This window comes from Hydra vulgaris, chromosome 09 (genome assembly GCF_038396675.1).
Source record: "Hydra vulgaris chromosome 09, alternate assembly HydraT2T_AEP".
Taxonomy (NCBI): Eukaryota; Metazoa; Cnidaria; class Hydrozoa; order Anthoathecata; family Hydridae; genus Hydra; species Hydra vulgaris.
The window spans coordinates 60,225,963-60,370,141 of NC_088928.1; the positions used below are offsets into that span (position 1 = coordinate 60,225,963).

A 144,179-nucleotide genomic window follows, 5' to 3' on the forward strand; every position below is an offset into this window, starting at 1 on the left:
ATATATATATATATATATATATATATAAATATATATATATATATATATATATATATATATATATATATATATATATATATATATGTATAATATAATATAATATAATATAATATAAATCTTCCAGACAACGGAGCAAACTCCAAACGTTTATATATTTATACTTATGTCAAATAATGATGCTTTGCAAAAAATTGCGATGATTTTGACCTGGAAACAAAATAGCCCCAAAATTTTCTGCGCCACAGCTTTTAGAATCTTAGAAGTTGTGTTCTGGACACTTTTAAAAAAACTGTTATATACAGTCGTTAACAGTGCCATTAACAAAAGTATCTAACATTCCTTTTCTAATACATAAATCTAATCTTATTACCTCTCTCAACGACAAAACAAAAGTATTTAAAAATAAATAAAAGTTACAAATTTTTCATCTAATTTATCTGATGAACTAATTAAGTACTGTTTCTGACATTCCAGAAAAGCTGGATAATTTATTTAAACATCCCTATCACTCAGGTTTCTGATGCATGTTAACGAAGTTTATTTCATTTCTGTCACAGTTTTATATGAGGGCTTTCCATAACTTTCTTCAATACACTCTTAATTATTTAACAAGTGTTTAACTCAATCTTGTTTTCTTGTCTGCTAAATAATGGCATTCGTAGTTTCAATTTTTAAAAAAACTTGAGATTACACTGAGCCTCTAGCTTACCTAGTTAAACTTTTTACTATTATTATAAAGGTCTTTGAGTTAACTAACTTTTAATTTCTTATCTTGAATAAAGCAACTTATTCTCTGTCAATCAACACAGATTTCGAACATCTTGTTCTACTGCTGACTTTTTAATCGTTGTAACAAAAAAGCTCACCTGCGCATTAGCAGAGGCGTCCGGAGAGGAGTCTAATTTATCGGGGTTTTTTTTCTTTTTTTTTCTTTATTACTTTTCAGTAATAAAAAAAAAAACAAATACAATAAATTTGTTTATAGTTTGATGAAGAGGTGCTACACCAGGCCCCTCTTCGCTGACGAAAAAAATACACAGAAACTACAGACAAAGCAGCAATTGAGTCTCTAAAAGTTATTTTGCCATGCTGTCTTTGAAAGCATTGATTGATGGAGCGTTTACTGCTGCTTGAGAAAGCGCATTCATTGGGACAACAACTATTTGAAAAAAACTTATGTCATTCTTCACAATTTTGTACAAGCTGGCGTTCTTTTTTTCGGATATGCCCTCTCAAAATATACTTGGCTTTACTGTTTGAAAGTTTTTGCGGGACAAAAAAACTGACAAGTTCAAGTTGACGCGTGATTTTAGATTGCTCGTTAAGGCCTGCACTTTTGCAACGTTCTTCAAGTGTTGTTAGACCGAGCTGTTAGAGTCGGTTTTCATAGGACAGGTGTTTAATAGATGAAGAGTACACGGGAAAATACAAAGACTTTTATAAATGATTAATATATACTTTCTCAAAACTTTTCAAATGTGACTCGTTTTTTCCCGTGTATTCTTCAGATAAAACTATTTTTGTTGCTCGATTTTAGATTTGCTTGAGGATAGCAATGTCGGACTTTAAATGCGGAGACCACGCTTGTACAGCAAACTCAAGGTGGGGGCGAGTGTAAATAAGTTACAATGTGTGCCATAAATAAAAACTGCGATTGCGAAGTGTTTTTTTGAATCGCTCTAGCATTTTATTTGCAATTGATGCAGCTGGTACTACTTATGGTCTGACGTTAAGGTCATTGGAGACTATCACACCAAGGTCTCGTTCGACTACAGTTTGAGTGGGTAATACGTGCCGTCAATGTTAGTCATTGATTAACTATGCTTTGATTTGTTACATGGGCGGCCATCATGCATTACTTTTCATTTTTCAATGCTGAAGTGCATGAGCCAAATATGTAACCATTCTACTGCTCTGTCAATTTCAGCTTGAAGAGTAATGCTGTCCATCTCGTTTTTAATTATGTCAATAATTTTACAATGCTGAAGTGCATGAGCCAAATATGTAACCATTCTACTGCTCTGTCAATTTCAGCTTGAAGAGTAATGCTGTCCAACTCGTTTTTAATTATGTCAATAATTTCATATGATGACTGATACTGTCCGACAGGTCATTAATAAAGATTACAAAGAACAATGGGCCTATGACCGAGCCTTGAGGCATGCCACTAATGATCGCTTGCCATTCAGATGTGATGCTGTTGATGACCACTCGTTGACTTCGGTCGCGTAACCAAGCTGAGATCCAGTCTAAGAACGGCTCTTAGCTTATGAAGAAGGCGTAGCTACAATGAATGGTCATGATGAAGTTTTTAGCAGCCTTGAGACGCAACTCTTGAGATGAAAAAAGCCATGTTGCAACACAGTGTTCTATTAAACTTGTTTGAAAAATAATTTCTATCATTTTGTATGAAACGAAAGGTGGAGAGATAGGCCGGTAGTTTGATGCATTCAGTTTATTCCCCTTTTTGAAAATAGGCGTTGCAATCAATTTTCTCCACAAGTTGGGAACTACTCCAGTTGCGAACGAGCACTTATAGATAAGCGAAAGAAGTTGAGCAAAGTTAGCTGCACATTTACTAAGGACCCGTAGATGTTAACCGTCGTTGCCGGTTGATTTTCTTTCATCGAGGTGGTTGAGACACTTTTGTATTATATCGATAGAAAAACTTGCTGGGTCTACGACACAACAAAAACCGAATGAAAACAGTTACTCATTAATGAGCATATATCGCCGGTGTTAGTAGTGATGTTGCTATTAGCTGTTTCTAGCAATGTGATAGTCAGTCTTCTCCGTTTAGCCAACGCTTTCGCGCTCAAATCTTTTTGCGCTCGCCCACACGCCCGCAAAAACTTTGGCGAGCGTATAAAAAAGTGCTTCCAAAAAAAATAAAAGCGTTTTATTTTAAATCGCAGCAAGTAAGCGTTCAGGGTCGCTTGTGTACTCTCTGGAGAGTTTCTCTTTATAGTTGTGCCGGGCAGATTTTGCGGTTTTAGTAACGTTTTTGTATGCTATGTGATACGATTCTTTGAGTAATTTGTGCGTATCGCTTCCTGCATTAATGAACTTGGCCTAAGAGGCGCGTTTAGCATTGATCGCTTTAATAAGATCTGGTGTTACCAATTTAGTAACGCTACCAATTGCTTCTGTTTCTCAGTGAAGGGAGTAGTTGTTGATGGGATGCATAGTTTGATGGTTTTGTACATACATGTTTACTAGAAGCTGGTAGTTATCGTTTGCATTTTGACCAATGAATTTTACTCGGCAAAAAACAGATATGTATCCCCCCCTCCTCCTTTAAAATCTCTTCAGGACTGCCCATTGTGTCCTCCTCATTTAAAATCTCTTCAGGACTGCCCATGGTCCATTCATATCTCTTTTCATATGGTGTAACTGGAAAACTTTTTAAAATTTACGAATAAATCTTTTTAACCACGGTATAAATATATATCAATAATATAAATATAAATCAAAAATAAATAAAATCAAAAAATTAAAATCAAATAATAAATCAAATAATTAGAATCAAAAAATTAAAATCAAAAAATAAAATCAAAAAATCTTTTTGTCTGCATTCTTTGTTTTTTTGCATTTTGGATTTTTATTCTCATTCTGCCGAAAACCGATAAATTTTTTTTTTTTTAATAAAAAAAAAAAAAATAAACTTATTTTAAAAAAAAGCATCCAAAAATATTAGTAGCGCATAGCGGTTTCTTGATGACAAGACCGTCGGTCTTCTGCAAGTTTTCCGCGTTCTTTGAAGTAATTTCTAATACTTTACAGTTTTACTTTATATATTTTTTTGTATAACGTAACTTTGTAATTTTTTTTTTTCTTTTTTTAATTTTATTTACTCTGTAAAGATTCTATTATATTTTACGAATTTGTAAGGATTAAGGTGGTAGACCACTAATAAAAAAAAATCTTTCAAAAATTACATTTTAGAAATTATTTTTATATAAGTTGATTAAAATTTACATTTTAATGAAAATTTTTTTTTGATTAATAAATGGCTTGAGAAATTTGGTCCCGAAAACCCCAAAATAGGGTTATTTCGTTGCGGTGAATATCTCAAAAACTATGTATGGTATCAACTTGAAATTTTTCAGACTTGCTTTTAATATAATGAAAAAGATCCTGTACCAAAACAAAAGAAAAACATTGAACAGTTTTTTTTTAAATGAAAAAAACACTTCGAAAACAAAAAAGGGGCATTTTTGACCATATTTGGACTTTAATATCTTTTTATCGAGTTATCATAATGCAATAAAAGTGGTAGGGGACATCCATAATAAAGAACTGAGAAAAACACATTTAAACAAAAAAAAAAACATTAAACACTTCAAATAAAATATAAAAACACAAAAAAAAAACCTATTGAAAACTATTATCTTATTATAAACGTATTGTGGAGTAAAACTAACGCAAAATTAAAATAAAATATGTTTTAAAAAAGTGATAATATTAATAAACAATACTATTATTAAAGTAGTATTTCAGTTAGAAAAAAAAAGTTTTTCTTTTGATTTGCGATTATAAAAATTATAAACTTATTTAAATATTTGTTTATAGTAAATAAATAAAAAGTTTATAGTAAATAAATAAAAAAGACTAAAATTCTCCTGCACCATAACATAAACTCTCTTCTTCCTCATCTTTGTCCCTTACGAATACTTCTTAACTGCTTTCGCCTGCTTTTTCCCTTTTCATTACATTTTTTTTCCATATTTTTTAACTCTTTTCAAATCAGACGATGCCAAAAAACTTGAAGAATAATACCCTGGTTTTAAATAAAGTTTTTCAAAAACTCTATTGATACCATTAAGTCGATCATTAAAATTAATGATTGCAGAACAGCAACCTAAATATAATACATCAATTCCAACAAAAACATCTTTTAGACAACGTTTCCAAAATAAAGCATTTAAAGACTCATTTTATAGTTTTACTAGGATAAAACTTTTGCTCCCATTGGCAAGATGCACATGAAAAAAATATAAAGTGTGATAAACTTTTTTTACGTTTAGCATCATGGTTAAAATTAACATTTGCAGAACATTTTGGACAGCAGCTTATGGCAGTAATTATTTCTTCTAAAATGTTAGTGTTCATAAAAATATAGCAGTCATTGGACTGATCATCATTAGCAGAAAAATTATTTTTATTTACAAAATCATTATTTACAATATCGACGGAAGATTTACTACTGCAACAGGATGACAATATCTTCATTTTTTTGCAGAGCTACATTTGAATTGTAATTCTTCTAAATTAGATAGATTTTCTTCAGCTACAACGTTTGATGATTTATGTTGGTTTCCTCTGAAGAGTCTACGTTTCTTGCTATACCTTATTTTATTTCTTTTATCTTTATTTCCCATTATTTGAGTTATTATTTAACCAAAGTATAGAAGACAGAAAATTAGCCTAAGAGAGTTGTGGTCGCTGTAAAGTAATTAGACATTTATTAAAGAAACCGTTGAAAACCATGTAACACACTGCACCAAAAGCATTTAATAATAAACAAAAAGTAGTTTTAGAGTAGCAGTCACCACAAATGAAGTTTTTTTGTATTAATTTTTATGGTATTTTGTGGGATAACTTCCTTTTTAGCTACATAGCAACGGAATAATTAATCTGTTGCTACGGACAAATTTATGAAAATGCCTTAACCGCATTATTGAAAACTGATTTTTAATAGGGTTAGCTTTATTTTGATATAAAACTAATATGAAATTCGAAATCTACGATAATTATATTACTTAAAAACTTTAAAATTGAAAAAATGATTTTTTCGATTTTTAATAGTGATCTACCACCTTATAGAACAAAAAAAATTTGAATAAAAAAAAAAATAATAAAATAAAATAAAAGTTGTTATCAATAGAAATCACTCTCCTTTATTTCCAGTAACTACTGTAGTATCACAGTACTCGATATGGTGCTGATCATCATCTATATAATTGATTTTCGTAATAATCTTACGTCTTTAGTGGTTCTATTTTGCAGATGACACAATCACATAATTATACTTGTAAAAAGATTTTTTTTATTGTTTAGAACAGGTAGCCAATCTGATGTGATCTCTCTTCCGCAATTAGGGCCGCCCCAAAGAGATCTTAAAGGGGGTGACGTATCTGTTTTTTGCCAAGTATGGTCTAGAACATTTTTTTGCCGACCGATCCAACTTTGCCGACTGTAGTGTCCAATTTGCCGATTGATTAATTTCTTAGGCGGGTTAGACAGCCCTCTACGCCATTTTTTTACGGGATAGGGAATGGAAAGGGAAAAATAATCACAGAGAATGCGTAGTGTTTTTTCAAAGGTTCATCGGAATTTTCAGTTTTTAATCGGAAAATTGGAAACTTATCTTTAAGTCTTTTATGAACCGTTTTTGAAATGAAAACAACTGGAGATAAGAAATAAACTAAAATAATGTTAAAATTACTGCATTGAGATCAAAAAAATTTGTAAAAAATGTAAAGGAGGTGCCAATTATATAGTGTAAACGCGTTGACACTGTATAACTTTGGTATAAGTCTTAATGACGACCAATTTTTCCAATGTAAAATTTAGGAATAATTTACACGGATTTGTTGCAAACTGATATAACATCTTTTTTAAAAAGCATTTTTTTCTTAATGTAGAATGATCAAACAATCTATAAGTTCTGAAATAACTAAATATTAAATCATGAGTGATTTCCTTAAAAATAAAAAGTTTATATAAAAAAACGTGTAAATAAAGAATTAAAATAAAAAAATATTTTATTTAGAAATTTTGGCCGGAGAAAGTAATTTCCGAACTCTGAGCAGAAGAAACCGGTCTGTCATTTAACATATTTTATCATTATTTCCATCAGCTTTACGACTGTATCAAAACTAATCGTATATTTTAAACATAATTTTAAATTAATCATTAGTTGTTTTAAATTTTTATTGTGTATGTCATATTTAAATTTTATGAATAGTTGTACTTACATCTTCTTGCGAAGGTTAATTCTTTGATTTTATATTAATTTGAAACAAAACAAGTTTTTACAAAACAGTGTTTATAAAATATTTATTTTGTATTTAAGTTATTAAAATATTTATACTTTTTTAAAACACTAGAAACAATGGGAAAGAAAAAAAACTTACTAAATAAAAAAAACTCCCAAAAGTTTACTCTTGTCCATCGAAGTCAAAGAGATCCTCTACAGGCGGACGAAAATAGCACTCAGAGGGTCCTAATTCCTATCAAACAGGGTGATTCAGTAGATGATGAGAAAATAAAGTACGGAGTCTTCTTTGATGATGAATATGATTATATGCAGCACTTAAGAACCAGACAAGGAGGGGAAATTATTTGTGATTCAACCCTTGAAGAAATAAATTATAAAAAAAAAGATGAAAAAGTTGCATTTGGAAAGGTTCTACTTCCCAAAGAAGTGTTACCATCTAAATATGAAGAAATGGAAGGAATGTTGAGTAAAGGAGTTTTACCACGTGGACCACAGCCTGACTGGGATCCAGATATTGTTGCAGCTTTGGATGATGATGTTGATTTAAATGATCCAGAAAACTTTTTGGAAGATGATTTTGTAATTAAAGCAAATTCTACCAGTTTCGAAAATTTCAATGAGGTCAATAATGATGATGATGAAGATTGGGAAACAGAATCTGAGTTTTCATATGAAAGTGATATAAATTCAGAAAATGCTGAAATTTCTGATGGAGAATTCAATCATGAACAAGATGATGTCAAATCTAGATTTACTAATTATTCAATGACTTCGTCTGTTATTAGAAGAACAAATGTTTTAAAAACGCTTGACGACCATTTTGAAAAAATTATGGAAGAGTATGATGAAAATAACATTGGTTGCATTGATAATGAGGATGTTTCAGGTAACGCTACAGTTAATAATGATTTAATCAAGCACACAATCGAGGAGTTTCTTAAAAGTCAGAAAAAGAGTGATTTAGCTGATGTCTTAATTAAAGAAAATGAGAAAATTATGTACAGTGACACTGATAGTGAAATTGAAGATGAAGAACTTTTTAAGCAATTTGATAAAAAGCCAAAAGATCAGTGGGATTGCGAATCAGTTATAAGTACTTACTCAAACTTGTACAACCATCCAAAAATAATCAAGGAAGAGAGTAAAAAACCACCCCAAATACGTCTTCATAAACACACTGGAATGCCTGTTGGTATTTTACAAGAACATTCTAAACACAATGAAAAAAATGACAATGAAAATGAATATACAATTCAATTAAGTAATGTTCGAGATAAAAATGAAACAAATGAAGAAAAAAAGCTTCGTAAGCAAGCTGTGAAAGAACATAGAAAGAATAGAAGAGAAGAAAAGAAAAAGACCAAATTAGCATTCAAAAATGAATTTAAAATCCAAGAAAAGGTAGCAATCAACACTAATTCACAAAAAGGAATCAAACTTTAATGTATAAAAAATTTACATTAATAGAATACTTTGACATAAATAGAATTTTTGACATAGAGTTTTTAGTGTTCAATTAAAATTTGGTTATTAAGATTTTAATTATTTTTAATATTTCTTTTTTTATATTTAATTTTCTATTTCTATAAATATTTTGTAAAACACAGACTGATGGCAACATACTAAAATAACCATCTGCAGAGACTTTAGTACATATGTTGATTAAGGGTTTTTCAAGTCAGGTCCTCCTATTGAAAGTACAAATATAAATACTCAGAAATCCGTTAAATTAAAAAAAGTATATATGAATCAGTAAATGTTGAAAAGGAAGAAGTCTAACTATGTAAACCTTCAAGAAACTAAACAAAAATGATTTTTCCCCTGTAGTAAATTTTTGTTAATGGTTTAATAATTTTTTTTTTTTTTTGAAGAAGATAATGTTTTTGTTCTTTAAAAAAATTATTGAACCATTAACAAAAATTTACTACAGGAAAAATGCAGTTTGTTTTAGTTTCCCGAAAGTTTACATTATTGGACTTCTGCCCTTATAACATTCACCAATTCATATCTATACACAATTTTAACCCATTTTAATATCGACCATAAACTATTTCAATTAACTGATGATAACTAAAAAGAATACTGCAGTTGCATATATATATATATATAAAAGAAAAAAGTTTGATAAGTGATTTTCTATATATATAAATATATATATATATATATATATATATATATATATATATATATATATATATATATATATATATATATATATATATATATATATATGTTCTAAATCTTGATCATATTAGAAGTTTCAGGAGCTTCAGTAAGTCTAATTCTTTTAATTATAAAATCCCCTCCCCCTTATATTTAGATAAGTACAAAAATTGCTTTAAAAACGTCGAGATACAAAAACAGGTCTATATCTTTTTAAGATATAACTGAAAATACGAAAATTGTCAACATAAGACATAAGGTATATAATTGAGAGCATAAAAAATGTATAAAAATAAGAAATCGTAAGATGTAATTAAGAACATAATGTTCAAGGTTATCATGGATTTCTGATAGTGACAACCTTACTTTGTCAGGTAAGGTTATCCTGCTACTGGTAACATGTAAATGTAACAATCTGCTTCATGCCCTGCTGCCTTGTAGGATACGCTTTTTTAGGCAAAGACTAGGAGATGCCAACTCTGACTTAAAACACCCTCTGCTTTGGGGCTCTTGGTTGTGTAAAGGCTAGAGATGGTGCCTCGATAAAAATACTCATCTATGGCAGGTGTTAAATGCATTGGGCTAATGTTTTGTAGAAGGCCTCCTAGGAAAAGATTTAAGAGGAAGCAGACTCTATCTGTTGACCAGCTTTGTACCCCTTCCTCATCTATTAGGCTGGCGCAGCTGTATTTTTAATACTTTGTTTCCAGTTTAGGATGTTAATAGCTCAATGCATGGGTTTTGCTTGTGTCTCTGTTTGTACAATTAGGCAACTCATTCTATTATCTCCTAATGAAGGTACAGCTCTAAAACTTATGTTTTATGGTTCTGAGGCCGGCTGGTAGTCAGGTTTCCCGAGCTCTGTGGTAGCTCTCAGGAGGCTGATTCGATCGACAGCTGAAAAATATCAAAGTATTAACAGTGCCATGTTACACATGGATGGTGTCCCTGTTTGTACTTTTGGTGTGCATTGCCAAGACCTTATTTGTAGCCCCTACGGCTTAGAGTTTATTAATAGTAATGAGGCGATTGGTTGGGCTATTAAGCAGTGTACTAAGTACTATCTATGCTTTGAGTCAAGTTCTTTAACAAATTTAAAAATGAATAAAGTACCAAAAACTATAAAACACAAAATATCCTCATCTCCAAGTTCCCTAAACTTATCAGTCACTAATGTTCGTGGTCTTCGGAGTAACTTTTCTGCTATTGAGTCTTATCTCTTGCAAAGTCTCACAAAGAGCATTTACTTGCTCTTTGTGAGACTAATTTGAGTTCAGCTATTTCATCATGTGATCTTAGTGATGATGGTTATCTTCCTTTAATTCGTAAAGATTCCAATAGTCACATTCTTGGGCTGGGCATTTACATTCATAACAATTCACCCGTCGGAAATCTAGGTTTAAATCCACAGACTATTCTTTTATGTGCTTTTGTCCAGCACCATTTCACTCTCAACTTTTTCTACTTCATCTCAAGACTCTTTTTGATGTTATTTCTAATCATATTGACCAAGCCCTCTCTCTTTATAAGCTAAAACTGTTGTTGTCGGTGACTTTAATGCTCATCACACTGAATGGCTTGGCTCTAGTGTCAGTGACTATGCAGGCATTAAAGCCCACAATTTTCTCCATGATGGTCCTTGGGTAGAAATCTTTCGTCTTCCTGTCGACAAATGTGCTTCTTAAATAACTTCGTGGATTCAGGCTGACATGGAATCTTTTATTCCCTCTTGACGATTCCTGGTCAAGCCCCACTCTTCTCCAAGGTTTTCCTCACATTGTGCTACAGCAATTTCTAATCGAAACCGTTACTTGTATATTTATCAGCAGAACAATTCTCCAGAAAACAGACGTCTGTTTATTACTGCTAAAAACCATTGTAAAAAGGTTTTGTCTAATGCCAAAGCTCGCTATTCTCAGGTCATGAAATCTCGTATTTCATTACAAAAATTGGGCTCTCGTGACTATTGGAGAACCTTTAATAGTATCAATCATAAGGGCAAATCTGTAATTCCACCTCTCTTGTATGGTTCAGACTTTGTCACCTCACCTAAAGACAAAGCTAAATTGTTTGCTAAAAACTTTTCATCAATATCATCTCTTGATTACACTAATTGTGTTCTACCTGATATAGCTGTCAAACAGGCTGATCCATAGCTTGACATTCGTATCACTCCAGTTTCTGTATCTAAAGTGATTTCCTGCTTAGACTCTTCTACAGCTTGTGGCCCGGACAATATACCTGTTATAGTCTTTCAGAAGTGTTCTCCAGAGCTACAGTCTATACTTTTAAAACTATTCAATAAGTGCTTATCGGAGTCTTGTTTTCCAGCCTGATGGAAAGCAGCATCTGTTATTCCTATTTTCAAAAATTCTGTAGAACGATCTGATTTGTCTAACTACCGTCCCAGTCTTCTTACTATCATAAGCAAGGTTTTTGAATCTTTAATTAACAAACACTTAATTTCTTATCTTGAATCTAATAACTTACTTTTTGATCATCAATATGGATTTCAATCTTCTTGTTCTACAACTGATTTGCTGACAGTAATAACCGATAGGTTTTATCGTGCATTAATCAAAGGTGGAGAGGATAAAGCCATCGGTCTTGACATTTCTAAAGCTTTTGATAAAGTTTGGCATGCTGGTCTTCTCCATTACTTTCTTTCTTACTTCATTACTTTTGCCTTCTTCTTACGGTGTATCTGGTAACATCTTTAAGATTATTGAATCCTTTCTTTCCAATCGTAGTATAAAGGTTGTCCTCGATGAACAGCACACTTCTTCTTATTCTGTAACTTCATGGGTTCCTCAAGGTTCAATCCTTGGGCCTATACTCTTTTTGATTTACATTAACAATCTTCCTGGTACTCTCACATCTAAGGTGGTATTGTTCGCTGATGATACTACCATTTATTCTTGTCATGATAAGAAGTCAACACTCTCTGATTGTTTGGAGGGGGCATTTGAGCTTGAAAAGCATCTCATTTCTGCTACAGCATGGGGCTCACAGTAGCTGGTGAACTTTAATTCAGATAAAACTCAATTTTTTCAGTCAATTGTTATCGCAATAATTTAGATCTTCCAAATTTATGAACGGTAATGTACTCGATTATCCATCTACCCTTCATCTTCTAGGATTATATATCTATATTATATATAGATTATGATACTGTTGCCATATATGGGTCGGATCTTCTAATGATGCTCTTTCTCTTTTAGACAAGGTGCAAAAAAACATAGTAAACATCGTTGGACCTACTCTTGCAGCCTACCCCCAACCATTATCACATCGTCGTAATGTTGCTTCTCTTTCTCTTTTCTACAAATACTATAATGGACACTGCTCTAAAGAGCTAGCGTCTCTTGTGCCATCTACAAGAATTCATTCTCGTGTTACTCGCCATTCAATTAGGTCTCATCCTTTTTCTGTGGCTGTTTCTAAGTGCTCAAAAAACTCTTATTCGTCTAGTTTTTTTCATCGAACATCAATTCTTTAGAATTTGTTTCTTTCATCTTGCTTTCCTGATTTATATAATTTGCAATCCTTTAAGTTTTCTATCAATTGTTATCTTGCTCTACAATCTTCATTTTTGCTCTTCCAGTAACTTCCAACTCTATTTAGTGGTGGCTTGCAGCCTTATTGGAAACGAAGATGTTAAAAAAAAAAAGATAAAAATAGCTAACTGAAGAAACCACTTATTTAGATCGTGTGCACCTGCAATTTAAGTTTTGTAATCTATTGATTTTGTTCTCGGAAAATTATTAATTTGAATAATCATGTGAAATATTTATCAATATTGCGCTAATAAAAACACCTGTAGAATGAGAACACAATTTCTTTCAAAAATCGGTGTAAATGTAGCCTATGGTCACACCAAACTTTGTATGAAAATTCTCTCTGATTGATTAACTGAGATTTTTACTACAAGAAAAACTTATAGTTTAATTTTTAAGTTTTTACTACTCATATCTCAAAACATTTACTTATTACTGTTGCTTATTACTGTGAACTATTTTCACTATTTTCAAAATAATGATTACATGAGTTTTCTATTATGTATTACCAGCAAGTTTTATTGTAATTGCTTTATTGGTAAATGTGTCTTTAAATTTCCCTTTTATAAAATATTGATTTGCTAATTAAAGCTTAGTTTGGTTTGGCTTGTGCATAGCGTAAAAACCTTAGTATTTTCTAATAAATTTAATAAACGTCAAAAAAAATTTTTGTTTGTTTGCAAGAACAATCTTAAATATTTAATTTTACATTTGAATATTTAAGATTGTTATTATAAGGTTGCTATTAAAATTACAGTTTATTATTATCTCCAACAAATATTCCTGAAATTTTATCTCTTATATCTAAATTGAATCCAAAAAAATCATTAGTCAAAACAGCAGTACCACACATTCTTATAGATTTTAACTATGACTTTTCAAATATTCTTTCTAAACTATTAAATACCTCATTCATAAACGGAACATTTCCTGATATTTTGAAATTATTTTGTGTTATTCCAATATTTAAAAATGCCTTAAACTTTCATGCCCTAACTACAGACCTATTTCTCTTTTATCTAACGCTAGTAAGCTTCTTAAAAAACTTATATATTCTTGAGTGTACTCTTTTCTAAACTACTGTTTAACAACAAGTTACTTAACAAGTAGCTATCGTCCCAACATCAAGCTATGAAAATAACAAACTTCCAAACATTTAAATCAGATACATTGGAGTCCTTCAAAAAATTTAACATTCCAATATTTCCTGTAAGTAAAGTATGCTAATCTTTTTTTTTTTACTTTTTTATTCTTTTCTAAAACATTTTAGTAAATTGTTGTACAATAAAATCGTTAACATAAAAATAGTAAAACCATACCATAAGAACTAAGTAAAAGATAAAATAATTATACAGATATTTAATTTTATAAAAAGAACGCGGAGATTCGCAGAAGACCACAAGGTCTCGCCGTCGAGAACTGCTCACAATTAACAATCTCAATAAATCACAAACCAAATATAGTTATCTATCACTAAAAAAATGACAGCATAAATACATCAAGTAGTAGGAGAGAGTGGGGAGAAGTGGGACACGTAAGTTTTTTTTCCACGTAAATTATTAAACGTTGGAAAATATAAAAATATATTATTAAGAGACAAAATAATTTCTTTAAGCTTATTCTTAAATGAGAGGTAACTCCATTCCAGAGAAAAATCTAAATGTTTTAAAACTATTTTATTCCAGAGAATAAAATAGTTTTGAAACAAAAGAAGTTCCGCGAAATGCAAAGTTTGTTTTTTAAAAAATAATTTGATAAATTGGTTGCCAAATTATTTTTCCATTTCTCAAATTGTATTTATTTTTATCTTTCAAGGTATATAAATTATGGAAAGAAACTGGGGAGGAGAATTTAGTTTTACATTTGTACGTAAAACAAAGAAAATTTAAAAACATTAAAAACATTGAGCTGTTACATATTAAAAATTTTCATTTCAAATAAAAGAGGCCTGGCATGAGTAAATCTGTCTTCAAAATTGATAAGACGAGCAATATACTTCTGCTGACAATAAATAGGTTCCAATTTACTTTTATTGACACTACACCAAGCAATATTATCATAGTTTAAATGACAATAGATAAAAGAAAAATACAATTGAGTTAAACTTTATTTATTTAAAGCATTTCTAGCCTTATACACAATTCAATACTTTTAGCAACTTTGTTGCACAAAAATTAGCGTGATATTTCCAGATAAGGTTTCATCAACATATATACCTAAAAATAGTATTTATTTCTCTTTTTATTTGGATTTTGTCTATAAAAAGTAAGGGCATGTCGGTACGCAGTAGTTTCTTTTTAGAAGTTGGATGAAAAAGTGACCATTTTGTTTTATCGACATTTAATGGGAAATTTCTAAAACGCCGAATTCTAAAAAGCCGAAACGCCGAAATGCCGAAAAACCTTCTAAGAGAAACTGAATAAAATTTTTTGCATGAATTAAGAAAAATATGAAAACTAATTTTTTTTTTTTGCCTGGAATTATAATAATTTATTATAAAATTATAAAAATCAAAAAAAAAAAAAAATTTTTTCTTATGTTAGGGGCTTGTTAATTTAAAGCAACAGTATGCAATAGAGGAAAAACAAAAAACTTTAACATAATTTTTTTCTTTCTAATTACTTGGTAAAATCTTTAAAGCAATTAGATTTAGGTGTAAAACACAAATGTACTTAACATTTTTCTCAACAAACATAGGGATGCCATCACATCCAGGGTTTTTACATCGTCCTTTTTTTTACTAAAAACAGGCCAATGATCAATGCTATCAATTGTAGTGAAAATTTCAGGAAGTAATGCAACAGGACCTTTTTTTCTCTTTGCAACAAGGAGATTTTCCACTTATTTTGATTTACGACTTCTTTTATTTTTCCCCATAATTTTTCTGGCTTTCATCAAATCATTGCTACTTTTAATTTGAATACTCTTAGTTGAAAAATATCTTTCTTTAGAGCATTACATTTTTTCATATTGTGACAATAAATGATCCAAGCATGGACAATTATCATATCTAAAATGATAATGCCAAATGTGTTTATGGTACCATTTTTTGATCATATTTGAATTCTATATAAGTTTAATAGACAATCTAATAAGTCACCTCCTCCCATAAACTTGTTGTATGTTAAGACAATAGAAGGTCGTGTTACATTTATTATTGATTTTGACTTGCGATCCCATTGCTAAACCGTAACACTGGGTTTACTGCCTCAAAGAATGAATGTAATGTTACCCCTTTATTACCGAACCACTTTACAACCCGCCGTTCAATGTTTTCAACATTTTTGGTAAACAAAGTAGTTGATCCTCCCCCTTGTTTTTTCATAACTTTATCTGTTGGAAAAAAAAAAATTAATTTTATCTGATTGATTATCCCAAACTTCATCTTCTGTATCAGGTAATATAATTTCTTCATCAGTATCACTATAAAAATCAGTACATCTATAAGTTCTGTATTATATTCTTCATCAGAGTCTGTAAACAAATCACTATCTTCTGGATTTTGGATTTTGGACTGGAAATTTTATAGGAGCATGATTAATTTTTGACTTAGGTAAGCCTCCATAAAAGCATTTAACATCTAGAAAAAATTAAAAAATCTTGCTAAAACATTTAAAAATTACATAACTCATAAATATGTTGTTTTTAGGTTTTTTTTTATATTTAGAATGCACGGTGTTGCTTTAAAACAACAAACACATTTTTCAGGTCTATACCTTTATAATAAGTGTAAATTAAATCTAAATGCTTTTAAAACATAGTGGTAACTTTGAAAAAACATATAAGTATCATTTATTTGTTATAAACTTGTTCCAAAATATCAAAACAAATTCATTTTACTTTATATTGTCAAATTCAGTTTGACAATATAAAGTGAGCCGTTATCTCAAAATTAATAATTTCAAATGTTTCCAAAAAATGTAATTCAAATTTTTATCGCAATGTTGCCGCACTTAAAATATCATAACTCTAAACTACTAAAATGATTCTTTGAGTTACTACCTTTAGCTAAACTGTGTAACAAGCTTATTATATATGTGGTGTGTTAATTTAAAGACACAATGCAATATAGGGTTAAATGCATGTTTAAATTATTGTTTTGAATTTTATTATAAAATTCAAAACATGTAAAATTAAAAAAATAGTGTAGCAATAAGTTTTGTATTGCTATGGCATCTTTGCATCGTACATCGAAGTTAGAGTGATTTGCAGCAATTAAGTAAGTTTAGTGGAATCTGCACAATAAGAGAAAAGTCTGTCACTAATGTTAAATATGCACAATAAGAGAAAAATCTGTTATCACAGCAAGAGTAAATTTTTTGTTGATAATTTTTTCTATATGTTTCTTTATTCTGTGTTAGTTAACACAGATTAAAGATTAATTAATCTTTAATCTGTGTTAACTAACACAGACTGTGTTAGTTAAAGATTTGACGCAGATTGTGTTAGTTAAAGATTTGACGCAGATTAAAAAAACTCTGTTAACTGTGTCACAGTTAACAGAGTTTTTTTAATCTGCGTTGAAAGAACTTAAAGTTTCTTTTTTTAGCTTTTTTTGATCTAAAATTTTTATTTTCATAATATAAAGTAATATTTGAAGTATGCTTGTTTCAATAGTATGGTTGATCCATTAGTTTGACATACCTCAAGTACTTTATTTTACTTATATGACTCATAAAAGGAAAACATGGCTGTTTTCATCATATTATGAGGAAAACAGCCACGTTTTCCTTAAATAAGCTGAAACAACAAAAAGCAATATATTTACCATATATATAGATATTTTACATGACCATGTTATAAATTATAAAAGTATGTACACAATCTACATTCTGGATGGTTCACTCTCATACAGCCTGGCTAAATAGAGGAGAGCGACCATAAACAAAACAAAACATAAACAAATAAAATAAAAAAAATAATACACACACAGAAGGTTGCTATTAGTAGACATTCATATTTATATCTTATTTATCTTCTATGGTGATATATTTTTTTTATCACCAGTGATACAATTGTTGTTTCTATTTATCTTGATATAGCAATTAGTATTTTAATTTAGTTTTGAGGACATATTTTTTAATGTTGTAAAGAAGGGAAAAGAGGGATTGTTTTTGATTTATTTTAAAGTTCATTCCAGTCCACTAATGCAGAGTATTTAAATAAATGTTTATTGTAGGATTTTGTATTATATGTTTGCACACTCAGTGCACCTCTACAAAATTTTCTTGTGAGTTGACAGCTAGTTGCACCGCAAAGAGTAAACCATTTATTAAATATTTGAGGCAGCTTTTTGTTTAGGATGCTGTAAACAAATAAACAATTTTCAATTTTGATTATATCATGAAGTTTTAAAATTTGTAGTGTGTTAAAAAATGTGAATGTATGGGTATTTTTTTGGTAGAAATTCAATAACCCTGATTGCTTTTTTCTGCATGATAAATAGGCAATTCACTTACGTTTTGATTCCATGATAGAAAACAATATGTGATATAACAATATGTGGTGAGAGTGAAACAATATGTAGTGAGAGTGAAAAAAAGTATAGTAAATAGATTTTAAAGTTTTTTGTTGTATGAAATGTCTTAGCTTTGACAGAATTCAACTTATTAGAGATATCTTTATAAGTTCAGGCTAAGCTATTGTCTAGCTTTATACCAAAGTAGTTTACAAATTTTTTGCACCAAAGTTTTTCCCATTTAACTTAATTTTAAGCTGCTGGTCTAATTTTTTGTGACGACTTTTAAATAATATTAAATCAGTTTTTCCAGAGTTATGGGAAATTTTGTTGGCATTTAGCCAGTTGCTTAGTTTTTTAAGGTTATTGTTAACGTATTTGTTGATTTTTTTAATGGACTTTTTTAAAATAGAGAAGGTTTGTGTCATCTGCAAAGGATTCTACAAAATTTTAAAGCTTTAGACATGTCATTTATATATATATATATATAAGGAACAGCAAAGGGCCAAAGACAGATTCCTGAGGAACACCTACTTTGATATCGTTTGTTTATGCTCACCCCACTAATGGATACTAATTGAGTTCTATTAGTAAGGAAAGATTTGAACCAGGAGTTTGAAACTCCTTTAACACCATAGTAAGGTAGTTTATAAAGTAGGATGTCAACATCTACAGTGTCAATTGCCTTTTGAAGTTTGATAAAAAATAGCACATCCAAACGTTCCTTCATCAAGAGAATCTTTAATTTTTTCTGTTAGAGTTAGTAAAGCAAGTGACGTAGAGTAGTTTGTTTGAAAACCAAATTGTAATTCAAAAAAAAATTTTTTTCCATTAAAGAATTCATATAAGTGGTTAAACATTAGCCTTTCAAAATTTTTATCAATGTTGGAGAGGAGGGAAATTGGCCTATAGTTTGGCATAAATAGTTTGGAATCAGTTTTAAAAATAGATATAACTTTGGTAGTTTTTAAGTTTTCTGGGAAAATACCACTCGAAAAAGAGGCATTAAAAATGTTAGAAAGAATTCTTGAAAGTTCCGTTTTTAATAGTTTTAGAATTTTAGACGATTGTTAAACATGTTTATTTTATTGACAGTAAATATAGAGTAGTTAGTTTAGCAGCAAATTTCAATTTGTTTAAAAAAAGTTTGTTAAAGAAACTTTATTGTTATTATTCAATGATGTCTTTATAAGTAATTAATTAATTTATAAGTAATTAATTAACTAATTTTTATTTTTTTTTAATTTGAAAATTGACAAGGAATGCAAGCATTGGGAGAAGCTTTGAGTTTTGGAAAGTGATGACTATGAAAAAAAGGGTCCTAGGTAAAAAGGTAAGCTCCTTTTTATTTATTTTTTTATTTCTTGTTACAAATTCTTGATCTGCAAAACTGGTTAACGTCTTAAAAGGCATTGGGTTGTAAAAAATCATTTTTAGGAAATCAATGTCATCAAACATCAAAAATGGCATTTTTAACCCTTGTTCAAACCCAAAAAATGTTAAAACACTGGTGTTAAACCTATATAATTATAATTTACAATCTTTTAAGTTGTCTTTTAGCCTGTGCTGATGTAACTTTGAAGTTGTGTGAGGGGGCAAGGAGTTTAGACATTAAAGTACTTTCACAAAAACTAATCTGGCTTTAGTCAATATACTACAAGAATTAATAATAAAAATAACTTTCAGAAGATTACCAATACTTTCTTCCTGGCATCTTCAAAATATTTGAAAAATTAATTTGGTATTGACAGGTTAAATACTTTTTGTGTTGCTAGTAGATAAGACATTTGTAACTTTTAAAATTTAGACAAACCGATACTTTTCTTTTTTTATATATACTAATTTATATATACTGTGGATGAGTTAAATAAAAACGTTATTTAAGAAGAATTTTTACTCAATTATTCTAAAGTGTTACTTTATAAGGTATAAAATTGGCAATAATTTTTATTTGACAATTGCTGTTTTAACAATTTTTTTAAACTCAATCATTTAGATTCAATCCAATTTATTCAATAGTAAAAAACGGTTTTAGTCTTCAACGGTTGAAATTATTTTGCAACTTTCAATTCATTGAAGAAACTGGTTTTCATTGATCTAGTATAAACTCAGATCGTAGTACAATCTACCTGATGAAAGATGGTATTACTTATATATGTGATAATTAACAAAAGTCAATTAGTTTTTAAATGATCAGATGAATACTGGCCTTTATTATATGGCTGGTTGTGTATTATATGTTGTGCATAATTAATGTAACAATATCAGTCTCTTTTTCCAAAATAAAAAAACTACGTTTCGCATAGTAAATTGGGTTTTCTTACTCTTTTGCAGTTCATTCGTTGTTTTTTTTCATTTCTATAGTAGAATATGAGGGTACAGCCAATATTTTTTTAATTCGCATTTTATATTTGCTTTTATTTCTAAAAATTTTAAATTTTTATAAATGATAGAGCTTTAAAATATATTTATTGATTTAATAACTTTTTAATAATAATTGTTTAATAACTTAGTTGTTTTACTTTTTTTTCCGTCGGTTCTGTCCTCACCACTACATAAAATAAGAGAAATAAACTATGATTTTAGTAATCCCTGGTGTGAACATTACAACTCTTACTTGTTTTAGGTTGATTGAGCAAGGAATTGTCCTGAGAAAATTACCTAAACATGGTAAAAATGCATATTTTCTAGTTACAAAAAATCAAGAAATTGATATCTAAATATTAACTCAGAAAAATGCTCGTTTACTGTTTAGATCTCTCTGTTGACTTAAACCGCCACTGCTCAAATGAGCAAAATAACAGCATTCCAAATACATTCTTTTTTACAGCGCTCAACATTTTTTCTTTGATACCTTACTAATAAAAAAACATTTTTTTCATTAGATTCTAAAACATAAATGAATTCTAACAAAAAGCCACCTTAATTTTTTTACAAATGTTTGTTGTCAAGTTTGCATTTCTAAAGCCCTTGGGCATACTCAAGGTGACTAATCCTTTGATTAAATCTTTTTGAGTAAGTACTGCAGAAATGATTTATTAATTAATCTTCCGCGTACTTTAAAACTTAAATGTTACTTTTTTATGTTCAATATAATAATTGATTTGATTCAAATCTAGGATATAAAAACTCTTTCAAATGTCTGGAACTGAAACCAAAAAAGTTAAAAGCTACATTTTTCTCTGTCATTTGCAATGTTTCAAAATGTTTTGGTCTGTTTAACATCGTTCACATAGCTTTAAAAAGATTTATAGAAGACGCTAATTATTTGTGAGGACCTTCAAAGATATCTAGCGTCAATGTTGTTCAGTGTGCAAGGATTCATTTTAACAAAAATTTGAGGCCCAGACATTATTTTTTAACTTCGTTTAGCAAGAATTGATATCACAAGAGATGTTCTCTGCTTAAAGATTAAGCTTGCTTAAAATTCTTGTTGTGTACCTGTAGGTTCTCTTTCACCCAGAAACGATTGGCTTTTTCTTAACACAGCTTTCTTATAACTATTTATGTGAGAATTCGCTTGTTTGATGGGTCACCGTGGTTATTATCAAGACTCCGATTAAAGTTTTCAAACTCCGATTAAAGTTTTCTAAATTTAATTAGTTTATAATTTTTATGAAATTACTAAATATGAAATTAGCAAATAAATTTGAAAAACAACTTTATAAAAATTAATTTTTATTAGGAAAGTTTAAAGAGACAGAAGCGAAAGCCAAATTTGGCTTTTGCTTTTGTCCTTTTAAACTTTCGCATTTACAAATGCTCGATAAAAAATCCGGGGGTACTTAACTTTTCGTTATATTTTTTTACGATTACCGCAGGTCTATTATAACGCCATTTTTTTCGGCATTTCGGCGTTTTAGAATTCGGCTTTTTAGGCGATCCCCATTTAATGGCAACTTATTCATTTTGAATTATTTACGAATTTTCACTGATTCAATGTTCATATTTTGAAATAATGTTATAATAGTTTCATGCGATAAAAAGAAATTAGTGTCATCAGCAAACATAACAGTCATTAAACTTGACACTTTAGGGAGATCAGTAATGTAAATTAAAAAGAGAAGTGGTCTGAGTATAGAGCTCTAGGAAACTCTACAGATTTTTTTTAATAAATTAGTTGTACCAGTTTTATCACTATAAACAAACTGCTTACGGTTGTTTTGAACCCGTATCGATTGATATATAGTATATTATTTAATGAAAGGTGATTATAAATAACGTTATATAAGTTTTTTCTAAAACTTTAGAAAAAACAGAAAGAATTGGGAGATAATTTGTAACATTGGTTGGATTGTCTACCTTAAAAGTTGGAGTGGTTTTAGCTATTTTAAAATGATCTGGAAATATTCCCTGTAAATTTAACAAAGAAAAACTTTAAATTGTACATCTTTTAAGTGTTCATATGAGTCGATGACAACATTACTACTTTTTCTATCGAGACCAACGGATTTAGTTGTTTTAAGCATTTTAAAAGATTTTTCGAACGGTCGGAAACGCAGGTATAGTATTATTTTGATAACATAGTTGTAATTTTCACAAACAAAAGCTATTTTATTGAAAAGTATATAATTATAAATAGGTAGAAAAATATTATAAAATGATACCTAGGTACAGTTCTAAAGATAGGATAAATCTTGCAGTGAATGTTGAAAAGCTCATTGAATGTACTGCAATTCCAGCAACAAGGTTCAATGTTAGTGTACAACCTCATCTGGCAATTTTAAGTGAAGTATTTAAAGCTGGAGGTATAAAATTTAATATACCGCTTTCACGAAGCACACTTTATAGAAAAAAGTTCAAATATGAAGTACTTGAAGGAGACTTGGAGTGGATTTCAATAACAAATCATCTTAAAGGCCGATGGCTTATTCTTCATTTTGATACCAAACTGTTGGAACAAATTATCACTGAGCTTAACATTATTCAAAAAATAGAGCAACTTGCAGTCTCAATGAGCTCCCCGGATGACGATACCATGGAAGACCATCTTTTAGGTGTTGTTCAATGTCCCTCTTTAAAGGGAGTTGACCAAGCAGAATAAGTGCGCAATCTTTTAGAACACTATGTATGTAAAAAGCAGATCATTGGTATATGCTGTGATACAACTGTAAGCAATACAGGTGGAGTCAATGGAACAGTCCAAATTCTTACAGATATTTTGGAATTACCAATGTTGGGGATAATGTGTTGGAGACACATACATGAAGTACATGTATCTCACTATATGGCTGCTCTTACTAGTAAGAAAACTAAAGGTCCAAGAAAAACTCTTTATGTCAAGCTAAAGAACAAGTGACCTGAAATCTGCGAGAAAGATAATGAAGCACAAAATTTATGTAAATTGGACTGGCAAAGTGATGATCTGAAGATTGACTCTGTTCTTCGCACTGTTGTAGGGGAAGCTAAGAAATTTTTGACTAATGCAACTACTGATATGGTGTTTTCAAAGAATGATGATGGTATAGTTTGTAAGCTTGCCTCCTTCTTCCTTGGAGCGGAAGTACAAGATTTTAGGTTTCATCAACCTGACGCCTGCCATGAGGCAAGGTTTTTAGCAGATGCAATCTACATTCTTACTCTTTATATGACCAAAGATATCAATAATATCTTGACAGAAAAAGTAATATATATATATATATATATATATATTATATATATATATATATATATATATATATATATATATATATATATATATATATATATATATATATATATATATATATATATATATATGCAGTATTGGACAAAACATATGCAACCAACATCAAACAATGCTAAAAAGTGTCCCTAATTTTACATGTCTTAAAAACGAAACGAACTATACTACCACAGCAAACAGTTCAGGAGTTTGGAGTCATAGCATGCCATGACATGAGGAATCAGCTGACAGGTGACAGCACACAGGCAGAATTTCGTTGACAAGTGCCATTTTGCAGCGGACAAAACAAGTGCAACTTTTTTGGTTTGTTTCATTTTCTTAAGTCTGGTCCGTGTCAACGTCACAGAAGTTTTTTAATAACTAAAGGAAGTATCCAGAAGTTTCCAGAAGTTTCTAGAAGCATGCAGAAGCTTCCAGAAGTTTCCAGAAGAAGCACCTGGAAGCATCCAGTAGTATCCAGAAGTATCCAGAAATATTCAAAAGCATCCAGACGCATCCAGAAGCTTCCAGAAGCATCGAAAAGAAGCATCTAGAATCTTCCAGAACAGGTTCACATAGGTTCATTTTACTATATGAGAGACATGTAAATCGACATATAATTCAGTCAGTATATGGAAGTCAATCAGTCAGTATTTTCTGGACAGTTTATCGAAGTGAGTTTTATCAAAGTGTTTTATCGAAGCACATTAATAAAAGAAGTGAAATACAACAAGTGTTTCATTACATCAATGCAGTCCACATCCAACCAAGACGTTGTGTTCCACAAAGCATTATTGTATCATCACAAGGTAAATGTAAAACGGTAAGCCTTGAGAAGCGTGATTATTTATTTTTATTATTTTATGACTTCAAGTGCAAAAATGGCTCCCGACGGTCTTGGATTGGAACTAAGAAAGAAAATTATTAGCGATTACGTAAGTGGAATGTCACAAAAAAGTATTTGTGATAAATATCGCGTGAAAAAATGGACCGTATCAAGACTATGTTCCAAATATCGTTCAACGGGGAAGTTGGCAGCACATAACAAAGGTGGAAGATCGCGTTCTACCACTTCTAGAGAGGATTCTATGATCGTCAGATCCGTCAAGAAGGATCCCTAGATATCATCAGTCGAGATACAAAAGCAATTAGAGCTGCCTGTATCGGACCGAACAATCAGATAACGTGCAGTTGAAGCCGGATTGTTTTCTCGACGCCCTGCAAAGAAACTGCTAATTTCACTAAAAAACCAGAAGAAAAGACTCCTGTTTGCTACATCTCATATTGACTGGAATGTGCAGAAATGGCGAACTGTCCTGTTGAATGAATCGAAGTTCAACATCATTGGGAGCGATGGCATTTGCCGTGTACGTCGACCGGTCGGAAAACGCCTCGATTTACGTTACTGCCATAAGACTGTGAAGCATGGTGGAGGCAATGTAATGGTCTGGGGGTGTTTTTCTGCTAACGGTCTAGGTTCAATACATTGAAACGATGGAATAATGGACCGTTTCATGTATAAAAATATCCTGAAAGATGTTATGTTACCTCATGCTGAATGGAATATGCCAATAAAATGGGTTTTTCAGCAAGACAACGATCCGAAACACACTGCAAAAGTAGTCAAGCAGTGGTTTCAAGACAACCACCTATCGGTGATGGATTGACCGCCTCAATCTCCGGATCTCAACCCTATCGAGAACTTGTGGGAGATCGTCAACCACAGAATTAATCGTGAAGGTGTTCGTTATAAGGATCAACTGTTTGAACAAATCCAAAAGGCCTGGGCAGCGATTCCACAAAGTTTCATTGATCACCTGATCGAATCTATGTCTCAAAGATGCAAGGCTGTGATTGACAACAAAGGATTCGGCACGAAATATTGATAGCTAAATACAGCTTGGTCAACATTTTATCGAGTTGCACTTGTTTTGTCCAGAAAGAAATCACCTTTTTTTAATACTTTTGATTAATTTATTAATTTTCGTGTACAAATAATGAACTTTGTGATGAATAAAACTCGAAGAACTTTGTCTCTAAACAGTTACATAGTTATTTCCCTAAATTTAAAAAAGTAAGCACTTTTATATAAAGAAACTAAATTAGCATTATTTGGTTGCATTCGTTTTGTCCGATACTGTATACATATATATATATATATATATATATATATATATATATATATATATATATATATATATATATATATATATATATATATATATATATATATATATATATATATATATATATATATATATATATATATATATATATATATATATATATATATATATATATATATATATATATATATATATATATATATATATATATATATATATGTATATATAGAGTGATAACTAAAAAATGAAAATTTTCATATCGGAGTATAATAAAAACAAATGTTTAGAAAATAAAAATTATATTTATTTTAGTTGAAGGTACATCACTTATCTTTAAGAAAAAATTAATGAAATTTCGAACATGGTTCATCATCAGCAATTCGACGTAGTTTCGTTATGATATTGTAACAGGAGCATTGTACAGCATTTATATTGATTTGCCGAATGCATCTTTTGATTCGGGTAATCAATTGTTTGCTATTCTTAGCTCTCCAGTTGTTTTTGTATACTAACGAACTCAAATATCCAAACAAATCTTCAATTGGGCAACTCTCAGGCAAGTTTGTCGGATTGCGGTTTTTTGGTACATATGGGATGTTTTGGCTTTCCAAGAAGACTTTTGTTTTTTTGGCATAATGCGATGATGTTTTATCCGGACATATCAAGTAATTGCCATCTGAATTATATTTTTTGAGAAATGGAAGCAATATTTTCTTCAAACATTGATTTTGGTACACTTCTTGATTAATAGATAAACTACTTGGCTTAAACAATAGCTTGGAAATTCCCCTCTCAGATATGGCAATATACAGCATCACTTTCTGCTCAAACTTGTGTTTATATTTGTATTTTACTTTTGTAGGTATTGTAGGGCTTTTGTCTGCGTAATACAGATCTTTTCCTGGAACTTGCGTTTTGGAGAGGGGGAAGTAACTTTTGTCATCCAAAACAAAACATTTTCCAAAGTAATTGTGGGTAATTCCAGCGGCATTGAGATTTCACGGTTAATATTTGTTCCTCAGTGTATTCCGGTGCCCTCGTTTTTTTTCGGCAGAGTATTCCTTATTTTTTTTAACGATTTGCAGTTATAAGGCTATGTACACTTGAACTTTTCTGCAGCAACTTGTTGACTTATTGAATCATTGTTGTTGAAAGCACCGTGAAGCAAACGAAGTCCCTACTTGTTCATTATTTTAGCTAGTGTTCCACTACCACTTTTACGATTGGTTGTTAAGGATGCCAAAATACGGAAAATAGTTGAAACTGGAACATTTTCGGTTTTAAAATGATTCACAGTAAACCTTTTTCAGAGATTTTCGTGCATTTGATAGAACTGTACAATGCGCTCGCGTAGTACATCTTGTTTTAACAGCATTTTAAACACAACTGAATTAGCTGATGCAAAACAAATGATAAGCTTGTAAACAGAGAGAGTATACTTTCACACAGGAGTACTTTTCTTTTTTTGACTTTTGCGGTTTGATTTCAGAGTTATAATTATTCTCATTTTTTAGTTATCACCCGTTATATATATACACATTAGTGTTCTCTGTTTGGCTAGAGCTTTCAATCTCAAGCCATTTCGTGCTTACCCATACCCCAGTAGTTTTAAGAAAAACTTTGAAAAGACTTTAAAACTTTTTTATTTAGAATTGAAATAAAACCTTCGTTTTTATTTGCCGTTTTTTTTAAAACTATTTTTATTAAAATTTAAATAAAACATTCATTTTGCTGGTTTTAATTTAATTTCTATATTTAAAATTTAAATAAGTTTTTTGTTTGTTTATTTGCCGTTTTTATTTTAATTAGAACTTTCTTTTTCTTTTCTTTTTTTAAACATCTTCACTTCTAACAAGGTTGCAAGCAACCACTATTGAAGTTGGAAGTTACTGGAAGAGAAAAGATGTTGTTTATAAAGCAAGATAACGATTAGCAGACAACTTTAAAGATTGCAAATTTTATGAACCAGTAAAACATTATGAAGGGAGCTAATTCCGAATAACTGATGCTCCAGGAAAAAAAGTAGACGAATAAGAATTTTTGGAACACTTAGGAAAAGTCACAGTAAAAAAATAAAACTTAATTATATGACGAGTAACAAAAATTAAATCTGCACAAGAGACGCTAGATCTTCAGAGCAGCGCCCATCATAGTATATAAAAAAAGAAAAAGAGAAGCAACATTGCGACGATGTAACAATAGTTTAAGGTTGGCTGGAAGAGCAGAACCAACTATGTTTACAATGCCTTTTTGCACCTCGTCTAAAAGAGAAAACATCATTCGAAGATCCGCTCCGCATATGGCAACAGTATTCCATACAAGGACATATTTAAGATTTAAATCTGTCCTTGTATGGAGTACTGTTACAATATGTAGTTCAAATGACTATAAAAATTTGCACTAGCTTTAAACCACCTAATTAAGAATGTACCACAATTTAAAAAGATTTTCGGCTTCGTTCTCCTTTCAGCTAGTCTATTAAACATCCTCGATGAAAGGTCTGATCAGATTCTAAGATGTTCGCGGCAAATATTCATCAAACTGTATTTGCCATTTAAAAAAATTCCAGTTTTCCCGTAGAATAAAACGATGTTAAACAATATAATTTAACACTTTCAAAGTTTTTTTTAAAAGTGAAAAATTCCAACGTTTCCGCAGAATACAGACAATGTTTAACATTAACTTTAATTAATAAAAAATATTTAAAAGAAAAAACCTCTAACGCAAGTAGCATTTTTGCTCCTACTCATATAGACTATAATAAAAATAAAAAATAAAAACAAAAAAAAAATCCGCGTTCAAACTTGTCGAAATTTAGCACATTGCGAATCGTGAATCTTCAGGAAACCGCGAATTTTCAATGCCTTAATTTATCTAGTCGTTTGTAAATCGCTTGGGCTGATTTCCTTAACGTTACCTGCGTCCATTAAAAATATTCTTTCGCAGTTACTGATAGTTTCCAACCTAATAATGTTTTAGAAGAGTTAATAATATATAAAAACATTTCAATATAAAAACATTTCAGGGTTAATAATATTCAACATTATAAAGTTTTAAACTTAACAAAGATTTTATAATTTACTTTGCAACAACAATAATAATAATAATAATAATAAAAAAACTAACAATTAATTAATTATTATAATTTAAAACAATTTATTATAATTTATTTGAAACTAATAACTCTATAATAATCACAAAACTTTTTTACTTCTTGAAATTTTTTGGTTTGTATTATTATTCAGGAAAAAAATTTGTTTTAAAAAAATTTTATAAGTGATGTTTGCAGCACCATCATTTATTTTTGTTTTACAGACTCTACAAGCAAAGCATAACGATGCTTATTTATCATGCTAAGCTAATAGAAGACTGGAACTGAAACATTTACTTTATTATTGTATATACTTATTGCAAAGTGTTGCAACCTATGTGGAAATAAGAAATATGTATGATACCTATGTGCTATGGTTAATACTGTGCTGTTCTGGAAAGCAGTAGATAATGTTTTCTGAACAAGTTGTTCGGTAGAAACATCTACGTTAGACGTCGCTTCATCAATGCAGATGATCTATTGATTTAAAGGTGATTAATGTAATATTAAGATATTAAGTACTAAAGGTAAAGAAAACGTATTAATGACTGAGGATTGCCGCTAAACACAAGACAAGCAAAAAAATTTTTAAATATAAATAACCATCACTTACCTTAGTGTCTGCTAATAAAGCTCGTGCAAGACAAAACAGTTGTTTTTGGCCGCTAGAAAGATCACAGCCAGCGGAACTTAATTGACCGTCCAAGCCGCCTATTTCGTAAAAAAAAAAAAATAATTGGCATTTAGACAACATCAAAAAGATATATCCAATAACATCAAACAGATATATCCAAAAACAAATTATTTGATTTGTTATTAAATAAAAATAAATACTTTGACAATAACATCAAAAAGTTACATCCAACAACAAATTTATTGATTTATGTTATTAAATAAAAATAAATACTCTTAACTATACTTAAATAAAATAATTTGTTGTCCCTGTATTCAAATTTTTATTTGTTGTCCCTGTAATTCATATTTTTATTTGTTGTCCCTGTAATTCATGTTTTTGTTTTTTTTATAAATATGATAGGAAAAAAGTGAATAACAAAAATAACAAAATAAAAAAGAAAAACCTTTAATTAAAACATTACTTAAACATTTATTTTTATTTCCCTTACATAAATTCAGTGCCGTTTTTAAGTGTGCAAGATCTTCATCAAATTTTTTAAATATTTTGATAATTTAAGTATTGGTTGAATTTTTTAAGTAAGTATTTTACTATAAAAGTTTTAACTTAAGTGTAATTTTACTGTTCGCTTCAGAATCACTACTCCAAAAAGGAGAAAAAATTTTTTTCCTTTTTGGAATATTTTTTAAAGAAAATTTTTTCAGGAAAAAATTTTTCTTTAAAAAGTTTTTATAAATAAAAGAGCTTGCAGAACCATCATCTATTTTTGCTTTACAGACTCTAACAAGAAAAGTGTAATGATGATTACTTATCATCCATACTAACAGGAGACTGGAATGGAAACATTTACTTTAATATTATTAGTATTGTTACTATCAATTTATTAAGTTTTCATTTTACCTTATTTTATACAAGTTAAAACTTATATTGCATTTTAAAAAATAATTTTAAGTTTTTTAACTTAAAACTAAGTCACCTTTACAAAACACAAAAAAGTTTAAACATGCTGCTGTAATAAACAACAACAACAACAACAACAACAAAAAAACGGTGATGGATTTAAATTTTCTGTGTGAAAAAAATGACAAATAATAATGAAGTTAGACAGCAAAAAATCAGACACCTTAATCTATGGTGAACAACTTTGGACATTATGAAAACAATGTATACGATTGATGTATATGAGGATTAAAATAATTTATGTAAGAGGTATACAGTTATAAAAAAATTACCTCGTTTTATAATTTCATTAAGTAAGTTACATTTATGTAAAACATAGAGCAGTTCACCAGGTGTATGTTGACCATATGGATCTAAATTATTACGTATAGTATCCTCAAAGAGAAATGGCTTTTGAGGTACAATTGCAATTTGAGATCTAGTGGTTTAAGAAATATAAATATATAAAAGATGTAAATATGTAATGCAAATATGAAAATAAGTAAAATTAATAAATTTATAACAAATAAAAAAAAGAAAATAATAAATTATCTCAATCAACAAAATTCATTCAGTAACATTCATTCTGTTCGACCAACAAAATTTTATAAAGTTCAATAAAAAAAACTAAATTAATAAATGTAATTAATGAATGTAACTATAAAAACTAATTCACCTTAACATATTTGTTGCATATTTAGAAATATCAACATCATCTATTAAAATAGAGCCATGGGTAAGCTCTGCTGTTTTAAACAATGCAGCAAACAAACTACTTTTTCCAGCTCCAGTACGACCACATATTCCAACCTAGTTAATTAAAATTGAATTTAAACACAAACTTAAATATAAATAAGTATATATAAAATACAACAACCTGTTCACTAAAGTTCACAATAAAAATATCACAATTTTTTTACCAGTGTTAAGAGTGAAAAAAAAAAAATGCGACAACCCTCTCACTAGCATTCACAGTAAATTTTAAAGAAAAATATGACAACCTTCTCACCAAAAAAATATGACAACCTTCTTCACTTAATATAAATGTTACATTAAAAAAAAAAAAAAATGACAACCTTCTCACCAGCATTCACAGTAAATGTTACATTTTCCAATGCATTAGTAGAGCACTCCCTGCAATTCAAAAACTTGTAAATTTAACTTGTAAATATTGTAATATAAGAATGGTTAACTATTTTAATTAAAATTTATAAAGTTATTAATACAGTATATATATAAATATGTGTGTGTGTGTGTGTGTGTGTGTGTGTGTGTGTGTGTGTGTGTGTGTGTGTGTGTGTGTGTGTGTGTGTGTGTGTGTGTGTTAAATTGATATTAAAACTTTTACCTGTATTTTAAAAAAACATTGTTAAATGATATTTTACCAGATGAAATAGAAGAATTACTGCACAAATCCTAGATTGAAACATTTACAAATATTTAAAATCTCTTGAATCTTTTGAATCTTATGTAATATTGTCATCACAAAAATCTTTTATTATTTTTTATTACTTTAATTTAATTATTGATGTTAACAACTATTATATTAGTATCTTAAATTCAATCATTTTTCAATATTGAAATATATAAAAAAAAAAAAATAAACAAAAAAAATAAAATAAAAATGAAACTTTAAATAACTAGAAAATGTAAAATAGTTTCACTTATGCAAATTTTCCTTTGAAACATCCGTAAGCTCCATACAGCAATTCTTATAAACTTAACAAAAACTCTAACATTAAAATCCACAACCCCCTAAGTTCCATTCACATTTCATAGTACTGTTAATACTTTGATATTTTACAGCTGTTAATGGGTTAGTCTCTCTAAAAGCTACTATCTAGTTAAGAAACCTTACTACCAGTTGGCTTCAAAACCATTGAAGGCCAGCCTAACAGATGAAAAAGTACAAAACTGGTCAACATAAACTTTCTGCTTATCCCTATTGTTTTTGCATAAGAAGGCATCTGCTAGACAGTACCTGCCAAAGATGTGCTTTTACTGAGACACCATCTCTAAGCTTTACTCAACCAAGAGCCTTAAGGCTCTTTTATTTTTTAAAGTATTTTATGTCAAAGTTAACTTCTTGTAGCGTTTGGGTATAAAAGTAAATCCTACAAGGTAGCATGATATGGAGCACATTGTACTGGATTACAGGTACCAGTAGCAGGGTGATCATAATGACCCATAGCATATTAAAAATCTGAGTCATTTACTGCTAATTTTCAAAAATGTAACTAACAGAAATACTAGGATTTCAATCAATGTAACATGATTGTAGTTTAAGTTTGAAATTGAGTAAAGTTGCAAGCTTATAAGTTGTATTTGATGGTATTTTAAAAACAATCATAAAATTTAGTTTTTCATACTTTAAATCATAAGATAAACAAAATTTTATGTCTCTAAGCACCTGAGTCTAAAAGCAATGAAATTAGATGAAGCAGTAAAAAATATTTCTTTGATAAAACCAATACAATCAAAATTTTATATTTTGTAAAACCCAGTTTGAGTCAAAACAGGTTTTATTTTTGCTTGTAAAAATTGATACAAAATGAAATACAGTTAATTATTTAAAAAATAAATTAGTAAAATTCAAAACAAACAAGTAGTTTTTCTTTTCTTTTTAAAACTGTATTCACCTCCCTAAGGGAGAGGTAACTAAGAGGCAAACTTTAGGAAAGCTACCATTTGTTTATAGTTAAAAATGCTAATATCAAAAATCTAGCAAAAATTTGTATTTACTGATGTTTATAAATTAAATTAATCCAACAATTCTCTTAAGCAAGTTAAAAATAATAAAAAAATAAAAAAAAACTTCTTTAAAATATGTCTAAAAATGTTGTTAATGTAAGTTTTATACTTGGATCTGATTTTTTATTGTGTGCGTTTAATGCTAAAACTCGTTAATTTTAGTACATTATGAAACTCTTAAATATACGGGAGATAAAGGTAATATGTTGACTTGATTGTTAGGTAGATATAAATATGTTGACTTGATTATTAGGTAGATAAAGATAATATGTTGACTTGGTTATTAGGTAGATTAAGGCAATATGTTAGAGTTACAAACGCAATGTAGGGTTGTATGTACATATGTAATGTAGGGTTGTATGTACATATGTATGTACATAGGGTTGTAATGTACATATATAATGTAGGGTTACATACGTATATAGGTAGATACAAGTAATACATAGTTTTTTTGGGATTCAAGTTGACGTATTTTTGAAAGAATTTCATTAATATTATCAACCAGTAATGAAAAGAATTTTTTTTTTAAACTTAATCAAAATGAGTATAAATATAATAAATATATAATAATATAATAAATATAGTGTAAAAAAAATTTTTATACTATTTTTACTGATTTTGTTTAAGTTTAAAAATATAGGACAGACAATAGCACACAGATCAAACAGTAAAAATTCTTTTGACGATACACCCTATTCTAAGGCTTCAGCACACACTCAAAAACACCATTTTACTTTATGTAATACAAGTGAAAACCTGAACTTCTTCATTCTCATTATCATCAATATACTCTGTTAATCTTTCTACAGAAACCATTTCTTTTTCAGTTTCAGTAAGAGATGTAACAAGGCCATTTAAACGATCAGTCAATGACAATGCATATGATATTGCTAGTCCAACAAGACCTAAAGCAAAAAAAAAAAAAAAATCAGTTAAACTGTGTAAACTACTACAAAATGTTTAAATAATTACTTTTTTGGAACTATAGTAATTATTTGTACTTAAAAAAAAAAAACTTTTCAAAAGGATCAAATTGTCTCACTTAAATTTAATAACTAAACATTTTTTTTAAAAACTGTTTTAAAAAACATTCTGTTCCTTCCTAATTGATTGGTTGACAGAAGTTGATTGATTGAGAGAAATGAAAAACAAATTATCTTAACATAAAATTTAAACATGTTTATATTAATAAATTATGACCAAACATCAACATACCAGCATCAATACTACTCAAGTGCCGTTGTACTACAGATAATAATGCCACAGAGGTAACCATGGCAATTCCTATTGCATTTAACCTTATTAGAAGCCACTGTGATGCAACCAAACCTGTTTAAAATTAGGAATTATCAATATTATTGCAAAAATACAAAGCATAGGAAAAAAAAAATTTAAATTCAATTAAAAATAGTTCAATTCCACAAATAAAATAATTCCCATGACATTTTTTAGTAAAGTTGACCATGCTAAAAACAACATTTGATCACGTGACTGAGGCTAAGAAAAAGTAGACTTTTAAAAAAATAGTTTGGCAGCCATTATTCTGACAAACAAAACAAGGTCTTATTTGTGAAATTCTGAAAAATATTTTTTATTTTATAGCTTTTACATCGATAATAGTTAACAATAACTTTACTGTTTTTTGTCTGGGACTGAAAGGGTTAAGTAAGACATCAGAAAAAAAAACCTTAAATTAGTTTTATTTTTTGTTATACTAAAGAGCATCATTAAAGCAGATAACAAATTAGGTTTATACAATATTCTATAATCTTTTCTTTCACTTGATATGAACTCTTCCTTAACTTTCTTTGTTAAAATTGATGCACTAAAAAATAACCTTTTATATAGAGATTAGCTACTAAATTGCTTGCGGGTTTGTTTTTTAAAGTAATATTTTTTCATTAACAAATCTTTTCATTTTTAAAATAGCCTAACACTGCTTGTGGGTTAGTAATTTTTTTTTAATATAATTTTTTCTCCTTTATAAGTACATTTTTCCATTTTTAAAATTGGCTAAAGTTGTTTGTGGGTTTGTATTTTTTTTTAAATCTTTTTTTTTGAAAAATTTTTTTTTTTAATAAAATTGAAAAAATAATTTACAACATAATTTTGTTTAATATTAATATAAAAATATACTAAATCCGGGAGGAAGAGGGTGACAATGCAAATGAAATATTTGTACTTCATGTTATTTTAATTTGATATAAAAATTTTTTATCCTTAAAAAAAAAATATTCCGCTCCTTTAACCAGGAAATACTCCATTACTGTAATAAAGATAAAAAGCTCGATTTAATAACAAATGTCTTGACAAACGCATTGCTAAATATCGTAACTCTCTGTAAAAACTAAAAAGTAGAAAATAAACTTTTTAATTTAAATTTAATAGTTCAGCAAACTAAAGATTGACAGGTATGTTTCTATATAAATCTTGCGCAGATCTATCAATCTTTAGTTTACTGAACTATTAAATTTAAATTAAAAAGTTTATTTTCTACTTTTTAGTACAAAAAAGATTATATTTTTGAGCAAATGTTTTTGTTATATTTTATTTAGATTTTCGGACATGTTGGAACACATTGGACACGCTTCATCAAAATTAAAAATTTTTGAAAAACTACTATTTTTTATTTATTTTTACTAATTTTTATAGTTTATCTTTTTTCTTTCTTTTTTTTTTTCAAATTCACCTCGCCAAGGCCCAGAAGGCCACTGCAGACGAGGAGGCTACTTAATTGTGGTTATAACCCTCTCTCAACTCTATAACTCAGAAACATGAACCTTGACGAACAAGGCCGCTGCACGGAGAAACAAGTTAAGCTCGGTACTACCAGGGACGTGGTAGGGATCGAACTCGGAACCTCTCGCTTTTGAAGCGAGCACTCTACCACTACACCACTACCACATTTAAAGCGCTCTACCACTACACCATTACCGCATTTATCTACTTTTAGATTATAATTAACAAAAATGCCTTTTTTTAAAAAAAAACTTATTACCTTACTCTTTACCTTACTTTATAACTCACATTCACATTTAGAGTTGTATTAATCTGTCCATGTATTTAACAAAATGTCTTGTCAATGTTAAATTTGTCTTTTTTTTGTTTTTGTTAATATGCATTTTAAAAGGAAAAAAAGTTAAATAAATTAATACAAACCTGCATAATTAGCTCGTTGGTTTGAGTCAAGAAACATTTTGTTTTCCCCAATAAATCTGTTACTATGCTTCAAAGCTCGTATAATGGAAATTCCAGACAATGTTTCCGAAAAATGTTCATATATTGGGGATAAGGTAATAGAACATATGCGTTTGAGTTCTCTAGAGAAAACTCATTTTTTTAAATTTCTATATAAGTAATTTAACTGCATCATATAATTTCTAAATCAATTTTCATATTTAAAAATTATTATCAAAATTAATAATTAATTGTAATATATATATAATTCAAAAATTATAATTTATAAATCAAATATATGAGCATAACATATGAGTATTAATGAGTAGATATCAAACCGTGATGTTTTTCTGTAGTACAATTGAGTATAATAATATATTATTCCTAATGGTAAGAGAAGCAAAGTGAACCAAGGTACACCATAACAGGTCACCACTATTGCTCCAACTAATCCAATAAAGTTTGCAAAAAAAATATTCATCATAAAGGGAAGGTTATCATCAACAGAGTACTAAAAAAAAAACAACCAAAAAATAATATATTTCAAATAATTAGCTTCTTTAAATAATTAACAATATTTATTGAATATTTTCACTAAATAACTAATTTAAATAATTAACAATATTTATTGAATATTTTCACTAAATAACTAATTTAAATAATTAACAATGTTTATTGAATATTTTCACTAAATAACTAATTTAAATAATTAACAATATTTATTGAATATTTTCACTAAATAACTAATTTAAATAATTAACAATATTTATTGAATATTTTCACTAAATAACTAATTTAAATAATTAACAATGTTTATTGAATATTTTCACTAAATAACTAATTTAAATAATTAACAATATTTATTGAATATTTTCACTAAATAACTAATTTAAATAATTAACAATGTTTATTGAATATTTTCACTAAATAACTAATTTAAATAATTAACAATATTTATTGAATATTTTCACTAAAAAACTAATTTAAATAATTAACAATGTTTATTGAATATTTTCACTAAATAACTAATTTAAATAATTAACAATGTTTTATTGAATATTTTCACTAAATAACTAATTTAAATAATTAACAATATTTATTGAATATTTTCACTAAATAACTAATTTAAATAATTAACAATATTTATTGAATATTTTCACTAAATAACTAATTTAAATAATTAACAATATTTATTGAATATTTTCACTAAATAACTAATTTAAATAATTAACAATGTTTATTGAATATTTTCACTAAATAACTAATTTAAATAATTAACAATGTTTATTGAATATTTTCACTAAATAACTAATTTAAATAATTAACAATATTTATTGAATATTTTCACTAAATAACTAATTTAAATAATTAACAATATTTATTGAATATTTTCACTAAATAACTAATTTAAATAATTAACAATGTTTATTGAATATTTTCACTAAATAACTAATTTAAATAATTAACAATATTTATTGAATATTTTCACTAAATAACTAATTTAGTCATTTTCATCAAACAAAACTTTTAAAAATAAAACAACTAAATTAAATATATAAAATAAATTACAAAATCAGATTATACCACATCAGATGAAAACCTATTGATAATTCTTCCGACCTGAAAAAAAAAAAATAGTATAAAAACATTTTCAAACCTTCAAATAACATAAGCAAAGAAAATACCTTGAACTAATGATTTTCAACTAATAATCTTCAACTAATGATCTTCAGTTTAAGTATGGATAAAAGTCTTTAGCAAAAAACTTTTATATGATTTCTTATGGGAGATTTTAAATAGTAAATTTTTAAGTAATATGGAGTTTTTTTTCATTTTGTTTCACATTAATTTAAATTCCTATTAAAATCCTAATATTAATATTTATTAGAACAAAATAATAATAAATAAAATATTATATTAATGTTTATTAGAATAAATAATAATAAATTGAAAAAATAATAATAATAAAAATAACAATAATAATATGTAATAAATTTTTTATGGCAGTTCTAATGATGCAATATTTAGCAATATCAAACTTTAAAAAATAATTTTAAAAAACTATTTACTGACTTTGTAGTCAAGTTGTTGAGCTGTGTTTAAAAGACACAAATTTTACAGTGTAAAACAATTTTTTATTCATGTTTCACACATAATTTTATAACTTTTTTGGAAATAAATCAATATTTTAAAAAAGTACAAATTTCAAGTTTTCCTGAATACAATTTCAAAAGTTTTGTGGTAAAAATATTTTTCAAGTCAGTTATGACAAAGCAAATATTTTAGTTTTCATTTTTATTTACAATAACTGAATTTTATTATATCAGCTGAATATGTTATTTTATTACGGTGACATCAGCTAAATTTTATTAATTTTATTTATAGTGATATCGGCTGAATTTTATTAATTTTATTTAAGGTGACATCAGCTAAATTTTATTAATTTTATTTATGGTGACATCAGCTGAATTTTATTAATTCGATTACGTTTTTTTCTTTCTTTCTAACAGATAATACTAATAATCCAAATTTTAACATATTACAAATTTAGCAACAGGACTTCTAGAGGATCATGAAGATTTTATTGTGAAACCCTTTACAATGCTTTTTAGTATCGAGTATAATATAATATAAATACGTAATATTACAATAAAGTTATAAAAATTTGTAAAATAAAAAAAATAATAGCATAACGTTTAACGGATTTTTTTTTCTTTGCAAATTTACCTAATGGGTTTTATTTTTGTATTTTATTGCCTTTCATTTCTATGTTCCATTAGATAGGTAAACTTGCAATGAAGTCATGGAAATATTTGTAAATAATGAAACATAATACAATAAAGTCTAATATAACAGCATTAATGGAAAAAAATAAAATTCAAAAATAGATAAAGATGGTTTTCTTTATTTTAATTTTAATGCAGGGTAATATAATTGAAAAGCCAAAATTAGGTAAAACTATTTTGTTCCAGAGAAGAGGTACACGATAGGACAATTTAGAATTTACAATCGTATTATTTTCTCAAAAAAGAGCATTGAGATTGTCGTAATTCATAAATTTTTTAGCTTTTAAAGAATAAAGATATTGAAATACCTGTTGATTTTCTTAGGAAACTAATTAAATTTATTCTTTTTTTAAAAAACAAAAACAAAAACTTTATTAACTAAGTTTTTAAGTTAATTAAAAAGTTCTTTAAAATGTTTTAGTGTTTTTTTATTATTTTACTCCATTTTTTTTTGCTCTTTGTTTTACTGACTGATTTTTTTAAGCAAAGTGAGTAAACATTGATTAACTGATTTAGCCATAGGTGCAGCGGAGTGTATATAAATACAAAAAAAAAGTACCCTCCTCAATTTTAGTGGCCTCCTTGGTCTTGGGGAGGTAAATAAAAACAAAACAAAAAAAAACAAAAAACAAATACTACTTTTGGGAACTTAAATAAGAAACCACTAATAATATCTCCCATTTGCTATTAAATGATCCATTCAGTTGAAACCTAAGTATGTATTCAATTATAGTGAGAAAATAAAAAATAATACATCAAACAAGTAAAATTAAAATCACTGCTTTAAAAAACATTATTTTAAAGCTATCACATACTTCAAACATTCTGTCTGAAACATGTAATAGTTTTATTCCTAAAATTGATTTAAGCATATTGCATTAAGTTACAGACCAATTTCTTTTTTCTCCATGTAAAAGTTTAGAGGATATTACTTGAGATTTTTTTAGTACTTTTTAGTACTAGAAATGATCTCACTTAAACAAGTAAAATCAAAAACGTGAACATCAAACCTCTGTAAATTATGCTAATAAAATGTGTATATAAAAATGACTTAAAGATACAAGAGACAAGTTAGTCTCTTTTAGTTTAAGTTTCTACAAAACCGTTATAATTAGTTATCATATAAATGTTACAATAGTAATTTCTAAAATGCTATAAATTTATTTATAGCATTAGTTAATAATTAGTTATAATAAATTATAGTAGGTCCCGGGTAGCATTTTAAAAATATCTGGTTGGATACATGATATCCAGATAATGTAAAATTATTTGGCCCGATGTTTTTTTAAATATTTGTATTGATGGACTGATGTTTTCATAACAAAACCTACAATGCACATTTTATTAATTCAAATACTTTAAAATATTGCCACATATTGTAAATATTCTGAAATACATTTTTTTTTGTTTGGAAGCTTTTTAAAATGATCCCTCTGAATCAACAATTGGTTTGATTTACAACAATTTGAATTACAACAATTGGTTTGATTTACAACAATTTGAATTACAACAATTGGTTTGATTTACAACAATTTGAATTACAACAATTGGTTTGATTTACAAACAATTTAGAATTCAAACAAAAAGTTTGAATTCTATGAAAAAATTAAATAAGCATTATCAATTACACAACTCCACTGCACAATCAAATCAAAAATTTTTATGTATGAAAAAGAAAGAAAAAATAAGATTGTTTAAAAGATAGGATGTTAATTGTAAAGAAAATGTCTGAAATGAAAAAGCAAATCTATCAAAGTTAAACATTTGCTTTTTATTTCACATTTAAAGTTAATTTCAATTAAGTATTCATCAAAAAGATATAAGATTTTAATGATGAAAATACAAAGCAAATACATAAAAAATAGCTGTGATGATGGCTTTAGATAACTAACCAAAAAGTATAAGTAATACTAAATGGTTGGTATATACTGCTAAAAGAACTAACCCTTAAATTACTAACACTACCAGCATCTTCTGCAATTTCAGAGAGATAGTATTTAAACTATGGAAATATTTATGAGAAAACACAATTAAGGCTGTTACCTCAACGCAAAGAAATACCATTGTTTCATACATTATAATGTAAATAAATTCATAAATGAGTGATTAAATCTGTATTTCTTGTGCACAATTTTATTTACTTATTAATTTTTATTTACTTGAACTATACAATTTAAACAAAACTTTTTTGAATTTATTTACATTAGATTATTTTAAAAGATTAATATTCTAGAATTTGTGTTATAGATTCTCTCATTCTGTTAATTTTTTTAATTTTTTTAATTTTTTTTACTTACTAAATGATCACACCTAAAACGTGTATCTTTAAGACTATAGCAAAAGCTTTTTTCTTATTATTGATTAATATGAAATATCCAGCTTAACCGACTGGATTATTTTATTATCTGACCAGATACCGGATAAAACACAAATCTGACCTGGATATACAGCCGGATATTCTATCCAGAACACCCCTAAATTATAGCCTTATAAATGGTTTATCTTAAAGCTCAAAGAACATGGTAATAACATGGTTGTAACATGGTATTATGGTATATAAAGTAGAAGTTGCAATTTAAAGACAATAAGGCATCAAAAAGTCAAGATGTAGCGGATGTAGCATTTAATAAAAAAACTAAATAAAAATGTTTAACTTCATTTAAAATGGAAAAATGTCTAGTAATGCATTATGATCCAACTAATCCAAATCATACTTATATAATAAATAGTAAAGAAAACTGTTTTATAAAATTATTTAGAAGTAAAGTTATTTGAATGTGGAAACAACGAAAAATAACATCTGGATCAAAAGAAAATTTAATATCAAAACATTTAAAAACTTAAACAAAAAGCTAGTTAAAATACTATACAAAATGTTAAAAAATTTATTAATAAATGTGTAAAAAATTTGCAAATTTATAAGAAAAAAAAAGTGAGCAAGAAAATTTCTTTTCTAAAACTATAATTCTCATTTTTGTAGTATTTTGATGAATTCAATTTTTTTTTAAAGTTTAATTAGTTTTTCCTTTTGTTTAAATTTATACAAATATAAAAATCTATATACTTATGTATATTTTTAACAGGTTGTTAAACCCTTAATAATAAAAATTGACCCTATAGTAATTTCTGATGTATCACTTTACCTGCATTAATACCTGCATATGGAAAAAGAAATGACCTAGCAAATGTTACCAACTAAAAAAAAGATTAAAAAAACAAACTATTTTCATTACAAATTTGTTATAAATTTTTATAACAAATTAAAAAACTAAGAAGACAGACCCTTGATATTATCCAAAATAAGTTTTCTTCAAAAGTATATTAATCTGGGTCATAAAAAGCAAATTTTAAAAAAATTTCAGAAGTAATAACTTTTATAAAAAAAATCAATAAAAAAAACTCTTTCAAAAAAACTATGGAAACTCTTTTTTTGTTTGTTTAAAAAATGATTTTATTGCATAAAAAACGTTTTTATGCAATAAAATCTATACAAAAAAAATTATTTTTTAATAATATTAGAAACTTGTCTTATGTCTAATGGTCTTAAGCAACTCCTAAATGTTATCTGCTGGTAAAAAGGTTTTGCACAGTTAGTTACTATGCCATTTATCATCATAAAAATAACTGTGCATCTGTAACATAGAGAGTTTCTACTTTCAATAAAAAGTAAAGTTTTTAACATTTACTTTTGGATAAAAAACAACAGTTTTAGAAATAAAACTTATATACATATATCACACAGACACACACACAGACACACACACACACACACACACACACACACACACACACACACACACACACACACATATAAAATGTTAAAAAAAAAAAAATGTCATAACAAGATAATCATACAAAAAAAAAAAAAAATCATTTCTAAAAACTAACCGGAGTTTTGTCAAAAAATGAAAATGATTTCTTCATCATTGCACAAAGTAATTTCTCATGCATCACTCTAGCTGCATTAATACCCGCATATGCAAAGAGAAATGCTCTAGCAAATGTTAACAACTAAAAAAAAAGTAAAAAAAACTTTCATTACAAATTTTAAAAAAATCTTTAGTACTTTAATCTTTAATACTTATAAATAGGACATACTGAGTTTGCAATTCCAATAACAGAATAAACTTTTAAATAGTACAAGGTAATACTTGATGTACTATTCAATGAGCTCGATTGGTTGCTTTTCAATAAACTTGATTCCTTACTAATCCAAAACGACAACCACCAATCGCTTATATTTTTTGAAGCTAAAAAATAAAAATAATTAAAAAGTAAAAAAATAAAAAAACAACAGCAATATGTACAAAAAATTTCATTTTAAATATATTATATGAAGCGTTTTTTTCTTAACCATATTAAGTAACAAAATTTTCAAAACTGAAATAAATATTGAGATAATTGAGATAAAACTGAGATAAATACTATTCCTTATGAGTAAGTTTAGTAATCAGTTTGAGTAATTGTTATCTTTAAATAGCAACAAATGGTAGCTGTAAAAAATATGAAATTTTAACTTGTGATGATCATATGAACTTTAATCTAACATGGGAGTTTTTTTCTAGCACAAAAAAAAATTTAAGTAATTGAAACTGAATATTTAATATAGAAAACCATGGTTTTATAAAATGCTACAATTAAAATTAGTAAATATTAAATTATTAATTCAAAATACTTTAGTATAAAATTAATTAGATATTATAAAGTTTTAGTATTTTTAAAATCCTGGTTATTTTAAATACTTATTTTTTTTAAACTCAAATTTTTTTAACCGGTCAACGTTGACTGGCAAAAACTCATTTTGGGAGGTTAAAACAGCAATTTTGATTATTTTGGGTATTCATTGACCATTGACTGTTTAAAATTTTGTATGCTGTCACACAGTCTGTTTAAGTTTTTGCCATAACATGTTAAATTCAATTTAATTTCTTGCTAAAGAGTGGTAACCCTATTAAGTCAATCAAATCTATGGCGCTTATCAAATGACAAGAACATAAAAACATACAGCTTTTAATAATTTTGATATTTCTATTATGAATACAAGAATAAGTTCAGTTACGGACTTAATTTTGGACTCAAAGTGATAAAATCAAAATTTTCATGATGAAAGTGTAAAAATAGCATAATAAGTATGATGCATGCATAAATAACTTGATGAATAAATTTGCTTCATGGAATTAAATATATCTGATGATATAATATGCAAAAATAGCATCTGACGGATTTGGAATTCCAGTAAAAATGTTAATTATGTATAAATAAGGAAACTATTATTGTTGTCAATTATTTATTAAGAAGTTGTGAATTTGTGTAGCTGGCTAATTTTTTAACTTGTTTTATTTCAGTCATTTTAAAACACCATAATGAGGAAGAAGAAAACATTAAATGAATCGATTAGATCTCAAGTTATTTTATTATTTGAGGAAAATTATAACACAAGAGACATTGCATCCAGGTTGAGAATATCACAATCTTCAGCATCCTAAACATCATCCTGGTAGACCAAGGATTATTGCAGCGCAGAAAGAACGTTTAATTCGACGAGAAGTAATGAAAAACCAATTATTACATCTTCAGCTATCAAAAGGAATTTAAATTTGAATGTTTCCACTCGTCATATTCGACGTATTTTATGCAACAGACTTTCTATGCGGGCATCAAGGCCTTTAAAGAAGCCTTTTCTTTCTGATATCCAACGGAAGAAGAGAATATTGTTTTGTAAGAAGTACTCGCAATGGACATCAGAAGATTGGGCAAAAGTCATGTTTAGTGACGAGAGTAATTTTCATTTGATGGCAAGCTATAAACAATGGGTTCGACATCCTAAACATTCATCAGCAACTGACCCAAGGTTTACAGTTCCAACTATTAAGCACCCTGCTCATGTGATGATGTGGGGGTGTTTCTCAGCACATGACTGTGGTTCCATTCGATTTATAAATCAAGGAGAAACTTTAAATTCAACAGTGCACATTCATTTTTTGAATGACAGTTTGGAACGATTCATGGCGATTCACAATTGCACCGTGTTCCAGCAGGACTCAGCCCCCTGCCACGTCTCAAAGCAAACTAAAAACTGGTTTATATCAAAAAGAATTGAATTATTGGACTGGCCTTCAAATTCGCCATCTAAACCCGATCGAAAACCTATAGGTTTTAATTAAACGCCGAGTTGCCGAAGAAAAGCCTTCCTCCATCCCGGATTTAATTGAAAAAATTAAAGTTATCTGGTGCTCATTTTTAGCTGACATCTGCAAAAATTTGGTGGATTCAATGCTGCAGCATTAAAGAAGTACTAAAATCGAAAGGACAAAAGTATTAGCAGGCTGTAATAAGTCATTATTTTTATTATCATTTTTAAATATATGGTTATGGAATTGAGTTTTTTGTTAAAATTGAAGTCTGAGTCTAAAATTAAGTCCGTAACTGTTGATTTTATTTAAATGAGTGATTCTTTTAACTCAGAATTTTAATATATGACAGTTTGGTATTGAAAAATAATGAAAACAGAGTAAAAATTCCAAAAATGATGAGAAAAAAAGAAAAGAAAAACTGTGACATTAAATGGTAAACAACAGGTAATCTCTTGTAAATGCTTGATCAAATTCTATAAAGCTCAGAGCAAACAGTAGAATCAAAGCAGTATTTGATAACTTTTGCTTAAATAAAAAAAAAATCAACTCAAAATCTCTAGAAATTTTTACTGAATATAACATATCAAATGGTAGCAACTTAGTAAAGGTTTTTTAAATTAGAATTTTAGTACATGACAGCTTGGTATTGAAAAATAATGAAAACAGAGTGGAAATTCCAAAAATTAAATGAAATATTGAACAGAATGTTTTTTGCAAAAACATTCTGTTCAATATTTCATATCGGAAGCACCAGAGTGACAAAGTAAAGTATGTTAAATTACAATAATTCTAGACCTGAAAAAAAAAAGGAAAAAAGCAGAGTCAAAAATACAACAAGTATGAATAAGAAGTTAATGAACATATTTCAAAATACACATGCAAATCAATAAATCTGTAGGCAGAAGTTAAATATCTCTTTTAACATAGTGTTTTTTATTACTCACTTTAATTTAGTATTTGGTTCTATTTTTTCCATTCAAAAGGATATTTTTTTTTTGTACAAAATATAAATTCTCAATACGTATTGAAATTTTGAAACAATGTTTAGAAAAGATGTTTAATTTCATACTTGAGCGAATACCAAAAAAGAGGAGGTTCTAACATAATTGTTAGGCAACTGCGTCTCAAAATGATACAATATAAAACAAGATGAAATGATACAAAAATATTTGTTTCAATAAAACCGATATGAAAGAAAACAAAATTTTTTTATTTTGTAAAAATGACACAAAATGATAGTTTTTGCATTATGTCATATTTAAGCAGGATTGAGAAAATGCAGATGCTTAGTAATTGGAAGAGCTGTTTATAACTTGAAATTTTTATTGAAAACAATAATTTTAGTATTTGACTTGTGTCTGATTCTTCTGGGGAAAAAAAAAAGGAAAGCTATACTCTCAATTATTAACACATTGCTTTTCAACATCAAATTAATATTGAATAGATTTTTTCTAGTGTGTGGACACTCTTATATGTCTCCTGATAGAGCATTTTGAAAGGTAGAACAAATTTTGAAAAAATTGAAACAATTGCTCAACCTAAAAGCACTTTGAAGTTTCCAAAACAGTTGGTCAATTATGTAAAAAAAGGTTTGAAATCGCATAGGTGGAAAGGTTAAAAGTTTTGATAGCAAAAAAAAATTTAAAAGTTAAACAAATGTTAATTACACCGAATAAACAAATCATGGTTAATGAATTCATATACTAATCATATAACTCTTCAAAAAGTTCAAAAATTTATTACTTCAATAGGTGAACTTTCTTTTATCATGTTAAAAGCCATGTTAAAAATGTGATTACAAATATGAGAATTAATAAAAATCACTAAGTATTCAATTTTTACAAAATAGTTAAGAAGCCTTTTATTTGGTGCAATTGAAAGCGAAGATAAAATGTAAACTTTTTAAATATTTTTCTTATTTTTTGTTCCAATATGTTAGTGATTTCTACTTTAGAGTCAAAACGAGTTGAGTACAGAATTGAGTTATTAAAATGAATATGATCTAAAATACAGAAATTGTTTTAAATTACTTTTTATATGCCTATTTGCTAAATCAAAAAGAAAAAGAGACATCCATGTAAAAAGATTTCAACAATTTATTATCTGCAATTCATATTATTATATAATGTATTGTAATAATATGAATTATAATTTCTCAATATACTCCTAACAAGGACTCGATAAACTCCTAACAATATAACTCCTAACTGCAAAGGCAGCCATTATTTATTTTGAGTTACTAAATATAAGAGGAAGACAGTTGAATAAATGTTTAACAAAAGAAGTAAAGTGGTTAATATATAAATTTGAAAGTGTTGGGATACACCAGAGATCACTGGAAGCATAGAGGCATACCAGAGATTACTTGAAATCTATTAATGCTGCTATTTGACACTTATAATTTTAATTAACATTGGTTTGGATTGGATGGGTAATTTAATGTTGTTAGATAAAAACTTAACAATTTCATATTATTAACATGATAACATATTCTGATACACCATATAAGCAAACAAGCTTATGGAGAAAACCAGCATGTTAAACTTGTCAAAAGCCCTTGAAATGCCCTTTCTCTTACTTTTTCTATCCTAATACACAGTAGAACCTTTAAAAATTTTTTTTTGCCAAGTATGCTCCTCAATAAGATACAAAAAGTCTGTTGATTAAAGATTCAAAAACCATGATTATATTAGTAGGAAAACAAATCGGACAACAGTTGGAAGGATCAGTGGCAGGAAAACAGCATTTAGATTCTAGTAACTTTTGAAAGATTGTGACAGGAACTGGAACTGGATCATGAGTAGCAGAAAATTCTGAGAGAAAACTTTTGCCACTGAAAAAGAAATGACTAAGAAGTGTGAAAAATAATCAACCTATTTGTTAGGGATGGAAAAATGTGTTCTTTAGAATCTAGAAATAATGATTTACAGAAGGTAATTTAAAAACATTTATTTTATAATCATTTTTTATTTTGTTTTCATAGATGATTCACTTTCATAAATTTTTATTGATTTTAAATTTTTATTGTATCTTTAAAAAGTATAGGAGATCAACATGCTCGAATTTAGGAGAAAGGTTGCAACAATTAGAGCAAAATAGTGCTTTGATTTTCTATAATAGTGCATTGATTAACATCAGAGTCAAATTAATGTAAAACATAGTATATTAAACATAGTAGGCTATATTAATCAACTAATAAAATTTGTCAGGTTTTATTTATAGTAAAAAAGATTTGTTCATAAACTGTTCAAATTGACTCCTAAACAAAGTAACAATTAACAATAAAAACTGTTTTGTTGTTACTTTAATAATACTTTATGACAAATTTTGCATAAATTTTAGGAAAAAAAAATTTCAATAATTCAACTTAAACTTTGTATTTGGTTTATTATTTTTGTAAATTCAACTTTTATTTTATTGAAGTTTCAGTATGTTAAAGTTTTGACACCATCTCTAGAATTGGTTTTTACAATAGCATGAAAATTCAAACACAAAAATTAAAAACTTATTATTTCACACACACAAATGTTAATGCAGATAATATTGATAATTTTTTTGAAAATTTTTTAAAACAGGATCTAAATTTATAAAACTGTTACCTTGCATTAAAAAAAGCGACATCAACACAGCTAATGCTACAAAATGGCCAACAGCTTTCCAGTAACTCTTATAAACGTTTAAAGATATTTCACCATGTAATTTATACTCATCTTCAACAAGATCATCTGCAAACAAAAATAAATTAATGTATTACATGAAAACAAACTAAGATCTGTATATATATAGATATATATATCAATGCTGCATAATAAGACTTTAAATGCCTTTTTCTCAGAACAGCAAAAATAGACTATATGTCCATATTTGCTGTTCTGAGAAAAAGGCATTTAAAGTTTTTAATTCATCACTGTGTTTGATCTTCTTAATTATACTAAATTGTTTTTAAAATACTTATAGAATATGATATCATTTTTTACAATATAACAAATAAAAAATAAAAAATTTAAGCTTATGAAAAGCAACAATGCAAATGGACTTAAGATAATCTTAAAACTATATAAAATATGACAAAACTCTTCAAATTAAATTGCCGCTGCAAAACAAGACCATCTTAAGTCCGTTTCTGCTGTTCTGAGAAAAAGACATTTATAAAGTTTTAAATTTAATCACTGCTTTTGATTTTTTTTGATTAAATCTACTTGTTTTCAGTTATTTATTATATGTATTAAGTATTTTAAACTAAAAAAAAAATTTATTTTTGTCAAAAAATGGACTTAGTATAGTTTTGCAGCAACATTTTCTCTTAATTATTTTTTTAGGACATAACATATTTGAATTTTACTCATAGTTGCAAAAATTAAATTTTGATTCCATACTTTGTGGTATGACTTTTGTGCACCTAAAGAGTATTTTAAACCAAAAAAGTCAATTTTGCATAAAAAAGTTTTGCTTTGCAGCGACAATATATAATAAAAATGAAATCTATATCATATCTAAATTTCCATGTGAAAAAAGGGGGCACAAGGGATAAATAGGAGCTTGAGAACAATATACACCTGAAATATTGGGACTCACTGTTCCAAATGTGAAAGAGAAAAAAGTAACTTTTTTTGGGTAGAATCATAAAATAGATCAAAATTCATTGGAAAAACTGATTACTCTAAAAAAATTTCTTATCGTTTAAAAATGGTGACAAAGGAAAGTTTGAAACTCCCTCTTGGTGAATATGGTGGCAAAGGAAAGTTTGAAACCCCTCTAAGGGGTTGTAAAATTTACAAGGTCATAACTTTTGAACTTGTAAAATATTTTTTACTAAATAAGAATTTTACAAATAAATTTTAGTCTTTATGGTAGAGTTTTCTTTTAAGTGCTATTATTGCCCCCTTCCCTAGCAAATATTTTGACCTTAGAGCCCTAATTTGAGGATAATATTGTTCCCAAACTCTGATCACCGTGATTTTTTTTTTTAATATATTATTTGTATTAGTGTATATATATTAGTGTATATATATATATTTGTATTAGTGTATAGGTTACTTATCTTCAAAAATAAAAAATCTTGAAATTGATCTTTTGGTATATAATCAATTGATTTTCAATTATAGAATGATTTAAATAATACAAATTAATGTTAACATTTATATTTATTTCCATTTACAATCAATAATAGTTTCCAAAAGATACACATATATATTATAACATATTTAATTTTAAAATAAAACTGTTTTAAAGAAGGTATGTTGGGAGTTGTACATAACAGTGTTCTTTATGAGGAAAATGCTGCTTTAAGAAGGCTTAAAGCAGCATTTTCCTCATAAAGAACATTTTTTTTTTCAAATAAATTATTTCCGCTACGGTGTGTCCTTAAAAAAAACTTTGTTGAAAAAGAGAACGAGATAAAAATGAATGATTATCTTCGCATATGATTTCCATCTATTTTCAAACTTCACTTTTGTACTTAAACAAAATGCAAATGCAAAACAAAAAATTAAAAAATCAGCCTTTTTGCTTCAATGATCGAGGTTTTAAGTTTTAAATAAATAAGACCTTGACAAAAAGAAGAAAAAATATTTCTTTATTACCACTCATTCTCTTTGCATCAATGCTATTTTATCAATTTTGGCAAATCAAGAATAGAAAAAATAAGAGAATCTCTTGCTAAGACTGGTGAGTAATTTGCTAAGACTGGTAAGTAACTTGCTAAAACTGGTAAGTAAACAGAAACATTTTTTATTATTTATTTACTAATTAGCCATTAAAATGAAAACACATAATGCGCAAATATGTTTCAACAAAATTTCTTTTTCAAAATTAACAAGTAAAAAATAAAATTTATGTGAACTTGAAAGTTTGATTTAATGAAGTTAATAAGAACTTTTAGAGTTTTATTAACTTTTTTTTTAACTAATTTTTTTTTAGATTTTTTCCTAAAATCCAGCAAGGAAAACATACAAACCAACCGCTTGCCTTTTCAGGTCAAATTGTAAATAGTATTATTGATCATATTAAGTCTTTTAAAGGATGACAAAATCATTGCATGACATTAAAAAACTGTACTTGCCAGAGGATCATAATTTATCAAAATGTATATGTACAAAGAGTGCAAGATGCACCACAAGATAAAATTTGTCAAGAAAGCTACTGGTACTTTAATGTGTGATTATTTAGTAATATTATTAGATTTTATCTAATTTTTTATTTTTTTTATCAGGAAAATATTTGCAGTAAAATTTAACAGTAGCTTTGGTTATCCTCATAAAGATACATGCTCAACATGTGACAAGTTCAATATTATACTTAAAAACTAAAACACCTCTGTAGATCAACTCATTAAGTTGTCAAGAAAATGAGCTTCACTTTCTGAATGCAGAGGTATTTTAAGCCAGAATGAAAGAAGCTGTAATGTAAAAACTAGCAATGCAGCTCTTGTATTTTATTTTGCTAAAAATATAAGTTGCCCTGATGATTCTACAAACGATATTCATTAATGTAGACAGCTGCCTATGTACACATTTAATATACACTGCTGAGGATCAAAATATTTTGTTACAATGAAATTTATGTGAAAAAAGGAGCAGACAATGTGGCAATTATGCTGGAGCACTAATATGACTACATTTTACCAAATAATGTATCACAGCAAAAAATGTATCACAAAAAAGCTGCAACATTTGCAGCTTTATTGTGATTTGTGTGCTGGGCAAAATAAGAAATGAACTATTATTCATTTTTCACACTATAATGTAGTGAATAAGAAATGATTTCAAGAAAACAAACTATCTTTCCTGAAAAGGAGTCACAGATACATGGAGCTTACTATAATTAATACCATGATATGGTATTAATTATAGTAAGTGACTGGGGCCCCCAGCCCGGCTAAAAATGAGACCTTTTGCTAACCAGACACCGGCATAATTATAAAATTTAGCAGGGTTTGATAGCTTGGGCTTGGAAAAAATTTATAATACTTCATATATTATAAATTTATGCAGACATTTACTAATTATTAAATACTGTAATACATTTATATATTAATTTATAAACTAATTCACTTTTGACAAGATTGCAAGTAACCACTATTAAGTTAAAAGTTACTAGAAAACAAAGGATAGGGTTAAAGAGCAAGGAAACGGTTAAATAAAGACTTAAAAAGTTAGTTGTATGAGTCAGGAAAATATGAAGATAGGTGAAAGCTATAAAGTTTTGGGCAAAGGATGTGCAAAAAGATGAAAGATGTGCACAAAAGATATGCAAGGAAAAAATCTGGATGAATAGAAGTTTTTATAGCATAAAGGGACAGATACAATAAAATGATGCAACTTTCTAAATAAAAAGCCAAGCAAGAATAAGTTTTGGTTGATCAAACTAGAGATGATAGCTCATTTAAGCAGTGACCATGATAGTATTTGTAGAAAAAAAGCAGGTTTAACTACATTTATAATGTGCTTTTGGACCTTGTTTGAAAGTGAGAGAGTTGTTATTCGACAATATAGAAATGTCAATAATATTGTCAACAAAGCCCCAAGCTGTTACAGAAGAGAGAAAATCGACTACTTGTTCTTAGCAATCAAAAAGCGAATAACTGAGTTTTAAAGCGAATAACTGAGTTTTGTCAAGAAAAGAGTATAAAAAGTTACTGGAATTGAAGTAAAATGTAGACCTTCGAGAATAACTTTAATACTGCAGTTAAAAAGAAATGATTTGAAAATCTCAAAACTTTTTTTATAAAAAAACTAATAACAGAGTGAAGACTAATTGTAAAGTTAAAGAGGTCAGAGTGTTTTTAAGAGTTTTTAAAAATTCCAACTACTTATTTAGCAGTAAATAATAGCTAACAGTTTTATAACATCTTGATAGAAATCTTGTCTGAACCAGAAGAGTTTAATTGAAAATTAACTTTAGCATTGGAAGCCTGAGTAACTTGGATGTCTAACAATGGGTTAATTTGTTTAACTGGAAAAGCAGGAAGAGTATGGCCATTAGATTCAAGAGTCAAATTAGAGGAACAGGTCTTTGCAAATAATGCTGCCTTATTCTGGGGAGAAGTAATAAGATCAGACCCATAGATTAGAGATTAATTGTTAGACTTACTTTAGTTAATGACACTGTTGAAGATTTTCCAAAAGTCTTTAGAACCTAACATCTGAGATAAAATACAAAATTTAGTAAGCTGAGAATAACATAGCTTAACATAAGATCTTTTTACATTGGCTTCTCGCAATAATAAAAGGGCATTTGTTCTTAAGAAAAATGCTCAATATGGTGAAAAATGTTGAGTAGAACGAGGCTTCACTTAAAACTGAAGAGAAGGAATATAAGCTTCCAAACCTGCTTCCATCCAGGAGGTTAATATCCAGGAGGTAAGATGCGCATTTATGCATACATAATATAGATATATGTATATAAACATATATGTTTATATCCATATTTATTTAGATGCTAGCATACAATATCCTTACATATTTATATAAACTTTTGTATTTATATGGTGTAGTATTTGCCAAAAGAGAAGATGATCAGACGGATGTGTGGTATGACTCTAACAAGACAAGAAAAGGAGGTATAATCTTAAGCAGAAATTAGAAAAAACATTGTATCAAACAACATTTGTCAGAGAATATTAAGGTAATTTGGGTATCAGCATATAGAGAGGAAGCAGCTTCAGGAGAAAATGGTAGAGGTAGAAGTAAGAAAACTCGGAGAGAGTTTGTTACATATTGCATAAATGATTTTTATTTAAGAAAAGAAGATGACGATGATGATGATGACAATAATGATAATGATGATCATGTTGCTTACGATGATGTTTATATATAAGTATACATGCTTATATATATAATATATAACATGAATTTCAAAATAGAAAAATATACATTGGGATGTATTAATGTAAATGCAACAACCTAGCCTGAACTAATTTTTTTCAAACACAGCCCGGGTCAAATTTCAACTGTGTTGGCTTACTAATCAATTAAACATTTATCATTGTAATAAAAATTTGTTATCAAAAGCATTTGGAAAAAAGAAGTGATTATCACAAAACCCCATCACATTTTTGTACAATGAGAGACTGCTAACCAGCTGTGCAAAATATGCTGATCTTCAAGTTCAAAAACACTTTTGCATGCCTGAGGCTCAGTAGTTTTTAATGATCTGCCTCCCAAAGGTCAGTTAAGCAATGATGTATCAGTGTCAGAGTTTACTAGAGTGTATTTAAATTACTAAAACAGATAGTAATGGAAAAAAGGAAATTTATTTTGAATTTATTTTTTAACTTTTTGATATTGTTTTTATATTGTGACATTAGGATAATTGGGTTTTATCTCCCTTTTGTACTGTTAAGAGAATTTAACAAAATTTGTTATACTCTCTTAAATTTTTAAAATTAAGAGTAAAAATTTGTTAAATTTGTTAAATTAAAAGGTCAAAATATTAAATTTGTTAAATTTATTGTTTAGAATACGCATTATCTATTAAGTAATATAAATTGATATAAGACAAAATAGCATTTTGGTAGATGAGAATAACAAGGTTCTCCAAATTTTCATGGTAAAAAAAATTTTTTTATTATCATATTATTTTTGAGTTCAAAATTATATAATTTTAAAATATTAATCTTTTTATTATTATTTATATAATAATAAAAAGATTAATATATTAAAATTATATATATTAATGACTTTTGAAAATTGTTAGTTTTTGTTTTTTAATTGTCAATTAAAAAACAAAAATAAAAACAGCAAAAGTTCCTGTACAAGACGAGAAACAAATTACACTTTAATTTAAAACAAAATAATACTAAAAAATACTAAAAGAATATGAAGAAATACAAAAGAATGCTTTGATTGAAAGAAATTGAAAGAAAACACCATACAGATAATTTTTTTTAAATTATACTTTTGTATGAGAACTTTTTCCGCACCCTTTATATTGCATGATTTTATATATACATATATATATATATATATGCATATATATATATATACACACACACACACACACACAAATATATATATATATATATATATATATATATATATATATATATATAGATATAGATATATATATAGGATAAAAACCCTCCCTTAGCCTCTGGAATTATCATGCTTAACTTGTTTTTTCATGCACTTGGCTTGTTTAACAAAAGTTTATGTTTTGAAGTTTAAGGTTAATAGATGTAAATAATATTAAAAAGAATTAAACAAGTTCTTGGTCTCAAATACTCGACTGCAGTGGCTATAAATCTCCTCTGAAGAACCTTCACCATCTTTTTTCCGTCATCATCATCAACATCATCATCATCATTTTTCTTCACCATCAAAAAGAATTGAAACGTTTATTTATTTTTATTTCATTTTTATACATTTTAACATGATCTTTTTCAAACTTTAAAAGAAAAATACTCATAAATAGTCCATTTTGTACTGAAACATTTATGATGACAAAATAATCAGTAAACCAATTAATAAGGTTATTGGTAACAACTTTAAGAGATTGTTTAATTTCAAAACTTCATTTATGGTAGCACATACAAAAATATCTGAATGCAGGTCAAGTATATGCTTCATTCATGCTTCAAGTATATGCTTCATTAGTAAAAGAAGTTTATTAGTAAAAGAGTGAACATTCCATAGTGAGCATAATATGTACTTTATGTAAAATCTATCATCCTTCTGAACTTGGCATTTAAATTATTAATTTCAAGATTTCGTTTTAAGGCATTTTTTTCTCTCTCTAAAGAATAATCTTTATAAGGAATAATATGTCTTTTATAGATAATTATAATTTTCTATGCGATTTATATCTTTTTAAAAGCAGGGATTCCAGATAAACAAGATTATAATTTATATTTTGAACTCCTCTGAATTCAATCAAAAAAAAAAAAAAAAAATTAGTTTAAATTTAGCTATTAGCATTAATAACTAGCAAATTCACGCATCCAAATTTAAACTTGCCACATATTAACAGATAGGATTATTGGTTTTTTAGATGAGGTAATCTTTCTAAGAGTGAAAGTGAATATTAAGTTAATTTTTCTAAGAGATCCCGCAAAGAAAATATTATGGAATACTAAATATTTTTGGTTACTATGGTTACCATCACTGATTTAAAGCATCAAGCACCTTTATTGAGATTTTTTAAGACACAAAGAGATGCAAAAATTTATTTAGCAAAAATGATTCAGTGTTTATGATTCCAGACAAAAGAAAATCTAAAACTGGTTTGCACCTACACTACTACTAAGTCTTTAAAACAAGTTGAGTGGAGTACCAGGGACAGGGTAAAGATTGAAGTTAGAGCTTATGGCTTAAGAAGCAAGGGCTCTACCGCTGCACCATTACAATATTAAAACTAAAAATTACTCAAACATATTACTGAAAATAAACTTCTGGACAAAAAAATAAAAAAAGCTATTTGATTTACTTTTACATATCTGATTGCAATAAGTTTACTAAAATATCAACCTATAATTTTTTATCAATATGGAATATTGGGCCTCAAATTCAGATCAAGAAGCTAACTGTTGGAATTTCTGGAGCAAAAAATAATTGAGAAAAGAGTACCACCATCTTTTAATAAATAAACTTTAATAATATGATTAATAAATATAGTAAAAAATAAAAAAAAAGACAAAAACAAATAAACAGTTCTTTCTAGAGGTAAAATCCTACATAACCTGGGACTTAAAAATGGATTTTGCCTTTTTAAAAAAGTTCAAAATTAACATTTTAAACAGAGATAAAACAATTATCAGGTAAGTCAATTTGATAAAATAATTATCAGTAAAAAAACTTTCATAAAAACTATATATATTTAGCTTATAGAGAGTAACATTTAGTGAATAAACAAAACAAATAAAAAAAGATTAATAAAATGGCAAAAATAATTTCATATGTAATTTAATAATAACTCAAAAATAATTTGAAATGTAAAAAATTAAAAAAGATTAATGAAGAATGAGAGAAAATAAAAAAAATGGTTCTTTTTAAGTTTTTTCTTTAAAAAAAAAGAAGAAAAAACTAAAGAAAAGACATTTAAAACATTTTTTTTTTTTTTTTTTTTGAAATAAAGATTAGATTCTGAATTAAGTTAATAACAAAATAACGTTTAAAAAAAATAATGTCTTAACTAATAAAATAATATAAAACTATAAAAAATGTGAACACACAAAAAACTGTTAAATATAACCTTGGTTCTTTACCACAGAATCTCCTTCAGAAGTTGAACTAATCTAATAATCAGGGGGTTAGTAGATTTGTTAGCAGTTAAATAAAATTAGTAATTAAATTAATTAAATTTTATTTTTAAACAAAATAAATTATGTTGATTTGATAATGGCAGGATTGAAAAGTCTTTTTTTTCAAAAGAAATGACCCTTATAAACTAAATCGGAAATTCAAAAAAAAAAACAAAAAAAAAACATTTAGAAAGGGGCAATAATACCTAACATGCTACCTATAAATATCTATTTATTTTTGAGAAAAGACATTGTTAGTAAAATTCTAAATTTTTAGTTATAGCTATTATACAAATACCTATTATTATTTAAAATTATTTATTATTAAATAGCTATTATAAAATATATATACTACCTATAAATAGGTATTAATAGGTAGTATATTAGGTATTTTTGCCCCCTTCTAAATTTTTTTTTTTTTGAACTTCCAATTTAGTTTAAAAGGTCAATCCTTTTGAAAAAGAAGACTTTTCAATCCTGCCCATAATTACTATAATTTTACTGTTTATCAGAATTTTAACATAATTTTACAGTTTATAAGTATTTAGGCTATGGCATCTCATACTTTTCAACTTTCATTAAAAATCATTGTACATACGTTTAAGAATGATATAAGTTTATTGAAAAAAAAGCAACATTAACAAAAGAAAATATTTCAAAATTTAAAAAGGGAAAACCATAACTATGATTTTAAATCTTTTTATCTGCGTATTAATACTACTAATACTTCCTACAAGGCTGCAAGTTTGCAATGAGACTGCAAGCAACCACTATTCAGTTGGAAAGAAAACAAACAATAGAAGTTAAAGAAAAGAAGAAACTGTTAATTGAAGATTTGAAAAGTTAAAGGTTGTATGAGTCAAGAAAACATGAAAATAGGAGAGAGCTTTAAAGCAATAAAGTGCATGAAAAAAAACTAGATGAATAAAAAATTTTAGAGCATGAAGGGGAAGATACTATAAAAGAATGCAACTTTGCTGAACAACAAATTAATTTTGGCTGATGAAACTAGAGATGACAGCTACTTAGCAATCATGATAGTATTTGTAGAAAAGAGAATAAGATACTACCTTAAAACAAGGGGAGTGAGGCTCAAGCTTAGCAGATAAAGCAGGCCCAACTATGTTTACAATGCATTTTGGACCTTGTCTAAATGAGGAAGAGCATCTTTTGAGTTCGATCCCCACCATGTCCCTGGTAGTAATGTGCTCAACTTGTTTCTCCACACAGTGGCCTTGTTCATCAAGGTTCGTGTTAGGGAGTTATAGAGTTGAGAGTGAGTTGTAACTACAACTAAAGTAGCCTCCTTGAGTGTAGTGGTCTTCATGGCCTTGGGGAAGTGAAATAAAGTTTAAAAAAAAATAATTGTAGAACCAGCCCAAATATGACAACAGTATTCCATTAAGGGATGAATAAGAGATTTGCAGAGGTAGAGAATGGAATCAGGAGTAAGCAAATGGCAAGCGCAATAAAGAGAAGCAACCTTTGCAGATGCTAACTTTGCAATTGATTGTATATATTATGAATAAACTATAATATATTGCATATTTATGTTTAATTCTTTTGGTTACTTTGGGCATGATTTTAGTTGACTCATAGATAGAACTTGACTCATTCATAGATAGTACATGGCATCCCCATGCTCTATCTATGAACTAACCCAAAGTCGTAACTTAGGGCTCCTAATGTGGCCTTGACAATGCACACCAAAAGTATTAACAGGACACCATCCATGTAGAAGACAGCACTGTTAATACTGATATTTAACATCTGTTAATGGAATCAGCCTTTCGGAGAGCTACCACAGAGTTTGGTAAACCTTACTACCAACCAATCTCAGAACCATTAAACTGAGTTTTAGAGCTGTACCCTTGTTAGGAGATAACAGTAGAAGTTGCATAACAACTATCAAGGAGGCAAAAGTAAAAATTTCTGAGTAGAGTCAAGAAGATCCAGCATTCATTATCTTAGGAAAAAAACAATGTAACACAGTTTTACATCTATGCCAGCCTAATACATGATGAAAAGAGTGCAAGGCTGTTCAAGAGAATTTTTCTACTTACCTTTTAAGTCTTTGCCTAGGAGGCCTTCTACAAGACAGTAGCTGGATGCAGTTGACACCTGCCCAAGATAAGTATTTATATCGAGACATGATCTCTAGCCTTATTCAACTATGTCTAGAAAAGCAAACCCTATAAAGACATGGTGCAAATAGTACTGGGTTACATGTTACCAGTAGCAGGGTTATTGTGATGACCTGACCTGATCTGGAGTAGTTAAAGAAGTTACTTTTGTCAATAGTACTCTAAAACAAACAAAAGATTTTGGAAATGCATAAGGAAAAACATTACATCTAAAGGAATAATGGAAATGATGTAATATAGTTATAATCACTAGATGGAAACTAAGCTAACGCTACACGATTCAAAAAGAATTCAAAAATACATATAGTATCTAAAGGGTAAATGAACACCACTTCAGAGATTCAGACAGAATAACTTAGACAGAATAATTCTGAAAAGTACTAGAATCTACATAGCAAAATGGTAACTCACTAAAACTTAGCATTTTTTTTTGCACAGAAGCGTTAATCATTTACAGATTAACATTAAAATTATGTTAACTACAGATTAGCAGAAAACTAAAGTATAACATAAAAATTAACACACAAAAAAAAACAGACGTTAATTATATACCACTCAACAGTTATATATTAGTAATGGAAAAATCAGCAGTATTTTTTATCAATTATGTTATAAAAAGGTTATTACAAAGAATTAAAAACTAAATTTAATTATACCACAACATCTTGTGACAGATACGTTGTGCAAACATCATCTAGTATATCTTTAGGGTGGCCAAATTTCGATATCTTTCCTTTTTCCATCAAAACAACAAAATCTGCATCGCGAATAAATTTAGTTTGGTGAGTGACAAGAATTCTAAAATAATTTCAACGTCATTATTTCATAATTAGTCCAGTTATGTTCATGTTCACTTATAATAACTGCACTGAAAGTAATGTTAACCAAAATCTTATTTTCCAACCTTGAACTGAATTTTTTTAAATAGCATAATATTAAAAGAAAACAAATACCCAATGGTATATAAGTAGTATTTGCAGGTATTAGTATTATGAAACCTAGAATTTTCTTAAACCTTATGGAATTTACTAGAATTTTCTGAACTGTTCTGGATGTTTTTAGAAGACTTCAAAACTTTTTAGAACTTTTTAAATTTTTTTCAGAACTTTCTAGAAATTTATGGAGATTTTAAGTCTTTAAGAAGTTTATGGAGCGATCATTAATAAAGAGAGATCTGATTGAGGAAACAATTATATATGAATCTGTATTTACCAGATGGCAGTCAAATAATACAAGTAAAATAGCACATATATTTATTATTGTCTTTCAGAAATATATTTAAGTATTATATTCAATCATAATGTCCTATAAAAAATGAGTTTTCACTAGAGAAAGAAAACAGAAGAAATGAAGATAACAGCAGAATACCACTCAAAATCCAAATTGTTGGTCGCTATCTGTTTCTGGGAAATCCATCAAGGAGAGACAAGAACACATAAAGCAGATTGAGAAAAAAGTAACAAGTTAATGGCAAAAAAAATTAAGTTTTCTACATTCATCAATTCAAATCATACAGGTGAAACTAGATCAAGTGCTTAATTCAAGAATTACCATAAATGTGTAAAACAAAGAAAATATGATCCAATAAGTGAAATTTTTGACATCATAAAAAGAGATTTTATGTCCTTTGGTTTCAATCTAAAGATTGTATCACCTTTAGATTGAAGCCAAAGGACAGGTTGGGTATACAGCTGAAAAAATCTTCAAAGTTATCAACCAGCAAAGCAGCAACCATATGTCGACAGTTATCTCAAGAAATTCAGACACCTTCACAGTCTGGCATATTCAGATTAACTATTAAAAAAGCTGTTAAACTTAGAGAAGAAATGAAGAAAACATTAGATTTAGAAAGCTGGTCACTGCACTTTGATGGTAAACCTATTAGTCACCAAGAATATCAAGTGTTAGTGTTGAAGAATAAACAAAGAGAAGTTAAGTTACAAGCACTAGATCTACCAGACAGAAAATGGGATGCTGTTGTTGAAAGTATAGCAGCTATTCTTGATGAATGCAATTTATTGAAGAGTATAAAGATGATTGTAGCGGACACTACAAATGTTAAGACTGGAAGAAGAATAGGATTGTCAGTCAGCTACAAAGACCTTTTACTAAATAGAAACTTGAAGAACCACAATTGATTAGTTGTTAACATCATGTTCTTGACCGAGTCCTTCGTGTAGTAATGAATAAAGAACTTGGAGGAGACAAAATGTCACCTAATATCAAATATCTGTTTATTCCGGAACTCGTAAAGAACTAGAAACAGCTCAGGAAGAATTTCAAGAATGATAAAGGAGTGATTACTGAAACAGCAGAATGACGCAATAATATGTAATTTCTATTTCATTTTACTCGGGTTTTCCGCTTTTTTGAAGAATTTGGAATATGTATAAATATATATATACAGGCCTTCTCGTAAGACGCGTGCGATCGCACATCTTAAATGACCACGCACATAAAACTATGTTTTGATAACTTGTCCACGGCTTTTTAGAAGTTTTGATTTTTAGCGCGAAAATGCGAAAAAGAAAATGGCGCAATACAAAACCAAAGCAGAAATTAAAACTAAAAAACAATTACAAAACTGAAACTAAATTAAAGAAATGAAAATTTTAACGAATAATAAAAAAAAATGAAAAAACAAACAGAAAAAGTTTATTTTTTAACCTAAACTTCATTGTCAGCATAATTAAAAAAAAAAATTTGCACAGCTCTATAAATCTTTATAATTCCCAATCTTTATAATTCTTATAATATAACAATAAATAGGTTGAGATCAGGGCGTATCCAAGGGGGAGGGCGGGTGATAGGGCTTCCGCCCCCACAGTATTTTTTAATTTTTAATTTTTAGAAATTGATCAATTTAACACAGCACTATGTTTGAAAATGTAAGTAAATTAGGGAGGCTATTTTTGTCAAAAAGAAAAGTCAACACCATTAACATTTATGAATTGAGAACTGAGAAATGAATTGAGAAACTGAGAAATGAATTGAGAAACTGAGAAAATCGTATTTTCAAGATAAAACCATATTGTAACTGTAGCATTGTAAAAAAGGAACATATCACATTTTTCGTTTTTTGCTTGACAAAAATTAATTTAAAAGTTTTCCAAGTGATAATATTATTGCAAAATGACATATATATCTCTTTGTTAGAGACACTCATGTTTTATATTATCTTATTTGTTAGTGATATTCATGTTTTGTTATATCTTTGCCAAATTCATTTTCATCAAAATATATAAAATCTGATGGTATATATTTTTATAACATTAATTTTTTTTAACTTATTTTTTATTTTTATAACATTAGCCAGTCTATTATTAGCCATTGATTATTGATTATATTAGACATTGAATAGCAAAAAAAAAAGTAGTTTTTTTTAATTTTTAAGTATCCATGCTGTTACTTTTAAGTCAATTAAAACTGCTGTTAAATTGCAAACAAAAAAAGACACTTTAAGAGTTTTTTTTGAACACTTTAAAATCTACATTTTTATATTTAAAAAGAATATTTTCATATTTTTTATACTCACTCCCAGGCTGTAAGCAAACACTGTTATGTTGGGAGATAACAGAACAAAAAAAGAGAATATTGTTAAAGAGAAAGGAACTGATTGAAGAATTGAAAAGTTGTAGGTTGTATAAGTCAGGAAAACATGAAGATGACACAAAGCATTGATGTGCAAGAAAAAAAAACTAAAAATAGAGGTAGAGGATGGAATCAGGAGAAAGGAAATGGCAAATGCGATAAAGATAGGCAAGCAGATGATAACTTTGCAATCGATTGTATATAAAATTTTCATGAGAATAGTGAATGATAATCCGAGAAGATGTAAAATGGAGGTCTCAGTAAGAGTATTGCTTTTCTGTTACAACAGTTAGCAAGTCATCCGAAGAACCAAAAGATTAAAACTTTTATATTGTTGCCATAGAGAAAGTTATTAGACTCAAGATAAAATAATAGAAATAGTTGATGAAAGACTTAAAAACCTTGCTAGTAATAAATAGAAGACTGATTGGACGGTAGCTTTGATGGACAATAGAAAAAGAAATAAGAAAATCGCACATAAATGAAAATGGCCTACTCTAAACATTGTTTATATTAAATTAATTTTCGGATGGCTAAGGTCACTTTTTAATGCAATAACTTTAAACCACGTCTGTGTTTTAAATTTTTTTATGGCGGAAACAATAGCTAGGTAGATTGGATTATAGTTGAAGGGGTCAGAGTGTTCAGAGTTTTTAAATCTTAAAAGCACATATATCACTTTCTAGCAGGCAGGAAAACAAAAGTTTAGAGAGTCGAAGAGAGTTTTGGAGAACACTTTTACAAGACTATGACACAAATGTTGTCTAGACTACAAGCTGTGAAAGAGTTTAATTTAGAAATGACTGGAGAAAGGGAAGCCAGGGTGATATGAATGTCAAACAATGGCTATACCTATTTAACTGGGATTGCAAGAATAGTGTGGCCATTTGATTTAAAAGATGATTTAGGTGAAAAATTCATTGAAAATAGTTTTACTTTATCCTTAAATAGGATCAGACTATGTATTAGTGACCTTTGTTCATGTTGAAGATTTTCCAAAAGTATTTAAAACCTAACTTTTGAGATAAAATACAAGATTTCGTAAATTGAGAACATTGAAGCTTAGCATTAGACAGCATCTTTGTAGATTTCTTGCAATAATAAAAAGATTTTTGTTCTCAAAAGTTCTTGAGAAAAATTGATGATAAAAAATGATTACAATTAGATATAGCAGCTGAACAACAAGAAGGTGAAAACCATGAAGTAGAATAAGATTTAACTGCTGTGATTTGATGAGAAGAAATAAAAGCTTTCATATCTGCCTGGATCCTGGAGTTTACATCTTAGGAGGTACATTTATCAGCAGAAAGATAAAAGACATTAGCTTAAGAACAAAGAAAACCATTACAAAGAGAATCCCAGTCAGCTATATGTTAGTAGCAAGAAGTGCAATAATAGAGTCCAAAGGCAAAGTACAAGATAAAAGATTTTAAAATGATTGCATGGACCAAAACACCTAAATAAAAACAAGGAGAAACTATCAAGAAGTCAAGGGAGGTGATTAGGGTTGTCTGGAAAAACAAATTGAGAAGTTAACTATCTGAATGAGAGATTAAAAAACACAGAAGTTATGAGCTTTAGAGCCAGCAGGGTCAGTGATGTCAGAGTCAAGCAACACAGGGTGATGAGCATTTAAGTAACCAATAAAAAAAAAGTATTGGTTGAGGGATATAGAGAAAGGGCTTAGCCAATTTGATAAAAAATTACTATTAAGCATTAGAAATATGATTGAGTGAGATAGAAAGCACTAGAAATGTGATTGACTGAGATAAAAGCACTAGAAATGTGACTGAGTGAAGTAGAAAGCAGAAATAAAAGCACATAAATGAAATAGTCAGAGGATTCAAACAAGGAAGATAAATTCAAACATGGTAGATAAATTAATGCAATTATATGCCAAGGCCAAGCAAATGATTACTGGATTGAATCAAAGAATAATAGCCATCAACACATTAGAAGATGAATTCTCACAAAAAGCAAGTAAGCCAGGTGAATTTATCAACAGGTAAGATTCAATGGTTACTTTTAAAAAGTAAGAGCGTGGCACCCCGAGCAATGAGCTGTGTAGTTGCCATAATTAGTCCTACTAATTAACCCAAAGTCATAACAAAGGGTTCCTTATGTGGCCTCGACAATGGCCAGCTTCTCTGAAAACTACACAGTGTTTGGGAAAATTTGCTATCATAAATGTCTTTTTCTAAACGTTTTATTTCAAGTTCTTCTCAGGGAGATCATCTGGGGAGAATGATGAAGGACAACCTATGATTATTTTAATCACTTAAAAAAAGACTCTTAACTTCAATTAAATACTTATTGCTAAAGAAATTTACACATTAAAATAAATAAACTTCTACAAAATGCAATCTACCTTAACTTATCACATGCAAACATTTTTTTATTTCCTAAACAAACCATAATAAAATAAAATATTCTTTAAACAATAAAATGAGAATTGAATACAAGGTTATGGAATAGATAACAAGGTTAATTAGGTTATGAAAATTGATAACAAAGTGTTTAGATATTTATCACAACTTTTGTCAAATTGAACAAAAGATTCAAAACCTTTATTAATGGTTTCATTTTTTAAATTGTAAGTTCTGACCTAGTTTTGTCTTTAAGCAAACCCATAATGCAATGTTTGAAAATGTGAGATGCCACATGATCATCTACAGCTGACAAAGGGCTATCCAACAAATATACAGATTTGTTCTAAAAATAAAAAATAAATGGTGTTATACTGAAAAAATTTATTACAATAAAACTTTTTATTAGTCTTTTTTTTCTTTGTATAATAAACTGTTAGGATTAACATCAGGATTTTAAAAATTTTAAACTTCACTTGGATTAAGTGTTTAATTTTTTTTAATATCATAAAAATTTTTTTTTAATTATAAAAAATGATAAAAAAACAACAACAACCAAACATTACCTGATAAACTGCTCTAGCAAGGGAAACCCTAGCTTGTTGCCCTCCACTTAATGTTACACCATTTTCACCAACATAGGTTTTATCACCAGCAGGCATTTGTAAAAAATCCTATAAATATTTTTTTAACAAGTTAATATGATTTTGTTATAATTTTTTTTTTTAAGAGACAATGCTTGTTTTGTAGATATTATTATATGCAGTCTTCTTCGTTTAGCCAGCGCTTTCGCGCTTAAGTCTTTTCGCGCTCGCCAACACGCCCACAAAAACTTTGGCAAGCGCATAATAGAGCACTTGTCAAAAAAATAAAAACGTTTTGTTTAAATTGCAACAAAACATTTTTGTTCATTTATTCAACTTTTATAAAAAACTTCATTTTTTTACCAGTTTTTTTTTAAATTATTTTATCTAGTGTATATTAAAAGCATTCTTTCTGCTATTTTTATTTTAATTTAAATAGTAAAAAAAAAATTTTTTTATTGCACAGGCTAACATAAAAATAACCATCCTGACAGCACTTTTTCATGCACTGGCATCAATTTTCAAACGGAGAAGACTATGCAGATATTATTATATTTTGAAGAAAAGAATGCTTGTGTTATATTATTAACGGTGTAAATTAAATTATGAATAGCATATTTACAATATTGTTTACTTAAATAATTATTTGTTATTTGTTTTTCATTCTTATTTTTTCAAATGAAGAGGGGAAGAGCCCCTTTTGCTTCCTCCTTATGGGTATGGCTTTAAGTTCTAAAATGGTCACTAACTTATAGTATATATGGGTATGGCTATGGTATACTTATAGTATATTATGGGTATGGCTTTAAGTTCTAAAATGGTCACTAACTTATAGTATATTGACATTTGTTTCAAAAATGTTTATAAAAAAATATGATTATTTTTTTCAAATAAATTTACTTGAAAACAGTAAAAAAGCAAGCTAAATAAATAAAAGATATCTAAAATATCCCATCCTTTATTAAGGCATAAACAATTTTATATTTCAATTTTATATTTCAATTTATTTATATTATATAAATATTAAGCATTGTGTTATTCAATAAAGTTATTATAATCAAAAACTTTTAATCAAAAAAACTTTTTTAAAATTATAATTTCATTTAATACTTTATTTGTTATCTTTTTCCTAACACAAAAAGTTTTTATTTGTTATTTGTTATTATGGAAAAATACTTTTATGAATATAGTGACTTTAAAAAAAAAAAATTATATGAACTCTCAATAAAGCTGCAAGCAACCGTTATTTAAGTTGGGAATTACTAGATAACAAGAAAACAAAGAATATTGTTAAAGAGCAAGAAAACAACTAAAAGAAGAATTAAAATTGTCAGGAAAACATGAAGACAAAAGAATTACTGAGAATAATAGAGCGTTAGACAGCATCATTATGCATTAATTTTTAGCAATAATAAAAAGATATTTGTTCTCAAGAGAGTTGTTTTTGTAAAAAGTATGAAAAAAAATGATTAGGGTTAGATATAGTAGCTGGACAAGAAGGTAAAAACAATGGAAACCATGGAACTATAAGATAAAAATAATTTTAATGAGATCATAGCATGGTTGAAACCACCTGAGGAAGAACAAGGAGAAAATGAGCACAAGTTATGCTCATAGGTAAGACGCAAACTGAGGAGTAAAGGTGAGTGATTAGGGTTGTCTAGAAAACAGTTTTAGAGCTGTACCCTTTTATGATATAACAGAAAGATATAATTTATAATCATAAGAAAAGAGAAAAACCTATTAAATACAAAATTACTTTTACTTTATAAAAAATATGTTTTAATAATCTTATTTTAATCATATATTTTTACCTCAATCAATGCACATGCAAAAACAACTTTTTCATAAAAAACAGCATCAAAATCATTTCCAAATAAAATGTTATCTCTGATTGTGCCTTGCTGTATCCAGGCTTCCTTAACATAATAAAAAAAACTAAAATTTAAAAAATTGAACAATAAGCTTGAAAAAATTAAAAAATAATTATACCACACTTTTAAATAAATTGCCAAATTAGGATATAAATTGATTAAACTGATGGTAACATTAAGTGACCTATACAGTAAATATAATGCCACCATTGTATTAATTTTATTTTGCAACATTGTATTAATATATTATTAGTAAGCAAACACTTCAATTCAAACTGAAATTGTTTCAAAATTTTATTCGTTTCTTGTTACAAATTTTCCCAGTTTTGAACAAACCATAAAAAACTACAGTTGACATCTTTATTTCATTTTAAGACTTTTTTTTAAATTATTTTAAAGACTTATTTTAAAATGTCTTTTTAACTACTTATTTAACCTTTATTTTTTACCGTTTTTGTGTGACATTCAGTAACATCTGCATAACATTTAAATAGTTTTTAAAAAGTCTAAATTTTTGGTAGTAGTGCAGTGGTAAAGTGGTTGCTTTGTAAACTAGAAGTTTCGAATTCAATCCCTACCAGATTATTAGTAATACTGCACTTAACGTCTTTTTCCATGCAGCAGCCTTGTTTGTCAAGGCTTGTGTTATGGAGTCAAATGAGTGAGGGTTGTAATAACAATTTAAAAAAGAAAAAGCAGCAGCTTTTAAGTAGGTTTTAATTAGCATATTTACTATAAAAATAATGAAAAAATTTAAAATGGCTTTTTAAAAAAATAAATAATTTGACACTAACTGATTTTGCGCACCTTCAAAATAAGTTTTATTTTATGTGATAAACACTAAATAAATAAGAAATGGTTATCAACTTCTTGCATCAACTTTACCTCTAATTTTAAAAAGCTTTTACTAATTTAAACGCCATCTGAAACAAAATCAATTAAATATTGATTTCTCTAAAAAAACCTTAAAAATTCTTATATCAAAAATACATAAAACATCATTTTGACAATATTTTATCCAGTATAGTTCTTTTCCACCATTTGTTTTTAAAGAAAATTATTGTATGAAACAGTATATAAGATTTGATTGATTTAACGGGTTGATAGCAATTTTCTTGTAAAAGTGATTTTGCCAAAAACCCAATCACTTACCCAATTACTTAAATAAATTTTATTTTGCAAACTTGATTACATATTTCAAATAATTTTTTTTTCTCACAACAAATTCAAAAGTAAACTAGTAAAATAAAAATAAGTCTTAAAAAGCGTTTTGCTGAAATGAAAACAACTTTATTAATTAAAATCTCTTGTCTTAATATCAAGAAGTAAAAAAAAGACGCTTGTTATTTTTTTTGTTGCTTTTTATTGCGTAAAAGTCAATATAACTATAACATTTATGATGATATGGTCAAGTTTGCAAAGTTTTTTATAAAAGAAAACCATAATCGTATTTACTAAGATGAAAAACGCAAAAGACACTTTTGAAATAATCCAATAATTGCATAATAAACCACAATGCTTTTTTAAAGGCATGGTTATTACAAAAACGCTTTTCACGTAACGATAAACAACACTTGTTCATGTGACAAGAATATATACATACTCAACTTAAACAACAATTAACTACATATAGCATAATGGTAAACAACAATTAATATGTGCTTTAGCAAAATCTACTATAGCATCAACGGCAAACATATGGTAGTGGTGTAGTGGTAGAGCGCTTGACTCATAAGCACAAAGCTCTGAGTTCAATTCCCACCACGTCCCTGGTAGTACCATACTCTCTCTCTCTCTCTCTCTACATATATACATATATATATAAATATATATATATATATATATACATATATATATATATATATACATATATATATATATACATATATATATGTATATGTAAATATACACATATATATTAAAAATATAATATATTATATACATGTATATATAATAAAAAATATAATATATTATATACATGTATACATATGTATATATATACATACGTATATATATATATATATATATATATATATATATATATATATATATATATATATATATATATATATATATATATATATATATATATATATATATATATATATATATATATGTATATGTATATATATATATATATACACACACACATATATAGATATATATATAAATATAATATGGCATCCAATTCATAGTTTAAGTGTTTATCATGAGATACTTTCATAATATAAATTAAAAAGAATCAAAAGAAAAAAATTAAAATAAAAAATCTTCATGTGCTTTTGAGTCTACAGAGGATGTAAACTATTTATAATCAATCTTTTTATAATTCCAACCCTTGTTAGTATAAAAAAAAAAAAAAATCAATTTTAATACCTGAGAAACTAAACCAAAACCATTAATGCCATCCAAAAGGTAAACCTAGTTAAAATTTTAATAATCTGTTTTTAGAAAAAATATTTTTCAGAGTAAAACATACAAAGTTAACATAAATGTCATACATCACCACTCTCTTTACTTATTTCAGAGCTGATTGCAGCGAGTAATAAGCTTTTGCCGCTTCCCACCTGACCTATGATGCCAACAAAACTTCCCTAATTTAATGAATTTAAAATTTAATCATCATTCTCTTTATATCTTATCTCCATAAATCAAATCTTATATAACAATAAATCTTAATAAACCTTTTGAACTTTAAGATCTATGTTCTTGAGAAGGTATTCTTTAACAGTATCTTCATTTGGAAGACTTAGTGTAAATGATGAATTTTTTATTTCAATTGAAATTTCACCTTCTAAGTATAATAAGAAAAGCAAGAACAAGCAGTAGTAAATTATAAATTATAAATATTTAAACATAGTAGTTAAAATTATAGTAATAAAAATTAAAAAATTAAATTCAAAGTAAATTAATAAGTAAAGTTATGTATTATAAAACTATGTACAATAAACTCAAAATAAAATAAAAAATAAACAAAGCTAAAAAACAACAACAACAAAAAATTAAAATAGTAAACAATGAAATATCAAATACAAAGAGCAGGTGATTGTTTTAAGCATTTTTATTTTGAGTAAACTTTGTTGGTAAATTTAATTATAAAAAAATACCTTAAATTATGATTTATATAAAAAAAATACCTTTGCGTATTTTGTAATAGCTATCATCTTTTATTTCTGGTTGATTAAAAAAAGATTCAATTCTTTTCAATGAAACCCATGCCTCCATTAGTCCATTTAGTACCCATGGGAATGCATTCAAGGGGGAAATTAACATGTTAAACAAAGCAATACTTGTGAACACCTAAAACAAAAGCATTTCAGTTGTATTAAGATATATTTACATATTCATATTATACTTCTTGAACCTTTTCTAAAAAAAATTTCATAAAACTTTTTTTTTTAGAAACATTTTTATTTATCATCTTTACGAAAAATTATTAGTACTTTTGATTAGAAATAAAAAATTAAAAACAATTTAAGTTGTTTTTATATAGACACACATATAAAATTCAAATCCAGCTATGATTATAAATGTTATATGCAGAGACTACTTTCCACTTTTTTTTTTTAAATAAACAATAACATAAATACTATTAGTATAATACTAAAAAAATACTATTAGTACTTAAAACCTAAAAAGAAAAAAACTTGTCAACTTTAGAATTAGAAATTTAAATAGTGATAAAAGAATTTTAGAATTATGGAATTATTAGAATTATAGTTGGAAAAATATTTTGGACACTGACTTTTAGAATTCTGACATAATTATCTATTGCCAATAATACTATTCAAAAATAACAAGTCTGTTTTTGAGTTTCATAGCTTTTTTAGATTTTAGTATTCTTCTTCAAAATGTAAATTCAATAATTTTGGAATAATATGACACTTTGTTTAAACTTTGCTAATAAATTTTTTTAATCTTTTCCAATTCTTTAAGATACAAAATAACATTTTATAAGTTTTATTGATGTTATATACCTAACATATATAAAGATATTATATTCAATAAACAAAAGGGGTGAGGATTTTTAAAAAAGCATAAAACTTTTATAAACATCAAAACAGCGGGAGAATTTTTTTGCGCATATGTCATAATAGAGATAATTATGTTAATAGGTATTAGTAAGCTTTAACTTATTATGCGCTTAGGTAATAAAGTTAAGCTCATTTTACACATGTTAAAAAGATAACTTTCTCTTTCATGAAAAATTTTTTTACATTTAAACTTTTATTTTCTTCAAAATTAACGGGCGATGGTCCTGATAAGCTGCGGATGGTCTGGAAAAAAATTAAATAAAAACTTAATAGAAATGTAATGAAGAAAAAAATTAATAAGTCCGCAGCCATTTGTTTTATAAAAGTTTACAATTTTACAATAAAAAGTTATAAAGTATTGAACATTAATCGTTAACTTAAAACAAAGATATATATGTATGTATATATGTATATATATATGTGTATATATATATATATATATATATATATATATACATATATATATATATATATATATATAGATATATATACATACATATATATATATATATATATATATGCATATATATATATATATATATATATATATGTATATATATATATATATATATATATATATATATATATATATTTATATATGTATATGTATGTGTATATATATATATATATATATATATATATATATATATATATGTATATATATATATATGTATATATATATATATATATATATATATATATTAGTGATATGACTTTTTAATTTTTTTTAAAATAAAATGTTTCCTGTATCATAAATCGATGAACTTTTACCTAAAATCATGAAAAAAGGCCCAAATAGCTTTCTGCAACAAAAAAAGGTCACCCCAAAATAAAAATTTGATTTACCATTTTTATACATTCATTTTTGACCGATGTTTTAATCTTAAGCTTAATTCTCAGCTTAATTCTATTTCTTTCATTATTTTGTTATGAATTTATAAATATAACGCCACACGTTACCATGGCAACGAAACGGCCGTGTGCCTGCAAATACTTGGAATTGTTATGTGATGACGTCATTGTGTTACCACGGTGATATAGACGACTGTAACAGACTGTAGAAGATTAATGAACTTAGTAGAACATTCTGGAAGCTCTAAATAATTATATAAGCGAGCTGCTGTCAGAGCTCAGTGTTGATAATGTGAATAGTTCTATGAAGTACTCTGCGTGTAACTGAGCTAATAAGGAACTACTGTAGCGAACTAAAGACGCTGTAAGTGTACGAAGTATAAGTAGTTGTAGCATTATCGTTAGGATACGGACTGGATTATCGAACTGTTATCAACATTGACTGGATTATCGAACTATAATTGGATTACTATGCAGTTAAAGTATTTTATTAATTAAACGACTTTATTAAATGGATATTTACGCTCAGCTATCCGTAAAGTCGTAACAATATTATATGATGTCTCACAAGAAAAGTCATACCACAGTAACAAAGAACAAGAAGACTTGGACTAAAAATTTGGTGAGATTTCAAGAGTCACACAGAAGAGGAAGCGTGGCTGTAGAAGAATATTCACTCGATGAAAAATCCAGAATACCACTTCAATTGCAGATTGTAGGAAGATACCAGTTTCTCGGAGCATATGTTAAAGGAAGAAAAGAACGAATAGACCAAATTTCTAAGGAAATTACAAAATTGTGGGACAATAAACTGAATTTTCCACGTGTGTCTGATCAAGTGATAAGAGCAAAGCTTATGAAGGTGCTGAAGGTCTATGATGAATGTGTCAGGCGTGGAAAATATGATGTTCTCAATGCATTATTTGACATCACGAAAGTGAATGGCCAGTGGTTATCCTCGGAAGATAAACGTCTATACCACCTACAAAAAGAAAGTAAAGGACAGGTGGGGTACTCAACAGGACAAGTGGCAAGTAAAGAAACCATTCACCCTTCCAAGAGAAGGAAAGTCCAGTCGGGAACAGCAATACCTTCCACATCACAAGTCCTGTCTACCACAGACAGTGGTACTGAATCTGAAAACTGCAAAAGTAAGAGTGAAGATGATGAAGACGACGAGGGTGATAAAGACGATGATGAGGACACTCAGAAAAAAACTAGAAAGCACTACAAAAGTAAATTTGCTGTAAGTATGGTTACATCAAGTGGAGTTTCCACAAAGAAAGCTGCTAAAATATGCAATGTATTATCACAACAAGGTATTGATATTCCAACTCCAAGTCAATCAGCAATTTACAAGTCCATATTCAAAGAGGCAGGTAAATTAAAAAAAGAAATGATACAACAACTTAAAATGGAACAGTGGTCCTTACACTTTGACGGCAAACGAATAGATGATAAGGAATATCAGGTAGTTGTACTTCAGAATGAAAGAACTGACGTGAAACTTGATGCACTGCGTTTAAAAGATGGCAAAGCTGAAACTGTTGCTGAAAAAATTGCCAAACTTATTGATGAATACAATTTGTGGAATTCAATTAAGATGATCATTACTGATACAACAAACGTCAATACTGGGAAGAGAAATGGAGTTGTTGTGAAGTTGCAACGTATGTTTAAATTAAAGGGTGTCACAATACCACAATTTATCGGTTGTCAGCATCACGTACTAGACAGGATTCTCCGTCTGGTGATGGACGAAGAACTTGGGGGTGATACCAAATCTCCAAACATTGAATACCCATTTGTGTCTGAACTGTTGAATAAGTATGATGAACTGAAGGATAAGTTTGTGAATGGAACTGTAGAAATTCTTGATAAATCAGGGTGGAGAGACGATATGAAGTTTTTGTACCATTTAACAAGAGTGTTTAGGTTCTATGAAGAACAAAGAAACTTCCCTCTGATTCACTTTCAGAACATTCCTAATATGAGCAATGCCAGATGGAACTCAAGAGCCATTCTCGCCATTCTGGCGTTCATTCTTATGCCTGAAGCGAGAAAGAATTTGGAGAAGGTTTGCAGGTTCATTTCATATGAGTGGGCAGAACATTGGTTTAGTAGTCAAAAGTACAATGACAATGACTTCAAGAATTTATCTGATGTATTGAAGCCTTACAAAAAGGCATTGCAGTCATTCAAAAATCACTGGAAGAAATCAGATAACTGAACGTGCAATCAAGGTGATGCAAGACCTGTATGCTTCCTGCAGAAAGAAAGACAAACTGCAACTTCGATTCATTCTAAGTAATAAGCGCTAGACTCTTTATGAGACGTGAGCATCATGTGACCCATGTACTAAACACATTAGGCCTATAGACACAGACAGTTATGTATATTGTTGTACTAGACGCTTTGATACTGTTAATTTTGTAATACTTGTATAATTATATGTCACATAATGTTTTTTTGTTATATCACAGTACATGTTGCATAAATAAATAAAATAACAACAGGAGTATGACTCTTACAACATCTTCAGCCTTTAATATTCATTTACTGTACAAAAGTGTACCTATTGAAAATTCGATTTTTTGGTTTTGGGGTGACCTTTTTTCAAAATATGTCAAAATGAAACATCTATTCGTTCTTTTTACATAAAAGTTCATTGAATTACGATACAGGCCTAGTAGGTTGCAAAAAAGTCATATCCCTAATATATATATATATATATATATATATATATATATATATATATATATATATATATATATATATATATATATATATGTATATGTATGTATATATATATTTATATATATATATATATATATATAGAGAGAGAGAGAGAGTGTGAGAGAGAGAGTGAGAGAGAGAGAGAGAGAGAGAGAGAGAGAGAGAGGGAGGGAAAGAGAGGGAGAGAGAGAGGGAGAGAGATAAGACCCGTTTTTTAATTTAATTTAACTTCAATGGCAATATTTTAATTCATATTATAATTTCATATTTAAATAGAATAATTAATACTGAAATTTACTGAAATTCTTTTTATTTTGGTATGCTTTATGGTTAACACGGTTGGAGCAGTCCTAAATGAAAACTTCTTAGATAATTTTATCTTCCACAATTTTATCTTAATTAGTTTTAGTGTTATATATTGACACAATAAACATTGTTTATTTACATTTATTATATTTCATTACATTTATTATTTGATATATATATATATATATATATATATATATATATATATATATATATATATATATATATATATATATATATATATATATTCTGATTTACTCCCAACAAGGCTACAAGCAACCACTATTAAGTTGGAAGTTACTAGGAAAAAAAGATAGAGTTATAGAGCAAGGAAACGGTTGACAGAAAACTTAAAAAGTTGTAGGTTGTATGAGTCAGGTAAACATGAAGATGGGAGAGAAAAGAATTGAAATGCGGGGAAAGGAACTAGATAAGTAAAAGCTTTTAGAGCATGCAGGGACAGATACAGTAAATGAATGAGACTTAGTTGGTCAATAGTAATAGTCAATAGTAAATGATAACCCAAGAAGACATAAAAAAGAGGACTCAGTGAGAGGGTTGCTGTTTATTAATTTAGGAATGTCAACAGTATTGCGATAGTTGTTTGCAGTAAATAACTGAGTTTTGTTGGAGTTAAAATTTACAAGCCACTGTAAGCCTCAATCTGTTACAGAAGTGAGATCAGATTCAAGATTGGCTGCTTATTCTAAGCAATCAAAACAAGAAGACTTTTTGTCAAGACAGGAGAAAAAAAGTTGAGTTATCAGTAAAAAGAGCTACTTATATATACTTAGATTTTAGAAAAAACAACTTTTAATGGAACTTAAAGTTTCATGCCTATCGGCAATCATCAGCCATGAAGTACAAAATGAAAAATATAAAAAACCGTTGAAAAATTACAAACTACGGTAGTATAAGTTCTGACGTTATAGTACAAGAAGATGTAATGGAAAATTAATCTGGATGGTTAGAATCAGCACGCACATAATTTAGGTTATTTTCAGGCTTGCAGTATGGTTGAAAAGAATTTTGAGTAAGATTAAAAGTTAAATCAAGGTAGTTAACAATTTTAAGATTGCAATTGATAGAGATGTTGAGATTGTTATGTTTGAAAACTTGAACAACATGCTTTTATATTTTTTCCAATTGATGGCTGTTTTTGTTCTTAAAAACAGCTAACCCGTCATCTCGATATAAACCAAAATCATTTTTGTTGTAAAACTGCGAAAGTTGATCTAAAAGAAAAATCCCAACTAGTTCGCAAACTTCCGCGCCATCATAGGCTCCCATGGTAACATCAAACAACCCTGCTTTTTTCTTAATCCATTATATGTCACCGTTAAAAATGAAAGATTTTCTTGCATGACGTATAATGGATTTGCTTTGCTTGTCTATAATTATATGTTGTTCGGCAAAGGCAATTGCGTTATTTAGCATGTTTTCATCAATTGACAGATAAAAATCCTTTATGTCAAATACTAAAAATTTACAAAGATGTTTATTATCAATTTTTTGGAACCAATTTATCACATTCTGCGTATTTTGCCATTGGTTTAAACAGAGCCTGATTCTTAATTCAGAGTTGATATTGGATAAAATAAATTTGCACAATCTTCCTACCTCATTCTTTGCAGGATTTAAAAGACGCACAGTAGGGTTGTTTATGAAGTAACCTCCAACAAATGGGCATTTCCTCTTCAGCATATGGTAACATATTTGTTTCCGAAATTTCTTTATATTGGAAACGATTCATTTTATTATTTACATTCACAATAGGTCCTGCTCCACCCCATGAAAAACATCCTCACCCCATGAAAAACCATCACAGACCCACCTCCATGTTTTACTGTCAAGTTACAGTATTTAGGCAATAATCTTGTCCCACTTGGTCGTCTAACATGTATCATACCGTCAGATTGAATTAAATTAAATTTGGATTCGTCAGAAAAAAGTACAGTTTTCCATTGTTGCAGAGTCCATTTTCCATGAGTTTTTGCAAAATTTATTCTTGCTAGTCAATTTTTTTTAGATATGACTGGCTTATAAGCTGGCTGCCGACTTGGTAATTTAGCCTCTAGAGCTCTATTTCTGGTGGTTCTGTCTGTTATATTTAACTCTAAGTTCCTTAAAACTTCAGTGGATGAAATTGCAGGATATTTTTTTATTTGTCTAATAATTAATTTATCTTCACGGGTTGTTGTTTTTTGTGGACAGTCTCCCTTATGATTTACTTCTACATTACCAGTTGTAATAAATTTTTTTATTAATCTTGATATTACAGATTTATTAATATTATACTTTTCACTTAATTCTTTTTGTGTTAATCCTTTATTATAATCACTAACTATGCAATTTCTTGTAAAAATATTGTATTTATTTCTTGCCATATTAATTTTTTTATAACTTCAATTGGCTAAAGTACACAACTATCTTCAAAGATTGCAAAATTGACTGTGATTATTTTTTTTTTAATATTTTGTTTTAACCATATCATAAGAAACTTGTTTAAACTTGTTTGTTATTGCAATGTTTATTTTTAGGTAATATATCAAAAAAATATCAAAACTTAACTCATATCATTTTGTAGTTGCTTTAGTTTATTCCAACGGAAACATTACACAGGAAGCATTCCCATTTTTGCTTCATGTTATTTTTTTAACTAGTAAATTTTGAAAAAGTGAAAATATTTTTTAATAACTTTATAAAATAAGGTAGGAGTAACAAAATAAAAAAATTTCATTAAAATATTATGAATAATCATTACTTGAAAAGTAGGATATTATACAAAAAGTTTTTTCCAATACTGTATGTCTAATACTTTTAAATAAGTTTCAATTATGCTTAGCATTTTTAAAACTATGTCTAATATCTAAAAAAAAAAACATTTTTATTTAAATCTTAAATCAATAAATATGTAATTGCCACATAGTTTAAAAACCTGAAAGCAATTTAATGAAAAAATAAATAAAATGGAAGAAAAGTGAAAATGAATTCAGTAACCATTCATAATGAGTACTTTATTAATTTACATATTCAGTGAATAAAAAAACTTACTTTAGCAGCTGTCAAATTTCCTCCCATACTTATGTAAGTAGCAAATGTTATAATTGAAATAACAACAGGTGTTGCTGCCCAAAAATAAACACATAAGGCATCTAAATACTTTCTTTTCTTTACAAATTTGAGTTCATCATATCTAAAGTTATTAAATGTATATATATATGTGGTAGTACTACAGTGGTGGTAGTAATGTGGTGGTACTCATATGGTGTAGTGGTGGTGATGTAGTAGTGATGTAGTGGTGGTAGCAACGTGGTAGTGGTTTAGTGATGGAGCAATGGTGGTAATGGTGTAGTGGTAGAGCACTTGCTTTAAAAATGACAAGTTTTGAAATTAATCATCAACATGCCCCTCTTAGTACCGTGTTCAAATTTTTACCTTCTTCATCAAGGCTTGTGTTTTGGTTGAGAGAGGATTGTATCAAAAAGTAGAAGAAAAAAAAGTACTAATCAACTGAGACTTCTCAAAGTTTATTTTAATAATTTCTTGTAATAGCATAAACTAAATTCTGTTTTGAGACTCTAAATAGTGCAAATTCTGCTTTGAGACTTTAAAATACTTTGAATGAAAAAAAGTTATATTATGAAGACAGCCTTGAAAATATTTTCAAACATCAAAACTTTTTAAAATTTCCAAAAATTCAACAATAAATGTTTAAACAATGCTTAAAAGTTTTAAGAAATGCTGTTATTGCAAATACTTTTAAATGTTAAAAAAGGAGGTTTAGTTATTTTTTTAAAGGCTTTAAAAAAATAACTAAAATATTTGGCATCAAAAAATTATAATATATTTGAAAAATTAAATATCAATAGGGCTATAAATTAAAACAAAAATTTAAACAAAAAAAATTGAATAGCCTTATTTGTCTGTAGTAAACCCAATCCACTTCTGGAACGTAAATTAAAAAAAAAAATGAATAAAGATAAAATAATAAGTTAATAAAATAAAAAAACAATACCTCGCATTCGAAACCTTGTTTACAAAAAATGCTTCCCATACATTTAATTTGATGGTGCGAATCCCATTCAAAAATTCATTTACAATCTATAAAAATAATATCTTTTTTATCAATTAAAAAATTAAAAAAAAAATAAAGTTTTTAATTTTTGTTTTATAACACTTAATGAACTTTGTTTTTATTTCATAGCACTTACTATACTTTTTTGAAAAATACATCTTTGTTGTTTGTAAAAACATATTTTTAACAACTTAGTATTTTTTAACTGGTCAACTTTGACTGGCTAGAATTCATTCTAGGAGGTCAAAACAGCAAATTTGATTATTCACGACGTCGTTGACCGTTGACTGGCTGTCATTTTGTGTGTTATATATATATATATATATATATATATATATATATATATATATATATATATATAATATAATTAATTTATCAAAATATATAATATATATATATATATATATATATTATATAATTAATTTATCAATATATATATATATATATATATATATATATATATATATATATATATATATATATATATATATATATATATATATATATATATATATATATATATATATATATATATATATATATATATATATATATATTGATAAATTAATTTCAATTAATTCATACTTTTACTCTTTGATCTTTTCTGCTCATGAGATCTTTAGATAAATCACCTATTTTATTTGCAATCCACTTATTTATTGGAATCAAAAGAATGATAAAAGACAAACCAGATAAGAATGCTACTCCAACCTAAAAAAAAAATGAGTTATGAGTTAAAATGTGTGCGATATGTGATGTTTTTCTATGAGTGTAGTAAATAGTTGCAGGAGTAATCTTTGGGGATTCTTTAATAAGGTCTATTTTAATGGATTTATATATATATGGAAACCCAGTATGATATAACCCAGTATTAAACCTCAATTTGATATCACTTTGGGAGGAGCAATATGGCTGTGGGAAACATGTATACATGTAAACATGTATACATAGTATACATGTGGAAAAACTATAATAACAAATAAGGTGAGAGAATAATAAATGATATTAACTAACCTTATCTTAAACTAAGGCATCTCAACTGTAAATAGCTAATGTAATAGAAAATAATTTTAAAACCTGTTGATATAAGAGATATAAACATATCGCTATTTGAAATGGCAAGCTCCAAAACTCATGAAAACTTTGACAGAAATTCACCACGCAATTTGTGTCTGTGCTCATAAAGTTCATTATCTAAAAGTTATTAAATCCATATATACTGCTTGTCTCACATTTAGATATAACAAAATAAATTTTTACGCACTTTTTCAAAAAAAAAAAATATTGGTTTTTATTGTTGAAAAAACTAGATTTAAATATTTAAAAAAATAATAAACTCATTATTTCAACTGTATTAAAAGATTTTTACCTGACCTCTTGAATAACTTGATAATGATATTTTGTTAACATTTAAACTCTTTTTATAAATAGTTGTTATTAAAGCAGTCCGAAACATCAAACCAACTTTTTGTGTCTAAAATTTTATTTATATATATATATATAAATATATATAAATATATATATAAATATATATATATATACATATATACATATATATATACATATATATATGCATATATATATACATATATATATACATATATATATACATATATATATACATGTATATATATATATCTATACATATATATATATATATATATATATATATATATATATATATATATATATATATATATATATATATATATTTATATATTCATATATTCATTGATTCTTGCAAGGTCTTCGCAAATGGCGGATGCGTTTTTATAACGGCAAAAGAGAAAATTAAAGATAAATATAAAGAATATTGAAAAAAAAAAAATCTATATATAAAAATATTAATTATTTATTTTATAAGCACAAGTAACTTATCAACGATCATATAAATTAACTTGAAGCAAACACACACCAAAAAGCATTCAAAAAGGAAAAGAAAAAATATATATAAAAAAATAAAAAAGAACTTCGAATTTTTTAACACTTTATAAACTTAAATAAGAAAAGAAAAAAAAAAAAAAAAAGAAGGAAAAAAAAGGTAAACAAAAGAACAAAAAGTAAAGTAAACAAATAAAAAGAAGAAAAAGATAAGAGGAATTTAATAATCAATTAAAAAAGAAAGAAGAAAAAGTAGTGTTAGAAGATTTTTTATTTTTTATTATTTCTTTATTTTTTGTTTTAGATAATTTTCTTTTTTCTTTACGATATAACTTGTAATCATGATTATAATTCATTAGTTATTATTTTTCAGTCATTATGTTATTATTTATTTTCTCACATTATTTTATTTATTCATAGTTAATTGTATTTATTATTAGTCCTCGTTTGATACCTAGTTATTTAATATATTACATTTATTTTTAATATTATATTTTTACAAACTTATTTATTATTGACTTATTTTTATTTGTTATTGTTCTAGTATCTTTGTTGATAATATTATTATTAGTAACAGTTAACAGTAGTTATATTATTATTAGTTTATATTATTAATATACTAGATATTATTATAGTATTAGTTTTTTTATATTCGATATTTATTGTTGTCATAGTTACTTTTAACATTAGTTCGTGGTTTGTCTAATTTTAATTTATTTTGATTGTTTAATTTTATAAAAGTTAGCTTTTAATTACCTTTAATGTGAATCTTTTTTTCTATCATTGTTCTTATTTTTTTGTATTGTTTTAAAAATTATTTTCGATTACTCACGCTAACAGTTACCCAAGTTTTAAATTATTAAATTTAGTCTTTTACTTTGCATTTATTTTTCAAACCTCTATTTTACACTTTAGTCACTTTAATTAGTTAATACTGCATATACATAAAAATATTTTTTTTAAAGATTATGGCATTCAAATCTCTCTGCAATACTTGTCATAAAAATATAACTGATAATCAAAGAGCCATCCAATGTGATCTGTGTAACTCATGGGTCCATGCAAAGTGTACTCATATTAATGCGTACTCTTATAATCTTCTTTCAAATGACTCGTCAGATTTTTATTGTCATAGTTGTTTATCTAAGAGTATGGCGTTCAGCTCGATTTCCAACTTGGAGCTTAAATCAACATTATTATGTAAGAATATACCTACTAGTTCATTAAACTCTTTTGAGACTCCAAGTAATCATAAAAAGATCTTTAAAGATCTAAATAAATTTCCCAGTTCTGTTAATTGCAAATACTATGACGTTATTGATCTCAATAAAACTATGCTCCCCAATTCGGAACTATATATTCATCTTAACATCGCTTCTCTACCATTCCACATTGACGAACTCTGTAGTCTTATCAGCTCTCTTAATAATTTTCCCTTAGCAATAGGTATTACAGAATCTAATTTATATATAAACGATACAAATATAACTGATATATACATAAACGGGTTTAATATTGAGCATTGTCCTACTGAGGCTAAAAAAGGAGGAGCACTTTTATACTTACGCTTAAATTTAAACTACGTAGTTCGCAATGATCTTATGATTTACTCATCTAAATATTTAGAGTCTATTTTTGTTGAAATCGAAAAACCTTGTAAATCAAACATAATAATTGGCTGCATTTATCGTCATCCCTCAATGAATCAACATGAGTTTACTTCTTCCCACTTAACTCCTCTACTTGAAAAGCTAAGTAACGAAAAAAAAAAGATCTTTTTAATGGGTGATTTTAATATGGATCTATTAAGTCACAATGAATCTAACCCTGTTTCTAGATATCTTGATTCTTTAACTTCTTACTCACTAAGCCCTTCTATAATTTTACCATCACGCATAACGGCTACATCTAAAACGCTGATTGACAACATATTCACAAACTTTCATTCAACTGATCAATACTCAGGTAACCTTACGATTTCAATTTCAGACCACATGGCACAATTTATTTGCATTCCTGGCATACCCAAACACCCCAAAAAAGTAAAAACTTACAGACGATGCTTCAAAAAATTTAATAAAAGTTTATTTATTGAAGAAATTTCTAATATCAATTGGGAACTCTCTATTAAAAAAGATGATGATGTTAATAAGTCTATGGTTTTTATTTTAAAAACATTTGATGAAATCTTAGACCGACATGCTCCTTACAAAATACTAACCAACCAACAAATTAAACTAAAATCAAAACCTTGGATAACGTATGGAATACTTAAATCTATCTCAGTTAAAAACAAACTTTATAAAAAGTTTATAAAATCAAAAAATATTTATAAGAAAAATGAATTATTTACAAAATTTAAATTTTATAGAAACAAAATTTCCAATTTATTAAAATTTAGCAAAAAAACATACTATATTACGTATTTTAATAATAATCTGAATAGTGTTAAAAACACCTGGAAGGGAATAAAAGAAATCATTAATAATAGACCTTCTACACACAATACATCTTTTAAACTTAAATTGAACGAAAATCTTATCACTGATCACACTGCCGTATCTAATATATTTAACAATTTTTTTAGCACTATACATAACAAACTACTTAGCAAAGCCATACCCCCAAAACGCGTATTTAGTGACTTTCTTAACATTCCAAATGCTAAATCGTTTTTTATTAATCCTGTTACTGAAAATGAAATATCTGGTCTCATTACAAACAAGCTCAAAACTGAAAAAAGTCTTGGTCCTAATAGCGTACCTACATTCCTCCTTAAACTAGTCCCACACATTATTTCAAAGCCTCTCTGTACTGTTATAAATAACTCATTTAAAAGTGGTATTTTCCCAGATATTTTTAAAGTTGCCAAAGTTATTCCAATATTTAAAAAAGGCTCTTTACTAGATTTCACAAATTATCGACCCATCTCCTTGCTTTCTAATGTAGGTAAACTATTTGAGAAGGCAATGCATATTAGGCTTTATGCTTTTCTTGAAAAATTTAAATGTTTTTACACCCATCAGTATGGATTTCGTGCCAATCACTCCACAACTCATGCTCTCATTGAAATGACTGAACTGATTAGAAAAGCAATCGATGACAAATATTTTGCATGCGGTGTATTTGTCAATTTACAGAAAGCGTTCGATACAGTAGATCATTCAATTTTGTTAAAAAAATTAGAATATTATGGGATCAGAGGCGTACCCCTTAAATGTTTTATTTCGTACTTAAACAATAGAACACAATTTGTTGCTATTAATGACTCAAAATCTACCCTTGTAAAATGTTCTAATGGTGTTCCACAGGGTTCAGTATTGGGACCACTGCTTTTCCTTCTTTATATTAATGATCTTCATACGTCCATTAAGTTTGCTACTGTTTACCACTTTGCTGATGACACTAACCTAATGCTAATTAATAAATCCTTAAAAAAAATTAACAAACACATTAACCATGATCTTGCCAATCTAGTTCAGTGGCTTCGCTCCAACAAACTTTTTCTAAACTCTAACAAAACTGAACTTATTATCTTTAAATCAAATAAAACAAAAATCTATAAACATATGAACTTTAGATTAAGTGGCAAAAAAATTGAACCTGTTAACTCAATTAAATATCTTGGTATAAAAATTAATTCAAATCTTTCCTTTTTATCCCACTGTGAAGACTTAGCAATGAAACTAAGTAGATCTAATGGTATGTTGGCCAAAGTTCGCCATTATGTTAATCTTGAAACACTTTTGAACATATACCATGCTATTTTCGGCTCACATCTTATATATGCATGCCAAATTTGGGGGCAGTCCCATCAACAAGCTCTTATTAGGTTATCCCACCTCCAAAACAAGGCTTTAAAAATTATTTATTTTCAGAATATTAAATTTAATTCTAATGTGCTCTATCTAACTTCTAAAGTATTAAAACTATGTGACTATATTCAATTTTCAAACTGCCAATTTGTCTGGAACCACCAACACAATAACCTACCTTTAACTTTCATCAATTTCTTTTCCAAAAGTGCCAACTCTCGTTATCACCTTCGTTCCAATAGTAATTTAAACCTGTCTGTCTCTAAACATTGCTCTCATAAATACGGACATAAATCTATAAAGTATCAAAGCATTAAAACTTGGAACAACCTTCCTTATGAACTAAAAGCTCTCAATTCATTCTCAACCTTTAAAACTAGATTATTCTACTTTTTATTAAAAAAATATAGTTAGTGTTTATAATTTCTATTATCAATTTTTGTTGTCTTTAGTATTTTTTTTTTTTTTTTTTTTTAATTTTTATTATATATTTTGTTGTCATTACTATTGCTTATTGTTATTTCTATAAATATTTACATTACTATTATTAACTACTTTTAACTATTACTTCTAATATTAATATTGTTATCATTATTATTATTATTATTTTTGTTATTATTGTTATTATTATTAAATATATTACTATTATTATTATTGTTATTGTTGTTATTATTATTATTATTACTAAGATTAATTGTATATAAATAAACTATTTTTTAAGGTATTTACTTGAGATTAGTATTTCAATACTATTTGTAAATAGCCGTGAAAATTTATTTTCAGAATATATATGATTGATTGATTGATTGATTGACATATATATATATATACATATATATATATATACATACAGTGCTGGCCAATGAATTAGGAATTATCACATTTATTGCCAGAAATTAAAATAGAACAACAAGAATAACTTAACAACCCAAAAAAAACATTAAAAATGACTTAAATAAGACTTAAATATAGAAGCACCATGTAAAAAATGTCACAAATGCAAAATTCTGAAAGATCATTAATTTTGCTGCCTAATACTTGGTGTGTCCACCCTTATTTCATAGAATGGCTGAAACGCGACGAGGCATCGACGGCCCCTTCCACAGTTCCACAGCCCCTCGATCGGGTTGAGGTCGGAACTGTTGCCCGGCCATTCCAGAACGGGAATCTTCTGGTCCTTCAGGAATTTCACCACGGACTTGGCTGTGTAGCATGGAGCTCCATCCTGCATGAATATTGCATCTCCACGTGGATACCATTCTTTTACCTGTGGTATGAGACATGTTTCCAGTACTCTATTGTATTGGTCCTGTTGCATAATCCCTTCCACAAAATACAGACGCTCTGGTCCGTTGACAGAAATAACACTCCAAAACATGATCTTTTGTGGGTGTTTTACAGTTTCCAGGATACAGTCAGGGAGGTTTGCCTCTTCCTTCTTCCTTCGAACAAATTGTACCCTCTCAGCCATGACTTCTAGTGTAGACTCACCAGAGAAGCACACCTGAATAACAAATATTAATGTGTACTCAATACAGTATTACATACCATATTTTATGATATGAAAAATACACATAATAACATGACAAAACTACAAAACTAATAAAAAAATAAATATTATTATCACCATAAAGTGGGCAATATGTTTCTGACTTTAAATAATTTCATAAGAGTATGTAAACTGCTTACCTTCAACCAAAGTCCATGACAACAAACAATAAAATAAGTATAATGACAGCAACTTATGTAATAAACAAAAATTAGAATGTAACTATATAGCCAAAGTAAGACTGAATACGCTAGATCTGATCAAATCCTTCTAAATTTCTAATTCATTGGCCAGCACTGTATATATATATATAGAGAGAGATATATATATAGAGAGAGAGATATATATATATATATACATATATATATATATATATAAATATATATACATATATATATATATACATATATATATACATATATATATATATACATACATATGTATATATATACCTATATATATATATACTATATATATATATATATATATTATATATATATATATATATATATATCAGGCCTTGTTACGAGATTTCGCTGCGTAGCGAAAACGCGTAATGCATTTCTATGTAACTCAACTCAGCAAATATATTTTGCATCTTTAAAAGTTATTACTTAATTATACGTCACTAGCGTCTTTTCAAGTACCGCATTGTAATTAAAGTTATTTTATTAACGCGTTAAAAATCATACAAACAGTTTGTTTTTTTCTCACTATAACAAAAGTTACAAATAAAATCTAAGTTCTTATTTAAAAAATCATTTTTATTATTTTTTTCAAATATGAACTAAATTTAATTTTGAAAAAAATTTTTTTTATGAAACGTAAAATGTTTGTTTATTTTCTTATGATTTTACATTTGGTTTTTGGTTATTTTATTAACTGTTAATAAATTTTTTCTTATTTAATTTGTGAACTCTTTTTAATAATGTTTTTAAACAATAGAGTTTTTTTTTGTTACTTATCAGTTACCGATCACATATTCTTGATCATAATTTATTTTCATAAAATAAATGAACGTCATTAAAACTTTACGTTATTGAATTAACAATAAACAAAATATCTTATTAATAAAATATTTACATCAAAATAAATCGTGCATTTTTTAAACTACTATGACTAAAAATAATTTTTATATTTAAAAGGAATTTATATATTTAATTCCTTAAGATAAAACTTAAAACACTTTATTTTTTTTAACTAATCTTTAATAACAAAAAAAAAAATTATGAAACAAACTTTTTCTTTAACAAAAAAATCTATTAGTTTATAATTGCGGTTAAATGCTTTTACTTACGACTTTATTTCTTCTGAATAAGCGTCACGTTAACGATAATCAAAAGATAATTTAAATATTCTAAAAGATATAAGTTTTTGCGTAGCGCAAAACTGCTGAACGCGTAGGCATATTGCCTTTTCGCAAGCAAAATGCGAGCTGCGTAACGCTTCTTAACAAGGCCTGATATATATATATATATATATATATATATATATATATATATATATATATATATATATATATATATATATATATACGCTATAATATGTATACATATTATAGCATATTTATGTAAAAAATTGTTACTTTATTTTTTTATATTAATTTATATGGCGTTTTTAGAAGAAAAAAAAAACACAGAATAATGAAAGAAAATATTGTTGCCCCATGCCAAACCCTTTCAGTCCATATAGCCGCACTGCTTTGCAGCAGCAGGCTATAGGATAGTTAATGTATGTACTTAAACCCCCAGCAAAAATATTTCAGTGTGATGTCAAACATGTTATCTAAATATATATATATATATATATATATATATATATATATATATATATATATATATATATATATATATATATACGTATAAATAAACATGTTTATTTATGTATGTATGTATGTATGTATGTATGTATGTATGTATGTATGTATGTATGTATGTATGTATGTATGTATGTATGTATGTATGTGTATATATATATATATATATATATATATGTATATATATATACATATATATATATATATACATATATACATACATAAAATCAATTATATACACACATATATATATAGACATACACAAAAGAAATATTTAACAACTGCTAACATATTTCTTGTGATAAACTACTTTGGATTTGTTAATAGAATGATTTTTCAAAATTTGTAATTATTGCTTTGCAATGCTTTTTAACAACAGCATTACAGGGTGCGTAAAAAGTTCCCGCACTTAGTATTTACAAAGTAAAAACACGTAGAACTATCATAATGTGCCAAAAGTTTAAACGTTTATTCTTGATAACATACTTAACAACAAAAACAAGTCAGATCTCGAAAAGTCTTTTCTTTCGCCTTAATACACGCCCTGAGGCGCTTGGAGAGTGCTTCAACCGTGGCGCATACCATATCATTGTCAAAAGTGGCCCATTCTTTTTCGAGTGCTTGCCGTAGAGAGTTCAAATTTGGATGACGAACAGCTCCAAAGTGTGAATTGGTCCAAGTTAATACCTCTGTCATCAAAATATCATCCAGGTAGTTTTGAGCTCTGATTTTCACTCCTTGATCGACAAAAACCAATGGCATCTTGCTGTCTCCTGTAATCGCTCCAAAAACCATCACTGCTTGGGGGTGAGCTGTCTTTGAAGCAATTTGACCTTTCTGGTTTGCTTCTTGAACATTTCCAGCAATTATCCAGTCATTCTGATGGTTCACGAACTGCTTGACAGTAAAGAGACACTCGTCCGTGAAGAGAATTGTTGAGGCATTCGCCGGCTTCTTGAATCGGTTGAGAAGCTCCTTGCAACGGGCCAAACAAGTGGCTTTCATCCAATCAGTAAGTCCGTGAGCTTTTTGAATTTTGTACAAGTATTTTCCAAGCTTTTTGTGAACGATTTGCCAAACTGAACCTTCCGAAATCCCTTCATCCTTGGCGATTTGTCTCATCGATCGTTTTGGGTTGTACCGAATCTTGTCGCGGATTTTTGTGACGATTTTACCCGAAGTTGCAGTTTTTGGTCTTCCAGAACGTTGACGATCATCAATGGAACCAGTTTCTTCAAGTTGCTTCAAGCGATCGTAAACAGTACGCCGCGGAACATTCAGAAGACGAGCGATCTCCGATGCTTTCTTTTTCTCTTTAGCTAACCTCTCGATTGCCGGACGCAAATCTCTTGATTTCATCATGGAACCTAAAAACTTCAATATTAAAACATATTCAAAGATTAGAGAAGAGCATAAATAATGCAGAAAAATAAACAGTATGCTTTAAAATAAGGGAAATAACGTCGTTGCCAGAGGAGTGCGGGAACTTTTTACGCGTAAGCTGCAACATTTTTTTTCATTTTCGTTTCACTATTGCAAAATAATTAAGTTTTATGTTTATTGTTGGTTTAATACGTCCCTAAAATCTATTTTATAACCCCCTGATAAATTTTTTTTTTTTAAATCAAAGTTATAGAAGATAAATGCAGTTTTTTAAATTTTGTTGCAACTAGCCCCGGTCATCTCTTTGAAAATAAAACTTGTGCAATTGTCAACAAAGTTTATTGAAACTATCAGAGTTACATATGTTAAGCACTTTAAATTTATTAAAAAACTATGAATATATCTGTGTGCAAAAGGAAAAGGAAGAGATGAGTCATGAAATGTCACTTTACAGCAGAAGAAATATAAAATTGATGCAGTTGCAACTTTTTTGAAAAGTATGATTTCAAGCCTTGCATAATGAATCGAGTGCTCCTTTTTTGAGCGGATATTTAAAATTTAAACTTTTTTCCTTGATACTTAATAATATTATTATTCGAATGTTGTGTATAACTCATTTTTGACATTTTTTGGCACATCTCTTTTCCTTTGACACCTCTTTTTTACTAGATATGTTTTAGTTTATTCAAAACATTTTATTGTTTAAATAAACGTTATTTTAATTAAACGTTTTTTAATTAAAATAACGGGGACTAATTTGTCTGTTAAAAATTTGTTTAAAGTTACTGAAAATTATTCCAAACCAATAGTGTACCATAAATAAACGCTTATTATATAGGAATGAACATGCCAATGTTAACTCAGGTAAAAAAGAGGGTTTTAAAGCCTACTTAGAACATTCAGATCCGCAACATCCTAACCCCAACCCTGAATGAAAGCAAACGTGTTTCTGCCTAATCTTTAGAAAATTTCTAAATATAAAACAATAGCAATTAATTTGTCTGCAGCAAATTAATTGTTAAATTAAATTTAGTATTGTCAATTTATGGCAATACAAACCGTATTGTGCATGTATGTTCAAGTACATGGGAAGAATACTAAAAAGTTTAACTTTTTTAGCAACTATAACAACTTTTTGACAGTTTACTTATTATAATGAGTGAAAAGATCAGTAAGATTATAAGAATGAAATGGATAAAAAAAAAAGGCCATAAATCAAAAATTACCAAAATATGAAATCTACTGTCAGTGACATTTGGGTTTGCACATTTGCACAGGAAATATATTTTGAAAACTTTGAAACCAGTACTTATTTATCAATCTTATATTCATTTTGAATTAAGCTGACAAAAGTTTTTGAACAATGAAATTTTGGAAGTGCTTATTGGTTTTTGATCTTCACAATTTAGGATCATATTGAGTTGGCTGATCTCGTCGATTATGGCAAAGAGGAGTTGTCAACATTATCAAGTCACTATGGGAAACTATTGTGAAAGTAATCAATTCAGTCAAATGGTACAAGACATAGATGTTGAGTCAGATTTTAAAAAAGTCAAATTTGAGTGTTTTAAGTTTTTATTATTTAAACGCAAAAGGAACATATTATGATCTTGAAATACTGAATACTTTCACATAACATCAATAACAAGAGTTAAAGAAAAAATAACAGTCATACTGTGCTCAATCCTTATGTACCAGTTTAAAAAGAACTAGTCTAAATCAAGATTACAACTGTATGCTTTCATTGAACTTTACAATTTCTGTTATAAATGTTGCTTGTGTAGCGAAATGTTGCTTGTGTAGCTTGCTTGTAAAATGATTGTTTTCAAAACTAATTAAAAAAATCAATTATGCAATCAATTGACAGTTGAATCAGTTTTAGAGCCAAGTATTAAGGCCAAGCCTTGAAGACAAGAATTCCAGGTCAGGTTATCCTGCTACTGGTAACATGTAACCCAGTACAGTCTGCTTCATGTCCTGCTGTTGTGTAGGATACGCCTTTTTAGGCAAAGGCAAGGAGATGCCAACTCTGACTTAAAACACCCTCTGCCTTAGGGCTCTTGGTTGTGTAAAGGCTAGAGATGGTGTCTTGATAAAAATACTCATCTTGGGCAGATGTTAAATGCATTCGGCTAATGTCTTGTAGAAGGCCTCCTAAGCAAAGACTTGAGGGGTAAACAGATTCTATCTGTTGACCAGCCTCACACCCCTTCTTCATCTATTAGGGTGGTGCAGATGTATTTTTAATACTTTGTTTCCAGTTTAGGATGTTGAATGCTGGATCTTCTTGACTCAATGCATGGGTTTTGCTTGTGTCTCTGTTTTTATGACTAGGCAACTCATTCTATTATCTCCTAATGAGGGTACAGCTCTAAAACTCAGTTTTATGGTTCTGAGGCTGGCTGGTAGTCAGGTTTCCCGAACTCTGTGGTAGCTCTCAGAGAGGCTGATTCCATCAACAGCTGAAAAATATCAAAGTATTAAAAGTGCCATGTTGCGCATGGATGGTGTCCCTGTTTGTACTTTTGGTGTGCATTGCCAAGGCCACATTTGGAGCCCTTTGTTACAGCTTAGGGTTTATTAATAGTAATGAGGCAATTGCTTGGGTTATTAAACAGTGTACTGAGTACTGTGTATGCTTTGAGTCAAGTTCTTTAACAAATTTAAAAATGAATAAAGTACCAAAAACTATAAAACACAAAAAACCATCATCGTCACCAAGTTCTCTAAACCTATCATTCACTAAAATTCGTGGTCTCCTAAGTAACTTTTCTTCTGTTGAGTCTTATCTCTTGCAAAGTTCACCAGAACTACTTGTTCTTTGTGAGACTAATTTGAGTTCAGCTGTCTCATCTTGTGATCTTAGTGTTGATGGTTATCTTTCTTTAATTTGTAAAGATTCCAATAGTCACATGCTTGGCCTGGGCATTTACATTCGTAAGAACTCGCCCATTTGTAGGGAAATTAGGTTTGAATCCATAGACTATTCTTTTATGTGCTTTTGTTTAGCACCACTTCACTCGATTGCCTTTCTCTTTGTTCTATATTGCTCTCCTTTATCTCAAGACTGCACTCTTTTTGATATTATTTCTGATCATATTGACCAAGCCCATAAATCTTTATTATCTTTATCCATCAGCTAATGTTGTTGTCAGTGACTTTAATGCTCATCACACTGAATGGCTTGGCTCAAGTGTCAGTGACTCTGCAGGCATTAAAGCCCACAACTTTTGCTTTTCTCAACCCCTAGCTCAAGTAGTCAACTTTTCAACTCACTTTCCAGACAACCCAAATCATTTACCTTCTCTACTTGACTTATGTCTTGATTCTGATCCAAGTCAGTGCTCAGTTTCTCCACATTCACCCTTAGGTGCTTATAATCAGAGTTTGATCTCTCTAAAACAATTATCTCATCCTTCTTCATCATCTGAATCCACCTATCATTGTACCTCTTACAACTACCTTAAAGTTGACTAGGATTCTTCCCGTGATTTTCTTCGTGATGACCCTTGGGTAAAAATCTTTCCTCTTCCTGTTGACAAATGTGCTTCTTACATTCAGGCTGGCATGGAATCTTTTATTCCCTCTCAACAATTCCAGGTCAAGCTTCACTCCATGGTTTTTCTCATGTTGTGTTACCGCAACTTCCAATCGAAACTGTTACTTCCATATCTATCAGCAGAACAATTTTCCAGAAAACAGACGCCTGTTTAATACTGCTAAAAACCATTGAAAAAAGGTTTTGTCTAACGCCAAAGCTCACTATTCTCAGGTCATGAAATTTTATATTTCATCAAAAAAATTAGGCTCTCATGATTTTTGGAGAATCTTTAATAGTATCAATAATAAGGGTAAATCTGTAATTCCACCTTTCTTGTATGGTTCAGACTTTGTCATCTCACCTAAAGACAAAGTTGAATTATTTGCTAAGAACTTTTTATCGATATCATCTCTTGATTCCACTAGTTGCATCCTACCTGATATTGCCAACAAACAGGTTGATTCATTGCTTGACATTCGTATCACTCTAGTTTCTGTATCTAAAGTGATTTCCTGCCTAGACTCTTTTGCAGTTTGTGGCCCGGACAATATACCTGGTAAAGTTTTGCAGGAGAGTTTTCCAGAGCAGTTGTCTATACTTTTAAAAATATTTAACAAGCGCTTATCAGAGTCTTGTTTTCCAGCCTGCTGCAAAGCGGCATCTGTATTTTCAAAAATTCTGTAGAGCGATCTGATTTGTCTAACTACCGTCCTATTAGTCTTCTTCCTATCATAAGCAAGGTTTTTGAATCTTTAATTAACAAACACTTAATCTCTCATCTTGAATCTAATAACTTACTTTTTGATCATCAATATGAATTTCGATCTTCTCATTTTACAGCTGAATTGCTAACAGTAACAACCGATAGGTTTTATTGTGCATTAGATAAAGGTGGAGAGGTTAAGACCATTACTCTTGACATTTCTAAAGCTTTTGATAAAGTTTGGCATGGTGGTCTTCTCTATAAGCTTTATTCTTACGGTGTATCTGGTAACATCTTTAAGATTATTGAAACCTTCCTTTCCAATTGTAGTATAAAAGTTGTCCTCAATGGACAGCACTCTTCTTCTTATTCTGTAACTTCAGGGGTTCCTCAGGGGTTCCTCAAGGCATTAGAGCCCCTTCCAAGCAATCAGAGAGTGTTGGCTTTTAATTCAGATAAAACCAGATAAAATTATTGCGATAACAATTCAGCCAATCGTTATCGCAATAATTTAGGTCTTCCTATATTTATGAACGGTAATGTACTCGATGAGTCATCTACCCTTCATCTTCTAGAATTAACTCTTACTTCCGATCTTTCTTGGAAACCATATATCAAATTTGTTGCAAAATTAGCATCTGCTAAGGTTGCATCTCTTTATCGAGCTCAACACTTTCTTACTCTGGATTCTAGTCCCTATCTCTATGAACCTCAAATCCGGCCTTGTATGGAAAACTGTTGCCATATCTGGGCGGATCTTCTAATGATGCGCATTCTCTTTTAGACAAGGTGCAAAAACGCATTGTAAACATAGTTGGACCTGCTCTTGCATCCAACCATTACCACATCGCCATAATGTTGCTTCTCTTTCTACAAATACTATAATGGGCACTACTCTAAAGAGCTAGCGCCTCTTGTGCCATCTACTAAAATTCATTATCGTGTTACTTGCCATTCAATTGAGTCTCATTCTTTTTCTGTGACTGTTCCTAAGTGCTCCAAAAACTCTTATTTGTCTAGTTTTATTCCTTGAACATCAGTCCTTTGGAATTTGCTTCATCTTACTTTCCTGACTCATATAATTTGCAATCCTTTAAGTCGTCTGTCAATCGTTATCTTGCTCTACAATCTTCATTTTTTCTCTTCAAGTAACTTCCAACTTTAATTAGTGGTTGTTGGAAGCAAAGATGTTTAAAAAAAAAAAAAAAAAATTTCCAACCAATACCTTATAGAGATGGTGTCTACAAGTAAGCCAAAGTATATTTTATTTCTCTAACAGAACACAAACTCTTTTTTCACTTTTGAAACCAAAATTTGTACAATACAAAAAATTTAATCAGTTATACTTAAATTTTTTTGATCAATTTTAATTTCGCTTTTTAATAAATGCTTGTATTTTTCATTATACAGTTATAATGAAATTCTATATATTCTTGTTTATTATTTTATCACCTAAAGAAATATAAAAAATTATAAAACAAAACATTTATTTGCGCTCATTACTGGTGATAAGAAATATGAAATAAAGTATGCCTTTAAATTAAAAAATAACACAAATAATTTCAAAGGATATCAAATTCTGCAGTAGCGGTCTAGTGGTAGAGCACTCGCTTCACAAGAAGGAGGTCAATCCTTACCCTATTCAATCCTTACCCTGTTTCTGGTAGCACCACGCTCAACATGTTTCTTTACACAGCAGCCTTGTTTATCAAGGTTGGTGTTTTAAAGTTATAAAGTTGGGTTATAACCACAATTAAGTAGCCTCCTTGTCTGTAGTGGCCTTCTTGGCCTTAAGGTGAACTATTATAAAAAAAAATTAAATACAGAGTTAACACTAAATAATTTTTCCTCAGTTTTCCTTTTTTCACGCAAACTATTTAAAAATAATTATACTAATTATTATAAAGTTGATTATAATAATAAAATTATAATGTGAACCTAACTTAAGGTAAAAACTTTTAGTCTGCATTGCTGATATCGATTGTACCTTTGGTATTTTACAAATAGAAAATGATAACTCTGCAAAATGTAAGAAGTTAAAGCCTAAATACCCTGGATACTCTTTATATTTAATATCTGTATTCGTCAACCATTCTCAAATAGAAAGTAATTTAGATTAATGTTAATTAAACCTAGCCAAATGGTCTACTTCTAAGATATTTTAAACATAAAAATGGTCAACAATAAAAAAAAACTTTAAAAATAGAGTTGTAGCTATAAATAATATATGTAACAAATATGACTTTATTATGCTATAAAAGCATTGGTTATTACCTTATAAGTTTGAATTTCTGAACAATGTTCATCCAGTATATTTTTGTACTGGCTTATATGTTGAATATGAGAGTTTATAAGAATTTTTTGAGATATTATGATTGGAAGATCATATGGTGGCACAGTCATATTATATAGTAAAAATCTTGGTAAAAGTATTCATAATATTGCAACTCATAAATCTAGAATCTTGTGTTTAACTTTTTTGGCACAGTATTACTGGATTTTGTTCACTGGTGTTCATGATTTCTTGCCACTATATTTTCATAACAAACAGAGCTTTTTAAGTGATTTTTTTTTGCAAATTATTACATAACAATTAGCCAATCAGAAACAGTTGGTTATCCAGAAATTCTATACATTTAATGTAATAATTACAAAACTTAAATGAAAGAAAATTTTTTTTAAATAGCTTTTTAGACTTCTGAAGGAAAGTCATTTGCGATTTGATTGTGCTTAAAGATTTGCCAATCCTCTACAGCACAAGCCCTATTTTACTCATGGGAAATACCATATTGTGCACCCATCAAAGTTTGGAAACAAAAGACAAAGCTGTTAAGTGCGCTATACTCAAAAAAGAAAAGATTTTTTCCTAAAGAGATGCCCTTCAGTGTAAAATCACCGAACACAGGAAAAACTGTTTTGTAATACTTCATCAAAAATTCATTTAAGTATTTTAGAAGTATTTTAGAAATATGATTTTTAGTGTTTTTTGTATTTTATATTATCATAATATTATTTTCACCCATTTTTGCTAATATACATCAAAACAATGAACCACCTGTCAGGCCATAATGACTAACATTTTTGACATTGATATTTTGATATTTTGATTGCCATGTATTAGGTTCTATTTCTTTAATATATAGTTTTTACATAAGACTTCATCATAAACTTAAAGATCAACTTTTGTATAAAAGTATTTCTAAAAACCCCAAAAAATTTGCTTCTTTTTCCATCATTATTAATTTTAACACCATTATGGAAAAAAAATTTTCAAATAGATTTGTTCAAAACTATATAAGCTTTTGAATAATTATAACATTATAAACTTAGTACATTTACTTTTAAAGATATTTATGTTTTTGTAAGACTCCTTATAAAAGTTTCTATATTTGAACTGTGCCAAAAGAGTTAAAAATTGTTTCAGATCCTATACTGTTGATAAATGTGCCAACAAACATCAACAAATTATAAGGATGAGCATAGTCTTTGGAATTTATATTCAAAAATAAAACCTATTATAGCAGAAGCAGATGCTATTCGCATTATTGTTGCTGGTGACTTTAAGTGTGAGGAAGGGTCTAGATTTTTTGAGAAAATTTAAATCTCGCAACAGAAAATAATCTGATTAAATCTGATATTACCAACTATTTAAACTTTCACATGTGTCAGCAATGATGGAAATCATGCCTCTTGGTTGGATCACATTATGTGCAGCCCAATAGTGGATGATCTTAAATATTTCTCATGTTTTGGAGTTATAGAGTTAAGAAGAGAGTTGTAACCACTATTAGAAAAAATTAGTTTTGTTTTAAATAAAACAAATTTAAGTAAAAATTTTAAGAGTTACTTATCAGTTTTATGATTTTAATAAAGATATTTTATAGAACTGTTATATGTAATATATTGTTATATGTTACCTCACCAGCGTCTTCTTCTAAAATGTAAAGCTTATGGCATGCACAGTGCACTCCTGGAGTGGACAACATACTGGTTCAAAAAACAAAAACCAGAAGGTGGTTATCAGTAATAGCAAGTCTGTATGGGTAAATGTTACTAGCGGAGTTCCACAAGGTTCAGTGTCAGGTCCACTTCTGTTTCTGGTATATATAAATGAATTTCCAGACATGGCGCATCATATAAAGATCTACGTTGATGACGGTATAATCTTAGGGCAGCGCATAAGATTATACCGTCATTAACGTAGATCTTTATATGATGGCGCATCATATAAAGATCTATGTTGATGACGGTATAATCTTAGGGCAGCGCTCAAAATAATTATTTAGAGGTTGCGGATAAACACTGATCAGCTGAAATGATAAGAATTGAAAAGTAGACGATCATATAATTTACCAGACAATAAAAATTTTTGTTAGTTTGTATCAAACTTTTATAAGTGTAGCAATTTTTGCGTCACAACTTCAATATTTTACAGCTTTTAATGGAATCAGCCTCTCTAAATGCTATCATAGAGTTCGAGAAACATTATTAACAGTTGGCATCAGAACTATTAAAAGCCAGCCTAACAGATTAAAAAAAAGTGCAAAACTGAACAACAGAACTTTTCTGCTTTAATGTTTTTGCATAGGGGGTCTTCTACAAGACAGTAGCCAGACGCAGTGAAAACTTGTCCAAAGTAAGGGTTTTTACTGAGACACTATCACAAACTTTTACTCAACCAAATGCATCAAGGCAGGGGGTATTTTATGTCATAGTAAACTTCACCTAGTTTTTGCCTATAAAAGCAAATCCTACAAATTAGTAGGACATGGGGCAGGCAGTACTGGGTCACATGTTACCAGTAGCAAGGTAATTAAGAAGATCCTGAACCTGATATGACCTGGAGTAGTTAAAAAAATTTGTTATTATTATTTACTACATTACTTTATCTCTAACATTAATTTATATTTTTACAACTTTTACAATCTACAATAATTTCTAAAATATTTTATAATAAAATTTCTACTATAATTCACAGTCTAAAAAATATTAATTTATATAAACTACTACATAATTCACATTAATCAACTTACTATGGATTAATATATTGCTAAATGCAAAACTCTTTATTTAAAAAGCTTAAAAATAGTTACAACAATTATATTATACTGGAAGATTTTGCAGAGAACTATTAGTTTTTAATACAAGATGAAATATAAAGTTATTGTTGGAATAAACAATAATGTATATTACATCTAGTTATTTATTTTGATAAAATTTTTAAACCAATTATTAAGCATAAATCACTCTGCTTTTAAGTTATGACAACAAGTTATAATGTTTTGTGTATGAGTTTCAAAAGAAAAAGTGTAGAGTGCATTAAAGAATATTTAATGGATATCAATAAAATTTATTATATCTCTGATGGATGTTCTGTTCATTATAAAGACTATAAAAACTTATCAAATTTATGCTATTAAAAGTAACAACTACATTATATAACTTACATATACTAATATTCTAGGTGCTTATTGAAAACAAGCTGTTGAAGTTTCTCAAAAACCTTTTTTTTCTTCAATGATTTATGCAATTTTTATTATAAACTAAACTATTTTGACTAAGAATTTCATTAAATTACATATATATAGACTCTTGCAATCAAATAAATTTAACTGCAACTGTCCAAAATTATGGTTATTAATTAAAAGTAAAGCCTCTATTTAAATGAGAAAGATTGATCTCAATTTAGAGATTCACTGGAATGCTTTCAGTCTTTAATTCAGCCATTTTTAAAGACAGAGCGTGCATTCAATTTTAAAGCAGATTAAAATCTAGGTGATAATGTAAACTTAAATGTCTTAAAAATTATATTAGAGGTGCTAAAAAAATGGTGCTAAAAGGAGGTGTTAAAGGGTTTAAAACTACCTAATAAGAATATGAGCAGAGAAGATGATAAGCAACTTGAAGATTCAAGAGTGATAAGCAACGAGAAGTTTTAAGAATAATAAACAACAAGAAGATTGTTTATCAAAAATGATAAGCAATGACATGATTCAGCAATGATGAGTAATGAGAAGATTTAACAATGATAAGCTAAGTGATTTAGGTATAAAATAATGCTTCATGCATAAAACATCTACTATTATGTAATTGTAATTATTTTGTGTTCTTCATGTTAAATGTGTAGAACAAAAAAAAACGATTGTACATCAGTGTAAAGATACCTTGCTGTTTCAAAAGAAAAGATCCAAATAGGAAAACATGAAAATAGTGTAAGATTAAATTTCCTCCAGTGTTGATCACTAAGGTAAATTAAATTTAGTTCAGTTAAATTATTTTTACATAAAAACAGAAAAGTATTATAAAAGAAAAAATCAATTTTTCAAAAATATAAAATAAAATAATAATTATTCAAGTTTTCTTTTTACTGGAGTTAGTTATAGTTCCTTATTCAAGTTAAATCTTTTGTTAAACTAATTAAAAGAATTTTCCTGAAATTAAAAAAAAAAAATCATATAAATAATGCTAGCACAAGTACTTACTTGAAACCGGTAATGAAGAAATAAAATGAAGGAAGCAACTTTTGTTAAAAAGAGCGCTAGTACAAGATGGTAACCATTTAATGAGTTCTCCTAAACTCAAAACACAAACTAGTTAATATGGACACATACACACATACATACATACATACATACATACATACATACATACATACATACATACATACATACATACATACATACATACATACATACATACATACATACATACATACATACATACATACATACATACATACACTCATACATACATGCATATATATATATATATATATACACACACACACACACACACACACACACACACACACACACACACACACACACAGATATATATATATATATATATATATATATATATATATATATATATATATATATATATATATATATATATATATATTTTTATATATATATACAGTATGCAAAAAAATTACTCATACCCTATCATAAAATATGTTGTAGCAATAAAACAAAAAACAAATTGATTAAAATAATTTTTATTGAAATTTAAAAAATGTTTGTTGTAGCAACTATTAACAATATTAACTATAATATTTGAAAAATTAAATCTTGTTTTTAAAAAAAGTGAAAATTATTTAAAAATTGAGATATTAGGAAGCGTCAAAAGTATTCATACCTCTTAAAGTTTTATTTAGTATATTCAAGTTTTTTGTTTTATTTGTTAATTAATATTTATTATGAAGTCCTTGGGCATCGATAACTGCTTACAAGCAACGAGGAATACTATCAACTAAGCTTTGTAAATAGTTTGGAGGAATATTATGCTAAGCTGCCTCCAACGCTGAAAGAAAGTTTTGTTTGTTGATACTGTGCTCATCCCTATTAACTTTGCCATCCAAATAATGCCACAAATTTTCAATTGGATTGATATCTAGACTTTGCGCAGGCCAATCCAACAATTCTATTTCATTTTCTTTGAAATATATTTTGGCAATTTTACTGGTATGTTTCGGATCATTGTCTTGTTGGAAGGCAAATTATCTATTAATCCTAATTTATTGATGGAGGGCATAAGATTGTTTCACAATATAATTACATATCCAGCTCCCGTTAATTTTTCTTCAATTTGAACTAAGTTACCAACTCCATTAAAACTAAAACAGCCCCAAACAAGTACATTACCACCTCCATGTTTGATGGTTGCTTTGATAGTTTTTTGTCTAAGGGTTTTCCTTTTCTTTTCCATACATTTGGTCTTTTTTTGGAATTCTTTAGTTCGAATTTACTTTCATCAGACCATAAAACTGATTTCCAGAAACCTAGTGTCTTTGAAAAGTACTTTTTTGCAAAGGCAAGGTGTTTAGTTTTATTTTTTATTGAATTAAAGGGTTTTTTTGTAATGCGGGATCCATAAAACCCTGCAGAGCATAGTCTACGTTGTATTGTTCATTTAGAAATGTTCACGTTTAGTTTCTCTTTAATAGCTCTGGTAGAAAAAATACAGGCTCTCGCTTTACTTCTCATACAATAAGCTTATCTTTTCGAGATGTTGTTTTTGGTGGACGGCCTGAATGTGCTTTATTTTGCACACTTTCAATCTTTTTATATTTTTGTATTATTAATTGTACTGTTGCCTTGCTTTTATTATATCTTTCAGCAATTTTTCTATACCCAAAGCCTCTTTCATGATAATCAAAAATCATTTGCCATACGTCAACACTAATTTCATTGGTCTTAGGCATTTTGGAAAACTTTTGATATGAAACAGAAGAAGATATTTAAATATTTAAAATTTTATGTCTGTAGTGTAGACAAACAAAATTAAATAACTTACCAGCAAAAACAATCAAAAAATAAACTTACAGCACTAAATAATTCAATAGGTATGAATTCTTATGTCATATTTAAAATTGCACTTTTTATGTTATATACTAAATATAACCAAACACAATAACTTAACATCTTAATTATCACCACAGAATTATTCTTAATTATCATGTTTACACATACTTATTTTTTCATAGCAACAAAAAATAAACATGTCAGAGTATGAAAACAAAGTTTAGTAATATGCTTGAGGTATGAATAATTTTGTCACATACTGTATATATATATAAAAGGCTAAATTTAATTTTTATAAATTCCCGAACAAAATGTCCAATCAAAACTTGTTTGGGTCGGACAGTGTTTGATCAAATTTTTAAAATATAATTTTTATGGTTTTACGGAACCGAGTTATGCAATCGAAATCTTTGTCATGTTATTCAGTTTATTCAACATTAGTCTAGTGAAATTGTAGTTTCTTTCCTTATTATTTAGAATATCGCAGATTATTGTTTTGTAACAAAAAATAGTTTCAATTCAATATTGCATTTTTTTTTAGATAGACTGAAATTTTTATGCTTTAACTGACAACGCTTTTTTTTTTTTCTTTCTTTACAATTTGACAAAGGCTGTTTAAAAGTTTTAACAATTTAAATGCAATAAAAAAAATCTTTACATTATGAATAACTTTTAATCATTGATCTTTTTTAAAAGTTTTTATTTTACCTGAAGGCTTTAAAATAAAATCAAAAATTATTCATAATGATTGTTTAAAATAAATGCATTATTTGTAAATTAAATGTCATATTTAATTTTTTTTTTCATAGGTATGTATTTTTATGATAAATTTAAATGTTTGAAACTGTTTTTCCACGTCTCCTGAAAATCTTTTAAAAGATTATTTTTTTAAGTTACTTTAAATCATGAATAATTGCTGATATATATTATATATATATATATATATATATATATATATATATATATATATATATATATATATATATCAGCAATTATTTAATATAACATAATATATATATATATATATATATATATATATATATATATATATATATATATATATATATATATATATATATATATATATATATATATATATATATAATGTTAGTTATGTTTAATGTATATAAGAAGTTATCTAAAATGTTATCTAAAATTAAAACGTTTTTTTTATTAAAAATGAAGAATTTTTTTTTTCGCTTTTCTGATTGGTTTAGTTAGGGTAGTTTGGTGAAATGACCCTGAATCCATAATTAAATTAAATTTTGTTGAGGTTAATCATAGTTACGAGTTTCTTATGATTAAATACCGATGATATTATGCTTTCTCTTAAAAATATATTTTTGGAAAATCAAAATAAGATTAAAATAATGTTTGGTAAGGGAGTATCCAAAATTATGTAGACAAGTATATATAAGTGGGTTACCTAAAAGTGGGGGGTGTTAGTTTCTAGATTGTAAAAAACTAATACCTTACTTTTTCTGACTACTGACAACTATAAAGGTCAATAGTTTCCCATTATATTTGCATGTAAACAGTTATGGAAGAAAAGAAATAGCCAGCAATAGTTATTCTAATTAAGTTAAAATTAAAAGTTTTAATTTAGTTTATGTCTTTGAATTTCATACCGGATTGGTTGTATTTTTTTTTTGAAAAAAAAAAACACTAATTTTTACGTAAATACCATAAAAGACAAACAATGTTATTTAAAGTTTTTAAGTTATAAAAATAACTATTTTTGTTTTGTTTATTTACTTATAAACAAATAAGGAAAGGTAGAGCTCAATGTTGGTCTTTAATTTGAATTGACAACTTTTCTGAAAATCTTTCAGGAATAACTAATTTAACACCATTTTGAAGTAAAACTTTAACAACTTCTTTGAATAAATTTGCAAATCTTCGTAAATTTGTAAATAAATAAACATTGTTGATTTCAAGCTTTCATCAAAACTTCCATCTTGTTGATCTATAGATTCTTTCTACAATTTATCATTCTAGTGATTCAATCAACAAAATTATCTACTGATTCATAAAGTTTTAAAAATGGCTTCCTCTTCATCTTATTTTCAACCTTGTACTTTACATTTAAACAATCAGAAAACATATCCACCATAGAAGAAATTTCTGAATTTCTAGCTGCTTCTAATAACAGTTAAATAAGACGATTCTGGTGGCATATTAAACAGAATTCTGTAGATCCAGCTGTTTCTGGTAAAAAAAAATGTGTCCATTGTGTCTCCTTAAAGCTGAACAAGCACAAACTGCACAATTTTCATAAGATAAAAAAAAGAAAGCAATTTCAATGAAAACACATAAATAACTTTGTAAAACAACATGCAAACACTAACAACAACAATTTTTCTGTGTAGGTTTGGAAGACTGGAAACAAAAAAAACAGTATGATAGAGTTAAAACAATGCGCTTTTGTTCACTTCCAAACTGTATCTTTCTTATAACAATGATAAAAGCAGTAGTAATAAAACAGTATTTTAATTGCAAAAAATGCTAACTTGCAATATGAAAACCTACTTTTCAATCATGGATTGATGCAAAACAAAAATGGTGCCAAAAGCATTTACTATAGGCAGTAAAAGATTTAACAAAAGTGATTTGGAGCAACAAGTCAAATTTTCAAGTTGTAAACTGCAAAGTAAGAATCAAAACTGCAAAAATGTACAAATGCTATTTACAAGCAAGACAACAAGGTGATGGAAGCAAGTACATGTAAAAAAGTTTTTACCCATAAAGACCTTGAAATATGAGTTGTATAACAGCCATATCAACCAATATACCAACAAATAGAGAATAGAATCATGTTTGATCTTTAATAAGACAATTGCATGTATGAAGAAAACAATACATCCTCCAACAAAATACGGCTTAAGCACATATTAAAATACACCATTTTAACACAAAAAAGATCAATATGTTGCCTTGGTGTCTAGATCACAAGATCTCAAATCAATAAAAAAACTTTGGAGGATCAATGCTCAATTGGTTAACCACTAACTTTGATTAACTGAGTATTTAAAATAAATTTTGAACAAGTATTGGTTAAAAAAGCCAAGAGATGTGGATACAAAAAACAAAATAAGTGTAGAAACAAATTCTTCCTTCTATATCAAGCAAAAGAAAGACATTTTAAATATTTGCTCTCTTTTTTTTTTTTTTTAAGTTTTAAACCTTAAATTGATTAAACATTTAAACTTTTTTTTTATTATGTGATTAATTATTTTTTGGTAATTATTTTTTTAAAGTACTTTATATAAATAATATTATTTGTATTGCTAATTAATTTTTCTTTTAAATTTCCTTCTTGAAAAATTACTCAAATTTATTTTTAAAATTGAAAATAATGTGAAAAAAAAACAACTAAAAAAATAGATTGAAATTACCATCTCTATTCCTTTTGTCTATAGCTGTATATATAAATAATTTCTATAATTATATAATATATAAGTATAATAAGATAACTTCTATATTCTGAATTCATACCTGCTTGTTTTCAATGAAGTTCACCAAATAATTTAAAATTATAGGGCCAGAAAATCCAAGAACATCGCACAAAAATTTTAATATTCCTAAACTGTAATAAAAACATCCAAAAGTGCTTTGCAATGCTTTAAATATTGTGTAAGAGCTTTTGTTTGCATGTTTTTGTAAGTTTCTTTCAAAATTATCTTCAAATACTCCTATTTGTAAATCATCAGGTAAAATAAAAAGACTGTCTGTGTTTTTTATTTGCTTGTGAAAACCTTTCAGCAAAAGTTTATTGACCCATAAAAAAAGTAATGATGAAAAAAAACTTCTACTAGTTTGAGCTTTACCAAGATAGATTTCTTGTAATTTAGGATCTGAATCACTCCCATGTTGATGGAATACTTTATCATTTAATTCTATATAGCTTTTATTTCTAGATTTCGAATAAATAATATATAAACATGATGCAAAGAATATAAAACTCAGAAAAAACTCAAGACAATTTACAACAAGGTATAAGGTAGCTGCATGCTTTTGCATTATCTGGATGATTGTATATTGCAGCTTTATTGTAGAGCTTATTAACATAAGAAGAAATGGAAAAAACATCACCTTGCTTCTCTTTTTCATGTTTAAAACATTTAAACTTTTCAAATGAACCAGGAAACAAATAAACCATGTTATTATTGATATGCCTTTTACCATAACATAAGCTCCAGGAAAACCGTTGTGTTGTGTGAGATATGAAAATAACATTTCAATTCCACTTAATAGGGCCTGACTTATAGCAATTATTGTTATAAACCAGGTTGTATAACTTTTTTCCCTGGATGATTGCAAATGTCTTGACTTACCAAGAAAGTAGCTACATGTAATCGCAAAAATAAAAAGGGAACCAGTTTCGATTGGAATCCACAAAAAGCATTGAGTAAATGAATTCAACTTCTCATTCCAGATACTATATGTTTCATTTATGGACAAGTTGCAGAAAGTATTGATATTCATTTAGCTATCAAGTTAAGCACAATTAAGGTTTTGAAAAGGAAGTAGCTTTTCCTTAGTTTGCGGAGCCAAGTTGGATTCAGCGCCGCAGAGCAATCAATTTTTGCTGATGCCGGTTGCCATGAATCCAAATTAATCTCCACAACAAGTCTAGACGTTAATTGATTTATTGTTTTGTTTTTGTTTGTTTTTTATTATTTATTTAGGAAAAGATGTTGTGAAGTTTACAAAATATTACATTACAAAACCAATTTTTATAGTTTAAGGTTATGTTCTAAATGAGAAAAAAATTTACGGGCTTTTCTGAAAATGATGATAGTTAAATTTGGAGCCTAATGTTGAATTTTTAAAAAGTACCGACTTGCTTTCTTTAAAAAAAAAAAAGGTCTTCAAAAGTAAAAATCACCGGACTGAAATGTGTCAAACACCTGACTAGTAAACTATATTCCTCAAAAAATTGACAATAACTTGAAAATTACCAAACATTGGATATAACCTTTCCGCCCCCATCCCTCCACCCTCCTTCCCCACACACACACATACAAATACACACCTGTAGAATCGCCTCTGGTTTCTGCTTCACTCAATAACTTTTTCATGCAACAGTTTTCTTACTTAATAATATCACTTTTGTTTTTCTTTCGAGGAAGTTGTGTATTTTAGAATTTATTATCTTAAGAAGCTGATTGAAGGGGATTGGAGGTTTACTTCTGGTTCAAAACATCGACAGCCGTGAACAATATTAGTCTTTTCCTTTAACCTCGTAGTACCAAAATAAATGACAAGATGAAATTTTTTTAAGAATACAATGAAAGTTAAAGGCAAAATTGGCCCTCCTAGGAAGTTATCATAAATAAGTCAAAAGAACCAGCGACTAACCTTGGTTTTCCAACTGTTTTACATCAACAGAGAAGAATAAAAAAAACATTGCAGGATAAACCATCGCCTACTATATTCACGGCCGTATATCATACATTTTTGAGAAGGAAATTAAGAGAGCGATTTTGAAAGTTTTAGACATAAAGTACGCTAAAATATTATTTTTAAAACCATTCTTCTTTCTAAGTTTGCTAACTTTTAAAGAAATTATTTTAAAAATGGTCAGCAAAAGTGCACCAAAATGTACACCGGGATATTCAAGCAACAAACACAAACAAATTGCTGCTTTTTTTTTTCCAACAGACCAAAACTTAAATCAACTTTGGATACAATTTGTTAATCGTTCAGATTGGACTCTAACAAAACATTTTGTTTTATATGTACTTCATTTTGAAGATAATTATATAATTAGAGGTGATAAATGCACCCTGAATTGGCGTTTAAAACCTGTTCCTTCTTTAGAGCTTTTGCAAAAAAAATCATCTTTACCAGTTTTAAAAACTTCTCAAAGTCCTCCAAAAAAAAACTATTTCAAGAGGAGTTAATTAGAATTATTTAAGAAAAATGATACAACTTCAAATGTACATAATTTGAATAAAGCAGTGGCTCCACCAGGGTTTCAATTTAAACAATTTGAAAAAGGTGTTGTATTTTATAATATAGTATGTTGTATATTATAGCATGAACAGACATATTTTCCAGCTAAATTAGAATCAATGACAGTTGATGTAGACCTAAATGTGCGTTTGCAATACAAAGGAACACCATTTCCATTACCAAGGTGGTTTGTTAAAGGACTTAACGCAAAACTTGATAAAGTTAGTATGCTAGAAAATTTTCCATATATGAGAAACTACACATTAGAAAATCGTGACACTATTTTAAATGAAATTAAAGATAGAGTGCTTTCAAGGCTGATTTTCAATCAGTCACGAGGCAGGCCACCATATTTCACAGAGATGATTCGATATGCTTCTACGGTATACATCTTTGTAAGCATACAAACTACTACTTAAAAAGTTCCATTTACCATCAATATCTTAATAAGGTTCAATGATGATGTATTGTTTCTTTAAAGGCTAAATAAAAACTTCTCTGTGATAAGAAAAATTTCTCCTGATTTTATTATGATGGTAGGTGAAATGTATTTACAAAAAGCAGCACAATACCACGGAGGAGAGTATGTTGGTGCTGACAAAAAAGGCAACTTGCGCAAAGTAATATTCGCATTTACGAAAGTAGGATTAAAAGAATTTATTCCTTTTATTGTTCAAGCAATTCCAAAAGTCATATTCTCTGGAATATGGCTTTTCACATTCGCACAAAAATAGCAGAAAACCTTATAAGTCTAATAGGTTCTGGGTTCACTGTGCGTGGTATAGTGACAGACAATCATTTCACTAATGTTAATGCATTCTCATCATTAGTTACAATCAGTGGTGTTTTACCAAAATAATAAGTACCGGAACACGTTAGCTTAAGACGAATAAATGAAGTAATATTAAATAATGCTGACAAAGGAGTAAGGAGATAAGACGTGTAAGAATAAGTTTTAAACAAATTGGGTCATTGTATTAAATCTCATTATAGATCAAACTTTTCTTGTTTTTTATCAACAGTTCTGAGTTTTTTCCTAAACTAACTTGTATCTTATAAACTAAAAAATGGAATCAATAAAATTTTAGTTGTAATTAACCAAACTGGTTTCAGAATATCAATACTATAAAAAATGAAATTATATTCAACCATGGAATAATAATTCATAACAAAAAAATATTAATTCATTTACATATGTTGAATTTAAATATGTTGAAAGCTGCGTATAAAATTTTTTGTTTTAAATATATTTTGATATAATTATATATTTGCAATATTTCGCTGACCTATAGCGGTCATCAAATCAAATCAAACCGTCAAAAAAGAAAACATAACAGGCGTAAAATAAAAATAGTTTTCATTAAATAATATAATAACGTCAGTAAAAATTTGACTGAAATGGTCTCCAATTTCTCCTGTTTTTATAAATTACATTTTCACGTATATTTCTATTCCTTTTTGAAGAAGATTTTTCGCTTGCATTTCGTATCTTCAAGTTTTTTTGTGAACCTCTTTGCCGTAAAGAGCAGTGATAAAATATCTTAAAATCATGTTCTTGTTATACGATATTTATATATGTTCCATTTAATAAAGAAGGCTGCGTATAAATTTTTTTTTTTTTTTAAATATATTTCGATATAGTTATATATTTGCAATTTACAGTATTCAGTTGCAGAATACAGTATTTGTAATTTACAAATTGTTAAAATGCTATAAAACTAAATTTTTTGAACTGATTGAAAAATTTAAAAGTTAGTTAAACTTAACGTAGTTTATAATATTGTTTGAAAATTTAATTTAAAGCTTATAAAATATTTTTAACTAATATTTTTGAATAAAGTAACGGAACGCGTTTCAGACGTGTAAAAAAGCACTGGATCGACGCTCCGGTGCTTTCCGACGCATTGGTCACAATGTTCAAGTCTGAATCACAATATTTTATTCACCCACCAGGGCCGACAACACGGGTTTAAAAGTAGAGGGCCACAATCGTTAATCTCTAAAAAAAAAGTTCTCTTTATCTAGAATTTTTTTTTTTTAAAAAGGCCCTTTGAAAATAAATTGGGGGGCTGGTGCCCCCTGGCTCCCCGGCGTTGTCAGCTCTGCCCACAGAACCATGGAAAGAAGGTATCTATTTTATGATAGTGTGCAATTTGTCAAAGACTTTAGAAATAACTTAATAAATGGAAAAAAAATTGTTTTTCCAGAATATAAATATTATAATGCAAATATCAATATTGGTTGTCCATCAGGATATATTAGTTGGGATGACTTATTCAAGATTTACCATAATGATAAAGGACTAAAAGGTAAACTTAGAAAAGCTTCAAAGCTTACATATGAGGTATTACATCCTGGAAATAATAAGCAAAGTGTGCCATTAGCATCAGCAATTATAGGGGAAAGGGGGCTAAATAGTACCCCCTAAGGAAAAAAATTAATAAAAATAAAACTTAATGTAGGAAAAAGTTTATTTTTAGATAGAAACAAGCATTGATGAAACTAAAACAAACAATCATGATTCAAGATGTAAATATTAAAATAAAGAGCACACTAATAAAAACTAAAAATAAACAAGGTGGTACTAATTACCCGCAAGAAGGTTCAAATAGTACCACTAGTGAGGCTAATAAGTACCAATGGGTATGAAGAAAAAAAAAGCTCAGCACTAATAATAAGTAATAAATAAAACAATAACTGGTTTATTCTACACTTGTAAAATATATTTATTGACATAATTCACTTATATAACTATCATGTGACCTATTTTGAGACTCAGATGATGAGCATGCAACATGTACCCATGCTCCACAAATTAAAAACTGGATCATATTCTCCTCAATGTCCTCATCACACATGAAGCAGTACCAACGCTGCCCTTTGTTATCTTTAGAGGTTGGGGTAATTAGTACCACAGGTACGATTTACCTCACCATCACAGGTACGATTTACCCGACCATGACTAAACATAGTTTTCTACTTCAGTGTTTTAATGGGCAAAGTGAATCGGAAAAAAACGTATTTATTAATGAAGAAGAATGGGTGGGCTAACACCATAAAAAAATATAAGTAAGTCACGTATACCCACGCCTGCAAGGTACGACTAGTAGGACAGTGTAATTATTACATCAAATAGTGTAAAAAAAGGGAAACAGACTTACCTCCTTTCTTTAACGTTCGATTCCGCCATTTTTTGGTCAGTATACATATTTCATCTGCTGGCTTGATTTTATCGTGTTTCCGCCAATTTCAACAAATCAGAAAAAGAACAATGACGCTGGTACGAATTGCACCGCGGAACTAATTACCTCCCTTTCCCCTACATGAAACTACAATTAAAACTGTAGCTTCAAAAAGCTATTATCCAAATCAAAAATATGTTTCAAATTTTTTAACTATTTTTAACACTTGGCGAACAATTGCTAATTGAAATCAAAGTTTTTCAGCTACATTATATTATATCAGCAATATGATATTATATATATATATATATATATATATATATATATATATATATATATATATATATATATATATATATATATATATATATATATATATATATATATATATATATATATATATATATATATATATAATATATGGATATGATTATGTGATGACAGCTCATTTACAAAGTGATTCAATTAAGAGACGTTTCTCACAATACTGACAAGTGAGTGGGGGGGGGGGGGAGTAAGATTTCTTGTAAGTTTAAGAGAAGTTTTAAATTCAGAAAAATTTTGTCGTTTTTTAATTAATGAGCATATAAACTTCTGGAAAGAAAAACTTTTACCAGACTTTCCTTGATAATACTTGATGAACTGTTTGAATGTTGAAGAGAAATCATGGAAAGTTTTTATGGATATATTGATCTTGAAAATAACTCATATCTTTCTTTCTTATAACGTGGTGGAATATTTGTTCCATCCAAACAACTTGTAGAATTTGCTTGTAGTAACTTAACGCACTTAACATAACTTTATTTTCACTATGGTGCATCAAAGGCATTTAAGATTAACACATTCAACACTGAGTTTGTTTAATTTATTCAGCTGATTAAAAAACAATTTCATTCTCTAAAATAGCATTTTTTTTTTTTTTTTTTCTTTCAACACAGACTTAACATTCACAGTGAAATATTCATAAACATTCATAGTGAAACAGACTAAGCATTCATAGTGAAACATTCATAGTGAAAACTAATATTTTGATGATACTTTTGTGATCAATTCTTGTTTGTTTGGCGTCATTTATTGATAGGCAAACGGTATTTGCATAATGCTAAAAAGCAGCTATGCTTTGCTATGCTATGCTATGCTAAAAAGCAGCTATGCCCTGATCAAGAATATTCCAAGAGCTTTTTTTGCTGGAAGAAAACATTGTAATACAATGTTTTCAATTTAAACGTTCATATTAACGCAACATTCAACGAGAGCATACACGTTTTTAAAACTTTAAAAAAACTTTTAGCTGTTTATATAAATTTTTTTAAATAATATTTATTCTATTTTGTGAACTTTATTAGCATTTTTATTTCTTTTTATAGATATATAAAAATTATCAAAAAAAAAAAAGTTCGAAAATGCTTGAAAAACAAACAAACAAACAAAAACAAAAAAAAAACAAAAAAAAGAACGATATCCTTGACGAATTTGAAAACTATTAAAAGACCGCGAAAAAAACTTTGCTTCAATGACAGCCGCAAACACATAAAAATTATTACTAAAAGACTTGACAAGAACTACAAAGATAATATTGATAACTCGAAAAAAATAGCTAACATTACAAAGGAAAAATAAAGAATATTACGTATGTTACGTTATTGGTCGCAGAATGCAGTGAAATACAGAAATTTATTTACGCTAACGATGATATCGGCTCAGCTAAATTAAAACTTTTCGAAGATTCTTCTCGATTAAGCAACAATTTTTTCATAGTCTTTAAATAGTTTTTTTGTTTTGTCAAGGATATTGTTTTTATTTTTGTTTTTTAAGTATTTTAGAGATTAATTTTTCGATATTTTTTATATCTATAACATAAACATAAAAAATATAAAAATTAAATGATAAGAGAAGATCAAAGAGAGCGACAGAAAAAAGAGCGAGAACTTTGAGAACTGAAAGGAGCGAGAACTTTGAGAACTGAAAGGAGCGAGAACTTTGAGAACTGAAAGGAGCGAGAACTTGGCCAATTCGCAGTAATATTTTACGATAAACTAATCATTTATAAGAGGATCCCGAAAAAAAGTAATTAACTTTTTAAATTTGTTATCTAAAATTTATATTTTCAAAATGGAAACTAATCTACTATCTAGGATTAATAATGATGCTTTTAATAACATTGATATAAATAATCTTAAAGCTTTCCAAATAAAAAAAGGTATACCGTTTAAAAATCAATCAGATATATTTATTAAACTTTATAATGATGAGAAGGGAGTGATAAGCATATACCCCTTATGCTTTAGTTCGATATTTTATGTGTTGCTGCCAACATAGATTCGACTGCACCATCCATCCTACAGATAAATATTAGGAGCATCCAAAAAAGTTTTGAAAATTATAAACAATTTTTGTTTAGCGTCAAAATCAACTTTTAAATTATGTCTGACCATACGTGGTGCCTAGATAATGAAATAATTATAAAGTATTTTATCTTACTAGAGATTTTGAAAAAGCAGATGGAGGATTGTGCATTTCATCCACAACGTTTTAGATTTCAAACTACGTAAATATTTTGTTATGACGTACAAGTTTGAACTATTATCAAATGAGGTTATAAATAAAACTTGCAAAAACGCAATAGCGCACGTCATATGTGTAGACCGCATTCTGCTAATTAAGCAAACAAATCGTTAATGAAGAACCTTTAGTTCTTCATAAACGAAGAATAATGTGGCAATTGCGTTTATTTTGTGGGAGATTTGAATTCAGTTTTGCTCGAATATGACAAAAATAAAGATGATAAAAATGTCAGAATTTAAAGCTTATGATAACTTTCATCATATTTCAATGCCACTACTGCTAGTGACAACTAAATTTTTTTTAACAAAAACTCCAAGATAACACAGGGATTCATAAAATCTTTCAAAAAAACAAAAGCGTTTATATGAAAAGTTCATTAAAAAAAACTTAAAAAGTTCATTAAAAAACGAAAATGAAACAAACTATAAAAATTATAGTTGTCTTTTTGTTTTAAAGCGCTTAAAAAAGTTCTAATATAGTAGCAAATTACTAAAATACAAAAATGATATTCAAAAATTTTGAAGCATAATAAATGGCAATAGGTAGTAAAAGTACAAATATTGGTTATTTACCAAATAAGCTAATTATAAATACCTGTTAAACTAATAAGGATGTGATAATTGCTAACTCGTTTAACCATGCATTTTTTTAGCACAGGCCCAGGTCTAAATTAAAAAATAAAAAAGGTGAAACTTGCTTCGAACCATTTCTAAACTCACAAGAAAGCAAGCATCTTGAAATTACCACAAACATCCAACTTTAATTCAGAATTTAAGAAGTTTTTTGATATAATCTTATTTCTTCTATGCCGAGTGTGCAAGATGCAAAGATGGATATTTTTTTTATTGTGGAGCAACACTTCTTTGAGACTCGGTTTTGATTTATCTATGAAACTCACTATTGTGCAGATTCATGCTTGAGTATAAGAGAAGTAAACAAACCAGTCATAAAATCCTTATGTCATTTTTGGTACATACAAGTCCTGCAGTTTTTGCCTACTAGATTCCATTCCATCAGCATCCTGATTTAGTAAGACCTAAATCTCTAATTAAATCATTTAGCTTTCTCTGATTTGGAAAAAGAGACTTATAAGTTGTTGTTGGTACAGAAGTCTTTGCTACTGTTACTTGCGGATTCTTGAGATGAAATATCAAAATAAAATGTATCTTCCTTTGTCATCAGTGTCGTTTCGAGGGGTTTAAGACCTTTCCTTAGCGTAATAAATTTTGAAATTTTTTCGATCTTGCTTATATTTTTTCAATCTTGCTTATATATTGCAATCCTACTTATAGCAAAATAATAATAATATAGCAAAAATGATTTCTAATTGTTAAAATAAAATTTTAAAGTTTTCTCATTTTATAGATATATTATACACAATTGTTCAATATACCGCCTGCAAATTCAACTTATGCTAAAGACGTTTATAGTATGCGTGTCACATGATAGAGCCGAAAATATTTATCCTCAAAAATATCACCGAAATATTTCACAACCGCAAAATTTAGAACCGAAAAGTATACTTTCATTGCAGGATCGAATTACAAAATCCTTTCTTTTTATATTTTAATTTAATTTAAAAATTTCACGACTTTCGATCGAAAATTCGATAGAAATTTTTTCGGTTCTAAAATTATTTATGACATTCCGATTGATAATTCGATCGAAATTTTTTCGGTTCTAAATACAATTATGACTTTCGATCGAAAATTCGATCGAAATTATTTCGGTTCTAATTTTTTTCGTGAATATTTTCGGTTGTGTAATAAATTTCTCATATTCGGTTTTAAATTGAAATTTACGATTCGGTTGAATCAAAGGACGCCTTTATATGCACAGACGTTTGTACGTAAAGCTATACAAATGGAAGAACTAAGAAGATCTTAGACCATTAAAAACTATAGACGCGGCCTTATAAACGCTAACCTAAGAGTCAAAAAAAAATTTATGCACTCATCCCAATTCGCACTTTTGATTTTTGAGATTTGCGCTTATTAAGTCGTCCAATTATAAAATACGCTTTTTTTAAACAACTGCCAATTTTCTGAAAACTATAGACAATATTTCGTCTGACTTTTTTTTCCCGTGAACTTTGGGAAGTTCCCAAAGACTTCCTAAAGTTCACGGGAAAAAAAGTCAGATGAAATATCAATGAAAATTAGAAAAAAAGTCACATAGAAACATTAGATATAACTTATATTTATCTTTTACTTTATCTATAAAAAAAATTCCACAAATGGTCCTTAGTTTGTTAGGCTACGTAAAACTATGGGTATAGAAGAGGTAACAGTGGTTTATCGAGCATCTTTTGGTAGACTTATATATCATGATTTAAATAATACGACGAATATTTAAAAATACATATATTCTTCCATGAACAAGAAATATAACATATATTTTAACATATTAACACATTAAAACATTCATTTTTTGACCAATTAAGCCATGAATCTTGGTTACCTAACTGCATATTTTAGTGTTGACTGAACCAAATGCAAAAATAATCCAGTCTACATTACACTTAGTTTTGAAAGTCGCGCGAACAATTCGCGTTGGGAGAGTTTTGGCTAAAAATTAACGCCGTAAAGATTTTTAAAAAAATTGCCGTCAATCTGTTTAACAATCGAGATGTTCCCGTGAAATATCTGATCTGCAAGATAAACGATTAGATTGTTTAAAAGGAAAATACCAAAGACCTTCTGTGGACTGCAAGCTATCTTTTAAAATTTATTTAAAATGTAAAATTTTTATCATGCTTTTAAATTTTATAGTTTACCATAAAATTATTGCGGTATATTTTGGAATCCTAAGTTTAGCTTTAATTTTCAGACTGAAATTAATTTAACTATTGCTCAAGACATTTAAACAATAGGAAATAACTCAAGAAAATAAAAGAAAAAGAGCTACCTGCATATTTTTGCTAACTTTTACTTAGTTGTTATTGTGGATAGCATTATAACTTTGAGTGAAAAAAACTTGCTTTTAGAAAATTTATGGGTTTAAACATTTTGTAAAATTTCTAGCTCTTTTGATTTATAATCTCGTCCCGATTAAGAACAATTTTTAGTTTTATTTAAGACAATTTGAAGCAAACCGACTGAGCAAAATCCTAAAAAAGTTCGATAAGGGACTTTATAAAAGTGTTAAACTCTGTATAAACAACAACAACAACAATAACAACAACAAAAATTTGAGGAAATTAATAAAATACATGAAGAATAACTTCTTGCATTAAACAAAAATTAAATTTTCATTTATTTTATTTCATTTAACACTAAAGTTATGGGTTTTCAAAAATGAGATTTTGTTTTTCGAAGTTTTATACAGCAACCAATCCGTTCAAAATACTTTTTTAAAAAAATGTTGCAACCAAAATAAGATTTCAATTTACGAGAAAACCAAGTATTAAAAATTCATTTAAATATTTTTTTTTATAAAGCTTATTGAATTAAGAGATTTAATGATTTAAATCAATTAAAAGACATTCTTTAATTTTTTTTTTTTACTTTTCTAAAAAACAATTTTCTTGCTAGCAGGCTTGTAGCAGGGCTTGAAACAGGCTTGTAGCAGCAGCTTGTAGCAGGGCTACTTGGTCAAAAACAGCTGCTTTGTTATACTTAATACCAAATTAATTATTAACTTATTATCAACAATTTTTTAAAGAATAACAAAATGGATATTTAAACAAGATATATTTAAAATTAAAAAATTAGGAAATACTAAAAAATAACATTTGTTTAATTTCTAATCTTGTTGCCGTTGCAAATTTTAAGAGAAAACGTAAAAAAATTACGTTTATTGTAATAAAATGTTTTACGAATTAAATTTCATATATATTTTATATTTTATATATAAAACATTTTGCGTGAAATTATTGTATATTAATTTATAAAAAAATGTATGATATTATTATTACATTATTAATAAAGTTGTATTTTGTTTTGAATAAAATAACATGTATAAAATAACAAAGTGTTTTATATATAAAACATTATATGTGAAATTATGTTAGTCAATTTATGAAAAAATAAAGGCAATCTAACCATAGCATAATCACCGTTTAACTCGATTTATGAAAACTATTTTTTGCATAAAGATCCGGGTGAATAAAAAAATGCAATTGCTTTTACTATGTAATTGGACAGCTTTACGTGAATAAAATATTATGAGTTTTGCTTTAATTTTATTCGCGTAAAGCTGAGCAATTACTCAGCGTTTTTGGAGTAACTTGCTTAACTTTACGTAAATAAAATTAGATTTTTTTGCTCAAATTTTGATTAACGTAAAGCTGAACAATTACTCTTGAAACGCTTAGTAAAAGCAATTACTTTTTTTATTCACCATATTTTTTTACGAACAAAAAATTTAGTTTTTAAGGCTTTTTATTTAACATTCAGACATGTAGCAAACTTTAAACTTGGGTATTTTTATGCTAATATCAAATAAGGATTCTTTCAAAAATTACAGTGAATCGAGTGTTTACCACCCTTTCATTTTGGAGACGGTGAAAACTTTACTTGGTCATAGCCTTTGAACACTAAATGCTAACAATATTTAAAAGTATTTCGATGAATGTAAATTTAGCTTAAAATAAAGCAGCGTTAAAGTAACAATTATTTAAGTGCTATCATAATTATAATTATTTATAACAGTTATTATAATTATCTTATTCATATTGGTATTGTAATTAGGTTTCGAGGCACAAACTTTGGAGTTTAATTGTTTCCAGGCTTCAATTTATAGCTGCAATTTTCCGCAAAGCAAAAATAAAGCTTCCACATTGTTGATTGTTTATGTTACGTGATGTTAGAATAATAGGGTTCTATCTCCCTTTTGTACTGTTAAGAGAATTTAACAAAAAATTTGTTATACTCTCTTAAATTTTTAAAATTAAAAGTAAGAATTTGTTAAACTTGTTAAATTAAAAGATCAAAATATCAAATTTGTTAAATCTATTGCTTAGAATACGCATTATTTATTATCTATTAAGTAATATAAATTGGTATAAGACATAATAGCATATTGGTAGGTGAGAATAGTAAGGTTCTCCAAATTTTCATGGTAAAAAAAATTAATTTTCTGTTTTTAATTATAATATTATTTTCGTGTTCAAAATTATATTACTTTTATTTATTAATCTTTTTATTACTATTTATATAATTTTAAAAATTGTTAGTTTTTGTTTTTTCATTTTCATCTTCAACCTTATTTAATAAAGTTGTAATTAACAATTAATTTGTAGTCAAGCAACTTTAAAAATTATGAAATTAATAATGTAAGATATTTATAAAACATAGATAATTATAAAACGTAAAAAACACAAAAAACATATATTTATCAATATAAACAACAACAACTGTTAAACATTAATATAGTTAAAAATTCTCACAACGTTAAAAAATGGAGATAGAACCCTATTATTCTAACGTAACGATCATACTTAAAGGTTAGTCTGCTAAACTTATTTACGCTGAAAAGTTTATTGACTGAACGTAATTACGTTTATTTTGGTTTAAGTTTTTAATTTTGGTCACGACACTAATTATCGAAAAAGATCGAAATATGCACACAAAAAAAACAACAAGTTTTTAAAAATAATATTAAATATATCACATATAATTGAATATAATTAAAATACAACACGTATTTAATTTGATTAAATGCATAAATTTATTGGGACTAAAGTTAGAGACTTATTGATCCAAACTATCCGATTCTTTTGATATCAGTTTAAATTTTTCGCATCGTTTTACGCACTTGCTTCGCTCAACCATGCAAACAAAGTAAGTATCTTCGACTTTGTTGATTTGCTTAAAACACTCTTCGTACGGAGGGTCGCATAATGCAAGGCATGTGTAGTCACCATGTACCATAGCGGAAGTACATGCACAAAAGGCAAGGATACATAATATTATTATTCCGTTGAAAGCCATTTTTTGTAAAATCTTAAAAATAATAAGTTAAAAATAATTATTAAGAAATAACAAAAAAAAAAATTTCAAAAATCATTAAAAACAAACCGAAAAGAAATTGTTATATAGCAAATTTTAAAACAAATATTAAAAAAAGTAAAATAATGCTTAAAAAGTGAAAGAAATACCTCACAATCGATTTCACCTAATTTTTTTTTAATGTTTTACTTTTCTTGTTCTCCAAATAATACTATGTTAAAAAAGCGAATGCGGCCTTTTATTACGTTCGAAAGACCATCTGCTTTCAGTGGCAAATATGTAGTTCTTCTTAACAAAGAAAATCCGAACGTCAAGGTGTATTTGATAAAAAAATAGTATTGGACATTACCAATGAAATATCTATAAAAGAAATTAATTAACTGTTTTTAAAACTAAATTTTCATTTTTTACAAAAGAATGAGACGGATTTGCAATAATAGAATTTTCAGTTTTTGTTATCGAATGTTTGTTTTTTACATCGTAGCTTTTCCTTAAATGGGCTGTCTTTTTATTTTACAAACGTGCCTTTGCACTCATATTTATTGTCTCATACAGCCCAATATAAATTACAATAAATTTCTTTGAAATTGCATGACAAACATTAAATGCATGCAAAAAAAAGTTCGTATCTATTGAATCTCTTATCATTCTTTGTATTTGTATTTTTTGAATGCAAAACTTTGTTTTTCATTTTTAAAACTTACATAAATCAATTTTAAAAGCGCAACTTATTTTAAAAGAAAACAATGATTAAATTATCAAACAACGCATAAATTAATCGTTCATATTTTTTTGTCACTTTTACTCATCGTTGTTTTTAGTTTGATTTTTAAATGAATGAATAAAAAATAGTTTTTTTTTTTTATCTTTCATTCTTAAATAAAGACTAAAATACTACTTTCACGCCCTAATATAAATCTTAATTAACTTTGCACTTCACGAATTCTCCTGCGTATAAAAGTTTAATACCCACGTATAAAAACGTTTTTAACCAACCGGTTACATCGGACTATAAGAAGAACGTGACTCAGATTTATCAGCATTTCTTTTTACAAACCATTTTTGTCTTTTTGTTTAGTTACAGAGATAAATTATGCAGCGATTTTTGTTTGAAGTTATTAACATCATTAATAATTGTAAACACTATTTATGAAAAAATATTTAAAACAGATTATTTTATTTTTATCCAACTAGTAAAACCCAAGGCGTGTACTTAATTTTTGAAAAAAGTATGTTCCACCTTCCAAAAAGTTTTTTAAACGAAACAAACTGGTGTTGAGTTTAAAAATTTTTTAATCAAAGAACTTTTTGAACTCAACACCCGTTTGTTTTACGAATAATTTAAGTTTTAATTTAAAAAAAAAAATCAGATAATCAAATTTTCAACATCATCAGCGATATAATCGTAAATTAATAATAAAAAAATGATATTCAAATATAAATATAGAATCTATAGTTTGTAAATATAGAGGTTTATTTCGAAATTTGATAACAAGGAGCTTGTTATAGTCATAACGCGCCATGTTTAAATATTTAAGTTCTCCAAAAACAAAGCTTTCAAAATTTAAAGTAAACTTAAATATGATTGACGATAATATTCACTGCAATATTATTCGCAATATTGGTGTTTAAATAAAACCTTCATTGTACCACTGCACAGTGGGCCAGGTGGTGGACAAAAGTAAAAAAAATACATTTGCAAAAATTACATTATTATTTACCATTTTATAGCTTAAACATTCAGCTTTTATAAAATGTATATACTTATGTATAATTATCATGACGTCATATGCTTCTAAGCTGTAGAATAAAAAGCTTCTTTTTTTTTAAAAAAAAAAATATTTTTTCCAATTTTTTTTTTTAATTTGAAAATACTTTTTGTGTTACTTAAAAGCATGGAATAGATATTAATTTTAAAACATTTCTTTTTATTGCATAATTTTAAAAAAATCATCTTTTAAATGTGCTATTACAACACTATTTTGCACGTAAGTTATATATTCATTTAATATTCATATTCAATTACTTTTCAATTACTTTTTTTTTGTTAAAATTTCACTTATATAGTCAAAAACTTTTACGGTTCAAAACGGTCTAGTAAATTGAGACTTGAAATATATAATTTTAATAAAATTCAATATATATATATATATATTGTCAATATAAATTTGATTTATAATTCGCGGGTGTCCGCCTGGTCTTTAATGATGATTTTTGCAAGTTAAACGATGTATTCGATTTTATGTGGCGAAAACATTATATGTATTTTATTCTAAATGGTTATGCAATAATTGGGTCTCAGCAAGACTAAATTAGTATTACAAACTTGTTTTATTATTAATACATCTTAAAAGACCTATTTATAAGATTTTGTAAATGAAATTCATACTTTTATATAGTTAAACATGAAAAATATTGAAATTTGTTCATATGTAATATAAGAAAACTTGAAGTTAGCTAATCCTAATATTTTGGATACAGTTGTAAATGGCATAAACTTAACTTAACAAATAATAAACTGTCTTATTCTATAAAGCATCTTTTTTTTAATTTTTTTTTAGATGCCCCAAGAAGTCCTAACGGTCTTATCACAGAGCACCGCGGATGAGCATTTAATTGGAAGTTCATGCCTCCTTCCTAACCGATGTCGCAAAGCTTGCCCAGAGATGAGGTTGAACCACGGATCCTTTGTTTCTGAGGCAAGTGCACTACCGCTGCGCCACGGCTGCTCTAATCTTTGGCAAAGGTATATATGCAGAAACTCTATAGAATAACAAACAATGGCTACAAAATGAACCAATATCAGTTCAATTTGTAATTGATAATAAGAAAATTCTATTAACTGCTTCCATTGATAATGAAAACTCTGGTCTTATCCTACTGTAGTATCTGGCAGGCCCCAGGTGAATTTTGATACTTTAAGTAGTAAAACAAAATATAAAAATACTTATTGTGGTAATTATGAGAGTATTCCAATGAAGTTATTACTTTTTCCAATTTTATTTTTTCCGTTTATATTTGTTAAGATATAAGATTGCTAAGCAATTTAGGTATCCATAACAACCCAAAATTAAAACTAATGTCGTCATTAAAACCGCTATCCTCAAATTAATAAGCTGTACAAAAATGGTTCTTAAATCTTTTTTATATGAAGAATTATAAGTTTTATCCAGTAAAGGTGAATTCTGGCCCACTGTGCACTAGTACAATCATTTGATTTAATTGATATAGTTAATTGATTTGATTGATATAAATATATAAGATAGCTAACTTTTTCGTAACTGTTTTTTATTTTTTCTACTTTAAATACTGAATCGAATCAATTAAATGCATAAATTGAATTAAATGAATGTATCAATTGCATCAATTAAATCAATTAAATACATCAATTAAATCAATTGATTGTATCAATTAAATCAATTGAATGCATCAATTAAATCAATTGAATGTATCAATTGAAGGAATCTTAGCACAATGTATAAAACCTAATAATAATATATTTCCATGCAGGAATTTTTTTATTTATGATAATTTGTTTTTTTGCTAAAACTTACGCAGAACCCCTTTTCTCCAGTTATTAGGTGACAGCTTCTTTAAGTTATCTTCCTAAAAATGTAATTAAAGTTATTTTTTAAGCAGCCTTAAATTAGAATAATATTATCAATCAATACCAATTAACCACTCGACGCTGGCCAGTGTTGTTATTCTTTATTACATTTTTTAAATTATTGTTCTTGCAATTTTTTTTTCTACGACAACTTTGGTTTCCATGACATTTCCATGACAACTTTGGTTTTCATAAATTCTGGAAAACTGCGAATATAAATTTTTCTTTCGTAATTTATGTAAATTCCGACATTTTATTTTTTTTATTGGTAATTTTTATTATTATTATTAGAAATATTAAACCAAACTTTGCATAAATTATTTTTACTTATTGAAAGTAATTTTGCTTGTAAGTATTATTATAAACAAATTTTCTTAAGATTATTTTGATAAAAGCAATATTAACCTGCATCAATTTAAAAAATAACTCTATATTATTAAGTTAAACCTCAAGCAATAAAATGTCTAAACGTTCATCGGGTTATAGAACAACTTTAATTTAGTTTTTGTTTAAATAAAATTAAAACAATACACAGTGGGGCAGAATAGCTTTTAAACTGGACAAAATTATTATTAATTTTATTTTTTCGGATTTTTAAGTTAAGTAATTATTTTAAGGGCACTTGTTAGACTTATGGAAAATTACTCCGTAGATTTTTAAACATTTATTTACAATAGTCAGACGTTTTTAATAGGCACATAAACATCTGAGCGCGTAATATCGATTATCGATAAAACACGGCTAAAGAAAAAAGATCTGACATTTTATGCCGACAAAATAATTTGAGGTGTATGTTCTTCCATCGTTCAACTGATGACTTAAAATACAAAAAATTTATTTGTTAATTGCAAAAAGTAAAACCACAGCTTAACAATAGTACCAGAAGTATTTCTTTGAGATTTTTATTTTTAGAGATAATTTGATTCAAAAATTAAGGTCATTTTAAAGTTTTAGTGTTTTTTTTGATTTAATAACAAAATCAATTATAGCATTATATTACCCTAATGGCATAATTTTGAATGATAAGGGTTGATCACACAAAAAATATGCCTCTTACCAAAAAGTTAACATTTAAGAAAAAAAATTATTTTTTCATTCAGCACTCGTCAATTTTCAAGGCTAAATTAAGACGAGTTACAACTCGAGTTATAATACGAGTTATAACTCGAGTTATAACTCGAGTTATAATACGAGTTATAACTCGAGTTATAACTAGAGTTATATACTGACAAGTTATAACTTGTCAATTTTAAAGACGGAAATTTAGTTTTTAAAATTAGTTTATCTTTTTTTTTGTAAAACCTTTTTTGCATTACCATTAAAAAAATTTTTTAAAAAAAGTACTGTCACAGATTTATTATGTCAATGGTGGGACGTTTCCTAGTCATTAAAATTCCAAGTGCTACAGTTTTTATCATTATTATATTCTTAGTTTGGAATAATGACGGTCTGGTTTTTTACTCTTGTAAAATAACGGACGTAATGGAAACGTTGACGCGATTCTTAAAAACGTTAAACCGCTAAAAACGTCATACAAAAAACAAATCATAAATTTTGTGGTTTAAAAGTTGCACATGTTTTCAACTTATAATAATATAATGATAAGTTTGTTATTTTTTAATCGTTAAATGTTTAGCTCTTACTTATGGTATTTGTTTTGTTTTCATTTTAAATTAAAAAAAAAATGTTGAAGTGCCTATTTTTAATGTATTTTCGAGTAATTTCAAGTAAAGATTTTTAAAAACCGGTAAGTGAAGTAAAAAGAAAAAAATCAAAAGCTTGCATGAATAATACGTTTTCTAACCGATCCACTAATATGAATTACAGTAAAAAAAAAGTTATTCGAAAACTCGATTAGTTTTATGCTTTTAAATTTGCTCAAAACAAATCTTACAAAAAAAAACAAAAAAACTTCGTAGTTTAAGCGTTCATGATTGGTTTCGTTACCTGGTGTTATTGACACATATCGACTAATTCACGCGAAAGAGCTCCATAAGTGCAAAAAAAAAAAAAAAAGTTTTACCATCTGTAATCATCGGCAATTTCATAAAAATAAATAAAATGGAAACTGTATCTAAGTGAGTGATAAACAAAAAGAGCATTGTTTGAAAAAACTAAATAAAAATAAAATATTTTAAATGCACTTTTTAAAAGACCTATTAATGTATATTTTAAGCGCTTTAAAATTATTTTTTCATTAGCAAAAGATAGCGGCAAATCTTATTATTATCGGCAATTAATATTAATTAATATTAATATTAATCGGCAAAGTTACTAGTACAACTTTGAACTCGCTTTGAACTCGCTTTAAACTTGCTTTGAACTTGCTTTGAACTCGCTTTGAACTCGCTTTGAACTCGCTTTTAGCGAGTTATTAGTTTATTAGTTATTAGCTTTTAACACTATAAAAATTTTTAACACCATTAAAATTTTTTATAGTACAGGGTTAACGGTCAGTCCTACACCAAAAAAAACACACGTGGATAAGATGGACCAGAGACTCTTATATACATTACCACCAAAAAATGTTTCATAAAGCCTTTTTTCATTTTCGTCCAGTTGTGAAGCGATTCTGCACCACTGTGCGATATTGAAAATTTTAAAAATGAGACTTTATTTTAGTGCTAAATTAGGTCTAGTGTGTAAGCACCTTTTCTTTTAATTGAAAAATTTTTAATTAGAAATTAAAAACAAGACATATGTATAATTATACGAAGCAAATATAAATCTGAAAATCAATAGGTTGTTGATAATAGAGGTTAAAGCCACGCTTCGAAGATAAAACTTGCTGGCTAGCAGTTATAAATGATGGCTAAATGCTGAGTGACTTTGTCAACTAGCTGATACTGGCTGACCATCAAAGTTGCTGACTTTTAGCTAAGCAAGTTGCTCGAAATAAGGAATGTAATGTTTTTTGACAAAAAAATCTTTTTTTTTATAAATTGAAAATCAAATAAAGCTAATATTGTCATGAATAAAAAAATTCATGTTCATGAACCTCTTTATTTATGACAATATTATTCAGAATTAATCCAGTTGTTAAAAACATGGACTCCACTGATACACTAGAGGTCGGAATGCTAAAATGTTTCTTTGCCAGCACTGCTTAGTGTGGATACTTGGTTTGATTGATTTCGTCAAAACGATAAATAACCTGTTCATCATCTGTCATAAGAGATTTGTTCAGATTCAAAATGATGATTTTTTTGTTTGTGAAGAAACACTTTTTTTCATCTCGTGAAGTAGTAGTCGTTTAGCACTAGGTCCTGATTTTAAATCTTTATTGTTGTCTAATTCTGACATAACTACAATCAAATAAATTTAATAAAATAAATAATAATAGCAATAATAAACAAATTAGTTATTATTACTTAATAATATACCATATAAATAATAGTGCTAATTGTCTTTAATTGTAATTAAAGTTACTATTTTAAGTTAAAAAAATATTTTTCTGTAATTGTTGCTAAAGAAATAACTTCTTTTATTGATGTAATGATGCAAATGTTTAATTATACAATTGTCTGTACAAATAAATGTTTAGACATAGAATGCCTTAAATTGAATCCAATTTCATGTTTTATGGCATTCTCCAACAAATTTTTATTTATTTCATTTCTTGCATATAAAATTTTTGTGGCTGAATCTTAAAAATAACATATCTTATAGCATAAGTCAAAAAATTAAAAGAGAGTTATCAGGACTGACCACAAGAGTTAACCGTTCAAATGGTTTTCAAAATTTAACTAATTCAGAAATCAAGCCTCGTTCACCATAAACAAAGTTTTTCTGTGCCAAATTTTTTAAGTAAAATTTGCTACAGGATTTATAAAGATAGCAATGTTTCAACTTGTGCATATTTTAGGCTTTTATGCTGTATTTTTATAAAATTATCTTTAAATCTATAAAATTATCTTTAAATTTTATAAAATTATATTTAAATTACATGCGCCATCAAAAAGTTGTCTTTAATCATGTTTGAATCATCATAATTTTGAATTGGAAATTTCTTTTCTAAATCGTCAATACCTTTCACTTCAGCAAGAAATCAAAGATTGTTGAACAATTTTATATTTGCTTCACAATGTGATTTCTCTAAATAAACAATATGATTCCTCTAAATAAACAATGTGATTCCTCTAAAAGTAAAGCTAATCTTGATAAATTTTTGATAAATGCTCTCCAGCTGAAGACTTTATGTTTTTCTATTAAAAACATTTACTGCAGTAATAATGTTTAATGTCTATAACATTACAACTTTGTATCAATATTTTCACAAAGCAATAATAAAGAGGCTGTAGTTTTTTAAATGAGCTGCACAGTTCAAGTATTTTAAAGAACTGTTATGCAAACTACTATGTTCTTTTCTATCCATAACTAAGTAATACTTTTTAACTTTTACTTTAAAAACACTTTTTATGTTTAAATCAGCTAATTTAAGTTGAAAATGGGCAACAAAAGAAAGACATAAAAAAAGTTATATGCTATTATGAAAAATCTAATTCAAGCAAAATAAATTGGTCATTAATGTGATATCTTGTAAGGAGGAAGGTTTCGCAACTATTTCTCTTCCTCTTTGCAAGATTTTTTTAAGCATCTATAAAACCTTGTTTTAACATGAGAAAAAGCTACAAAAAGGTTTTTGTTGCTGTTAAGTCAGATAAGAAAATATTGGTTTACTAAACTCTCTATTTTTTTCAGCCAACAAGAACGAATTTGAAATCGGCTGCAGCTGATTACGTTATTTGATTGGCGGCTTAATAGTTGCTAATAACGCAATGTGGCGGCTGTAAAAATTTAAGTTTAAGTAGCGGCGGCTTCTTGCTAATGGCAGCCGCTTTAACCTCTAGTTGATATAATATAATATGATATATTGTATAATATGGTGTTACTCTATGGTGTTGCATGATATTCTAATTTTGTTCTATTTTCAAATATACACTTAGTTAACGGTTTTATCAACAGATGAAAAGTATTGAAACATATATTAAATATACAAGTTATAATTATCTAAATATCTTTAATTTTAATTTTCAATTTTTTATACAGCTTCATTTTTGATACAGTTCAGTTCCATGGCATAATAAAACGCAATATATAAAATATAATATAACACAATTTAACAAATTTAACAAAGTATAAACCAGTTTAATAAATAAAAATGTTTCTCATCATAAAAACTATGTTGTTTTTTTTTTTAAAAAAAAATGTAACTTTTAATATAAAGATAATATTGTAAAGGAAACTCATTGAAGGTTAGAAAGTCATCGAGTACCTGTTTAAAAGTCATCGAGTATTTAAATAGTTAAGTAAAATGTAGTTTATAATAATACCGCCCTGCCAATCAAAAACACCCTAAATGCAGAAAAAATTTGAGATATTATACCAATAACTGTTTAATATTCGGCAAGTTTGCAAATGTATTACTATGTTTGTTTTGATCTAAGGACCAAATATACTTTATATAAGGTTTCCTTGACTTTTTTGCAGGTGCTAAATCTAATAATAAATCATATTCAACACCTAACTAAGGATTTCTTGATTGGCAGAGCAGAATAAGTATATACAGTGATGCACATATACATTTTAGCAGACGATTTTTTATCGTTAGATGTAGTTAGTCGCTAATCGTATTATAAATCTTGTTGTTAAGTTTAATACATGTCGATGAAATTTTTTTTCAAGGTGGTAAGGTTATTTCATTTTTTAAGCTCTATATTTTTGGATATTATTTTGTTATATAGGTATGGACCTCGATAGGTAATAGAAAATTGTGAAAAATATTTAAAAATCGTGAATAAACAAACAAACAACAAAATGATGATTTTGTTATTTTTTTAGAAAATTTAAAGTTGCCTGCTGCTCTTATAATATATCTATTTGAGTTAATTTGTAAAAAGTTATCTATGACACTAGTCCAAGATTGAATTTAAGGATGAGTATAATATTTTGATTGATGTTTATTTGGTAAACGTTTAGTGCATTCAAGGTTATTAGTAAGTGTTCAACATGGGTGAGTTAATCTTTGTTATAAGCTAATCTTGATGCATGGTTTATATAAAGGGTATTCAATTAGGATTTATGTGTACTTGCTCATGAAATATTAATGTAAGATAAAGTAGGGTAATTTTGACATATTAAGTTATATAGCTGTTCTTTTAGCATCTATAAAGCATGCACACCAATGGCTTGTGAACATGTCTATAATATAACAAGTAAAAAATGTTTCAGACTTTTAAACTTTCATGCAAAACTTGTATTTCAAAATACTCAAAAATGACGAAATTACCGACCTAGAATACTTATATTGGCACAATCATGGGATAAATTTAGCATATTTAAAGAAGTTAGAACAAGATTATAAAAAAAACTGACAAATTTAAGTATCATAAATAACTTAAACCCTGCATCCTGGGGCCTTTTTTCTCAAATTTAAGGATCTTTTTTAAGAATTTATGGCCCTAATGACAGGCTTTTGTTTAGGTGGGAATGAAGAGGGTGTTCTGACTCACAAGTCAAGGCACCATCTGTTACATGAATTTGTTTGATGTATGTATGTATGTAAGTATATATGTATAATATATATATATATATATATATATATATATATATATATATATATATATATATATATATATATATATATATATATATATATATATATATATATGTATGAATGTATATATATATATGTATATATATATATATACATACATATATAGATATATATATATATATATATATATATATATATATATATATATATATAAATATGTATACATATATATATATACATATATATATATAAATATATATACATATATATATATATATATATATATTATATATATATATATATATATATATATATATATATATATATATATATATATATATATACTTTAAATAACTTTGGATTTAAGACAAATAAAGATATTTAAGTTTATCTTGAGACAAAATAATTTGAGTTTAACTTTGTAGAGTATCCCAATATATTTTGAAAGTTTGATATTTGTTGTACTTATATAGGCTTTCCAAGATATATTTTCGTCAATAAGTATCTCAAGAAACTAAGTTTTTTTGGTTCTTTCGATGTTTAAATTATCTATTTTTAATAAGGGAAGTATAGTTTGTACATTATTTTTTAAATTTTTGGAATGAAACAATAAGTATTTTTTTTCTGTTTTTAGTGATTTAGTGAACCCGTCAAAAGTGATGTTTTTTATCCCATAGTTTTCATCTTTTTAAGTAAGATATTATGATTTATAGTGTCAAACGCTTTTGATAGGTTTATAAAGATTTCTAAAACAAAATGTTTTTTCTTAAAAGAATACTATTAGGTAGATCTAGAATTGCATGTTCCGTTATATACTGTTTTTGGAAACCAAATTGTTTTTTATTTAGGATTTTATTTTGAGTTAAATACTGTGGTTCTTGATAAAAATTGACATTTTTTCTATAATAAATAATAAACCAAATAATTAAAAAATAACTGTATGTTTTTTTTTTTTTTTTTATAAATTCTGTAACTGCTATATTATTATAAACAATGTTCGAATTTATAATATTAGTCCAAGTAACTTTTATTTCTTCAAATAACTATTTTCATACTGCTATATTATAAAATGATAATATCCTAGTAATTTATTAACTTCACGAAAACTGTTCTAGGTTTGTTTGATCCTAAAAACCATCATATAGTAAAGATAAAACAAAAACCACAAATAAAAAACTTTGCGTTTAAGGAAAAATATAATATAATCTATATAATATTATGTAAATATATAAAATATAATATAAACTATATAATTATCTATATAATGTTGTTCAGTATCTATAAAATGTTTCTCGTCGGATATTTATTGATTGTCTTTAAGACCGTTGTTTGTGATGTCTTTGCCAATAATTTATCAAGTGATGTGGAGTTTCTTGACTTAGGTAGCAACAGTGACGAGGAATTGTTTAGAGTAAAAAGAAGCAGAATCTTGTCAATACCATATAGCGACTCTGAAAAAAGTAATGATAAAGTACTGAACTGATAAAAAAATGATAATGCGCCTGTAGTTGAGCAATTCATAGGAAAAAGTTTCTGTTATGCCAAAAAATTCTGAGAGTGTAGTTGATGTGATTCAGCTATTTATTGGGGACGATTTATTTGAATATAGGGTGACAGAAACAAGTTGCTATTACGCACAAAATTTACAGTTATTTAGAGATAGTGTAAAATCTGTTAAGTGGAAAGATGTCTATTTTAGAACTAAAAAAAATGCAAGGGCTACTTATACTTATGGTTAGGGTAATTTTTACGTCAGAGAGCGAAGCGCTCTGACGTAAAAATGGCGCTGCGCTCTCCTACGTAAAAACCGGGACATAGGTCACTCTACTTATGGGTAGAGTCTACAAATAAATATTTTTGATAAATTCTAGAAATAGAAAGATATAGAAATAGAAAATAGAAAGTATTTTGTAAGTGATTCTGAAAATCTCAAAGAAAGATAATTATCTTTTATTGAAGTTTTAAAACTCCGTAGATAGTTTAAACTTTAAACTTTAGCAAATAAAGTCAATTCTTATATAAAAAGTTTTTTTTAAAGTGTCAAACTATAAATTACTTTTTAGGCTAATGCCATCAAAGTAAAACACGAAGATAAATTAATTGCGTTGCATACATTCAAAATGGATTGCTGTATACATCATTTTTTAGTCAAAGATATACAGATATTACGCATATACAATACAATATGACATCTCTAGCCTCAAATGTTATTAAACTGGATTACTATTTGGTGAGCTGATGATATCAACGAGTAGTAATTGGAGAAATTAGCGTCCGATTGGATAAAAATGATAAGTGCCATAAGTCGTCAATATGTTATTTTAATTGCCCATTCTGCAATGTTTTCAACATTGCAGAATGGGCAATTAAAATAACAACTCAAAATAATTACAGTAGCAACTATTTTGAGTTGTTCTCTCTTGTTTGTCGTTATCTCTACTTGCCAAATATAATCTGATTTTATACAATTATCTTAGATACGATGAAATGAACTGAACGTAAGTTATGATGTGCAAAATGTTATAATTTAATCTCTTGCTTCTGAAATTTCAGCCACAATGAAAATGTTAAACTAGCTCAGTTAGTTTCTTTATCTATTGATTTTTACTTTTGCTATTGTTGTAGAAAGATCAGGGATTTAATTGTTAAAACTGATATTAAACTCTGTAGAGAACAGATAATAGTGTCTCTGTGATATCAAACTCTGTCGAGAACAGGCAGATGATTGTGTTTCTGTGATATCAATCTAGTTTTCTACAGAGCTTGAAATTACAAAGATTTAGTTTTTCTAACTTTTTCTGCAAAATCTGTTAAATAACCTTTCGTGTAATCAAACTATTTGTAACGCAAAGATATAGACATTTTATTCGCAAAAGGGTTGATCAATGTTACAAGAAAAAAACTTAAAAATATGCAAAGTGATGCTTTTAAAAGTCTAAATGTGGCAGTCAAAACACTCACGGAAAAAAATGTATTGAAATAGATGTAGAAACTGGATTTAAAGAAAGACGAGTTGCAAAAAAGAAATACACACAGAAGAACATTAAAGACATAATAGGATTAATCTGATGCTTTAAATACAAAACCTAATTCAATAATATGGATACACCTGTAACTCAACTAAACAGTTTCTTGTTTTTAGTACACAGCTACATATTTTAATCGTCTAGATACGTCAAAGTTATTTGAGGATAATGAACACTTATTTAAAAGTTTAGGTGAAGTTTTTTAGCAACGACATAAACAATAAAAGTGCGTAGATACCTTTAAAGATGTGTATGAGTTTACACTTGCGTAAAAACAGAGGAGGTAATAGCCCTCCAACTTTTGAATAAATTCTGTTTTACATACTTAAATTCTGATTCTGCCTAAGCCCCTCCTCCCAACTTTCTTGACCTTCCTTCGCCACTCTGAGTCAATATCTCTATCATTAACGATTGACCTGCAAATGATAGATATAATGTCATTTTTAAATAAAAGAGAAACAGCACTAGATCTTACTAATTTGTTTATACTTTAAAAAACTTATTTGACTCTTTTTATTACATTTGCACTGCGAAGAGAAGTTTCAGTTAAATGAAGTTTATCAAACATTATCTTCAAATAACAGCAAAAAAACCAGAGTCTCTCTGAATTGGCATTCATTTCAATTAAAATTGGACTTGTTGAAAACATTTTCTTTGAATTATGAATAAATTACTTTGTAGATATTTTTCCAAAAACAACTTGTAGTTTATACATAAGTTATAAGTTGTTGGTTGCAAAATATTTTTTAATGCATGCCTGTCACTAATGTCTTGTATGATATATATTTCTAAATAATTAAACCAATACAGTTATATTAGATATTTTTTGTTTTATTAAAAACAATTGTGATCTAAAATAAGTAAACTCAAGTTTTATGTTGTTTAGTGCCTTAAATGTACGTAACAGTACGTAATATGTTACAATGCCCCCTCCAACTCTATTTTCCCCTACTTATTTTTCTACCTACTTTACTCTTGAAGCATCAATCCATTATCTGCTAAAAGCCTTCGCAAAATCTAAAAACATATCTGCCAATTTTATTTCTTTATATGTGGAGGTTATGAAATCGATAGTCTCGATTAAATTTCTGACAAACCCTTATGATTTAATAGATTAATGCCCGCTTAAATAAACAAAATTAGTATAAATTAGTAAAACACATAAACTGTTTTGGTCAATTTATTATTTAATAATTATTAACAAATTTTTGTTCCTTTTGTTATACTTTCCATTATTTATTTGAATAAAATTTATTTGAATGGTTTACTATTGACTTTTTATTATTACATGATGTAACGATGTAGGGGACAGTGGGAGCACCATGATACATGGGGCACTATGAAACATTGTAATTGTGGAGGCCTTTAAGAGTTGTGGAAGCCATTTTCATATGGTGAAACAGTTACTACTAGAGCAATTATTTGAAAAAAATCATTTGATATTATTAGGAATGCGAGGAACAAAGTGATTTATTAGTTTTTAAAGTTCATAAGTTTTAAAGTATCTTATTCCATATTTCTATCGGTAAGTAAAAATTTTTTTTATAAATTTGAATAAAATCATTGAAAGAACAAATTGATATTAAAAATAAAGAGACCGTTTTCTATTAGGAAGTATGGGGCATTGGCGGATTCGGCATAGGACGTGAAGGGGAGGGGTTTGGAGAAGCTCTACCCGCGCTCCCTAATCCGGTCAACTGGCGCCCCCAAAATATAAGTTTCTCATTACAAAATTCTGCGTTCACTTTAAACGGAAATAGAAAACTAGGTAACAACAAACCATCGTTTCAAATTTTACTATATAAAACATGCTTGAAAAATTTGCGTACATTTACGGCAGAAAACAAAAAAAAACATTTTATTTTAAGAAAATATCTCTTATAATCATAATTTACACAGTCGATGCATTTTTAACATAGTTCGGTGTATCAAAACTACTGTGATTGTACAGTGACCGGTGTTTATAAAACTACAATGACTTTACAAACGTAAATAACTTTATTTTTTTTAAGAAGAAAGACATAAAGTTATAAATTAACTGATTTTGAGATAGTGGAGCAATTTAGATTTGTTTTTATGTGCTAAAAACGTTTTCGGTAAAAAAACGTATGGCACCTCTTGAAACTTGAAATCTACTACTACTACTAAACCTATTAAGATGTGTATGCATCAATATTCCTTGCAATAACAGCTGAGCCTCAAATGAAAGTCCATTTTTAATAGAGAAATAGATGACATCATGTTTTCCTAACTTGTCTATACTCTACAAAATTTACTTGGCTCTTCCCTTTACATCTGCTTATGATGAGAGAAGTTTCTGTAGACAAAATATTATCAAAAATTATATGTGATCAACAACGGCAAAACAATGTCTTTTTGGATTGACATTCATTTTAATTGAATTTGAGCTTGCTGAGAGCTTTGACTTTGAATTATTAATAAATTGATATGCTTCAACCCAGCGGGCACAGACGCCCGTAAGACATTTATACAACGCCTTATAGACGTTAAAAGTCCGTTAAGACATTCAACGAACGTTCTGTACCCTCTTAAAATGAAATCTCGCAGAAAAACATTTAAAGAAATTAGCAGGAAAGTAAATTTCTTTCTTAATGCTTGCTTTCAGTAGCGTGTGTTTTAAAAAAATGTTTTTAAATAACCAAACCATTGCAATAACATTAAATGTTTCTTTTTCTTTTTTTAACGGTAATTGAATAACTTTTGAACGATAATTGATAAACTTAGCAAACTTAAACTTTAGGTTGTTTAACAAACTCAAATTTTAGGTTGTTTGGTGTCTAAGACGTACTTACTAGTTATGATAAAAGGCACATAAAAACATCGATAAAATATATTTATCATTGATTCTTGAAAAAAAAAAAGGTTTTTAGAGGTTATTGTGCCACCCCTAACCCCTGTCGCCATATATTCATTCCCCTGCCCCCTTCTCAACACGATGCTGTGAGGGACCCTAAAACTGTAGAATAATATTCCATTGTGTCATAAACAATTCTAAAAATCATTTCTTTTAATATTTACAATCAATTTTTAAAAGATTTATTTAAATATAATGAAAAAATATCCAATTTCGATACAAAGCCATTATTTATTGACGCTTAAGAATGACATGCTTATACTGTATATCAAGGACCCCATGGGTTGGGTACCATAAACAAATTTCTAATTTTACTTTAAATAGTCTCACAAGCTTAATCGGTTATATTTTGGTAATTTATAAATTTAATTTTGTAGATATAAATTTTTTTTGCAAATTAAACTAATTGCCTAAAAAAAGATGCATTAAAAACATTGTCAAAAGCAAAAACCAAAAGTGTAAGTGTATAACATGGTGCCACACTCTCCGCTAACAATCAAAAATCAATAGTACTAAATACTGAAAAAAAATCAACCAATCGCAACGATGTATGGGAGAGTGGAGAGAAGTAAGACAAAAAAACATTTCTAAAATAATTTTACGATCTTTTTTATAAAATGTACTGCACCAAACAAATTTTAACAAATAAAGCATCATAAACATTCATAAGCAAATGTCAATAGTTTGATTGGGATAATGAATTGAAATAATGAATTGGGATAATGAATTGGGATAATGAATTAGGATGATGAATTGGGATAATGAATTGGGATAATGAATTGGGATAATGAATTGGGATAATGAATTGAAATAATGAATTGGGATAATGAATTGGGATAATGAATTGGGATGATGAATTGGGAAAAAGAATTGGGATAATGAATGTAAAAATTAAGAATGTTAAACTCGTTATCTTAATCAAATTTATTTACAAGTTTTAAAAACGATTGACGATCTTCTTTTTTTGTAAAATACTTTTCTAGTTTTAAACTTGACTCATGTTTTGGTTTAATACTTCTGATTTATCTTCTAGTTTAATAATTGCAATCTACCTCCTAAAAGTTCAGTTTGGATTTGGCATGAAATACAAAAAAGTAGTTGCTGTAACTTGCGGCTGATGTAACAAACCAGTATAAGCTCTAAAGTAAAGCAAAAGTTTTTTTTAGTTACAATAAGCAGTACAATTATGTAATCTTTATTACTAAAAATTTTTGAATTTCTTTGTAATTAGTTGTTCCACTTTTTCGTTAGTGTGGGGAAATAAAAAGTTCCATATAATAATATATCTGTATACTTTATTTTTCATAATAAACTTATTACTGTTTTTAATAGAACTTGTTTCATCAACACAATTATTAAAGTTATTATTTCCAGGGTATGTATGTAACCATATTACATGTTTTTTTTTATCTATTTTGATTGAGCATCAAATTTGTTCGACATTCATATATATCGGATGCCGGGTTTTTTCAACCCTACAAAACTCTTGTGCTACGGTTTATAAAGTATTTTTTTAATAGAGTATTCAGTGTTTTACAATGCGGAATTTACAAAGTAGAGATCAATTTACAAAGTAGAGATCAATTTAGTAATCATTATACTGTGACTAAATATAGATCTAAGAAACTAACATAAAAGATAGTTGGTATTTAACTTGATAGCTAAGAATATTAATTGCAGAATTGTTTTTATTATTGAGCATTAACTGTTTAGGTAAACATATTAATAAGTCAAACAGCAAAAAAAACACAATTTTCAATTTAATTACTCAAAATTTATGAAGAGGCTCCTTCTTAGAGCGACGAGCGTTCAATTCTGAGTAAACTACTACTAGTCATTGAGATATGCACCATATTCAATACATAATGAATACGTTTCCAATAGATTCTAATATATTAAAAGAACCAAATACTTTACATATTTACTTAGGCATTAGTTACCTCTGAAAGTTTATGCAAGTATGACCAAAATCAAGGGCAGCTGTGGCGCAGTGGTTAAAGTTTCAGCTTCGAACCAAGAGGTCTGAGGTTTGGTGTTAGCTCCGGCAACATTTGCGATATTTGGGGCCTATGTGGGTATGTTCACTGGGTATCCCTTATGGGTCCGAGACAAATCCCGTACTTTAAAACCGTAAGGGGCTCATTTGGGTGTGCAACTGAGACCCATATGGGAAACCCAACGGGAACCCACCGGATCTTGGCCGCGGCTTTCCTGGGGCCCATATGGGTATGCCCGCCTGGTATGGGTCTTAAAACTGCTTAAAAAGCTTGGAGTGCTTAATGTTTATCAATTAAATATCTACAGTATTCTTTTATTCATGTTTAGATTTAAATATCGTATGCTGCCAAATATTTTTGAAGATCTTTTTGTTATTATAAATCATAAATATCAAACAAAGCATTCATTGCACAACTAATCAGGTACCAAAAGCCTTATTAAAACAGTCTAATTTCTCAATAGCATACCGAGGGCCACATTTGTGGAACTCATTCCTTCCAATTGAAAGTAAAACTTTAATTTCACTTCAAACTTTCAAAGTTATTTTAAAAAAACAGTTACTTGATTATGACATATCTCAAATTCTATTTTATTTTTAATATCTTTTTTTCAATTCTTAACTTTTCTTTCGTTTGCTTAAAAGTAAAACATATATTTTTTTTTGCTTATTTATCTATATTTGTATTTATCTCTTTTTTTTTTATACATATATATTTTTATGAATGTATAAATATTTTTTTTTTTATGTATAAAAAAATGTAAAATGTTTATTTAAAAGTATTTATATTATTTTATTGATATTGTAAAAACTTATGATAGATTTATGATACAACGGGGCTAGATGATAAGACTTTTGTCTTCTGCCTGCTCCGGTAATATCTTAACTCAAAATATTTTGTAAATAACTTATTATGAAAATGACAAAATAAACTATAAAAAAAATGGGTCCTACAAGGTTTATCTATTGGAAATTTTGCAAAACTACGTTTAAAATGTTTAAAATTTACAGAAAAAGCAAACTAATAAATAACTTAATTGGTTTATTTCAAACAAAATAAATAAAATTACTCTGTCGAAATTAAGCAAACTTTTAAACGACTCTTTATTCGTGTATCGAATGCTTTCACGGTTTTTTCGCGAATTAAAGCTTTTCCGTCGTTGTTTAAACAACTTCTTTGAAAACCTTTTTCCTTACACAATATCTCGTTTCAATATGAGCTTTAAAAAAATTAAATTTAACTGTTAGTCTTAAATTTTATAGGTAAAACATACATTAATTTAAATATGTAATAAAACTCTTATGATTTCTCCCCAACGCTCTTTAGGTGAAAAATGTAATTTTCACCATGGTAGGTAGTGAAATATAACCCTTAATTTTATAATTAACATTTATTTCAACGTTTTAAAATGTACTTGTTATAAATAAGCCCATGCTTATCATTCATTTAATAAATTTATACCATTCCTTTAGTTACTGATTAATAAACTAAATAAAACTATTATTTAAATAAAATTTTATGTTTACATTGCATATAATTTTATATTTATATTGTATACAATTTTATATATTTATTTATAATATTTTATAAATTACTAATCAAACTTTTTTCATTTTACAGTGCGGCTTCATCAATTAAGACCCATCAGAAACCTTATATACAGTGCTATATAAGGTTTCTGATATTATACGATGGTTCATTGACCACAATGCATGGATTATCTAAAAAATTTAAAGTATTATTTAATAAAATAATTTGTTATACCGTTTTCCAATCGTCTTCAGTCCGATTTCTATATTTTTTTGCCCATTCTAATCGCTTCTCCATCATTTTTGGCGTTAATTTTGGCTTTTTAGCCGGACGTCTTGAGCTGTAGCCAAGATCGTGTAGACGACGCTGAACCGTTCTCTTAGACATCTTAATACCAGAGCTCTCCAACTTCTCAGTGATATCATCATTTGATGCTAGCCTATCTTCCAATACTATTTTGGTAAGAATTCTTTCACCTCGTGGAGTAAAAATTCTTTTTTTACCACAGTTCCCAGTCCTTTTTGGAGTCAGGTTTTCCATGTTGACAATTTTTTTTTGGATATTCTGCACTGACACTCTAGAAACATTACATCTTCTGGCGATTCCTCTTTGGGAAAAACCAGTATTTGTAAGAAGTACTTGGATTTCACTTTTTTTTTCTAGAGATAAGTCCTTTTTTTTGCCCATTTCTAAAAAAATAACCAATTTTAGTACGAAAATTTCTATTATTACTTAAAATAATTTTAATCACAAAATACTGAGTGAAATAAAAATATTTTTATGTTAATTTATGTAATGTAATATTCTTAAAGTAATATTAGTCGATTTGAGTACTTACTTTAATGATAACTTTGAAAAATATACCAAAACTAACAGAGAGTATTCACCACGTGCACTGTAAGAATAGCAGTCTCAAGATGGCGTCACACAAAATGGCTGTCAAAAATGGCAGTGTTTACACCAGCATAAAATTTTAAATAATTTTGTCAACGTATAACTATATTGTATGCATCCAAATAAATTAAATTATATAATTTTGAACTATAATGCCAAGAAAACAAAAGATAAGCAAGGTATGTTAAAATTTATTGGGTGGCTATAATAAATTGTCATACGACTGTATTGTGTGGCCGTGGCGAAGTGGTTAGAGCACTTGCTTTATATGCAGGAGATCCAGGTTCGAAACGAGCTCTAGACATATTTTCGCGTCACGGTATGGAAGGAGGCGTGAACTTCCTGGTTAAATGCACTTCCGCGGTGCTCTGTGACAAGACCGTTAGGACTTTTTGGAACACCTAAAAAAAAAAAAAAAAGACATGTGTTTGTGGGGTCTTTTTATTTTCTTCTTTCCTTTTCTAGTCCAAATAAAAAATACTGTAACATTTATCTAAGATGAATATGAAATCAACACAAAATTAAATTGGCTTGACAATGACACAACAAATTAAACTTTGATTATTAAAAATTATATATTTTTATATTATTTTAATCAGTATATATTAATTATTATTAAGAATTATATATTTGATTTGATTTTATCCCTACCCAGTGGACACCCAACGTCGAACCAACGTTGGATTTAAGATAGATTATGGTGGGCGACGTCGACCAACTATATTTAACGTTGTAATAACGTTATTTTCACTAACGTTATTTTTCATCAGAATTTCAATGTTGTACTAACGGTTGTTTTGTAACGTTTGTGTTATAACGTTGTAATAACGTTGTAATAATATCGGCAACACTAACTCCAATTTTCATCGGAAATACAACGTTGTATTAACGTTGGTTACACTAACGTTATTTCTCATCTGAATTACAACATTATGGTAACATTTGTTACACTAACGTTATTTTTTATCGGAATCGTAACATTGTGGTAACGTTAGTTACACTAACGTTTCTTTTCATCGAATTACAACGTTATAACAACTTCGATTATACTAACATTTTTTTAAAAAACGGAATTATAACGTTTTGTTAACGTTGGATGAAGCCCCAGCGGGCACACGACGTTGGAATAATGTTAAAATAACGTTGATTGACGTTGATCAACGTTATTCCAACGTCGTGTGCCCCCTGGGGCGGACTTTTTTTTGTCGCAGTTACATTTGGTTAATTAAAATATTTTTTTTCAACATGCGTTTCCTCTTGAATCGCATTTTGCAACAAATAAGGAAATCCATATATAATTTAATTCATTTTGGTAAAACTAATTACATTATACGAAAACACGCGAATAAATGTTTACATTTTAAAAAGAAATTAGATTACTTTTTTTTAACAAAAAATGTATGTTATGTTTGCAAGAAAAATTTGAAATAATGACTCATTTAAATCAGTAAAATTTATTAAATAAAAAATCTGAATTAATTTCTAAATGTAGGCACAAAAATATATACCTCTTAAAAAATTATAAAAACAAATGACCAAATCAAACTATCCCCATTCCAAAGAAATTTATTTAATAATTACTTTCTGTAACTTCCCGTTCACCGAAAAAAATATAGTAATCAAAATTTTTTTTATAATAATTTATAACTTCCTGTAAAATATTTTTTTCTATAAATCGAATTTTTTTTTGAGATTTAGTAACTCTTCCTGATGATCCAGCAATGGTGAAACTTCAAGTTGAAGAAAATTTAGGTAAGTGTTTTTTACTAATTTATTATTGCTCTGTTCTTTAAGAACATTGAGCACTCTATTTGTAAAATACACTAACATAATTTACATTTATATATTTATATATATATATATATATATATATATATATATATATATATATATATATATATATATATATATATATATATATATATATATATATATATATATTTAAAAAACTCCCAGCACTGTATATATATATATATATATATATATATATATATATATATATATATATATATATATATATATATATATATATATATATATATATATACAGTGCTGGCAGTTTTTTAAATGCCAAGTATTTAAAATACTATTTTAAATACTTTCACTGTATTAAATTTTAGAAAATAAAATTTATAAATCACTGTATATAAATTTTATTTTCTAACAGAGTTCTAATTTATTTGTATTTCTTTAAGTTTTTGTGTGTTTGACACAAAGCACAAATCCTATTTTTATTGTTATTTTGCAACATGGCCAAAGTTTAAAATTATAAATTTTAATATAATTGTTTGTTATCAATATTACAATTATTAATTTTAATTAATAATAAATATAATTAAAGATATTATAGATAATTAAATTTATATTAACCAAGTTGAGCATTTATAGCCTTGGTAATGTCTTGGAAAAAGATTAATTTTGAAATACAGAAAGTTCTGAGATACGCACCAGACAAGGTGAGCGTAGAAGATGGCGGGCAAAAACAAAATTAAAGCACAACCAATGACGTCCCAAAAAACTGCAGCAACAAGAGAATAACTAACTTTTTATTTTTAAATTTGTTATGTAAAAATTCCCTCGGAATATTTCTTAATGAACGAAATTACTCTACCACGTTGTAATGTTTTTGTAAATCGACGTTTTTAAACAGTTTCTTCTCGTTTTGTTGTCAAACCTGTTGTTTATTGAACGTTAACCTTCATCTAAGTAGATCTACTCAAACGTTTAACAAGCGTTAGAATAACGTTAAGCAACTTTTGAATGGTGTTAATCCTATGT

General features: G+C 27.7%; 2 protein-coding genes and 1 long non-coding RNA gene across 3 annotated transcripts; 1 reads left to right on the plus strand and 2 right to left on the minus strand.

The window, feature by feature from the left end:
- Nucleotides 1-7,056: 7,056 nt before the first annotated feature.
- LOC100212170 (protein LTV1 homolog) lies at nucleotides 7,057-8,502 on the plus strand. Its single transcript, XM_065806231.1, has one exon. The coding sequence runs from the start codon at nucleotides 7,118-7,120 to the stop codon at nucleotides 8,444-8,446; it is 1,329 nt and encodes a 442-aa protein (XP_065662303.1). The 5' UTR covers nucleotides 7,057-7,117; the 3' UTR covers nucleotides 8,447-8,502.
- Nucleotides 8,503-28,670: 20,168 nt separating this feature from the next.
- On the minus strand, nucleotides 28,671-108,032 carry LOC100213326 (ATP-binding cassette sub-family C member 10). The gene is made up of 31 exons (XM_065806232.1): nucleotides 106,756-108,032; nucleotides 101,437-101,526; nucleotides 81,636-81,740; nucleotides 81,344-81,460; nucleotides 80,852-80,977; nucleotides 80,207-80,292; nucleotides 79,243-79,384; nucleotides 71,398-71,560; nucleotides 70,945-71,054; nucleotides 70,762-70,854; nucleotides 70,637-70,681; nucleotides 68,201-68,305; nucleotides 66,369-66,476; nucleotides 66,042-66,148; nucleotides 60,502-60,643; nucleotides 57,653-57,695; nucleotides 49,063-49,188; nucleotides 43,428-43,579; nucleotides 43,218-43,340; nucleotides 38,128-38,163; nucleotides 36,882-37,054; nucleotides 36,526-36,686; nucleotides 34,582-34,695; nucleotides 34,123-34,271; nucleotides 31,964-32,031; nucleotides 31,692-31,749; nucleotides 31,292-31,425; nucleotides 30,909-31,054; nucleotides 29,656-29,753; nucleotides 29,407-29,519; nucleotides 28,671-28,915 (listed from the first exon to the last, which is right to left on the minus strand). Exons 1-31 carry the CDS (start codon nucleotides 107,743-107,745, stop codon nucleotides 28,822-28,824), a joined length of 4,317 nt encoding a protein of 1,438 aa, XP_065662304.1. The 5' UTR covers nucleotides 107,746-108,032; the 3' UTR covers nucleotides 28,671-28,821.
- Nucleotides 108,033-120,550: 12,518 nt separating this feature from the next.
- Nucleotides 120,551-121,199, minus strand: LOC124810966 (uncharacterized). The gene is made up of 2 exons (XR_010641118.1): nucleotides 121,066-121,199; nucleotides 120,551-120,910 (listed from the first exon to the last, which is right to left on the minus strand). It is a non-coding gene; the product is annotated as an uncharacterized LOC124810966 (long non-coding RNA).
- Nucleotides 121,200-144,179: the final 22,980 nt, after the last annotated feature.

Excerpts from the sequence above, each read along its gene's own strand:
- LOC100212170 (XM_065806231.1), top strand. The coding sequence starts at position 7,118 with ATGGGAAAGAAAAAAAACTTACTAAATAAAAAAAACTCCCAAAAGTTT.
- LOC100213326 (XM_065806232.1), bottom strand. The coding sequence starts at position 107,745 with ATGAATATCAATACTTTCTGCAACTTGTCCATAAATGAAACATATAGT. Across the intron at positions 79,385-80,206 it reads AACAAGGTTTCGAATGCGAG|ATATGATGAACTCAAATTTG; the intron begins GTATTGTTTTTT and ends TAATAACTTTAG. Across the intron at positions 29,520-29,655 it reads CTTTATTAGCAGACACTAAG|ATCATCTGCATTGATGAAGC; the intron begins GTAAGTGATGGT and ends TTAAATCAATAG.